The 121,896-nt window shown below is 39.6% G+C and overlaps 9 protein-coding genes across 13 annotated transcripts in view; 3 read left to right on the top strand and 6 right to left on the bottom strand.

Annotated features, from left to right (window-relative positions):
* Positions 1-1,648, bottom strand: part of gtpbp6 (GTP binding protein 6 (putative)) — a 5,848-nt gene extending 4,200 nt beyond the window's left edge. The window contains exons 1-3 of the mRNA XM_077014740.1: positions 951-1,648; positions 496-633; positions 334-404 (exon numbers count right to left, since the gene is read on the bottom strand). Coding sequence (XP_076870855.1) covers positions 334-404; positions 496-633; positions 951-1,410 — 669 coding nt within the window. The 5' untranslated portion in view covers positions 1,411-1,648. The remainder of the gene's footprint in view (positions 1-333; positions 405-495; positions 634-950) is intronic.
* Positions 1,649-1,878: 230 nt separating this feature from the next.
* nit2 (nitrilase family, member 2) lies at positions 1,879-6,131 on the top strand. Its single transcript, XM_077014750.1, has 10 exons — positions 1,879-2,038; positions 2,274-2,392; positions 2,506-2,626; positions 2,874-2,962; positions 3,232-3,325; positions 3,412-3,486; positions 3,936-4,014; positions 4,092-4,190; positions 4,298-4,353; positions 5,723-6,131. The coding sequence occupies exons 1-10, from the start codon at positions 2,011-2,013 to the stop codon at positions 5,815-5,817; spliced, it is 855 nt and encodes a 284-aa protein (XP_076870865.1). The 5' UTR covers positions 1,879-2,010; the 3' UTR covers positions 5,818-6,131.
* Positions 6,132-6,461: 330 nt separating this feature from the next.
* On the bottom strand, positions 6,462-9,443 carry LOC143521643 (T-lymphocyte activation antigen CD80-like). Of its 2 annotated transcripts, none has more exons than XM_077014747.1 (5): positions 8,776-9,443; positions 8,365-8,691; positions 7,617-7,898; positions 7,099-7,304; positions 6,462-7,004 (listed from the first exon to the last, which is right to left on the bottom strand). In XM_077014747.1, the coding sequence occupies exons 1-5, from the start codon at positions 8,831-8,833 to the stop codon at positions 6,975-6,977; spliced, it is 903 nt and encodes a 300-aa protein (XP_076870862.1). In that variant the 5' UTR covers positions 8,834-9,443; the 3' UTR covers positions 6,462-6,974. The 2 variants fall into 2 exon arrangements, with proteins under 2 accessions (XP_076870862.1, XP_076870861.1); XM_077014746.1 differs by having other exon boundaries at positions 7,155-7,304; positions 8,776-9,438.
* Positions 9,444-10,764: 1,321 nt separating this feature from the next.
* cth (cystathionase (cystathionine gamma-lyase)) lies at positions 10,765-24,713 on the top strand. 2 transcript variants are annotated; one of them, XM_077014742.1, is made up of 13 exons: positions 10,765-10,896; positions 10,986-11,189; positions 12,993-13,074; positions 14,426-14,521; positions 14,664-14,773; positions 14,881-15,015; positions 15,509-15,566; positions 15,649-15,726; positions 16,950-17,102; positions 18,025-18,146; positions 19,077-19,129; positions 19,670-19,808; positions 24,073-24,713. In XM_077014742.1, exons 2-13 carry the CDS (start codon positions 11,019-11,021, stop codon positions 24,085-24,087), a joined length of 1,212 nt encoding a protein of 403 aa, XP_076870857.1. In that variant the 5' UTR covers positions 10,765-10,896; positions 10,986-11,018; the 3' UTR covers positions 24,088-24,713. The 2 variants fall into 2 exon arrangements, with proteins under 2 accessions (XP_076870857.1, XP_076870856.1); XM_077014741.1 differs by having other exon boundaries at positions 10,822-11,189.
* Positions 24,714-45,600: 20,887 nt separating this feature from the next.
* On the top strand, positions 45,601-48,536 carry LOC143521048 (uncharacterized). Its single transcript, XM_077013628.1, has 10 exons — positions 45,601-45,911; positions 46,045-46,129; positions 46,335-46,399; positions 46,522-46,719; positions 46,792-46,878; positions 46,986-47,226; positions 47,340-47,465; positions 47,575-47,712; positions 47,935-48,049; positions 48,151-48,536. The coding sequence occupies exons 1-6, from the start codon at positions 45,758-45,760 to the stop codon at positions 47,183-47,185; spliced, it is 789 nt and encodes a 262-aa protein (XP_076869743.1). The 5' UTR covers positions 45,601-45,757; the 3' UTR covers positions 47,186-47,226; positions 47,340-47,465; positions 47,575-47,712; positions 47,935-48,049; positions 48,151-48,536.
* Positions 48,537-49,892: 1,356 nt separating this feature from the next.
* Positions 49,893-55,182, bottom strand: LOC143521049 (uncharacterized). Of its 3 annotated transcripts, XM_077013632.1 has the most exons (8): positions 54,859-55,182; positions 52,855-52,947; positions 51,943-51,988; positions 51,518-51,609; positions 51,299-51,409; positions 50,825-51,119; positions 50,524-50,740; positions 49,893-50,324 (listed from the first exon to the last, which is right to left on the bottom strand). In XM_077013632.1, exons 2-7 carry the CDS (start codon positions 52,935-52,937, stop codon positions 50,525-50,527), a joined length of 843 nt encoding a protein of 280 aa, XP_076869747.1. In that variant the 5' UTR covers positions 52,938-52,947; positions 54,859-55,182; the 3' UTR covers positions 49,893-50,324; position 50,524. The 3 variants fall into 3 exon arrangements, with proteins under 3 accessions (XP_076869747.1, XP_076869746.1, XP_076869745.1); XM_077013631.1 differs by lacking the exon at positions 54,859-55,182 and having other exon boundaries at positions 50,825-51,101; positions 52,855-53,260; XM_077013630.1 differs by lacking the exon at positions 54,859-55,182 and having other exon boundaries at positions 52,855-53,260.
* Positions 55,183-72,003: 16,821 nt separating this feature from the next.
* Positions 72,004-78,046, bottom strand: ptger3 (prostaglandin E receptor 3 (subtype EP3)). Its single transcript, XM_077014751.1, has 2 exons — positions 75,769-78,046; positions 72,004-74,608 (listed from the first exon to the last, which is right to left on the bottom strand). Exons 1-2 carry the CDS (start codon positions 76,744-76,746, stop codon positions 74,270-74,272), a joined length of 1,317 nt encoding a protein of 438 aa, XP_076870866.1. The 5' UTR covers positions 76,747-78,046; the 3' UTR covers positions 72,004-74,269.
* A 130-nt stretch (positions 78,047-78,176) lies between these two features.
* Positions 78,177-84,896, bottom strand: zranb2 (zinc finger, RAN-binding domain containing 2). Its single transcript, XM_077014752.1, has 11 exons — positions 84,864-84,896; positions 84,656-84,744; positions 83,977-84,029; positions 83,637-83,745; positions 83,234-83,316; positions 83,051-83,127; positions 80,877-81,023; positions 80,627-80,775; positions 79,798-79,857; positions 79,217-79,363; positions 78,177-78,985 (listed from the first exon to the last, which is right to left on the bottom strand). The coding sequence occupies exons 2-11, from the start codon at positions 84,709-84,711 to the stop codon at positions 78,931-78,933; spliced, it is 936 nt and encodes a 311-aa protein (XP_076870867.1). The 5' UTR covers positions 84,712-84,744; positions 84,864-84,896; the 3' UTR covers positions 78,177-78,930.
* A 13,258-nt stretch (positions 84,897-98,154) lies between these two features.
* On the bottom strand, positions 98,155-104,060 carry LOC143522238 (uncharacterized). The gene is made up of 5 exons (XM_077016044.1): positions 103,932-104,060; positions 103,710-103,764; positions 103,142-103,275; positions 101,916-102,014; positions 98,155-98,438 (listed from the first exon to the last, which is right to left on the bottom strand). The coding sequence occupies exons 1-5, from the start codon at positions 104,058-104,060 to the stop codon at positions 98,307-98,309; spliced, it is 549 nt and encodes a 182-aa protein (XP_076872159.1). The 3' UTR covers positions 98,155-98,306.
* Between the last annotated feature and the right edge of the window lie 17,836 nt (positions 104,061-121,896).

Below are 121,896 nucleotides of genomic sequence, written 5' to 3' on the forward strand. Positions count from 1 at the left end.
AAACTGAAACTATCATTAGGAGTAATGACGTATTTAATGTTTAATCAGATTACACCATCTGGCACATATTCATTTCAAGTTAAATTAACCTGAACAGAAAGCACAGGGTACAGCATAAATATTAATTAGACCATGTGTGGGTCTCCATAGCTTGAAATATGGTTTTGTATAAACCTGTATTTGTACAAAATGTAGATTTACCAGCCTTGAAACCACAGTAAAGAACAATTAAAGCATACAATCATTTAAGTTATATGAATTGTTAAGTTAGCACCATGAATATCCGTGAACTTAACTAGCTCATGTGTGATGTGGCAGGGTGCCAACACTCACCTCAGACACTGGCGAGAGGCGCTCCACGTTCATGAAAACTGCTGTGATACCAGATGTTCTTCTGATTCTCTCTACACGAACGTATCAGACTTGAGGGAATATTGTCCTTCACGTATTAAATAACAAGTCAACCTGACCAAACAAGAAGGGTGCATTGAATACCTGTGAGGATCTGGAAATTTCCCTTGCCAAAAATTCTCTTCTTTTCTGGTGTTTTGGTAGAGAGAATTATCTTGTCAACAACTGTCCAGTTCTGTAAGGTGTTCACCAGACCAACAGCCTCTGCCATTTGGAGATCAGCTTAAACACAACAAAGAGACACATTTTTTCCCCCCCATCATAGGCAAATTGTCTCTGATAATACTATATATTGTTGCAACCTGCACAGACATGGACAGGTGTCTAGAAAATATCAGTGCTATAAAAAGCAGAAAAGTAAATTCATACCTTTATTAAAATTTTTGCTATTAGTAGAGGTGTTTAATGATGTTTAATGGTCATCGTTAAGGCAAATCTAATTAAAAGTGTTGAATCTAATCTTAGTTATGCATACCTAAAGAATCTAATTACCTACAGCATCAGAATGATCAGACTCCTTGGTTTACTGGGATTAATACCTGTCGTCAGACGTTGCTTTTTCTGTCCCCATTTGACATCAGGATGAACAATGAAGACCCTGTGGTCCCCTTCACCTAAGTCTGTGGGGACCTGCTGCTGGAAGAGCTCTTCCACCTCCATGTCATCAATGAAATCCTCTTCATTCTCAGGACTGCCCATGCTTCCAAACCCAGAACTGGCATCTTTGTTCTTGGATTTACAAAAACTCACTGAAAAGTCCCTGTTTGGCAAATATGGCTGCAGTGATTTCATAAATCCATAACCTCTGTGTGCACCATTTGATCCCTGGTATGAACATGGCAACGGTGTATTTAATTTAAGGTGTTTCGGTTGATATGATGTGCATGTAACTAAATTCGCAATGCTGTTTTGCGTTGTCCACAGTGAACATCTCTTCCAAGTAAAACTGCATATCGTGAACACGTGTTTCCCCACAATACTGTATTTAGCAGGATTCATGGCTTTCTTTCGATGTTAGTCCATATCAAAATCCAACTCGAGTCTTATTTAACATAATCGAGAGAGAACAGAAAAATATAAGTAGCAATTGCTTAACATAAACGCTTTTTAAAATAAACGCATGTGGGGTAAATGTACTATTTGCATTTAAAACCACCAGATGTAACTATCAAACCTCCCTCTGTTTTGAAACTTCTCTGTAACCGTGTTCGTACTTCTTCACTTCGATAAGAGAAGGTAGGTACAGCAACATCGATGAATCTTCACCGCCACCTATTGGACACTTTTACAATTGTCACTTGATATTTGCCTCATAATACACTTACAAATACACGGGCGCATAGAATAGTGAAAGAACATGCATTTACCGCTAATAAACACTGCTCTGTATAAATTTTTGACAATATATAATTGTCAAAATATCCGTACAAGTCTAGTTTCGACGGACTTTTATATTGAAAATGTGTTTAGTGTGCGGCCATGTCTGAACTCTTCATCATGTTGTGATTGGTTCCCTCTCCGCCTGCACTGTTAAAGTAGCTTCCTAGCTAGATTTTTTTCTAGTTAAAGTCTGTGACGATTTCTGAAATACGTACTTTAATGTCTAGCATTTTAAAGGCAATGTCAAGTGAGTGAAAAATCTGTTTTTTTTAATGGGACGAATTTGTCTGCGTGCCATTCTGATGTCCGATGATATTTCGGCCTTCCATAATGTGCATGGGTTATTATAGCTAGATATCCAACTAATGGCACCTGTCATTATCATTTTGATACTTTTAGCTGACTATAATCCATTATATTCTCTCTCTCTCTTAAGCACACTGTTAAATTCTAAAAGTCTAATGAACAAATTCCGTTCCCAGAGTTCCGTCTGGCTGTGGTGCAGTTGCGCGTAACTACATCGAAGGCTGAAAACTTGACTCGGACCAAGAGGTTGGTGCATGAAGCAGCGGGCCAGGGGGCCAAGCTGGTGGTTTTACCCGTGAGTCACCGTGAACCCATAGCCGCACTAGTCTTGGACCATAAACATCTACAGTTTGGTTTCTCCTCAATTTAGGAGTGAACATTGACAATTGTACCACTGTTTTTCTTAAGGAGTGCTTCAACTCTCCATATGGGACAGGTTTCTTTGCAGAATATGCTGAGAAAATCCCAGGAGAATCATCCCAGGCATTGTCAGAGATTGCCAAGGAGTGTGAGATTTACCTAATAGGCGGTAAGAGCTTACATTCAATAGGCTACATTACACATAAAGGTATGTTTCTCAAGAGCCTTTGTAGCATTTTGCACAGAAGAAGAGACAGAAGACAGCATTTTTAAAAACATACATTAAAACACATGGTCAAGTAAATAAACCTGCGGAGAGGTTCACAGCATTATGGGAGTCCTCTCTGCTTTCTGACCAACCCTCAGCCCAAAGTTCATGATGGCACATAATTATGATTCACATATTTGTTTTCCAGGTTCTTTTCCAGAGGAGGATGGGGGGAAACTGTTTAACACATGTTCGGTTTTTGGTCCTGATGGTAAGCTACTGGTCAAACACAGAAAGGTTAGTGTGAGTTACAGATTAGGGGGGGAAACTGCTTCGCATAACTGAAAGTTAGGTTGTAACAGAACATTGGTGCAGAGATGGTCAACTGCAAGTTGGTCTACATAATTTGTTGACTTATTAACTTACATAAAAATCTAATTTTGTGTGAATCTGTGTATGATAACTCTGAGGTGATTGGGGACTTTCTGAAAATGGAGCACTGTCATTGAAGCTACTGCATTTTGTTTCTTATGCCCTAAAATGTTGTCTCCACCTTCTCCCTACAGATCCATCTCTTTGACATTGATGTTCCTGGGAAAATACGTTTTCAGGAGTCTGAGATACTAAGCCCTGGGAGCAGCTTATCCATTTTTGAAACCCGTGAGTGTTCAGTGTAGCTGACGCATCATGATTACACTTCTGCTTATGGGATTATTTTAACAATATTCTTAATTTTTCCTTCACAGCATACTGTAAAGTGGGTGTAGGTATTTGTTATGACATGCGCTTTGCAGAGCTTGCACAGATCTACGCCAAAAGAGGTGAGTTGTGTGAACGGGATTGCAGAATTGGTTGGAGTTGGTAGATTGTTGTGTGTGGTTCTGTTTTGATCGTACTAGTTGAGTGATTCCTAGGTTGATGGACAGTGGGTGTTTTGTAGAAGTCCAAATGCCCCACAGTCTTTGACAGTGCAGTTATAACAAACCTGATGTGAGTGTGGAACAAATGAGGGGGGAAGGGGGGGGGGGGTGTTTGATGGATTTGTCAAATGATCTCTGAAAATTGCAGACTGGTTTAACTTATGGGTTGACTTAGTTTAAAAGAGAATAATGTGAAAAGACTCCATGTTTCCATGGTGTTGGTGTGCAAAAACATTTCAGTATTAGACAGCGAACTTTTGGTGGTAACGTTAGAATCAACCAGACTCAGCTTGTAAGGAAAATTGTTGGATAATATTGTCAATACACCCCCTACTTCATGCTCTTTGTAGGCTGTCAGCTGTTGGTATATCCTGGTGCCTTCAACATGACCACAGGGCCGGCTCACTGGGAGCTGCTACAGAGAGCTCGGTCAGTGCCTGCACTGTGAATCAAACTCTGGATTATTCTCTACCATCTCTTTGTATCAAACTGTTGTGTTTCCTTAGTGCGGTGGATAACCAGGTGTACGTGGCCACTGCTTCACCAGCGAGAGATGATACAGCCAGCTACGTGGCGTGGGGTCACAGCTCTGTCATCAACCCCTGGTCAGTGCCTTGGGTTATTGGCCAACCGGGTTTAGACACTGATATACGGAACTTCAGCAATGTGGTGAGGAATAATCGACTATGGTGGCTGTTTTTATCTCATGCAGGGGTGAGGTGATCACAAAGGCAGGATCTGATGAGGCTATTGTGTATGCTGATATTGGTAAGTTTTAGTAGTTCTTTAAAACATAAATGTGTCCATTATGAAAACAATTTTTACTTCTTAATTGTAATCATTATATTTAATTTATGTAGTATTTTCTTATTGAAATAATACCTGCCGCATTAAGAAATCAGACTACGCCACTTTTGGAATTCATGTTATACCTCAAAAGGCCACAAGTTCATCAAACCAGGGAACAGCAGGCATTGGCTCCCAACACGTATTATTAAAACATGTATTATTAAAAAGTGAGCGAATATTAGTATTGTTATACTATTACTAATATTAGTATTAGTATTGTTAACCTTTTAAATCCTGTAAGGCGCTTTGTGACAACATGTGTTGTGAAAAGCGCTATACAAATAAACTTTGATTGATTGATTGATTGATATTACAATTTTATTTCAAAATGTTAAAATAGCTTAGCCAACTATAAAATCCAGGATATAATAGTCATATCAGGGATTGGACAGCAGGGGGATGCAGACTTTCCAGCTTCCAAAAACTGCAGTCAATGGGCTAAAATAACTAAGGCTTAGTTACTAAGCCAATCTCAGCCACTTCCAAGGCGGATGACCACCATAGTGAAGGCACACCACCACTCTGAAAAGAAACCTTCCCACCTGAAGCACTCAGTGCTGGAAAAGAAAATGCAACAAAGAAAATGCAAATATGAATCAAACTGCTCACCAGTAAGCCCTTGAAACAGTCCTCTCATGGCTTCCCAGGAGGGGAAGCGTAAATGTTTTGCATACATTTGACATAGAACCTTGTCACATTGTCACACAAGAGCTAAAAGTAGGCAAAGAGAACCATATCAAACATATAAGACTTATTAGTCATTTATGTATTGAGGAAAGTGATTTAAAGTTACATATCTGAGTGGCAAAACAAAGTGAACCATTGCTTTCGGTATCTGGTGTGACCCCCTTATGCAGCGCTAACGGCATATAAACATTTCTGCTAATTGTTGATTAGTCATTTGTTTGATTTGGTTCTCTTGGAACATGCTGCTGTGACGACTGTTCACGCCTGGCACTCCCATTGCGAAAGGCAGGGAAAATGACGTTTGTGGACGCCACATGTAAACACATGCCTCAGGGCACAGTGCAGGGAGGCTCCTCGGGAGTGAATCAACAAACCGTATTTTCCCAAGGACATTTAAACACAGCGCTCTGTGGTTAATAGGACAATCAGGAAGCGAAATAAAGCCCCAGAAAGAAATGATATTGTAAGGTAAATCTTAACTTGCCACAGTAATTAGTCATTTATTTCAGGACATTTCAATTGGCAAGACGTGGCTGTTTAACACCAGTTTCTGCTGTTTGCTTCAGTGTGTTTGCAGAGAAATATGTTCTTTCTCTTACAGACCTGCAGTACTTAGCCGATGTGCGCCAGCAGATTCCAATCACAAGGCAAAAACGTGACGATTTATACACGGTCAGTGCTGTTCATGAGGGATGAGCTGCAATCAAGAAGAGATCTGGACACTTACGTAATGATGTCACAGCTGAGGACAAACCGTCTGTCTGCTGGACTTTGTTCTACTGGACAGTGACTGTCAAGGGACTGAGATTTAAGCGCTATCTACAGAAAGTGCTTGAAAGTGATTTTCCCCCTCACTTATGTCAGATCAGTTTTATTCTTTATTATTTCATTATTTTTCTCAGCACATAAATTCTTTGCAATAGACCATTATTTACCTCAATGGGTAATCTGAATAAGTGCTCAGATATTATGATCTTCCACATTGAAATAAATTTGTTTATATATATAACTATAGTACGTGAGTTTTGAGTGATGAGCCACAAGTGTTTCTGGTATATCCTGATCAGTTTCAGCTAGTAACTCAACCCTTGGTCCAACTATACTCAAAGTTAACCACCTAGTATTTTATACATAGCAACAATGAACACATTTAATATTTCCTCATGTGCTGTAATATTATTTTTGTTATACATTAGTTATAATCCTGTCCTTTAAAGCACAGTTGAATGTATTCTTATGCTAAGAGATTAGTTCTGATTTGGAATTAATGAATACAGTTCAGCAGTGAAAGTGTAATGCGAGGAGGGGTGAAACGGGATACCAGGCAGAGAACGTTCTTTGGACATATAACGTTTATTTGACATCAAACGGGCACCCGCTACCTAGAATCAAACAAAGAATGCAGACAACACATATGTTTAAATTCAGTGATGCTAACTAGATTGCAATATATAATGCTGACAAAACGAGACAGGTGCAATGAAAAACACGAATAACACAGACAACACATGAACACACACCAAGACATACACAGAATTGACCATATATGGGCGAACGTAAGTACATGGACACACCCGAAGGGAGGGGTCAGGGGCTGTACCGTGATAGAGTGTCATGTTTTCCCAGTTGAAATGAACAAAGTTTATAGGATCCAATTCTGCTGAAACAAAGAGGCTGAAGTACTTGCATTAAAGTTTGTGAATTTCCAGATCAAGCCCCTATCAGACTCTAGTGACATAATAGTGAAGCATGTTCTGAAGCTAATTCATCATTTTGTTTGTCCCATGTGACATTACCATGTGTGTAAAGGGTTACAGGACGCATCTCTCTCAGGCGGCCTGTATCCATGATTATCATTTCTGTTTTGCCAAAGTCTGAATCCTCTGAAAACCATGAAAAAAGAAAGAAAAATAAGCAAGCATCATTGGGCCAACGTTTCATGTAGTATGCATCCGATCTATGCTGTCTTCATCACACCTGACCAGAACACCGTGAGGCGGTCTTCATCAGTTGGCGTTTGACTGCAGCACTACCTGCACGTGCTCTTCTTGCCTCCTGGTCCCACTTGATTTGAAAGCCCAGAGCCGTTGCCACCAGCATGACGACCAGCATGCAGAGAGTGAGGCTGAACACCCACGGGAACGCAGAATGGTGCTGCATCACTGGATCCAGCTGCACACCAACTGATTGAACAGAACAGCATGTCCACCATGCTCAGACCAGAACAGGGTTAAGGGGCCATCAGTCTGTGTTCTACTTACAGACTTCCAGTGAATAAGAGCAGTGATGTCATTTTTGTTTTAGATCATGATGACTTACATTCATACTAATAGACAAATGTAAGTAAAATGATTTATGTATTTATTATAGACTACTTGAATTATATTATAATAATAAGGAATACATGGTTACTCGTGCTTACAGAGTGGACATTCATAGAAGTCATCGTTATCATAGGCCTATAGATGGCACAGTCACTATGGTTTAATACTCACAAGTTGTGGTGAGAGATTCATTCAGTAACTGGTTTACTATGGTACAGGATACAGTACTGTCCAATGAGATGTTTGCCTTGAGCACACTGGTGATGTTGTAGAGCTGAGAATAGGGAAGAGTGCCCACACGTGTAGTGACTGTCTCTACCTCGGGCCACTGTGAAAAGTTGATCAACCAAAGGACTGAAGGTTTGGGAAACCCTCCCCAAGACTGGCAGACAAATCGAGCTACATCTTCATCCATGCTGGGTTGTTGCAGTAACAGAGGGGATGTAAAATGAGCTTGAAAGAAAAAAGAAATAAGTTACAAATTTAAATTGATGTGACCTTCTAAAGGAAATCTGTTTTGCATTCCAACAGCATTAATGACTTTGTCATTAAACTTTGCCCCCTAAAGACAGTCTAACTAAAAGTCTAGCTCTGCCACTGCTAGAAGTCTATGTACAGTCTAGGTCTATGTTCGGTGCTGACAACAATGGATAACACGGGAGTTTATGAACAGTAAACCACTTTACAGTGTAACTAAGTCTTCATGATGGCTTATGTTTACTCTCAGTTGTGAATTTATTATGCCTATGCAACACATTGCATATCAGGGCATTTGTTAGACTGGAATAAAAATAATCTAATATTTAATTTCCAAAGCAAATAATAATAATAATTATTGGCAATCTATAAATATGTAGTTACAGCATATACACAACATATGCTCATATTAAAAAGCTTAAATTAGTCTGAATGGCGTTACCTGCAACAGTGAGGCAGGAAGTACATATTACTGCACTTGTTCCCTTGTCAAGAAAGTTTATGTGCATACTGTAATTTTGGGTATCTGAGACACTGATGTTGCTCAGCTTCATGGTGAAGTCTCCAGGTTTTGTCATGTTTATGAGTGAGTGCTCTTGTTTCTGATTGAGTCTCTTCTCGTGTCCTTCTGTCCACGCTGCTGTATACACTACATCATTACCTCTTCTCCATTCAAATGAGATGTTCAAAGAAGCCAAATTCTCGTGTCCATTATAAAGGCAGGGAAGAAGAACGTCTTCCCCACTCACTCCAACAACACATGCTTCAGCTAAATGGAAACATACTGATAAGATTACAGATTACAGATAAAAAGAATTGAGCGAAACAGTACAATACTTAGTGAATGACCTACCTTGAAATGCAGAAAAACTTAAAACTTTCAGCAACGTCATGAACCACGTTTTACTCATCTCCTGTAGTCTATGAAATCAGCCAATAGATTTAAGATCCAGAACGCGGATCTTAAACTTTTTAACCGGTAGATCTTAAACTACCACTTGACTTTTTGTAAGTGGTAACCTACGATCAGTTTTTTTTTTAATCAACAATGTCATCGTACAACGTTGTCGATAATGCAAGCGTAGACCTGTCGGTATAGATGAATTTGTATAGCGTAAAAACCGTTTTTATGCGGGAAACGTCAGATCAAGAACGAGCAAATTAGGAAGAAGGCAATTAAATTAAGAAAGTTTTAAACCAAATAATAATATCAACAATATAATGCTTAAACAAGAATGCTTCGGAACACCCCCCATTGTTGTATAACTCCATAAACTGGTTTAACTGGTGAGTTGAACGTTGAAAGTTTGTTTATACACTAACGTAGAGAAACTATTCTTCCTGGCCCTGTTATTGCCCCTGTCAGTGCCCGTATGAGTATTTTTAACCCTCTATGTCCATACATCTGTCTTCAGGGGCTTCATGTGTGTCCCTGTCTCTGTCCCTGTCTCCATGCATGTGCTGTGCATGGAGATCGTTGTGTCTAGCAGCAATGGCTATAGTTGACTCACCCTCAAGCAACAGTAGGCTTATAATAACATGGGAGACACCCTCTCCTTTTTCAAGTATGTTCTATTTAATAACAATGATTTCCCATTCATAGCAGTATATAACAAGGTTTTGTGATTTTTGTGTTTGTTAATTTTGTTTGTATTTTTGACCTATCTATACTACAATCTAGGATGGATATTTTAATTTCATAAGGCATTTCTCGGTTTGCTTCCATCCTTACAGGTGTACACCCATCATAATGCTAAGGGAGGCTGCCGTCTGTTCTCAGGAGTTCAGAATGCTGCACCTGCCTCCTGGAATCACCCCCAGAATTGCTTGGCCCTTCGAGAGCTGCTCTCTCTGGAAGAGATCAAGACCATTCTGGATGATCTGGAGGCAGGTGCATTAGGATGTAGGTTGTTTTCCCGAGTTTGAGTGTCGTTGTTTGTTTTGAATGATTGTGTTTTATTGCTAAAGAGAAGCATCTATATCACTATGATGATTGTGTAATTATGTTTGCAATACGTATTAATTGTATTGCTGCTGTGACATCCTTGTAAAAGAGATTGTTAATCACAGTGGGCATTATTATCCTGATTAAAAAGAAGGTTTATATTAAGGGAGATTCAAATACATTGAAACCCTGTGGCATATGGCGGAAATGACAGAAAAGAGCGCAAGCTAAGAATAGCAATGGGAAGGCCAGTCAGCTCTAAGCTCTTTCCTAGCACAGAAGCGACACAGAGGGGCCACAGAGGGCCACAGAGGGCCACGTCGTCGCAGGAGGAGGACCACGGGGTCGCTTTCAAGGCCAGACGCTGTAAACAGAACAGAGAGAAACGCGTAAACAGAAATCATGCATAAAATACTGCGGAGCTACAAAACTTAGGAACAAAAATAAAACACGAACCTGCTGGTAATTGGACATTTCGCTGACAATTTCTTATCTTACGTTTAAAAGTCAAATAAGCATCAACAGATTGCTCTCTGCCAACTGATCAGTACTGAAATTAAAAAATAAAACGTGGAACTATCGTATTAGACGTATTGACCCCGCCCCATAAAAATAAATCTTATGTTCAGGTTAAATAGGCTATTTATCAACAGTCTTAAAAGATCGGTAACATATAGCTTATGGCAATTCAGTTAATAGATATTCAAAAATTTGCACAACATAGTGTGCAACTGTTAAAAGGCCACGAATGTTTACTCCGGTGATGCCGATGATACATCAGTGATCATATTTAACTGGGACAGTTTTACATTGATAATATCATTGCGCGTGTTGCATCATCAAACCGCAATCAACGAGCTCGACGCTGGGCAAACGATGTGGCGCGCGCCTCCGTAGATCCGTGCAGCAATGGGGCGCGCGCCTCCGCAGCGCCGTGCAGTCATGTGGTGCACGCCTCCGCAGCGCCGCGCAGCCACCAATAAACTTCGTCTTCCTTTAGTACAGATACAGTGATTGGTCTCTACGCAGGTTGTTTCCACACGCTCACGTTAAACGTTAACCAGTCGAAGTATATGAATTATCGGTAGACTTTTTAAATTATTGCTATCGTATCTCAGGGGCTTCACAGGCAGACCTTTCAGGACTAACACATGGCTTCCAGCTCAAGCGACTACTCCGCCGGCTTCCGACAGGAGTTCAAGTCCTTCGCCACAGACGCGATCCACGCCGGCCAGGACCCGGAGCAGTGGAAGTGTATGGCCGTGGTGCCCCCGATCTCCCTCTCCACCACCTTTAAACAGTTCAGCCCGGGGAAGCACGCTGTAAGTTCACACGTTGCTTGTGAGAGATGGCCGGCTAGATGGAGGTCTTAGTGGTTACGCTGCAGCTGGAAGTGATATTTACTTAAATTAATTCAAATGTATCATTTTAGGTTAATATTCAGTTTCCTTACTGTCTTTCTTATGATATAACGTTTTGCTGGCTGGCTACTTTGGCTGGGTATATATATGGATAACTATGGTTATAGCATAACTATGGTTAACTATGGTAACGGGTGTGATCTAGTGATCTAGTATTAGTCTCGCGCGATAATGAATCTGGTTTATTTAGCCAATGAGCCCTCTCGGTTACAGTAGGTGATCCACTAGATCACACTAACGGTAGCTTTCTTGACTGTTGTAGAGATCAACAAATGGAATAAGGAAATAGATTAGCTAGGGTAGATAGCTCACTAGCTAGTTGTGTGACCAGATAAAGTTAGCCAGGTTAGTTAGCTAACCATTTAGTTAATGTTGTCTACTAAAAATATTAGTTATTGTTCAGTTATATAGCATTTTAAATAGCAGTTTATAGCTCGAAAGAGGTTTTTAAATATAAAACGTCAAACTCTTCCACTCGGTTCAGCGGTGTGGTGTAGTTAGTGGTTTCCAGTGTTAAAGGGTGAATGGTGTTGGTTGATACATAATAACTTGAGTTATTTTTAGAGCTCTTGGGTTTATGGTTTGCTTTGAACACTAGAATCACCAGAAAGTGGATGCGTAAAACCGCCACACGTATTTAATATATTATTTGTCTCTTTAGTGGTAGGTTAAATAAAGGAAACCCAAACATATTTTTAAAAGCGCCAGTTTGATGAACCATCACATAGAATCTTCACAATTTCATTAGACGTTTTAACCTTGAGCCTATTGTTGGTTACTCATATGGTACATTTTAGCTACATGTAAGTGAAAGTTAACAGTGAGATTTGTTTCTCTCTTGTTAAGGACAAAAGAAGTCTTTCTGGACTGTCTCTCACTCATACAGTTGTAAGCTAGACACAGACCTTTTAACTGTCCAGAGCATGGTTTTGGTGTGACAGCTATAGGAAATTAGTTTAGAGTGTAGATTGAACAGACAGGTGAGTGCTCTTTAAGCAACAATTTTGGAATTTCATGTACATTAAGTGTCATGTGAAGACGTTACCGCAAAACTTGACCCAGACAACTAATAGCTTGTGTGATATTGTTGTAAGGTTCTTTATTTTGTTGTTCAGTCTAATTTCTGGAGTCACTCTTTCTGTCCAGTCTGTTCCCCCAGAGAGAAACCTCGAATCAAGAGACGGGTCATTTTTAGACAGAAGGTGTGTGTGTGTGTGTGTGTGTGTGTGTGTGTGTGTGTGTGTGTGTGTGTGTGTGTGTGTGTGTGTGTGTGTGTGTGTGTGTGTGTGTGTGCGTGCGTGTGCGTGTGCGCGTTTGTGTGTGTGTGTGTGAGGGATAGATAGATAGATAGAAAGATAGAAAGAAATAAAAGGTTGTAGGGGTGATGATGAATAGAACTGGCTAGAGATTAGCCAACTGCTACTGATTACCATAAAAGCATTCACTGCCTGACACGGCATTACCTTGATAATAATGATGATAAGCTAATTTACTAAGAATTATAATTTATTCATACAGTTGTAATGTTCGTAGATGCAGGTTTTCAGATCACTTTCAGGCATTTACAGTTGTATAATCATCTACTTTTTTCACTTGCCGGATTCAGGGCAGATTTTGACATCATTGCAGTGGAGGAAATTCTGTTTCATTTATTTGTCATTTGAATCTTCAAAGTTTTAATGTGTTGTTGTTTTTTATCGTTAGGGTTTTGAATACGGTCGCAGTGGAAACCCCACACGTAATTGTCTCGAGACAGCGGTGGCGGCTTTGGATGGAGCTAAATACTGTAAGTCAATAAGATTCTCTTGTAAATTGTGTTGTGTTGTTTTGTTACTTTTTCATTGTTGCAGCAGATAAGAATTGGTACAGTGTAACTCATTATCACACTTACAAACCTTGAATAGATAAGCTGTGTGGTCATACAAATGGTGTATTATAATGATAGCGATAAACTTTAGATTAAACATAGATTGCAAAATGCTTTACAGAGAAGGTTAAAAGAATTGAAATACTTTGAGTACATAATTAAATGAAAATGTAAAGTAATGAGTAAAATTGATAATATAAAATACATAAATGATTTAGAATTAAAAGAGGACATCATAAACAGCTTATAGTCACAAACAGCTAAAGCAACACGGTCATCTTAGCCCCTGAGAGTATATCAACAAAGTAATTCCTCACTCTCTGATCGATGACCACACTCTTCTTAATCAAGAGCAGCTTAATTGAAGGCCTTTCAAAATTAAAAATGGCCTTGAAAGTGTCATTAAGGGGTTGAAGGTCACCCTGGAAAGAATTCTAGAATTAGGGTCCATGGTAGAAGACATCCTTTGAACTCTTTAGACGTGTGATGGGCACCATGCTGACCTGAGTGCCTCTGCAGGTTCATGCCTTGTGGTCATACTGCTACGATATAAAGATGTAAGCCCATGTAAACACTTGAAAGTATGCAGAAGTATATTAGTCAATTCTGTATGACACAGGTAGCCAGTGCAGCTTTATAAGGATGGTTGTAATGTGATCTTATCTTCACACATGCTAACATTCTTGCCACTGTGTTTTGAACCCTCTGCAGTATTGAAGTGGCATTTGTGGGGGCAAAAATTCATATTTTGTCTTTCTGTAATCATATTAATCTGTATTCATATATGTATTGATGACTCTTAGTAATGAATATAATGGAAATCACTTTATTAAGCATATGTTAGGTCTAGTACACATTCATCATGGTATGCTTTACATGCTTGTAGTCTCGCTCTCTTTCTATCAATCTAGTAGTAAATTGTGTATCTGTGAGCACTCCTTGTGAGTTGAAGGCAGACAGTCCTGAAGGTCTCTGGTCTGTAGATAAGTGCGGCTGGCGTCAGAATGGTATTTCTGGTGGACCGGAGGAACAAGGAGGCCTTGGTCCAATGACCCTGGCAGGGAATATAGTATAGTATAGTATAGTATAAGAACTATTGTCTGGGGGGGGGCAGCTCTCTCTTGCAGACGCTCTTGAGTGTGTGTAACAGATCTCTGGATGGATCCATCTTTCTATTTTTCTATCTTTTTTTAAAATAAACTTTGTACTTTACTTTGATACCATACCCAGCTGCTTTTGACTGTTCTTACTCACCATTATGGTTCATTAGGTGTGGCTCTCGCCTCTGGATTGGCTGCTACTCTTAACATCACACACTTGCTGAAGTCTGGAGAGGGGATTGTGTGCATGAATGATGTCTATGGAGGTGAGCAGCTGCTACACACAGTGCTCTTAATATTCTTCCTATTCCATTACATCAAGTACAGCTGATCTGCATGGAAACACCAAAGAGGGTTCCAGAATTGATAAAGATTGCCTAGATTCATGTTTTTTTTCCTGCCCCCCAGGAACCAATCGCTATTTTAGAAGAGTAGCTGCTGAAACTGGCTATGACATCTCTTTTGTCGATTGCACCAAACGTGAAGAACTGAAGGCAGCTCTTAAGCCTAATACAAAGGTGTGCCTGTGAAGTATTCGGCCTGAAGCAGTTATTTGGCTTGCGTAAGACGTATGGTTCATTGCTAAACAATAAGTTGGCTAAATGTCTTTTTCTGTTTCTTGTAGCTGTTGTGGCTTGAAACTCCAACGAACCCAACTATGAAGGTTGTAGACATCAAAGCCTGTTCGGACCTGGCACATGAACACAGTAAAGACATTATTGTTGTCGTAGACAACACCTTCATGTCTGCTTACTTCCAGGTATACCTTCCATTCAAGCATGTCTGCTTTGTCTTACGTTTATACCCTATCTGAGTCCTGACACTTGATCACAAAATATATACTTTGGTTCCTGGTCATACGAATTGTCTGTAGGAGTTAGGGAATTGGTTGGAAAATATTCCATAGAAACTTTGTAATTAAACAAACATCCGGTTTAAGGCATTTGGTGGGCATACATTAACATAAGTGACTACGTGACAACCAATTGTTCCAAAGCGTCTAAGAATCATTGATGTATTTATGAATGAACGTGTTTTGATCTTTTTAGCAGCTATTCTTAAAATTTCCTAAACTAGAATGGCATTCACTTCAGTTGACATGACCTCATCAATTACTGCTCATCACTTAATAATCTTTTTGTCTTGACCAGTGGCAATATAAATCTTCTTCTAAGCTGACTACTTTATGCATATAAATTTTTAAAATTACAATACTCCTTTTAATGCGACTTGCTAATATTTGCCCTTTACAGCGCCCCCTGGCCCTTGGAGCGGACATCTGCATGTACTCTGCAACAAAGTACATGAACGGTAAAATATTATAAACAGTCAGTTAAATGTTGCAGTTGGTCTTTGCATATTAGCTGATTGAATTTTTTTTAAATCTTTTCAGGGCACAGTGATGTTATCATGGGGTTAATTTCTGTCAACCGCGAGGACCTCTATGAACGACTAAAGTTTTTACAGAATGGTAAGACAACATTGGTCAAAATCAACAACACAATTAATCTTGCCTAAAAGATAAAAAATCTGAGATTTAATTTGCAGTAATGTTTGCAAGATATAATTTTTACAAGGTGAAACAGTAACGCACAAACTTTACTGTGAGGGCTTTGCACATGCCTTTAAATGATGTGGAGTCACATAGCTGCTCATGAGTCTTTTGAAGCTGGGGTGTTTTTTTCCTCCACACAGTTCTGGCCAGAGAACAGTAGTGAAAGTTTTATTGCTATCTTCTAGATGAACATAGGCTTTGATTTATAACCTACCTTGTACCATGATTGATTGATTACTTTTATTTGACATGTTGAAACAGGCACAGGGCAACACATAGACAAGGTAAAAAAAAAAACCCAGCAAGAAACAATCAAACAAAACAGAAAAAACTAGAAATAGGAACATATGAAAAAGAAAGACTGTCATTCATTCATTCTTGACATTCTTTTTGCTTGCTAGAAACATGGCAGGAATATTTGCTACAATCTGTAGAATCTGACAAGAGTACGCTAGGAAAGCAATCTTGAGAAATAATTTACAGGATCTGTGCCCATAATTCAACGTTCTGCCTTGTATCTTTGAAAATATTAGACCTTTCCTCACGGATTTTGCCAGAGGGCAGTTGTGGGAGTTTTATGTGTATCCTCTAGATCATGAATAACTACTTTGGTTTATAAGCTACCTTGGACCATGATTGATTGGTTTTGTTTAACATGTTGAAACAGACACAGGACAACACACAGATGAGCTAAAAAACACACAGATGAGCTAAACAAACAAACTTCTATTCTTTCATAAGTACTTGACCCATATATCAAGATTTAGACATGACCGTCATTCTCTTTGCTAGACTCTCTAGATAAACTGTCATGCTGGACTCTCGAGAAACCTGGTTGCTTTCCTAGTATATTCTAGAAAAGTAGTATTGAAAACTAATTTCCAGGATTTGCATTCAGGGAAAAAAACAAACATTTTTCTTGCTACTCAACTCGGTGTCCTGCCCCAAACCAATGAAAATGAGCATAGAGCTTCATCCTACTGTACTCCACAGTACTAATGAATCCTATGTGCTGGGCTTGACCACTTTGAACCATAACAGTGCATTCAGTCTTGCTGTCATATATTGGCCTATTTCAGAACTGTTTTTGAAGCGGGATGTGTTGTTGACCTTGCCTGTGTTCTTTGGCTCTACCACAGCGTTGGGAGCTGTGCCTTCGCCGTTCGACTGCTACCTGTGTAACCGCGGCCTGAAGACCCTGGCACTGCGCATGAAGCAGCACTTCAGGAACGCCATGGCGGTGGCCCAGTTCCTGGAGGCCGATCCCAGAGTGGATAGAGTCATTTTCCCAGGTGACTGACACATGAATACAATCATAAAAGCTGCAAGGTACAAAGTTTATGAACTACATCAAATTTAAAGCAGTTGAATACAGAATGAAACATGGATCTTCTAACAGGCACTTATAATGCCTTATAGCAGCTTCTTTTATTAATAAATGCATAATTGATTAGCTGTCTACTCGATGATGAAGGCAAACAGATAGAAGATGTAATTAAACAGCAATGCTTTAATTTAGTTTATTTGTCATGCACATGGTTGTACATGGTACAACATGAAGTGAAATGCTTATTCACGACCGTCTTCACACACAAATCAGTAAAGGAAGTAAGAAAGAGGTAATATATAGGCCTAAATCTAAATAAATATGCAAAAATAAACATGCTAAAATATATGGACATTTACATAGAGGTAGGGGTGAAAATGTATGATTTGGAGAATTATGTAAAGTGCAACGGTGCAAATTGGTTGCAACATAATGCTGTGCAAAAGAGCAGTAAAGTGTTTATGGTAAGAGCAGTAAGAAAGTGACCAGTGTAGCTTTTGCATTATTATTACTTTGATTAATTAGACAAATTCTAGTTCACAGTGATTTTATGAGTTAACAGATAAGAATCCATAGTGAAGTGTAGTATTTAGAGTTGTGTCTGGTTCAGTGTCCGAATAGCCTGAGTGAAGAAGCTCAGTCTCATCCTTTCTGTCCTGGTTTTCAGTGAGCGGAACCGTTTTACCGATGTTAGCAAAGCCAAGAACCTATTGTTAGGATGACTGTTTATAACCCAGCTTCTAGTTTCTTCAATGTTAATGTTTTAGGTTACTGGTTGAGGGTGAGGGTAACCTAAATCTCCACTAGAGGGCAACATTTTTTATACTCCTGGAGAAGTGCTTACATTGTAGAGGAGAAGCATTGTTGTCACCCCCTCTCTGTGCCAGGCTTGCCCTCTCACCCCCAGTATGAGCTCATGAAGAGACAGTGCACAGGCTGCCCTGGGATGATCACCTTCTACATTAAAGGAAAACTGGAGCACGCCACCACTTTCCTCAGCAACCTCAAGGTGAGCTGAGAAAAAGCTCTTTAAATACAACTAGAATCATTAGAACTAGTTTTATACAAGTACACAATATAGGGCTTGTTACTGCATTTATTTAGTCCTACCCTACTTACCTACAACCAGAGCTAGAAATATGCGTAGGTCAGTTCAATAAGTGTAAAAATGTTATATCTGTTACAAATGTTACTCCAAACCGAAGTACCAGCTGTGAAAAGGATCAATTACAAGAATGTGCAGAACCAGTTTTTAAAAGTTCTTTATTGCTAGCAGTCCAGCCTGCTTTGTCAGGGGGTTATTATTCAGCAAGCCTGATCTATTGTTTAACCTTAGTAAATGTGCACTTTAGAGAGTTGGTGTCAGCGACGTGTTAAACTGTAGTTGGCTATAATATGTGACACTATAGCTAAGACATTTGTTCACTCTGGTTAATCAGTATTTAGCCATTTAAATTATGTAATGCTATTTAAAGATCTGAGGTTCACATCAGTTCAAGGTTGCACACTGTTTATTATCTATACAGACACAAAGTAGTGCCTCATTACAATCGGACAGATATTTAAGGAGGATATAGCATGGAACACTACATGAATGCCATCTGAGAGTGATTGAAGATTGGAGATCTTTCCAAACCGAACTCCTCAGTTCACTGCCCTAGCTCAACTCCTGTTTTAACCCCCTTAACCCAAAACCAAGTGGTATTTAGTTTGCCACATACTGACCAATCAAAAGTGACCATATACTAGCAGCAAAATGTGCATAGAAGAGGGGGTAGACAGAAACGAGACTTCAGTTTGGACTACAACATAATGGGTTTTTAATTAACTTGACCATTACCCTTCTACATTAAACTACTGCTGAGCAGGGATCTCATTGTTCATGCTTGAACCAGGTGATGAGGATTGATTTCCATTGGATTTGTGTTCTGTGCTTCAGTTATTTGCACTTGCTGAAAGTCTGGGCGGGTACGAGAGTCTGGCGGAACATCCGTAAGTACCACGTGTTCTGTCCACAGCTGCAAACACAGCTCCTCACTCAACGCCCCCCATTCCCTCCCATTACTTTGACATATTGTGTCCTTTTCTGCTGGCGTTCATCTAATTGAACGACCATGCTGTGAAGTAGGCCCAGTTTGCTACTCTTAAGATCTCATATATTTCTTTTTTATTGCATGCATCATTCTGCGTGTTTTTAAAGTGTAGAATCTGTATATCCCACAAGGGGGCAGTAGTGTTTTTAGTCTGAAGTAGAAATGGATTTATTTTCCCACCAGTAGGTTTCTATTTATTTGTTTTTTAAAACATTGAACAGTTTGCATTCATCATATATTTAGAATAAATTGCAATTTTCAAAGAAATTATTGAATATTTTAACATCAGTACAGAGTCAGTGGCTCTGTGGCCTATATAAAATGCAGTTTTATACTCTTTTATGCTCCTTCCCTTCTCTAAAATCATTTCTTGATTGTAGTATTGTAAGTCGTGGCCTGTGCACCCTGCAGCATGACCCACGTCTGCTTCACCCACCAGAGCCATTATGACTCACGCCTCGGTGTCGGAAAACGAGCGGATGCAGCTGGGAATCACGGACACTCTGATCCGTCTCTCCGTGGGACTGGAGGACAAAGAGGACATTATCGCCGACTTGGACCAAGCGCTCGGCGTGGCCGTAAGTGACCGCGGTGGAGAAGCCGCACGCGAGCACGTGTCCACGCACGCCCACCTAAGCCCGTGTCTCGCACACAGACGCCGCTCTGGTCCCTCGGTAATGATTAATCCTCATACAAATGGCCGGTGCCGTATCTGGTGCCAAGGTTATCTCCAAGCTAAAGACATTACCACCTGTCATGTCACTTTCATAGGCTGGTGCCTGTATTCCTGCCCACTAGCACTTTCGAGTTCGTAATGGATCATGCTCATTTCACCAAATCTAATTGCCCGAAATTATGATGCTCTAAACAAGCCATATGTCAACACACGGATAAATTAAAAACAAGTGATGTGTGCACATCGTGAAGCCCCATGGCGACGGTCTATGGAATACACTTAGTCTGTTGCTAAGGGCCGGGAGCCGGTCTCGCCTTCCGCCACACACGCTGAAAAACAAGATGCAGCACTCAAATCAAGACGGATTGGCCTGGGGCGGAGGCTGACAGTTATTCCCCCGGAAACACGCTGGCGCAAATGGAGGCAGCCCTGCAGGAGGACGTAGCAGGCAGCGGGTGCAGCGGGGGCAGCGGGGGCAGCGGGTGCAGCAGGTGTGGTGTGTGCCTCCTCCTCAGGGGGGTGTGGGCTGAACTCCCAGGGGGCCACCGGCCCCTCTTGCAACGACACAGCCTGATGTGTGCTGCTGGTTATTAGAGAGCAAAGCACGTAATGGTAAAGTGTCACCTGCTCCTGCTTTTAGTGCACCTGACCACCATGTGCAGCCCTTGGCTTATTTGAGCAATATCTTGTCCGCTTGTCGCTAGGAAGCCTGGAAGATGAATACAGCCGGACGACATGGTCATAATCATAAGACGTTGATGCATGTATTAAGTTGTTGGGTGCCATCCTTCGCACAAAACTAAAATTCCTATTCCCTGCTGTTTTAAGTTGTGTGTCTGATACTGTGGTCAAAGTGTCATGCAGAATATTGACTCTTTCACAGTGATTAGATGCTCTGCCCACTTCCTGCTGTTTTCTTTTGGGCTTCCCAAGACAACATGTGCCTGGTCCGAGGAGCACTGTGGTCCTCCGTTTTAGAGAGTGCTGTTGCAGATTCATTAAAGACCTGCTCTTTTTTATACTCTTTTAGCTTGGTATGACATCAGGTTCACAGGGGCTGTTCCGTAATCTCCCATGGCTTTCTCTTAATGGAAAAATATAGATTGTGGCATACTTACTGTCTCAAGAAATCAAGAAGTTAATTATCTAGCTCTTACTGGGGCCCCTGTAATTGCTGAATATGCTAATGTTTGTTGCCTTCCTCTAGTGAGCTTCCAATGGTGAACTCTCTGGCAGAATGCCATTTGAAAAGGCTTGGCAGTGACTTTGGGTTTCAGCTCATCAAATAGTCAATAGGATGAACAGACCCAGAGTCCATCACACTGATGACTGTTTCATTCCAGCCAGGAGTGACACTGCAGTACAGAAGCTTGTGGAAGTCTTTTACATTTTGCTGTATTGCAGTTTGTAAACGTCCTCCAAACACATCTCACACGTACATGGACACAGACGTCTGGCGGTATGAGTGAAGTAGAATTTGCACATTGTAAATTCTGTGTATAAGTACTTCATACTAATAGAGGAAGTGGGTGTTTTTGCCACAGTGTAGCTACGAAAAAGTCCATAAAGATGGACCATGACTAAGGTTGAGATGGAGATGGATCTCCTAACTTCTCTTTACCCCTTGCCTCCTCTACAGTGATCATGTTATACTTGGGTAGCTGATGTTTGCAGGTGTAAATACACATAGGCAGCCTTGTGTTCGAATTGTGTGACGGTGCTCACACAAAGTACAAACAAATACATTTTATGTTTCTGCATACAACTGTGTATGCAGAATTATGTACTGGCTTCACGCATTAATACTCCCGTGGACGGCAGCTGAGCGCTCAACGTCGGGACCTCTGCATGTCCACCTATTTCCTGAAGCTCCAGAAACACTATTTTGGTGCTGCTGTTGCTTCCAGAGGCCGGGTGTAATTATAGAGTGTAGGTTCTACATGTATTCGATGCCGCTCTGTGTGTCTGAACGCTTTTCACCCTCGGGATCGAGCTGCTGCTGCACATATATCCTGCCATTTCACAAAAGTAATGTTTACAGTCAATAGGGCCAGCAGCCCACTGGCCCCACGGCTCATGGGGGGTGACTGGAGGCACTGATCGAATGGCACTCTCAATCATTAGGTGGTTTCTGCTATAAGTGCTGCTGGGAATTAACCATGAAGAATCATGAGATCCAAGAACATATTTTGGCTGTGACTGTGGGGCTCATTATATATTTATGTCAAATATATGTGAGGAATAGAGCTTAATGATATACAGTTGTGATCAAATTTATTCAACCCCCAATGCTGCGAAGGGTTTTATGGAATTCAGTGCACATTTGTAATTGTGTTCATAATGAAATCTTACAAGGACTTGTTAAAGAACTAAATGCAACTAAGATAGCATCAATTTTTTTTGTCATAAAGTATTAAATGGCCTTTTTGTGATTTCTTCATTGACACAATTATTCAACCCCTTTACGACTACCACTCCTAAGAACAGAGGTTCATTCCAGTGTTTTCCATCAGGTATTGAAAACATCTGTGGATGTCAACGAGCAGCAATCAAGCATGATAAGCACCAATTAGGCAGATTTAAAAGGACTGTGATACTCAGCTCCTTCTAGACATCTACTGGTGTGTTTCCAAGCATGGTGAAGGCAAGAGAATGGTCCCAGAAGACAAGAGAAGAGGTTATTGCTCTTCACAAGAATGGCAATGGATATAAAAAGATTGCAAAGTTGTTAAATATTCCAAGAGACACTATCGGAAGTATCATTCGCAAGTTCAAGTTAAAGGGCACAGTGGAAACGTTACCTGGTCGTGGCAGAAAGAAGATCCTGACCGCGACTGCTGTGCGCTACCTGAAGCGTAATGTGGAGAAAAATCCCCGCGTGACTGCTAAGGAACTGAAAAAAGACCTGTCAGATGTGGGCACTGAAGTTTCAGCTCAGACAATAAGGCGCGCACTGCATAACGAAGACCTCCATGCCAGAACGCCCAGACGCACCCCCTTGCTGACTCCAAAGAACAAGAAAAGTCGACTGCAGTATGCCAAAAGTCATGTGGACAAGCCACAAAGGTTTTGGAACAGTGTACTGTGGTCAGATGAAACTAAATTAGAACTGTTTGGGACAATGGACCAGCGCTATGTTTGGAGAAGGAAGAACCAGGCTTATGAACAAAAGAACACCTTGCCTACTGTGAAGCATGGCGGGGGGTCAATTATGCTTTGGGGCTGTTTTGCTTCTAATGGTACAGGAAAGCTTCAACGTGTGCAGGGTACCATGAATTCCCTTCAGTACCAGGAGATCTTGGAGGAAAATGTGATGGAGTCAGTCACAAACCTGCGGCTTGGGAGACGTTGGACCTTCCAACAGGACAATGATCCGAAGCACACATCCAAGTCCACTAGAGCATGGTTGAACATGAAAGGCTGGAACATTCTAGAGTGGCCATCGCAATCACCAGACTTAAATCCAATTGAGAACCTCTGGTGGGACCTAAAGAAGGCAGTTGCAGTGCGCAAGCCTAAGAATGTGACTGAACTGGAGGCTTTTGCCCATGAAGAATGGGCTGATACCCATAGGTCGCTGCAAGACACTTGTGTCAAGCTATGCTTCACGCTTGAAAGCTGTCATAACTGGAAAAGGATGTTGTACTAAGTACTAAAAAATAATGTCACTAGGGGGTTGAATAAAACTGATAATGATGTGAGCACAGTAAAGACATTTGTGGTTATTCCATCATAAATATTATGTTATGTTTGTCTAATTTATAAGTGCCTCTTTGATATAATTGTAAATAAGATGACTGAAATGATCAAAATCAATGTCAAACTGGCCAAAACACTTTATTTCAGTGGGGGTTGAATAAATTTGATCACAACTGTAGCTTATAGAAAAATTAATAAAATTATTATTTTTTCTTGAGAACTTCTATTACAATAATTGAAATTCTTGCAATGTTTATTATTATAAACGTTTATTATTAGTTGGCACCCTGTTTATTTGTAAAATCAATCAACCAAAGGATATAATGTCACAAAGAAACAAACTCTAAGGTGAAACGCTGAGATCACTACTGATGCAAAAGTCTGTAAATTGTAGATGTATTTAGAATACACTAAAAGGATTGGTCAACCTTGTTCATTTATTGTGATGTATGTTTGTGTTTTAACAGCACCCAAAGAAATGAACATACCAAGATGGGCCAGGAGCTGGGACACTTCCACAGTGCAGATGACACGTTCTTTATGTGAACAAAGAATGATCATCTTTATACGATGATTGTGCTTATGCTTGAAATATTTTTCTGATGTCAGGGATCAGGAAAACAAAAAATTGTTTCCATGATTTTTTATCCAGGTGAAATTCTTTTCATTCTTCTCTCATTCTATTAAACCAGGTGAAAGGTAAAGTTAATGCCATCTTATTTTAAAGTTGCTGCTTTTGCGTTTTTTACGCAAAAAAAGTGCCATCTTTTGATTGGCTCCTAAAGTATTGGGGCCTTGCAGAAATCAGAATGTGAGTAATCAGAGGATGAGAAAGGGAACACTGCTATATTGTGGTATTAAAAACAAACAAAAAAAAACATTTATTTGCCTACTGTTGGATTGTGAATAAAATGTGTAAAACACAAAAGCTCTTGAACATTTTTTTCCACTGACACCAAGACATCACCAAGTACACACGGAGAATCTGTGAAACACTGTGCAGTCAAATGACCCTCAGTAACTCAACATTGTCTTCACAGACTATAGAAATGGTGCTTTAGCTCTGTCATGTGTGCTGCTGGACCCATTAAAACCATTTGTAATCTCATTCACTGTTTCATTTCTCATTACTGAACTTGTTTTGATGGTGGCATGACGAAATCAATTTCTTTATAGTGACTGAACACAGGACAGGGAGAATTTGTAGATAAATAGTGAAAGACATGTCTAATATCTTTAATAAAGCGGATGGACAACTATTGTATGTGGCTGATAATTAATTCTTACTTGACAGGTCTAATAGGACATGACTAATCTTTTGTAATGCCTTGATGTCATTTGACATTACTCATTCTTTATTGTGCATTATTTTTCAATATGAACTTTTCAGTCATGGGGTAATTGCAGATTTAGTGGAAGAACCCATCAGGATTTCTGCAATTAGCTTGCTTGGGGATTTATTTAGTGAACCCTATAATTATACCAGAGGTGGGGACTCGAGTCACATGACTTGGACTCGAGTCAGACTCGAGTCATTAATATTAAGACTTTTGACTTGACTTGAAAAAATATTCAGAGACTTAGACTTGACTTGGACTTTTACACCAATAACTTGGGACTTGAATTGGACTTGAACCTGTTTACTTGCAAAGACTTGATTTTTTTTACACCAAATCTAAATTTTAAAACGCATATTAATATTTATAATGTGCGCCCCATTAATTTCATTTCCGTCCTTCTGACGCAGACCAGTCCTCTGCTTTTCCATACTCTGTACGTGTGTGCATGAGCTGCAGCACAACCAATCAAATGGGGGGTTGGCGAACGTAAATTTTTACCGGGCGGGGTGTAAAATGGACACAAATTAAGTATTATATCGCGATCGATCGATCGCCAGGGGTTGGTGCCAGAGCGAACTAGTAACTCATTGAATCATAGATGTGGATCAGAGGTAAATAAACTAGATTTTTTTTCCGTCGTGAGAAATCGGACGTGTGGCGTGAGAGCGTGTGAAGACGGTCAAATGCGTGTGTCTCACGCTCAATGCGTGAGAGTTGGCAACCCTGGGTTCTGTATCTGAACTCGGGGAAGAGAGCCTCTCTCTGTCACCATCATAATATCCAGTTCTATCTCAGCATGGATTGTGTATTTGAAGACATCTACGTCGAGAAAAAAATATATTGACAAAAGTGGAGCGAGTTTTCAGCTATGGGGACTTCATTCATCGTGCACAAATGACATACAGACTTTTGGCCAGGAAATGCAATGCAGAATAGTTTACTGAAATGTCTAAAGTTGCAGATTCCTGTTAATTGTTCAGTTCTTATATTTGTTTGTCTTGTGTCACTCACACATGTTCTCCAAGAAACCAGATAAGAGAAGAGAGGGAAAATGCTGTTATGGTTCTTTGTATTGTACTGTGAAAATAGCACTTTTTATTTGAACATGGAGTTCTACTTATGACTTTTTCACAGAATATTTATTTCTGGAAAATTGTAGTTTAAAGTATGAATATTTTTGCAGCTAAGTTTAACAAATTGAACTGTGCAATAAAGAGGTGTAATTTTAATTTTTTTAATACTTCGTGTTTTCAGTTGCACATGTTTTATCAAGATTTGAGGAGAATACAGATTTTAAAAAGAACGCATGTCTATTATTTACATTTAAAATATACCTGCAACATTGGTAAAAAAAAAAAAAAAAGACTCGAAAGGACTTGAAATTCCAAGTTTCAGACTTGGGACTTGACTTGACTGATGCCTGTCTTGACTCGAGACTTGACTTGACTTGAGTGTCTTTGCTTGAGACTTGACTCGGGACTTGAGGTATAAAGACTTGGACTTACTTGAGACTTGCAAAACACTGACTTGGTCCCACCTCTGAATTATACGTTCTGCTTAAGAACTCATCAGGCAAAATCAAATTTCACAGCTGTTGCTTGTCATGCTGCAAATGCACAGCAGCTAGGCGTGTTACCTACAGAACCTTATTTGTGTCTAAGAATCAGTACTCTTAAAAACAAAAGTCAATGAACTTTTTTAGACAGGTCAAAATTGTCAAGAACAGTCAGTGGTCATTGTGCCACTAGTAAAACGTTTACCTTAAAATCTTTGTTATTGTTCATAGAGTCATGTATTAGCTTCCTGAAGTAAATAAAGTTACTGATAGATCACATAAAGATGGACCATGAATAAGGTTCAGATGGAGCTCTTAACTTCCCTTTATCCCTTGCCTAACCTGCATCTACAGTGATCAAGTCGTAGTTGGAGAGGAGAGGAGAGGCACTTGCATGCACACTGTATTAAAGGCACAGTGTTTTGGAGCCAGATTTACACCTGAGAACACCAATTACAATTATACTACAAACCAACCTTGATTAGTTTTGGTTTGATGGATATCAACACACGTCATTTTTGTTTTACATTTCTCATAAAACCTTGTAAGAAGGTTGCCGAATCTTGAATGGAGAAGATTGCTTCATCCATCCCAAATATGTTCCCTAATGGCCTGTTGTATGTAACAAATGATGTTTAGATTTTAGCATCTCAGTGTTACCATTGAGGTGCACAAATTCCCTTGTCTTACATTCTTTCACTAACAACTTTAATTCTGTTATAATATTAAATGACGTTGGAAACCCCATATAGTCGGACATTCTACACCTTCTGTAAGGGAAGATGTGGCACGCCGGGGCGGTAAAAGCGCTGACTCTTCTTATTCTCCACAAGATGTTGCCATGTGTCTGTGGGAATTTGTGCTCGTTCAATCAAAAGTCCCGTTGTGTGTTCACTAATGATGGATGAGAAATTTGAAAACAGCTTTCCAGTAAATTTTCAATGTGTTCACTGGGGTTTAGGTCAGGTTGCTGTGCAGAGACCTGGAGTTCCTCCACATTAAAACTTTTCAAACCATGTGTTTATGGACCATGGGTTTATGGACTGGGTTTTATTGATTTGCTTGTGCCCAGGGCACAGTGATCTTGGTCAGGAAATGGCCTTTTGTAAACTTGCCACAAAGTTGGAAGCATGTAACTGTCTAAAATGCCAAACCAAACTTTGTATGCCAAACCATTAACATTAACCTTTACTAGAACTAAGGGTCCTAGCCCAAGCTGTGAAAAACCCCAGTGCATTATCTCTCTGCTGCCAAACTCAACGTATTCCAGCAGGTAGTGTTCTCTTGACATTCTCCAAACCCAGATTCATACATCAGACTCCTAGACAAAATGTTGCCAGAGCTTCAGAGTTCAGTGGTGGTGGCCAGAACGTGGCAATACACATAGTTATCTTAGGCTTATGTGCTGGCCAGCTATTACCAGACGCTCTAGAAACACACATTTTGTGCTGCTGTTGCCTCCAGAGGCAGTTTGAAATTATTTATATGAACATTAGTCTTCCTAAAGAGTATTAGGAATGTTTACTTTTTCCCAAATGAACTATTTCTCCAACTTGGCATGAGTAGTCCTGGCTTTTTAATCAACGTGGTAAATCATTATTGGCAGATGAATTGTTCCAGAGTAATTATCAACCCAGAAGCTATGCTACTCTGATTAAGAGGTTTGTCAGGTTCTAGTTGAATTCCTTGAATTCTGGCAAATGAGGTTCATTGTTTCTAGGAAACCTTAGAAGCAAATGTACAATTGCATTTCACATGATATGATCACGTATGGCTTCACTAAAGTGTCAAAAGAAACTGTTTTAATTATTTGAATGTTAATTGAGGGCACATTAAGATGTTACTACTGAAAACATTGATAGAAATTGTCTTTAGAAATTGTGTATACACCAATTCTGTGGCTATGGTAAAATTATTCTTGATTTGTTGGCATGTACAGTAATTACACAATTTTGGATAATGGTCATTGCTTGGTAAAGCAACTATATCTGAACATCAAAGACAGAGATTCTTACACAAGCAAGACACCTCAAAGGATTCTTTTGTCAGAACAGAAGATTGCATTGTTTCATTGAAATGATGGTTACACCTAGGTCACCATGTTTTCCTAAATCCACTAATGCCTTTGTTCATGCACTCCAAAAAAGCCCAGACAGACTCACATCCTGGAGATTACAGTAGACACAGAGTTTGATATTGCAGTGTCCTCATTGAAGCACACTCATTTGCATATTCAATATATTAATCACAGTACAGTCAACTGGACAATGATAATGATGTAGTTTTTGCACATGAATTGAAAACATTAGCCATGAGGTGAAATCTTTGTGTTATTTCAAATGCTTACTTATGTATATTTATATAATCTAATTCTTTCATATATTCCACATTGTGCATTGCAGAGTGTGGTTCGTAATTTTTATTTTTTATCAATAAAATGTTTCCCCTGCATTTCAGGGGAACAGTTAACGTGATCTTACATGTGATGCATGTTTGGCCCACCTGGCCTTTTGCAGAAGGCTATTCATTCTCAGGCATCGTCTCTTAATCCCAGACACATCCTGATTAATGTTGGCATTTCATTAAAGCCAGGTAAAACAGTTCATTCATTATGCACCTATTCACCATTCACTTTGCTCTGGATTCTGCAGATGCTTTTCATTAAGTGAATGCATATTCACTGACAGTATATTGCCTATTTTTCACACCATCCCATTTCATTTGACTCTTCAGTTAGCAACATACAGAATTATTTAAGTGCAATTAATTATATTAAGTGCAGTGCATGCCCACAAGTCACAGTAAACGCTACATAGCATGCAGTGGCCCTTGTGGTCTATTTCTTAGGAAGTGTGGATTTATTTCCGTGTGAAAAGCTTTTTGTGGTAACCATTACAAATCATACTTTTTCCAACGCAGTGCACAGAGCCTGGAGCTATAAAAACAGTAATGGAACAAATCATAGAAGTAATTGACAGTATGAATTGGCTCTTGAAGCCTGATCTTTCTTTGTGGAAGCCGACTCCTCAGAACAAGCTCTTTTCATCTTCTGTCCAACTTCCCACTTGCCTCGAATTTGATTATGGTTCAACCACTTTTGAAAACTACTGTCACTATCACAGCAAGAAGCTTTAGAAAAAAACCATATAATTCTTCAAAAAGTCATTGTCAAAGTCATTGAATCTGTTTGATATTCTCGTCAGAGCTGAGACCTGGTCAACATCCCTACAGAGAATTTATTGTTAATCTTATATTTTCATAGAATCAGAGCAAGAGCTGCATCCTTTATTATTCACAGTTTTTTTGTTAATTAACACTGTTGTCTTGGTATAATAATGGTTTAAAAGTCATTCGATATAGTTCATCACACTGATGAATAGGTGGGTCGTTGCTGGGCTGGCCAGATTTTATCCGTGTAAATCTTTTCCAGGTGGAATTCTGACAGCAGCTGCCGATGGTGACCACCTAACATTATTGATTCATACTGCAGGGCTTCATTCAAGAACCATTATTTTTTAATCGGCATATTAATGATTACACTGGGGTGAGAAATTACATATACATTCAAAATCAAACGGAACACAGTACATGCATAAATCATGTTGTGCTTTTTCCATGCAGGTACCTCCCCAAGTGGGAAATATAAACTATAAAGAATGTTCTTATTGACTTTGGACTACTGAAGGAACTTGGAGTCAGCACAAGATTTGTTGCAGTGCCATGGCTGTACCTTCCATCATACAAAAGTCCTCCATGTTACAATGTAATATATGATAGCATCACACATTTTCTTACCTTTTTGACTTTTTTATACCTTTCTGAATACAAAAGCCAAAAGCAACTTCATTATTTGTTATTGGGTTGCCATGTTGGTCTCAGTCAGAGGCCATATCCCCATCTGAGGGGCTCCTTTCTGAGTTTATTCCTCCTGCTCAGGGAGGCTCTGCCTTCCACTGTCAGCTTGTCTTGCTTCTCTGCTGTAATTATAGATGGGAAAGCACCAGCGTCTTTGGGAACAGGAAATGACATCACTGCCTCTTCACGTTTCTATGGTCATTACATCATTTCAAAGAAAGGGCTGCTGATATGACTGATGCTGGGAAACAACAATAAAGAGGTGATTGTATGAACACTTTTTTTTTGCACAGATTCACATATAATATTTTTTAGAACTATTTGCTATTTATTAATTACCTTCACTCATATCACATATCATACAGTTAGATGTTTCACTATTAGTCTTACAAATCCATTTATATGCCACCCCTTTTTACATTTTGGAGTGAACAACTCTGTCCTCTATATTTTACATACAACCTAAAACTTATTCCATATAACAGTTTCCGCAGTTTCTATAATACATGCTGAGACACTATACAGGTAAGCATTGCCCTCAGGTGTACACGGGCTGCAGTTCATATGACCACATGAACTCACATTTTCTTTAATGCAGAATCAAAACAGGGCCTGAACTTCAGAAATACAGCATGGCAATACTTTCTTTTAAATCAAGAAGGTTTGCAAAAATAATAGCCTTTTTGCACAATACCTTTGAGCAATAGCTTTCATTACAGGCTGGTTGGAGGCTCTGACTTTAAATGAAACAGCAGAAAGAATATGTCTGTTTTGTTGAAGATGTTTTCTGTCTTCTGATATTTGTTTGAAGATTTGTACAATTTTTTTTCTGAACAGGATTGTTCGGCTTCAAACAGTAATTGCCACAGGACAGAAGTTAAATATGCATTCACTTGTTTTATAAATGTATTGGTTTTTTTATGTATTATTAACATTATAATATAAACATTTTAATACAATAACCACATCACAATTTCTCCCCTTTCACATGACACATGCCCACAGGAGCAACACAGGAGAATTGGGAGGCCTTCTGCAGTTAACACCTTTATGGTGTTGTGACTAAATAATTTATCAGCAAAATATTAGGTACAATAATACACAACCTCTGTTTGAAAAGCTGAACACTGGGGGATACAGATTCAGAATTAATTGATGTACCAAAATGATTTTATGCAACTATATCGATCCCTACTTTACTGCCATGACAATCTGTTTACCCAAGATTTATGGAGCTTCCAGGAGTCTTCCTGGTACTCACACAACGTTATACATCATTTTGCACTCAGCTGTGCTGGTCTGGTGTGTTACCTTTGTTAGTGACTGAGTACAAATGATTTTCAGATCAATGTAAGACTTGGTCTGCTAATCCTTTAAAAAAAACAAAAGGGTAAAAACAAATGTCTTGGTAATAGAACGTAAAATAGATTTTTTTTAAGCATACAAAATCCCTACAAATTACAGCCCTATTGTAATTTGTATTCCAGCAACTGCAAATGTGCCTTTACCTCCCGGACCTCTGCTCTATTTGTGGAGCAGCATATGTTTTCAGATTTGCTTTATTAAAGTTAGGAGCGTGGATATAGCTTGTGGTATTGGGTTTGCTACCAGGCTGAACGGAGCCCACATAAACTATTTAGTACTACCATTTGGCCATAAATCATGTGGCCGCACCACTGCACTGAGGGCGTTGAGGCCACAGGCCTTGTTTCACAGTACATTTCATTTTTATATTGGTAGACATTGGCTATATGCGCTTCTGTAGTTGCTGTTTGCATGCACAATTGCCATCCAGAGTGCAACGATGCAGCATCATAGCATGCTGGTATAGCATGCATAGTGGGCATGTAAGTATTTACTGCTTTGCCACCAAGGTGCTTTACATTTTACAATTACAGCATTTGGCATTCACTCTTACCCAGTGCAACATGTGTGTGTTCTTCCTGGGAACTGGATCCATGACTTTGTATTTGTATTTGCTCCCATATATTTCAGTTATATACCAAGTATGAGTACACTTACAGTTGCTGTACATTTTATATTTTTGTTTATAAAAAAATTGTTTATAAATATAGCACCAACATGAAGCACAAAATAGTTATTGTGTATAGGCTAGTTATTTTTGGATCATACATAGCTATTTAAATAACGTATCACATGGCTGAGGCTGCTTTTAAAAGTCCTTTTATTATGCTTTCTAGCAGTCAGTTTCATGTTAAATAACGCACTTCAGATTCAGATTTATTGGTCATACATTGTACAAGTACAAGATGAAATGCTTTTTGTAATGTAAGCTTGCCGATTACAAGCTTACATAATTACTCTGTATAAGGATGGAGAAGGTGTAAGGTGTGAGAAATTTAGTGAATTAGTGTGACGATAGGTGCGGCGGCAAGGACGAGACACAAATCCTTCTTGCGGCTTACGTCACTTTTAATATATATACACAAATAGCGCTTTAAAGCGCACGGGCAACACTTAACAGTAACACAGACGTGTATACGTTAGACAACGACGAGCACAGGACACTGCGCGAGCGCATGTTAAATAGACAAACCACATTAGCCCCACGTGATTACGAGACGAGTCACAGGTGAGACGGATTATCACAAGACATAACCATCACCACGTAATTCCACAGACGCAGACGATGCACGTGGACAACATAAACACACGCCCAAAAGGGAGGGGCCGGGGTCCTCAACGTGACAGACGCCCCCTCCAAGGGCACTACCCGTCCCGGGGTGCCAACAGGACCGAGTGCCCCGAACCCACGACGATGGGCGGATCCGACACAGCAGATAGGAGCACTCGGGGTCCCGCTTCAGCTGCGCCAGAGTCGCGTGGAGTCGTGGCGCGGGGGGGAGGAAGACGCGTGGTGATGCCGCTTACTGGGCTTCTTGCCCTTCTTTGGCCGGGTCTTATAGCCTGGCATGTTGGTGTCTCAAACGGCTCGTCGTTCTGTGACGATAGGTGCGGCGGCAAGGACGAGACACAAATCCTTCTTGCGGCTTACGTCACTTTTAATATATATACACAAATAGCGCTTTAAAGTGCACGGGCAACACTTAATAGTAACACAGACGTGTATACGTTAGACAATGACGAGCCCCCACGTGATTACGAGACGAGTCACAGGTGAGACGAATTATCACAAGACATAACCATCACCCCGTAGTTCCACAGACGCAGACGATGCACGTGGACATCGTAAAAACACACGCCCAAAAGGGAGGGGCCGGGGTCCTCAACGTGACAATTAGGCTATCTAGCTGCATAGTATATAAATAGATTATTAGCTATGATGTTCTTAGTTCCACTAATACTTGTTGGTATTTCCATTAATACTTGTTGGTATTTCCATTAATACTTGTTGGTATTTCCATTAATACATGTTGGTATTTCCACTAAGAGCAGCATACTGGTGTTCTAGGGTTTACTCTAAATTGAAGGATAACAGTTCATTTTGAGCTGTTTAGGTTGCAGAAGTATTAGGTGTCCTGTAGATTGCAGAATGTGTGTGGTACGGTGTATGTGGTGGATTTGCTGCAGCCCGTATCCACACTCAGCCTTTTGCCTGTGCAGGTCTCTACTTGCAGGGCAATATTTGCATTAGTCTGATCAATAATTTACAGCACCAATAACTCAATGGCTCCCTTTCATTACGTGTGTACCATACTTTACAACAAGAGGTGCAGGAAAACAAGGCCGTACTCAGCACTTATTCACCTCCCAGTCTACATGTACAAAGGCAAGAGCATCTGGCACAGGTCAACTTTGGTTCAAATATGTTTTCTTTGAACCTTCTCATTATTATGAGATACATTAGAACAACGTGTATTTTATAGTGCCTGTCTAAATTAAATCCCATGAACCATAAGAGACAGACTGAGGCTGAGGCTGTGGCTTCTGAGGCTGGTGATTCAGTAACTCTAAACGTACCTTCATCTGACACTCAATCCAAATTTGTTCAAATCTAAAAGCTGCATAATGCAGGAAATGTGATAACTGGTATATATACTGAAAATGGAGCAGCTTCCCAAAAAATCATAGTTTCTTGGTAGCTGGTGGATTGGATTGGTAGATTGATTTCAACAACTACAAACTGATTGAGGTAATAGCAGACACTGCACTGTTTTTCTGAGGGAATTGAAGATGTTTATTAGTGATTTTAGAAGGATAAACGTTTATTCCCCTCTCTCCTTCTGGACTATTGTTTTAAGTATTGTTATCTGGTTCCAAGTACACAGTGTTTTGATAAGTCGATGCCAGCCATCAATGGAAAAGTATACAGCAATAAAAAACATGTACTCTTCAGGAAATCACAATGCACACAGAGAAAGAAAGCTTGTAAAATTAAGTATAAACCAACACTCTCCCCTGTGTTCGTCAGATGGTAAGATGATAAACTAAAGATGCAGGTTGAACGGAAGCAAAATCAAGAAATAATCACATAAATATTATACATAAGTAATAGAGACCTTCAAGAGAGCTAAGCTAACACAGTCTGCATTCTAATAACCTAACGAACTTACAATGTGCCGTTACTTAAAATTATGATTATGTAATTAAGTACATTTTTTTATGTAAAGAAAAATTACAAGCCGAAAAAAAGTGACAAGGGAAATATTGGAAATGTTGAACATCTGTTGTTGCTGTTGTGATGAAGTTCACAAATTGTTGTGATCCAAAAATACATACAGATGAATTAATAATTCAGATTTCATTCTGCAACCAGATTCTAACAGCGTTTTCCTATAATTTGACCTAGTCAGTAGGTGAAATAACCTCCTTTAAATAGATCCCATGGATCCATTAGTCTTTACCATGAAGTTGACCGGTGATGTTGGAAACCAGTAAACATGATGAGAACCTTCCCATTTAGCCTCAGGCTCTGTGGACCTTGTGCTACATCATGCACTGTCCAGACAGGTCAAAAGGGGCTAGCAGCATGGAGACTCAGTATATACAGTGTATTTATATATCCTATATAGTTTATATAATAGAATAAAACCAGGAGAATAGGTATAAGGACTGACAAGTAAGAAAAGGATGTACTTGTGAACATGTATATATATATATGTGTGGTACATGTACATGTACAGGATATTAGAGGATAATATGAACAATTTTACAGCAGAGGAAAGATGCATTATTGTGTGGTAAATCCTTGGGCCACATTACTGGAGGTTTGAGAGGTCAAGTTTAGAGTGCTGCTTGTTTACTGCAGTTAATGAGCACTACAGCTATGGGGAAGAATCTGTTTGCATGTCTGGTTGCGCTGGAGTCTTTTACCACAGGGAATGGGCAGGAAGAAGTGGCAGTCAGGATGAGAGGAGTCCGTTCCAATCTCGCCAGTGTGCTTTGTGATGCTGCTGTTGTAAATGTCCTGAAGGGCTGGGATGTTATAGCCAATGATGCTCTCTATTGTCCTGATTGAGTGGTGGAGTTTGGTCCTCTTATGTAAAGTGAATCATCAGGACATGTTGCATGTTAGATTTCTTTAGCTGCCTCAGAAGGAACATGCTTTGCTCTGCTATCTTTACAATGGACACCATATTTTCCTCCCACTTGAAGTTCCTGGATGCGGTGGTGTCCAGGAAATTGAGTGATTCCACATTGGAGACCACAGAACCATTAATGGCGAGGAGTGATAGGGAAGTGGGTTTGTCTGAAATCCACCACCATCTCTACAGTGTTCTGGGTGTTCAACAGCAGGTGGTTTTGGCTGCACCAGGGTCAGGGTTATGGTAGAGTTAGTGTTAAAACTAATAGCCTTTTCTGAGAGTTCATCTGTCTGACATTTGTTTCCTAGTCTGACCTGCTTAGTCCTGTTTGTCAAGTAGTCAGTGACCCACTGGTAGATGGCATCTGGGACTCAGAGCTGGGACAGTCTGACATTAATGAGCTCTGGCACTATGACCAGGTGATCTAGCACCAGATGTTCAAACACCTGAATGACTGCAGGGGTCAGAGCTTGTAGTCATTATGTCCTGCAATTTTTGTTTTGTTTTTGTTAATGAGCTGGTGGTCTCAGTGTGAAAGGGCCTGATATTTGTAATCTCCTGCAGGTTAGGGGCAATGTGGCTTTTCAGTTTGTCTATTTTGTTTTTGCTGCTTTAATCTGTAACAAGTAATCTCTGTCACAAATTTGTATTTGCCCTCCTTGTAGAGAACTTTGACACCTCTCCTGTTTCCATTTCCCCTGCAAAGCTGTCAGAGTTCAGCTGAAAACAATGGGTTATCATTCCTCTCATACCTTCATTTCACTCACACTATAGTTGAAATGCAACTGTCTTCGCACAAGCTGAGGTCACGCTGTAATTTGTTCCACCTCTTTTAAAACGAATTGGTTGAATCAAAGCACCTTTTTCGTTTTTTAATGTGCCCTCTGTTCTATCTTTTTGGTTTTGACAACAGGTTTGTTAGACTTGAATAGTTTCCAGTTTGTTGGAATGAGATGAGCAATACTATTGTGGGAGTTCCTGAGTGCTACTCATTTAACTACACAATAAAAGCATTTATGTGTAATTTAGCGGCAGACCAGAATCTTTCTCCCCCAGATAAGTGCTAACAAAGTCAGAGTGATGGGGAGTGTGTTGAGACTGGACCCCTCTGTTTGGAATAACTGGTTTTGTCGGCTTGCAGTTTAACACCTTGCAAGCACGCGCTTTGGGCATTATGTAAACACTGGTCAAATTAAATGAAGAAAATTATCTGGAAAAGTAAAATGACTACAATTTGATGATTGAATGACAACAACTATGATGATTGAATTTGCTAGCATTTAACATCCAATACCACTTAAATAACTCAGAGCTTTGTGCAACAGTTTCTATAAAATTGCTCTATACTTTTTTAATTTGTTTTTTTAATCACTTTATGCCATTACTTGCCAAGACAAGACCAGTCAACTCACCACTGACATTCTCAAACGTGTGATGAGTCAGGTTCCTTTCCCATCAGTTTATTTGCAGTGGGCAGGGTTGCCTTGTCTGACGTGCACTGGGTTCAGCCAAACGTCTTCTGGCCTTGTGTTCTTCTTCATGTTTTGGCAAATCATATGCTCTTATCTGCAAATGGCAGTGTTTGGACTGAACTCACCACATACTGAGCAAAGAAGAAATAAGCAGACATCACACATTTTTCTGAGTGAGTTGTAGATGTTGATTGGATGTTGCTAGGAAGAAGGTCTTCTCCTCCTGAAGAGACACATAAATGTTTTGACTACTGTTATCTGGTACCAAGTACAGAAGCACAGAACGTTGTCAAGCAATGTCACCAAACAATGGGAATGTTTTCAGAAATGGAGAAAAAAACATTCTGTTTGCTCTAAAGGGAATCACAAACATTGCACTGCACACAAAGAAGCTTACAAAATTAAACATGATCCAATAGGTGTTAGCAGTAGTTTTAGATAGAATTCTATCCACTGTTGAGAAGTGGATCTAAAGTTTTAATCTGAAGTTAACCAGAGCTGCAGGAGATCATGGCCTCTATACAGTCCCTTGATGGAGTATTGTAAGAAGCACTCTGTGTAAATGAACTGTGAGCAGTGGTAGTGCTCGTAACCCTAACCTTCTTAATCCTGCGACTGCAGCGTGCTAGAGTGAAGGAAAGATGCTCAACCTGCTTCTGAGACAGATCAAGGCTGCAGTGGTGCAATAACATGGCATGGAAAGAGATTAATTATAACATTATGAATTAGATGATTAGATGAATTATAATAATTAATTATATGCAAATAAAACGATCATTAAAAACGATAAAAACGATCATTATTTATATGCAAATATTTTTAAAAGCAGTAAAACAACATAAACGTGGACATGGGTGAACATATCTTGCAAACAACTAGCATCAAACAAACAAATGTAGACACATACACAGATGCCACTCACAGAGGAACATAGAGAAACAGAGGAACAGGACAAGGTACAGTGAGCAAGTTACTGCCAGACCTGAATATGAGGAAGCTTCTAAAGATGATGAAGTGTAGATGAGGAAGATTAGGTGTTACAGTATATAACCAAATCTCGTTGTGTGTGTGAGCACTCTAGCAGCAGATTTTTAATGCATTGAAGTCTGTTGAGATAGTTGGTAGGAAGACCCATAAACAAGGAGTTATGATAGTTAATATGAGAACTGGTGAAGGCATGGACCATCATTATTCATCAGTTGCATAATTAATATTCAGAAAAGGGCAGACAGGCAATATTGCAGAGAGGATGTGGAATGCTGCATTATACAGCATATATATTCCTGATGTTGCAGAGTTTGGTATAGATCTCAAGAAATCAAGGACTTGGGGTGATCATTATTTCTTTTACATGTTTTTAAGATTTATGACATTTTGTTAGAATCTGTGATTAGAGACTTGATTGGTCGAAATGGCAATGAGAGAGAACGATTTCCTGAAGCACTTTGCGGGGAAATGAATAATGTTCCTTAAGAATAAATGTCAGTTTTAATGGTGAGGTTCATGGTCCAACTTTTCACTTTAGTAGATGAAAAAGGATATTCTCTGCTCAAGGTTTTTAGCGATAAGTCACAGACAAACTCATTAGCCCATAATATAAGTGGACTTAGGCCAAGTGTCACTGATCAAGAGATTTAACTGTGAAATACAATATATGCTCATTACACTGAAACAGCACTTTAAAAGTGTGTTATTTTAAGACATAAAATTCTCATTTGCAGACCTCACCCACCCCATCCATATGCTCACCCAAATGGAAATTCAAGCCATCTGGGTTTGTCATGTACCACTTTTTCATCAACTAAGTGCTGGTGCTCGTGTTGGAGCTGCTGCTGTTCCCACGTTCCCATGAACAGGTGGGACACTCCAACAACGCTGTACTTAGTACCTTGGAAAACCAACCAGTGAAGCAGCGACACAATGACGCATGTGGAGAGCAAAGGCTGATCTGTCTGCCCTGATCCAGAAGATCTACTGCAGAACTGCTGAAGAACGTGCATGCTGGCCATGCTAGTAAGGGTTCAAATCATATAGTACATCAGAGCTTGCTGTGGTCAGAGCACTCATGCTGATTTTTGTCCCTCTCTAAAAGGGCCTTTGATGGGCACGTGAGCATCGGATCTGGATGAAGAAGCAATGGAAGAAGTTGCCGTGGTCTGATGAATCACAGTTCCTTCACATCATGTAGATGGCTGGATGTGCGTCCATGGGGATGAGCAGCCAGCATGAGGAAGACTTACACAATAATTGGCAGGTGGTTTTAATGTTATGGTTAAATCGACGTAGGGATAGGTAGGTGGGGATATGAAAGTGTGGACCAAGAGATATGAGTGGTGTAAAGCATACCACTGTAAAACATGGTGGAAGTGGTTACCTGGCCTAAAATGACATGGCCATGGATTTGGAGACTAAGGCAAAGTGATCTACTGCACATGTAATTGCTGAATGTTTTAAAAGCTTTGAGATGGTAAAACTCCTGCAGCTGATTGTGAATGGCAACTCTCTGACTGATGACATTCAGCAATGCATGAACCCTTTAGGATTATGGCCATGTCCACTGATCCGTGAAATGATTTCAGGCAGTTCTGGCATTCCTGAGGGCATTGGTACACTGCCAGAGATCTCGTCATCAGTTGAATCGATCCACTGTAAACTAAGGAGATTCTAGGCATTTAATATTCAGACAGATAATCAGGTGAAATCTCATTACACAATCACAAGGTTCTTTCATTGCTAATATTATCATGTGCTCCAAGACTACAACTTCTCCCCTGGATCCTCTTAACTAAAACCTGTCTACCCACACTGCTTCCCCATCTCACCCTTCTTATTAATCAATCACTCCTACTTGGAGAGGTCCCTTCTATCTATAAAATAGCTGCTGTCACACCCATACTTAAGAAACCTGGTCTTGACCCTTCAGATCTCAACAATTATCACCCTATCTCCAATCTACCCTTTCTGTCTAAGGCTCTTGAAGGAACTCTGGCCTGCCAATTGCAAGAGTACCTGGGTTCCGTCTGGGTTCCGACCATTCCACAGCACTGAAACAGACTTGGTTGGGGTTGTAAATGATCTGTTGGTAGCTGCTGATACTGGCTCCCTCAGCATTCTCCTGCTCTTGGACTTATCTGCTGCATTTGACACAGTCATTCCATTCTCTTGTCTCGTCTACATGACCTAGGCTTCAAATGGTCCAAAACTCTGCTGCTCGTCTCCTCATTTACACCCACATACATGATCACATTACACTCTGGATCTTCACTGGCTCCCTGTTACATATTGGATTCAATTCAAGATTCTCTTATTGACCTATAAGGCTCTAAACAACATGGCTCCTCCTTATCTGTCTGACCTCCTACTTCCCTACAGAACTTCTAGATCTCTTAGATCTTCTACTGTTGGACTTCTAAAGGTACCATCATCTAAACTCTGTAGCTTTGGTGATCAGGCTTTTTCCAGACTCGCTCCTCGACTGTGGAACCCCCTTCCAACTGTGATCAAACAGTCTCCCTCTATTTGGGAAAAGCAGATGTGTTGTCAGTTACCAGGATTTTTATGTCCTGTCCATCAGTGGGGACTCCCACCATACAGTCAACCCATGCTAATCATGGTGTCCTTCTGTCTTACTCTGTGACAAACCAGCCAGTATTGTTCAATATGATATGAGCGATATGATATTAGTGATACGATATGAGTGATTACTGTTCTCCCCATGTGGCAACTGCATTTTATGTCATGTTAAAAAGGTTTCTGTCTTTACTGAGTGGTGTTTTATAGAATGGAAATGCCCTTTACTGTGCTTGTTGAAAATCAACAAAACAAAACACAAAGCACAAATTGACTGGGTCCCCGAATAGCTGAAAATGAGAATCTTTATTCTTATACAGGCTTATTAGCATTCAGGAAAAGTCTCTACACACAAGAGGTCAGTGCTCCCTTTACCATATCAGCCAGCCTAACACAGACCTGTTGCATGCATCTTTGACAATTCAGCATTACCACAGCCATCTGTTATATTCCACAGTGGCGCGCTGCCAGTAGGACATTTATATAGATTTTTTGATGAAGTCTGCTGCTGAAGATGGAAGCAGTGAACAGTGCAAATGTAAAGTCCTATATATTGCTCATTTATTTAAACAAGGTGTTTACCTCACAGACCAACATTTACCCAGTCTGTCTTTATGACTGTAGAGGTCAAAGAAAATGAAACCTTAATTACTGGAACTCTGTGGGGAGTGAAACCTGCATATTGATTAACAAGGAAGCCAAGATATAATTAGAATTATCATCATTGCAAGTACATATCTGTGTTTGTTGTTTAGACTTGTCAGAGTATAATGGAACGCTGTATGTTGGCAGTAACTATAAAGTGAGAGGTGAATAAGTACATAGTCACTCCTAATGACCCATGAGTTATGGCTCTGCTAGGATTCAGTGCAAGTCTTCAGTAATAATCAGCTCAGCATCAAAGTCATATTTTACACAATGACTATAGTGGATGTGAATTATAATTCACTGACTTCATTTGTCCTTTTCACTTCTTATCTTTCAGCCCACTGCCAAATTCTGTCCTTATTGGGATTCACATCACCTCCAGTGTGGAAGGTGAATTCCTTTCTGGGGTGAGTGGAGGGAGGGGCTAATGCACATTAATAAACTGCAGATGAGTGGGCTTCAAGCAGCAGGGATCCATGCACGGTGACCTGACCTCCAAAGACCACACCTCACAACTGTTCAATATAGTCAAAACCGTGGTGAGGTCGATGGCATGTCAACAGCTTCTGAACATAAATGTACATAACACATAATCTCATATATCAGCAATATATGACTAAATCAGTAAAAATAAATAAATTGGTGTGTGAATTTCTGAGTGACATTTTCTTATCACAGGGCACCTAGGATAGTTTATGGATTAAATAGCAATTTTCATTCTGGAATCTCACTTGTTCAGCAACAAACCTGGCACAGCCTTCAATATTTAAATTCTGCATATTCATACAATATGTTCATTAACATATACAATTTCAAGTTGTAAAGAGCTGAATTATAAGGTTCTAAGGTTTAAGCACAATGCTCTTTACACTGACGTGTTATACAAAATAATAGTAATTACAGTCAGTTCTAGTAATTCTAGTAATAAAGTTAAGCGTGTAAGGAAAAGATGCACTGGTGTAGAAGTTTGCCTGCTGCTATATTTAATGTACTCTATCTGATGTGGAACTGGCTGGAACAGGATGCACTCTCATTCATGTATCCATAGCAACAGAGGAGCATTGCTGTTTTGGTGTGGCATTATCTGTTCTTCTATAAACTTAGAAATGACAAAATTGAATTTTAAGTTCTTTTTCTGAGAGGGAAGAGCAAGATTATGTGCTAAGAGTACAATGTATGAATAAATGTGATGGACTACATCTAAGTTATATGCTGAAAGATGTTCTAGATATATTTGCTTTATGTTCATTCAGTTATTCTCACTGTTGTTGTTTTATTTAATCATTTTCAAGACACTTCTTGTCACACAGGTGAAAAAAACATGCAGGGAAGCAAATGCACGTCTCCAACTGCTGAGTTTAGATAAAGTAACAAAATATAAGGAAGCCAACACAAAAGTGTGCTAACAGGAACAAAAGAAAGCCAACATAACGTCAGTGACCCAAGTCGGTCACATAAACAGAAACAGTGTAAATAATGAACACCATAATGACATAATGTATCACAGGTGGTGTATAGAACGAGACACGTACACCACCTGAGTGGGACATAGGTAGCGACATACCAAAACAAGTGCAACTAAAGATCAAACATAAACCAAAACCATGAGCAAGGGCTTGACGGAGGCCATGGGCAAGGAATGACTGCCACATTTTTTTATCATTACACAAATTCCAAAGACCTGGAACCATATATATATATATAGTTAAATGGAAAATATAATAATAATGAAAGAGCAGTGCTGAAATACAGTGCTGCAGAAGTAAAGTGTAAGGCCTACAGTTCTATGGAAAACACAGATACACTATATTGCCAAGTACTATTTACTCACCCATCCAAATTATCGGAATCAGGTGATGAACTCTGAATGCTTCTGCATACCAAGATCTTGGACAATTCCATGCTCCCAACTTTGTGGGAACAGTTTGGAGTTGGCCCCTTCCTCTTCCAACATGACAATGTCTTTAAAGACAGGAATGGCAGAGTCTGGTGTGGATGAACTTGACTGGCCTGCACAGAGTCTTGACCTCAACCCGATAGAACACCTTTGGGATGAATTTGAGTGGAGACTGAGAGCCAGGCCTTCACGTCCAACATCAGTATGTGGCCTCACAAATGCTCTTCTGGAAGAATGGTCAAACATACCCATAAACACACACCTAAACCTTGTTGAAAGCCTTCCCAGAAGAGTTGAAGCTGTTCTAGCTGCAAAGGTTGGACCAATGTCTTATTGAACCCTATGGATTAGGAATGGGATGTTACTTAAGCTTATATGTGAGTCAAGGAAGGTGAGCTAATACTTTTGGCAATATAGTGTATATATACAGTGTTGACTGAAAGTTTGTGAACTCCTTAGTTAGTTCAGATTTTTCTGCTCTTTTGAGTTCAAAATTGAATTCTTTGGCCACAATCACAGGCACCGTGTTTGGAGTAAAGTCAACAGTGCATATAAAGAGAGGAACCTCCTCCCAACAGTGGAGCATGGTGGTGGAAATGTGAAGGTCAATTTTTAATAGATTCTAAAAATGTATGGGTGATGAAATGTATTTGTGCTCTCTTGTGTATGGGAGAAATGTATTTGTGCTCTCCTGTAAAATTAGTCAAATTTTTCTTATTGTCCTCTAGTTCCAAGGCCTCCATTTGAGTTGAAAAGGGCAGAACATTATTTGTGGAAGAGCGTAAGCCAAAGACAAGTGCTGTAAACACAGTACAGTGGCATTCATAAGTACTGGAACCATAATGTCAAAACTCATACAAACTCCAAACTCCAAAAGCCCTTAAAGAATAAAAGATGAATATTAGACAAACTAAGAATGTTTAAGTGTTTTTCTTGAACTGTTTTGGGTTGATGCCTTGCTTGGTGGAACAAGATCTAAAACAGATCTAAAAGATCTAAAATGTGTTTTATACGTTAGGATTGGTTGTCCATGACATGCAGTAACTACAATGAGCCGACATCACCAGGATTCTGTCTGTCTGTCCACTCAAGTGGTCATTGAAGGCTAATCTCAAATAAAAGACACAACTATGGAGCTATTATAGTGTCACCAGAACCTGAACCTGAAATCATTATTACTTGAAAAAACAGTCTGTAAAATCCTCGCAGGTATGCAAAAATTCGAGTTAAAATTCAGGTTCAGGTCGAAATTCAGGTTCGGGTCGCAATTCAGGTTCGGGTCGCAATTCAGGTTCGGGTCGAAATTCAGGTTCGGGTCGTAATTCAGGTTCGGGTCGAAATTCAGGTTCAGGTCGTAATTCAGGTTCAGGTCGAAATTCAGGTTCGGGTCGAAATTCAGGTTCAGGTTGAAATGCGGTTCATCCGGGATACGTAGGATGAGCAAACAAACTCAGAGCTAATCGAACTGCATCTGGCCAATCACAAAACATATCAGAGGTCAATGGGAGGTGCGTCTTTCTACCAGTTTTGTAAAAGGACCATTCGGAAGACCATGGCCGAAGATCGCACTGTCGGAGCTTTTCCAGCTGTAAGTAAACCTATTTATTACTTTATCCTCTTTTTCATTAGGACCACACCAGAGTTCATTGTTTATTGCTCGTTTGTAAATGGAAAATCAGATTTTGGATTTCTTTCTTAAGACGAGTATGGCGTGAAGCACATGTTGGCAGGCTAGTTTGCTGGGCGTACACTGTGCGATTTTTGGCCCATTTTCAGCCGATTTTTCACTCGTGCGACTATTTTTGCGATCGGGCCGAGTTTCGACCTATTGAAAATGCATTCTATTGATCCACATAAAAAATACAATGAGTCTGAAGAACCCTCTAATTATGCTGTGTTCTAGTTAATGAACTAATGATGAACCATCTTTGAGTGTAAGTGTGACATGTTATTAACATGGAGCAAGAAACGAGCGCATGAAACACAAATGGGGATTTTAATAAAATACAAGAAACGGACACATACTGAGGACCAGCAGTAAAAGTATCAATCAGTGGATTATAGGGCTCAAATGCAAAGCATTGGAGGGGCACCTGTGGGGACTTGAATAGCGAAGTAAAATGAACTTGTTCATATTTTTACTTTAGGAGGATGGGGAAGACGAAAGCTGTCTCTTGTGCCCCCAGAAGATTGTGGATATACTGGCAAAATTCTGAGAGCAGCTTGTAAAGGGCCCATTTATATAGCTCCACTTCAAGAACAGCTGGACACTAATCCATTGCCCCCTACATCAGAAACATTCAGCAACATGACAAAAGCTCTGTGTCAGAAGTGCAAAACGTTATATCCACTCCAAGTCCTGGCTGATCACATCAAGTCATGTGAAATCACAGCTGTGGAAGACTCTGTGGAAGAATCTGACCATCTAGACAGTGATGGTAATGAGCCAAAAGGGACCAAATGTAAGTAATTTTGTGTAAAGTAAAAGTACATTTGCAATGCTGATATAATATGATATATAATTATATTGCTAAAAATAAATGCTAGAAATGAAGTCTTAGTTATGATGTGAATTCTGTGCTTCCATTTTCTCAGCACCTGTTGATCACACCTGTCCAATATGCCTAAAAACATTCCCTTACGAAACCATTGAAATACACGCAAGTTCATGTGGAGAAAGGTATTCATGGATTTGTCAAATGCTAACATCTCACTTTTGTCATTTTCCTTTTTTACATTATTTAAAATGTATAAATTAGAGGGATAGGAATGGTCCAAAATTGGCTCGAATTAAGAATTTCTACACTGATATTCTATTAAAACCATTTTCTTCTCCTGTAAAGTTGTCTCATTGAACATATGAGGTTTTGTTTTGACCATTGTAGTGCTGACAGCTATTCAGAAGTTGCGGATGAGGTATTGCCAGGCTGTAGTGCCAAGATTGTGGATGGTTGGTGCTGTATTCTATTACAAAATACAAGTAGTCTTACATTTAGAAGCCTTGTGTATGTCATGCTTGCCTTTATTGGCCATTTGAGTTTCTCATGGGTTTTCCCGTTTCCCAATCCATAGAGTGGCAGTCAATCCCAGACCCTATCAAAGCCATGTCTCTGTATCGAGAGACACAACTTCGTAACCATGCTACACAGGCACCTTTGAGTCTGTACATGGACATGAGAAGCACCCCAGCAGAACGAGATGGGGCCCTGATCTCTTTCTACAAGAAGACACGTGTGGAATGGGCTCGACCTTTGTACTGCAAATTGGAAGGTACAGACTTTACAATAGAAATGAGTAGTTAACAATGACATGTTTTATTTAAAAATCTGGCTATTTTCACAGGTGATTGTGCTGTTGGGGAAGGTGTTACACGGTTCTTTTTTTCAACCTGCATTGATAGACTGAAGTCTGGATTTTCTGTAAACCTGGGTAATTCATCCACATTTTGTAGTAATGAATAAGAAACAGTGGTATATTATACTGCTTTCACAAAAATCACAATGCATAATTATACTGAAATTATTTCTGCATTTCAGCAAACATTGGGGTCACCAGACTTTTCGAGGGAGAAGTAGATCATTTGGTGCCGTCAGCCTCCCCCTTTCTTGTTGACAGTGATCTGTTTGTTGTGGCTGGGAGAATTTTGGGACATTCCTTTATACATGGAGGGCCATGTCTGTCTGGTTTGAGCCCAGCTTTTGTGCATGTTCTTCTGAAACAGCAACTGTGCAGCTAAATGACTGTCCAGACTTGGATATCCGTGAAACAGTGAAGCTTGTAGGTTAATCCTTTTATGATGCAGTTTTTATTTTATTGTATACCTGTTAAAATGTCTAACAGTTATTGTCAATCAACATATCATATTATCTAACCTTTTTGTATCTTTAAAGCTTGAGAAGTCTGAACTTTCAAATGAAGAAAAGAACACAGTGCAAGATTTGGCGTATGCTTGGGATCTCCCTGGTGTAACTAATGATAACAGGAGGTGGCTTTTTGAAAAGATGCTCATCCATGCTGTACGGTTTTCACTCCTTATTGTGGATCAAGATAATAGATTTGTGGAATTATTGCTTGAGTCATATAAAATTGACATTTTATATAAAATGCTTTGTGTAATTTTAACAGGTAATTGGACGAATCATGCGGCAAATCAAACAAATGAGACGTGGCCTCAAGGAAACCCCGATGTGGTCAGTTTTGTCCCAACGCCCAGACACGGTGCCTCTGCTTTTCCCAAGAGAATCATTACAGTGCGTCCCAGAGGTTGGTAGAAAGCTTACCTTTTTGTAAATAAAATAAGCATATTTGCTGATGTTTTTCATGTCCTTATTCAAATATACATTACTTCCTATAGATTAATGCATCTTAAAATCTACATTTATTTGCTTAGTTTTACATGCAAATTGTTTTGTGAAGTATCAAAGTATGATTGGTCAACTTCTAGCTAAGAATGTCTCAGCTTTGTTTTATGCCTTGTATGTGTAGTTAGTTCTGCAGACAGTTTGCTGGCCTGAACAAGAGGAGGATGATTCTGATTCAGAATATCCACTTGCCACCAAGTGCCGCATCTCTGGATTCCTTCGACACTTCATTCAAACTGGTAATGTGGAAAAATGTCCACTTGTTTGTCTTTCTTTTAGGATTTGTCAAAGTCTTAAAGGATTTTATCTTTAGCGACTTACAAACCTGCTTCATTCACAGCATCACCTACTGAGATCAAAAGTCTGCTGAAGTTCTGGACAGGGTGGGAGGTTCTACCTAGAGAGCTCACCTTTGAAATTGTTAAAGGTAGCCTTCCAACAGCATCTACCTGCTTCGAGGTGCTCAAGATCCCTGGCCATTATGAAGATTTTGAGGCTTTTAGGAGTGATTTGCTGTCATGCATTGGTACCCATCTCACTGGGTTTTGGGCTCATTTAAATTCGGATCTTTTTTTTCTGTTGTTCCATATATTAGTGACTGCTGTTCAGTTGGCACTAGCCAGAATTTAAACCAAAAGTGCTGAATACATTTACTCAAGAGTTTGTTACAAGTTCTTAATATTTTCCCCCATGTTGGCAAATTCTTCAGGTTGCAGTTTTGGCTCCTTCTAGCTCAATCAATCAATCAATCAAAGTTTATTTGTATAGCGCTTTTAACAACTCAAGTTGTCGCAAAGCAGCTTTACAGGGTTTACAAGGTTAACAATACTATGGGTCCAGAACCCTAATGAGCAAGCCAAAGGCGACAGTGGCGAGGAAAAACTCCCTATGGTGGTGAGGAATAGGAAGAAACCTCGGGAGAACCAAGACTCAAAAGGGAACCCATCCTCCATTGGGCGGCCCGTTAACACACAAATACACAAGTCACACATAATTCACACAATCAGACTAGGTAAAAGGTAGAATTGAAAGTTCTGGGTTTTGATATTGTCACTGTAAATGTCTGTTGATGAATGCCAGGCTTTCATTCCGTGTCGGAGCAGTGATGCTGGTATTGTAGGCTCCGACTGCAGTGTTACTCCCCAGGTGAACCCCGGTATCAGCACATCCACCGGCAGCCAGACCATCCCCCAGGTGCCTGCAAGTGCCTGTATCCAATCGTCTTGGGTAGAGCCATGCAAGAAGATAGATAATACAGACTGAGTGGACATGAATTTAAACCACCGTTGATTTAAATGTACGTAGCTCACGTGCCAGTGATCAGCATGTGGCTCCGGCAGACTAATCTATAGCAGCATAACTAAAGGGAGAGGTTCAGAGGTGACCACAGGCATGAGGGCTCACTGAGACATTGCTTTCCAGTCAAGTCATAGTCACAAATAGAGTGACTATGCTCAAGACTTTTTGCTGAAAGGGCAAAATGCCTTTGCAAGTTTGGTTAATTTTCTCTAGCAAATAAATACAGATGGCAATTCTCAAAATCTGCAATTGTCAATGGACTTCAAGTTCAGGTTTTAAGGTAGTAACAATTCCATTTAAGGTAGCAATAGTTTTAAGGGAAATATAATAAACCTGAATTAAAATCTGATCTAAATGCATGCAACGATAGACTGTTGAGCCTGGGGAGTGTAAATTTATATATTACAATGTTTGGTTTATTCATAGGCGAGTCCATAACCTGATAGTATATAGAACAGTGTGGTGTTTTTTTTTTTTTGTATACACACATGACCCACATTGTTTATAGTGGAATGGGCATTAAAACATTCTTTAATTTGTGTTTGAGTGAAGCATTTTTCTTCTCAAAGCCAGTCCTTGAGTAAATATAGCTTAAATAAATCTGCATATCATGTGGTTATCTAGCCTAGGGTTTGGAAACACTGGGTTAATACCTACAACACACAAACCGTTATGTAACCACTGTTACGACCCCACGATTTCATGGGACTATGTTTGGGGTGTGGGGCAGTAGCATGCCGGTTGCGGACAAGATGAAATGAAAGAACGCGGAAACCAGTCGGATGCGTTAAAAGAACTCTTTACTGCAGAGTGGTAATCACCACAACAACCATAAAGGCAGTAAAGCTCGTGTCGCCTCTCAGCGACTTCCAGCAATCACAGCAACCACACATACATACACAACCATAAAGGCAGTAAAGCTCGTGTCGCCTCCCAGCGTGGCCGACAGAATCCACTCGTGATGAGATCCACCTGTTGAAAATTAACCAGAAAAAAAAAAAGAAAGCAACCTCCCCAAAATCCACAGTACACGTAACAACCACACATCAGCCAAGTCATCCTCTATCCAAGTTCTAGACTAAGACCATTTGAGTCCAAGTTCTCTTGGGTGTCGTCGTCTCCGGTAAGTTGTTGATGTCCATAGAATTTAGTGTAGAAGCCACAATCCAGCGATACATTCTTAGAAGTCCGTTCCTCCCCAATGTTTGTATGCAACTGAAAAAGAAAACGAGAGAAAGCAGTAGCAGCATGTACATATACACAATGTATAGCAAACCATAATGAGCAGAACCGGAGGCAGCTGTTTTATTATACACCTTTTCAAATAATTCAAAATGCCTTTATAAATATTCTTGTCATGACAAAAACAACAATAGCTTATATGGACTAATACACCACTTTTTAATATACAGACCTTATTGATTATCCAACAAATAAGAAGCATGATGCAAACAATTCAGATAGATATCACGCCCATAACTATCTGATGATGCAGTTGGTTGTACAGCTAATCTAAGCAGCTCAAGGCTCCTGGGGTTAAGTGGACATTCCAAGCCTGGCAGGATGACACCTTGGTGTTCTTCCACATCCAATCCAGAATCTTCCCAGTCAATGGCATCAATATGAATTCCCTAAATGTACATAGCCCAGTAATAAGTGTTAATTGCACACATTAATAACCACAAAGATAATTAAAAATGTTTTAATTACATCACCTCTGACATTCCTGGTTCTCCGACTGGATTCTGCATGAGGCCGAGGTGCCACAGCTGATTTGGTGTCATATTTTGTTCAGTCCGGACTGGGTGATCATCCCAGCCGCGTGCAAATCTGGACAGATCATCTTTCAGCCGTGGCAGAAACGAGTAGTGAACACAGTAGAGGTGCAAGCTGTCAGCAATGTCAAGAAGCCCATCCTCTTCCAAGGTGTGAAGAACATCGTAGTACACCTGGGTGACTGCTAACCACACATCTCGCCACAGGCGTTCTATTCTGCAAAAATAAAAAAACCTAACAAAATTAACCAATTACAAGCGCATCTTCGAACATGTATAATTATGCTGAATAGAATAGTAATGCTGCTTGATTTTCTTTCTTGCATTAAATTACTTTATACTGTTTTGGGACCGGATGTGAAACAGTTGTGAATGAAGTATGGTGACCCCATGTCATGTTAAATCAGTTCATACCTCTGATTGTGGACACTCTTTCCAGAAATAAAGCTTCCACACCCAGTTCCTCGTACTGTGAACATTGCCTGAGCAATATCCACATTCTCCACACCTTGATCTGCTCTCACTCTGGAATAGGTGCATGGTGTGCTAACTTTTACAACCAAACCATTCTTCATATTAAATAGTTCTGGGCTAAAATAACATTATTGAAAAGGACAGTAAGGCTTTACTCACTTCTTAGGCCATCCAAACCTCCTCACACCATCTAAGAAGAATGCATAAGCTGTTGAAGCCTTGTTGTTTGAAGCAGCATTGAGATACATGATCTGTAAAAACAAAAGTCAGTACTGTGATATTGCTACAATATACATGCTCAAAAATAGTGTTGAGGCACTCTCTAAGACAAAGTTTATAACTTTTTAAGCCAAACATATTTAATCCATCATTTACAACAGAACATTTTCAGGTTCACTGACAATACCATATATTAGTGGTAATCAAGTGAAAAGTGAAAAGGGGAAATACATGATTTTTTTAATTTCTATGAAATGTAATCAAATATATTTTTTTCATAAAGGTTCATATATATACATTTGGTATATACTTCAAACATGACATTTTATGGAAACAAGAATTTAGATGTCAAAGTTAGACCCTACCTTCCTTGAGAAGCCATCAATACCACCAAACACCACAATATTGTACCTGTGAAAATAAAGAGAATGGCTACTAAGCCTAGAGAATAAGTGATGGCTGAAGAATTAATTGGTTTTATCAAAATCTGTCTTTTAAGGTAATAAAAACAAGATAAATAATGCAGAGCTCATAACCTGGCAATGAGGTACACTGTATATAGTATTCAGTCCTCAAAGAATTGGACATGCTGAACTTCTTAGCGAGAAAAATAAATGCCTGGAGCTTAAAAGGTGTATTGCATAATTTCTTTTTCTGCTTTACATAAATAAATCATAAAAGTGATCTGAAATATCCCATTCAAGAGACACAGTCAGAATTGTTTACCCAATTTGTGATAAAAACCTTAAGTGGTTTGAAGACTCTAAAAGCTACATCACAGAATTCAAAAATGGTCACAAATATTTATTAATGATTGTTTTGAAAAACTTGTTTGAAAATTGACCTAAAATATTTTTGTTCAAGGTTAAAAGCTAAATGCAGGGTGTTAAGTTTTCCTTTGTCAACATTACATACTGTATAAGAACTTGGAAGACATGTCTACTTCACTGGCGGTTTGGTAAATATTTGTGATCAAAGTGACTCCTGGTTCTATTCACCACCACTAGGAATAGCCTAAATCATAGTCAATTTTTCAAAAATGAACCCAAACTGGAATGACTCTTTACATCTAAATTAAAATGGGATATTAAACATCAAATCATTAAGCCCTGCATCAAGTATATCCGAGTAAATTTCAATAACAAAATAATGACATTTAAACAAAAAAGGTGGGAAAATGGGTGGGCAAACAAATGTGAAAAAAGAATGAATAATAAGAACACTGTAAGCACAGACCTGCGAGTATATCAGTTCCCTGCATGCAACAGGCTACCTACCTGATGAGCTTGTGATTGGTGTCAATGTGTTGCATACACAATGGTCCAGGAACAGAGTACTTGCGGCGGATAACACAACCCATACTTGACAATCTAAGCAAAATGCCAGCAGTGTCAACACGATGCATTGAGGCCCTCACTCTTGCCCACTGCACGCGGTGGCCCTCAGACTGAAGACACCCCTTGACTGTCCGATAGCCTGCATGCGGAAGCCTTGACTTGATGTTTCTGACCATCATGTCTAGATCTTCATCAGAAAGAGTAGAGTACATATTTGACACAGACATATTGAACTCGCGCATTCTACGATGTACTGTGCTTTTTGAAACTCTGAGAATTCTGGCAACACATGATGCCGATAGTCCAATCTCAAAAAGGTCTTTCAAGTGCTCAGATGTAATTTGAAGTCTTGAAAGCCCATGGGGTCCCATCTCCCAAAAAACAGAAGAGGGTGACTCTGGTGATGCGAGCAGAGCACAAAGATCCGAGTGAAACCTATCCAGTGCCTCCTTCACGACATCTGGTAGGAAGCCTACACTGGCTGCACTTATTAAGATTCTTTCTTGACTGATGACATACAGCATATAGTCAAAATCAGGAGCATTACTTGAAAGAGCATGTTCAAGCCTTGTCTGGAGTCTTGAGATGCAATCTTGTCTAAAAGCTTCCTGCAATATCAAACATGACACTAAATAAAATATGAAACACTGGCACTCATCATAGTTACTGAGCTACACATAACCAATGAAAAACCTTTCATAACGTGTATATTTTTTAACAATTAAAGTAATAAAAACAATAGGTTTCCCACATTACGTGTGTGAACCCTAATAATTTCGACCATCACTTTAGGATGTTAACAGAAGATCCTTTTCATGTATTCACATTAAGTTAGTACCAGTCTGAAAACACACTTTCCCTTTACATACAGCATTTTACACTGACAGTTCATAAAATATTTAACCAGTTATGAGGAGCTTGTTATCTTGACCAGGTCGGCTTAAGCATAATCTCACTGTACATTTGTTAGAATACTGCACCCTCCACAACTTCGCCGAGTTAGGCGGTTGAATATGCAGCCTCTAAACTGACTCCCGTGCAAAACAGAACGTATTTTGTTCTTATTGCAAAATAAATATATGTTGAATAATGTTGCTTCGTTGCAAACACCAACTCACATTCCCGTAACCTTCACTAAAATATTCCAAGCAATTTTGCCGGAAGAATATAGCTGTGATTTAAGTTAGAATAGGACTATGTGTATGCGCGGTGTCTACTAATAACTCCGATAATAAAAACGCTGTTTTTTCTATGCGCGCACACACACGCACAGCGGCTTAATCATTTTTACCGACTGTGATTTGTGACTAATGTCAATACACCTACACCAGAATATATAATGCTTCTTTGCGGAATGCACAACGTAGCTGCAGCTTCAGTGCTTCCGTCACGTACTTACATACGTTAAAACAAAATGCTGTTCATCTTCGATACTGAAGAAACCTAACACGGATACTAACTGGGCGTACACTGTAGGATATTTTAAATCGTGTACTCAGCTCCAGCTCAAACTGTACGACTAAATCGCAAGGAGAGTCGGCTCGTAGAGCTGCTTCAACAGTGCGATACTCTCACGAGGAGCGATTTGAATTTCAAACATGTTTGATGTTCTTGCGACGCTGCGATTTCTGATCGAGAGTTGGTCGTGAGGTGTGAATCGCTCCTCGGTTACCTGTGTAAACCACACGATGCACGACACGCGATTGAGCCGAAACTCGGCCCGATCGCAAAAATAGTCGCACGAGTGAAAAATCGGCTGAAAATGGGCCAAAAATCGCACAGTGTACGCCCAGCAAACTAGCCTGCCAACATGTGGTTCACGCCATACTCGTCTTAAGAAAGAAATCCAAAATCTGATTTTCCATTTACAAACGAGCAATAAACAATGAACTCTGGTGTGGTCCTAATGAAAAAGAGGATAAAGTAATAAATAGGTTTACTTACAGCTGGAAAAGCTCCGACAGTGCGATCTTCGGCCATGGTCTTCCGAATGGTCCTTTTACAAAACTGGCAGAAAGACGCACCTCCCATTGACCTCTGATATGTTTTGTGATTGGCCAGATGCAGTTCGATTAGCTCTGAGTTTGTTTGCTCATCCTACGTATCCCGGATGAACCGCATTTCAACCTGAACCTGAATTTCGACCCGAACCTGAATTTCGACCTGAACCTGAATTACGACCTGAACCTGAATTTCGACCCGAACCTGAATTACGACCCGAACCTGAATTTCGACCCGAACCTGAATTGCGACCCGAACCTGAATTGCGACCCGAACCTGAATTTCGACCTGAACCTGAATTTTAACTCGAATTTTTGCATACCTGCGAGGATTTTACAGACTGTTTTTTCAAGTAATAATGATTTCAGGTTCAGGTTCTGGTGACACTATAATAGCTCCATACACAACCAGCAGGAGTCCAAAGCAAATGGAAGTTAAGCCAAGCAAGTTGTACGTGACATATGTTCTAGCATCTATTTTCAATGAAAACCTGGAGACTGAGCAGTTGCTGTCTTGTTTTTGTAAACCACTAAAAATACAAAACCTAAAATAGCTGAGCAAAAACAAAAGACTTTTTATGTCTGAAAAACTGTCCAGAGATTTTTCTCTTGTGTGTTTTAATAGCAGTAGAGCATAATGCAACAGAATGGTCCTTTCAGAAAACCGCTTTAATATTACGTCTCCGTCTTTTCCCTGTCCACGGTAACCAACCAAATTTGCCAGGTGGTGATACGCAGATCTCAGATTGACCCTATAGATTTGAGGTTGTCAAGGAAACACTCATTAATCACTCAGAGACCACACACCCTGGATAGAACAATATCACCTGGAATCTTTCCTAAAACTGAACCTGCATGTAAATGTTGAGTCACGTGTTCTGTTTTCCATAGCACTGTAGGCACTTCCCTTTGATGTGTCTTCTAGTATTTCATTATTATTATATTTTCCATTTAACTAAATATGTTTTGCTTTACTTTGTAAAGCACCATGCCTGACTTGCCTCTCAAGCCATGAACACAGGTTATCATAGTAAGGGCATTTTTCTGTCTATAATCACTGTACCCAGGCAGGCTGTATGAGGTCTCATCTGATTCTTCCATATACATAAATATGCTGTTGTGCTAAAGAAAATGCTTATTTGCAATTTAAGACTAATTTAATGTTAAATAAACATTCAAAATTCACATCTGCCTGACTAATCAGGCCCCAGATCCTCAGTCTGCTTTTCTTTCCCAAAGGAAGGGAAACAGAAGGATACACATTAGCATTTCAAGGCAGCCAAATCGTGTAATATTTAGAGCAGCATAAGGGCATAAGGTTGCCATCTCTGTTCCACATTGCAGCTACACAACCCTCTCACACGGCTCTTTATGGTGGGCCCCGGCTGGTTATACACAGCTCTTTATGGTGGGCCCCGGCTGGTTATACACAGCTCTTTATGGTGGGCCCCGGCTGGTTATACATGGCTCTTTATGGTGGGCCCTGGCTGGTTATACACAGCTCTTTATGGTGGGCCCCGGCTGGTTATACACGGCTCTTTATGGTGGGCCCCAGCTGGTTATACACGGCTCTTTATGGTGGGCCCCGGCTGGTTATACATGGCTCTTTATGGTGGGCCCCGGCTGGTTATACACGGCTCTTTATGGTGGGCCCCGGCTGGTTATACACGGCTCTTTATGGTGGGCCCCGGCTGGTTATACATGGCTCTTTATGGTGGGCCCCGGCTGGTTACTCTGCAGTGTTGCAGCTGAGGAGCATTTTGCAAGGCGTACACGTATCATAAGTGACCTGAGATGGCATGTGTTTAACTCTCCATTATTCTGTGAATGGCTCAGCGGGCTGGGGAAATGTACTCCGTTGACCCGCTGAGAGGTTCTGTACACAGTGGTCGTATGTGAGCGACCACGCCTCCCAGAACAAGAGCTCATGATTAGCATTATATTATTATCCTCATATTTATTGTGCAAGGGGATACCCAAACTGAAGTAGACTGAAAGTACACAAGAGCTCTACATAGAGGAGGAGATTGTGAAGGTGTGGGCTCCACGGGTCCGGCACTAAGTGAGCTGATGGGCTTATACATCATGTGAAGTGCTGCTTCCCAGACAGGCTGATGCAGGCTACATACAGACTCATTCAACCCTCATAAAGATTCATTTAACAAATGAAAATTCCATCTGCAAGCTGCAGGTCCTCTTCAAAGGCCCAGTGGGATATTACTCCACTCTCAGCACAGCAGATGTTCCCTCTCCATCACCTCTGGTTTTTGTCAGATGTACCAGAGAGAGTGAAGATTATAGGATCCAGGTCATGTAATGAAATATAAATGCGGTCACATGTGGATCACTGGATTTATTGTGTTTATCATCTGTTTGAGAATGATAAGGCAACTTCATTTTATCAAGGATGTGGTGTATAAATGAGGTAATGGAATTACATTCAGCTGGCATAATTTGTCTTAACTCAAAAGGAAAATGTGAAGGTTAAATGAGAGATGTATAGGTGCTTAACTCAAATCTTCACCTAAACAGGTAAATATGACACAGCAGATCAAATAACAAACAGTAACAAAATCAATTTGTGGTATCAATTTGGATTAAAATGGTGCTCCAGGTTTTTTTTTTAACTGAACACAGCATACCCTCTGACATATAGTTGACATAGAACATTTTCATGTGTTCAAGGCAATTTACACATTGAAATATTACTTAAATTAAAATTTTGGAGGGACACTTGACTTACAATAATAATCATATTCAACATTGAATGGCCAGAAACACATCACAAAGGCATTGCGGATTTGTCTTCTTCTGTGGCTCATTTCATTCAAAGTTTTAAAGGTAATTGTTATTATTGCCATAATAATTGGTTGGAGGGGTCAATGTTTACCAGACCATTTGAAATTAAAACAAATTGTGGAAATAAAAGTGACATAGTAACATGCATTTCCATCAGAAACTCAAACATGCACTGCACGTACATCAAGACAAACACTAAGTGTCACACTCGAGGGAGGAGGCACGACGAGTGATAACGGTGCAACACAGAACGTTTATTATAAAAAAAGACGTGTAAGCCCCGTGCGTAGAGTAAGCACAAAAACACTCACACTGGCACGAAACTTTAGACAAAGACGAGCACAAGACACTGCGCGAACGCACATTAAATAGGTGATTAACACAAACCCTCGTGATCTCGAGACAAGGAACAGGTGAGACTACGAACACACTCACGGACAACACACACCCACGGAACTACATACATGGACATAACGACACGCAGACAACGTAGTGGCACGCCCAAAGGGAAGGGTCCGGAGTCATCACCGTAACAGAACCCCCCTCCAGGGGCTCGTGGAGCGTTCCGCGCAGCTGGAAAGCCCCGAACCTACACCAACGGGCAGGTCCGGAGCCGCCAAGATCACGAGCCTCCGAGAGCCGTCTCCCTCGATGGTGGGAACCGCCACGAACAGCTCTAGTACACCCTCCCTGGGAAGACAAGGGAAAATACGTTAAACTCGGGCACAAGCACAAACACGCACACAGGAACGTTAAAGGGCACAAGAGGGAACAGGGGGTTTGGGAGAAACACTGGGACTGACACACAGACAGGAACAGGCAGCCACGACAACGCTTGGGCTGCCTGCCAGAGCGCTAATGGTAGCGCTACCCCTCCTGGGGATGCAAGCGGAGCGGGCGAAGCAGGCGGAACAGGCATTGCGCTGTTCGGTGCGCCCTTAGACCTTGGACCCTTAGACCCTTAGACCCGGTGGCCTCCTTCAGGGAGCTTCGGCCGCCTTTTTGGGCGCTACAGGAGTCGAGACTAGGCGCCGCGCGCTGGCGGATATCCGCGGCGTCTCCAGAGGTGCGCCGAACCCCCATCTCGGGCCGCTGGCTGCGCCGAATCCCTCTTGCGCTCCCGGGGTCACTGACGCTTCACCCCTCGACGTGTCCATCACCTCCTCCTCCTGCCCCGAGACACTCCGGCCCAGGGACATCGGCTCCTTCCGCGAGTAAACGGTGCCCCCCGAACACCCAGAGGCGCTGTCTCCCTCCTCGCTTTCGCTGTCGTGCTCCGAGTTCGACAAGCAAACGGAAGGAGGGCGGCTGACGTCTTCCTCCCCGTAATACTCGGTGGGAGCCGAGTAGATGGAAGGGGGAGGGCTGACGTCTTCCTCTGCACTGTGGTGCTCGATGGGGTCCGAGTGGACGGATGGAGGAGGACTGACCTCTTCCTCCTCCTCCTCACTGGAGCGCTCGGTGGACGCTGAGTGGAAGGACGGTATGGGGCTGCCTTCTTCTCCCTCTGACGTCTCGGGAGTCCTTGACTCCTGATCTCACTCATCTGTCATCATGTCACAATTTGTTTTGTTTTGTAAAGCTTGCTGTCATTCCCAGTTTTTTTATAATGGGGTGATATTGAGAGACAGATTTGAAGTTATAAAATTGATTGCCATCAGCACTTTGTTACTGGATGTTCTTTATAGTATTGGACATAGTGTGAGGTGCAGGAATTAAAATGTATATCATTTTTCTTTGGAACTGCATGTTTTATATAGGGATAAAGTTTCAACAAGTTAAATGCACACAAATTAATAACATTTAAGTTTTAGATGCATCTCTAAAGCCCATTTTCACTGAGTGTGATTTAAATCAGAAGTATTAGCTGACACCAAAGTGGCCAGATTTAGTGCTTCGCATTATTATAAATCACTGCCCTGAGTATTTGTGAATGATGGGAGATGTTTATCTCCCAGCTAATGGACCATCTAAGCAAGAGAGCCAAATTTGTGTGTTTTTTTTAAATTATCTTAGCCTTCTGACGGTCATCGAATTACAAATGGTTGAAACTGCTCCATTGTACAGTAGAGGTAGTAAGACTGCTGATTTAGCAGTGAAGTATGTCATGCCACATTGTACCACATCATTCTTGATTCTAAAAGCTCAATGTATTTGTCTTTCTTGTGTTTTATCATTTGTGCAATGCAGTGCAATAAAGAATATAAGTTGTAGTACTATTAACATAAAGAATATAAATATACTAGTTGTAGTACTACTAATATAAATCATATAAAGTTCTCTCAGAGAGAGCGAAGTCAGATGTTTGAGTCAGTTCAGTTCAAGATATTCCTCCTCCACCTCACAAAGTTGCTCTTGATGACAGAATTCTGTTGTACAATACGGTCTAATAAAAACAGATTTGAGAGGAACTCAAAAACATAAAGCAAAAAATTCTTGACAACCCATGAAAGTGTTTGGGTGTGTGAACTGGAACAATCAGAATAATCAGAAAACTGGCACAGATCAAAACCAGATCACAGATCACACAGATTGGCAGACAAATCCAATAAGGGCAATTCAAAAGAGAAAGGACATGAATCAAAAGTGAATAACCGCTTGATGGACAATCAATACAAACTCAAGGCTTAGAATTGCTGGGAAAACACACTATATTTTACTAGGAATATATCAACAAATAGGAGCTTATATAATGTGGGGAAATTGGGTGACTGATAAATTATGAGGTGTGCCAGATAGATCTAAGATATCATTGAATATGGCCTGGTTAGTTGAATGCTGGGAAATGTAGTCTGGTTGAGGGGGAAAAGCCATAGGAACAGACGTCTGAGTGCATAATTGTAGTTTTCTCTATTAACTATAAGAGCAACAGAAAATCAGGGCACTGAGCTGGCACAAGAATCAGGAGAGCTGGCAGAAAGACTCGAGGCACTTAGGCACAGCAGTTAGCTGGCAGTAAGCTGCAAAACGCAGCACTGGACAAGTGTTCCTGTGGCTTATCTAGGGTAGAGAAACAAAAGAGGCAAACAATGCACAGGTGCAAGTAATAGGTAATCAGGTGATTGTGTGTGTGTGTGTGTGTGTGTGTGTGTGTGTGTGTGTGTAGTGTAGCAGTTGTAAACCCTCGTTGTGAGTGGTTCACAGCAGCAGGGGTATAGTTGGCCAAGTGTTCCTAAGAGGTGTAAATAGGAACAAACAGGCAAACAGGGGAGAGGTGAAGGCAATCAATAATTAGGGGGCTGGGAATGGGAAAGCTGCTGTGTGTGTGTGTGTGTGTGTGTGTGTGTGTGTGTGTGTGTGTGTGTGTGTGTGTGTGTGTGTGTGTGTGTGTGTGTGTGTGTGTGTGTGTGTGCGTGCGTGCATGTGTGTGCCTCAGGCTGGATGCTTGCTGCACTGTGACACGTTCATGCAGGAATCCAGATCATTTCAAAGGGTCTTCAGTCTTTTTCATACATTTTTTGAATCAAAGACAAATTACTCCTAAAACAGAGCAGTCATGACTGCATGTGTCTCATCTCTCCCATGATATAGATGAATCTGGTGACATTATAAACTAATTTCCTTTAATTGCAGTTATCATTAGTGGATCATTTTGGTTCATAAGAACTAAGTTACATTTATCATGTCCAACAGTTGCCTCAGAGATAAAGCACTAAACTACAACATAAAAACCTAATTACCACTTATTTCAACAAGGCTCCTTTATAGAATTGCATTTGGCTAAGAGCAAATGTTTCCCACTAAACCATTCTGCACCATGGCTCCCTTCACCACATGGAAATATGTTATCATTCTCCTTATGTACACAAACCCTTAGTGGAAATTCAAACACACAATTACTGTTTACTTGAGCAGAAGGAGAACAATAGTTGTTTGTAGAAATCAAACATGTAGTTTTTATCATCAGAGCACATTTCACTATGGGATCATGAGATGAAACAAAAAAAATCTGCAAATTTAAAGTAATTCGAAGCTGCAAGAACACAATAATGAAAAACACTTTTGTTATAAGGATTTCAGTTCCAATGAATCATCCAAACGTAGAGCTATTATTGCTGTGTCAGCATTTCGCACTTTTGAACAAATATTTGGAAAAGATTAAATCTAGACTTTGATTCAATTGTTTAAAAGTGGTCTTCCATCTAGAGTTAGTGTAATCCTAACACTTGGCAGTCTCAAGCACAAATATGATTATGCAACATCCATAAAAAACGTTTCTGTAAAAGAGGTCCTTTGCATCATTAATATTTTATACTGCCTTGAGACAAATCATTTTCCACCAAAGTGTCCAGGCTTTCCTGGGATTAGCATACGATAGCATATTTGTAACTTTGACCGGTGGGTAAGAGCTAAATGAATAGTGCCACAGCCCCATCAGAGTGTGAACCGCTGAGAGAATGTGAGACAGCCAACAAGACATCAGGAACTTCATCTGAATTTCAGGGCAGACGTTCCATGAGAGAATGACTTGCTAGGTTCATTTTGTGGCTTGTAGAATGTCTGGTTCTATGCTGATGTGCCATTTTCATTTCTTCACAAAATACTTCATGCAAGAGCAAGTTCTTGTGTCTGGTCCTTTTGATGTAAAGTCAGTTCATATTACTGGGCCAGATTCGGTAAAGGCTTGTAAGTTATTATTGCACAAGACAGCATGTTAATGAGAACTGTGAATTAGCATATGTGATGCCCTAGAAATGCCTTAGAAGGCTAAGCAACAGCACGTTAAAACCATAATTGAAAAATTGTCTCAGCGCAGTAGCGATCCATGTCTACAATGAGAGGTCAAGAGGAGGACAATACACAGATTTTGCACTGCCAGGCGTTTGCCTGAGGGATGTTTCCCCTTGTCAGCAACTACCAATATCAATATGACCCCTGTTAAATGATGTAAATGAGTTCAAATTGAAGCCTAAATTGTCATTGTTTATAAAGTCAATGACAAATCTGGCCATGTTGTAGCATCAGGTCCTTAGCTGATCAGATGAAGGTCTATTAGAGTCTAGTAGAGTGAGTTTTTGTAATTTCAGATAGAATGTGTTCTCAGGATTGATTGCATGTATCGTTAATAATTAAGTTCAGAAATGGGCTCACAGTTCATCAGCTCAGACCTCATTGTACCTTCATCCTCATGGTAGTGCAGAGAAATGTGGGTCCACATGCTGACCCTGCAATCTGTATTACTCCATCACTGCTCCACGTGCTTTGCAGATCTGATGAAATAGCACTTGCTACCATCACACTGGAATACAACTAATTGCTCCCACTGGTGCATAGTATTAATTTTGACCCCAGTACTGTTGATTTCAACTGTATTTCCCCTTCGGTTCATTCTTAGTTGCTTCTAATTGCTTCCTGAAAACTGATTAGCTCTCCCCTCCAAAGAACAGACTGCCATATAGAATGATGCTAATGGAAGGGCTGCATGGCTGTTGTCTGGGACGCCTGTAGCAGTGGAAGGCAGAGCAGGCGTTTGAGAACTCTGCTGCGTTCTCTTCATAATAAGTGTAAATATCATGCATTTTTCCACATGCGGTTGTTTATCTTAGCAAATTGTCAAATTTTGGAGTAGCGTTTCTTTGATTTAGGAAGAGTTTGATTATCATTATTGGAAGACAATGAACTTTCTTTCAGCATATTCTATTCAACTGTGATGCTGGGCGCCGAGAGAAGGACGAGGCACGAGTCCGATCAACTAACGTCACTTTATAATATACACGAATAGTGCAGAAATCGCACGTAAAACACTCACACATCTACGTCTATGACTCTGACAAAGACGAGCACGGGACACTGCTCGAACGCATATTAAATAGACAACACACATAAGCCCCAAGTGTTCACGAGATGAGTCACAGGTGAGAACGATGAACACATTCAGACACAACCTCACCCACGAAAATCCACAGATGCAGACGACTAGATGTAGACAACGTAAACACACACCCAAATAGGAGGGGTCAGGGGCTGTAACGTGACATCAACAAATTGTAATTGTCTTTGCCTGCCACCATCCCCCTCTTTGGAGAATCAATAAAACTTTTATAATGGTAATATTTAGTCATTTAGTTCAAGAGTCAGTGGGGATCATCTCTAGGACATACTAATAGTGATACAGATGTATATTAATGATTCAAAAGAAAGGAAAATTATGAATGTAAACATTAATAATAATAACCACAACAGGGGACAAAATACTAGTAAGTAGTAAAGAATAATAGTCAAGAATGAATTGTGTTAATAATTGTCATACAAGTCAGGCTGAGGGACTCCAACACCCAGAATCCTGTGGTCCAACACCCACATTCCTCCTTCCCCGATTACTAATACACCTGTAACCTGTTAGTCTTTCACTATGCCTCTTCATTCAACTTACCTGTTGCCATCCTCTGGAAAGCAAACCTTGCATTGTTTGTGTCATTTGTTGCTGTTGCTGGTTTTACCCCTTCTCTGTATTACTCTTGTCTTTGTATTACCCCTCTGTTTTGCCTGCCTGGTTTGATTGCTCTATGGTTTTGGATCTGGGCTGTTTATTGACCACGTTTTGCCTTCTGTTTTTCAAACGGCTTACCAAGTACTGGTTTGACCCTTTTTTGTCTCACCATGAATATCAATTAAACTCCCTTTTCTATGTCACAATAATTGCAATTGTAATTTTATTATGTTGCCTTGAGGGCAACATTTCTTAGCAAAGAAACTGTGCAGATTTTCTTGATTTAACACAAGAAAGCCAACAATGGAACAATCTTGGTTGACAGAAATATAAAAGCCAGTTCACAAGTGATAATTCTCCTTTTGATTTTTACATTGTTTCTTGTCTGTAGTTTCTAAACGAACCTTACGTACCTTAAAGCCTTTATTTAATGGTGGGTAAGAATGTAACATGTTGGGTGTAATTCAAGAGACTCAGCTGTGCATCAATAAATCAATAACTGAATGATAATACAATACAAACCCCCCAAACCATTCATATTAGTTCATTAAACTATAAACATCACTGTCTGTACTGTATAGATTTGTCTACGAATGTGTGTGTGAGTTTGTGCATATGTGTGTGTGCATGTGTACGTTTTTACATATGAGAGAGCAGTCATAGAGAGAGGTAACATATACAGTATGTAGGGTATGATGTACACCCATGTACATCACATGTATGGGTGATTGATAGATGTTTTTCCTTTATTTCGTTCATCAGAATGGTTTGTATGTGATGGATTACCAACAGTGCTTTCCTTGGTTAATTTGATAGCTGACAGCTAAAAGACAAATGATGAATAGTGAGATGGCTTGGTTAAACAACGTTGAACTGATTTATAATATATTGCCAGAAGGGTTTGATGCATATGCAATGCTACATGGTATGACTACAGTCTGGTGTGTTTAGTGAACAGTGCAAGCACATTTCAAAGTCTATCAATGAAATTTTAGATCTTTTTGGCCAGTGTAGAGCTCTGTGTGTTGTATCAGTTGAAGATTGGTGTTGTTAGTCGTGTTAAAGGTGTTTTTAGAATGTGATGTCTATCTTCTTCCCAATACACTTCATCACTTGCACACCAGTATCTTTTCCTAATGGCATTTTGTTTTTGCAAAACTGTAGACACAGTGATCATTTCATAACAGAACAATTCTATGTGTATTGTATACCCATCCCAGAACTCTTTCACAAATTGCACCTGACTTACAGTTGCTTATCTGGTGTAGACATTAGTTTACATCCAGGATTTTCATCTTTGCATATAAGCAGTCACTGAAAAGTAACAGTGAAGCTGGATTGCGTTTTGCATTTCTGATCCATCTATGTGTGTGTACTGATTTTACTGTAATTGTAAATCATGGTGGATTACAGTCAAATTTCTTTTGCCACTATACAGTAGTAAGACACATCCATAGCACTACAGGTTTTGATATGCATATTTGAGATATATGGTGAATGTTGGGCCTGTGAATGGATGCTTAAGTGGTTACAGTTGAAGTGATGTGTGTGACTATTTGTGTGAGTTATGCAGTTTTGCAGCACGTATTTAGTGTTTTGATACAAGTCGAGAGTTTAGCGGTGAAGATGAGGAGTTTTGCGTGATGTGTTACTTTCTGCTGGCTATGTTGGCTGGTTAGAGACTGTAGTTAATGTTTGAGCGATGTGGATAAGCACCTGAGAGACCTGTGAAAGGACTGGATACGCCTCAATAGTTGGCAGAGAGGACATGACTAAACTGTTGTGATTTTCAGATTGTGTTAGTTTGTTTCAGGGGTTTCTGCATCTCTATCTGCATCTAATTAGTGAGGTGATGCAGTAGCCTGTTCATTCTGTGTGCCAATTGCATGAATGTTCCCAAGTTACAAATTTAGTGGTGACAAGTTTGCAGGACTGATTGCGTGGGGTATATTAGTGATGTCGTAAGGGTGTGGAGATTCACTGGTGTAAGTGTATGCATTGAGATATATCTATATGCCTGCTTTCCTGCACTTTGATGCACTGCGTTTGATGCATCTGAACGTTATCATCTATGACAATATTGAATATATTTGGGGAGGGGGGGGTAGTAGTGCACTGAATTCATCATCATTATGGTCATGTGTGTGAGTATAAGTCAGAGAGTAGACAGAGCCAGAGAGAGACTATTACATATATACACCAGGAGAGAATTCATTTAATTTTATTTCAATCTTTCTATACTAGAGAGAACACAGTATAGCCAAGGTGTTGTATTTGTATCCCTGTACAAAGGGAGAGAATGATACAAAGGAGAACTTTTTTCATCCATTTGAGAGAGAGTGAAAGGGAGATAATATAAGATTCATGTTGGGTTTAAAGGCTAGTGTAGCCAGGGAGAACATCCATCTTTAACAAGCGCTCTCTTGCTCTCTTGCCATTTTTAACTCTATTGTGTTTCTGACATTGTGGAGCTAAATTATGATGATGTATGACCTCACAAGGTCACAGACTTTTGAGGCACTAAAGGTTTACAGAAAGGGTCATCAGACATTTATAAAAGTCTGTACAATATTCTTCTTTTATTGTAGGGCATTAAACTATAAAGTTTTTTTCTTAGGTGTTTAATCACATTGGTCAAATCCACAACCACAGCCTCTGACCATCCAACACAATGTGCATAACACTAACACATCTTGTAAAACACCTCATCCTCTCTTCAAAACTCTCTGCTTCAATGAAAACAATAAATACATGCAACAAAACAGTTCTACTGTACTGAAGCAAACCAGTTCAACAGTAAACACATACAACTCACAGTCAAGACACTAACTACATGTCTACAAGATTGAAATACACCACGACTCACAATTACAGTAAAATCATCAGTACACGCACATATGATCTAAAAAAAGTGAAACACAAGAAAAACACCTCACTGTATGTACAGTCTTGTTATTGGGTGTCATTGAATATAACCAGGTGCATTGTAACCAGGTGCATACTCAAACATGAAATATGAAACATCCAAAAATATTGTATAAGTATAATGTCATGGTATGTCCTTGACTCCTCACTCAGTAATGACTGTATGTCTGTGTTTGTTGTTCTGTGTGTGTGTGTGTGTGTGTGTGTGTGTGTGTGTGTGTGTTCATTCATCGCACCTGTTAGTTGTCTCGCTATTGTGATGTGTTGCACTTGTTTCTCATTGATGCAGGAGTATTTAATGAGTGTTGATGTTATGCCCGTTGCTTGTCTTAATTAAAGCCTCATCTCTAGATGTTTTGCCGACCCCTTGTGACAGATACAAAATCCAAGACCAAGGTTGGACTTCCTCTTGGTGATTTACCCTGGCCTTGTTACCCTGATTTACCCTAGTTTACATATAGTCAATAGTCATGCATGGAGTCCTAGACCTGCTCATCACTGCAGATGTGTGATGGATCACTGTCCCATAGGACTGCACAACATTGGTCACTAACCAGTAGTACTATCCTGATTGGTTTACAGTTAATTTTGCAGGCAGCAGTTAAGAAATAGCAAGTTGGGCCCAGTTTGAGGAAATGTTTTGGGATTGGTAATTAGCAGCTCAATTCCCAAGCAATGAAAAGTGTTCACTGTGGTGCAACGTTTCTTGTTTTGCTCTTAAGGATTTGGATCTGACAGCATGCACCAATATCCTGGCCAGCACCCGAGAGAAGCTGTTATACAACTGAAAGGCTTTGAGGTTTCATTTATGCTTGGGTAAATAACACTTCTCAGTTTATTTAACCATTATACGATAATAAAAAAATATACGATAAAGTGTTTATTTTTCAGAGCTGCATATCCAAAGCAGGATATGATCTGGTTAGTTGATAGCAAACCCCAAATATGTATGCTAATGTGATGTGATGCCTGTGTGTGAAGAATTATCACCAGCAATTGCTACTGATTAGAAAACCAACATCACAAGTGCTACATATCATCTGGATTTCATCTATGGTGTCCCAGAACATACATTACTAAAGCAGTATGGTAAATCTCATACTCCCAAGCAGATTAGAACAAGTGAGCTTCCATTTTTTGTCATCAGCAAGACTTGCAGTTGCCATGGCAACTGTTCAGCGTATGAACTGATCATCAGGCCAGACAGATGCTTGCTCAGTGCAGCAGACTTAAAAATGTTGACTTTCCAATTAACTTAGCTTCTAGCTTAATAGATGAAAACACCCACAACCTTGAAAGCCTATTAATCATGCTGAGTTAGTCTATTCTTGTCTTGTTACCATGCTATTCATCATCAGGGTCTTATACTCAAGACTAGAAGCTTAGTGTTCATCAAAGTATGCAACTCAGACATGTGAAATATGAGCAATTTAAAATATTTCTATACATTTGCCCTGAGCCCGTTGCCTGGTCACAATTGACGCATACATACTATAAGTCACACATAATGCTACATAAATCAAACCCAAGAGAAGGAACATAAAACACAGATGACCTGAAAACGATGTGATACATGTATGTAAAGGAATACTTCAGTGCTTTTAACCTATTCTCTGCTTACCACAGCAGCATATGTAGCAAAATATGCACATGTTTCAATGAATAAATAAAATCTTTTGACTTGGACCACACTTTTAAGGAAAGTCCGAAGGCAAATGAAAATACGTAGTGTTTCTCTAAAGCAAGTAAAGGCCAAAAATGTTTCAGTGCCAAAATATCATTTATTTTTGACTGACAAAGTCATTAATTCACCCAACCTAAATCCAACTTAACATTAATTTCACTTACTGATGACTCATGTCAAACTGGTTGCACTGCAGAAGCTTTAGACCATCCTAAGGGAACATTCCCAGCATTCCCAGAGTCTGGGTCTTATGCTCATTGCTCCAGTTCAAGTCCACTGTGCTGGACTCAAAAACATACCTCAGAATATTCTTCACCTCATTGAATTAATGTAAAATGGTGCAAAGCTCACCTAATTTCAATAAGGAATAAATTTATTTAAACAATTACCCTGACTATGCTAAGCAATTAACTGATTGTCCTCGGAAATGCATATGAATATTTAAGTTTTATTTATGCTGAGTGGAACAGATAGAGGCATCTGTTGGTGATATAACCTCATAATAATGTTTTCTTTATATAAATACATAAATGCCAGTCGGCTGTCAGCTCTTGTGGGGTCAGAGTAACGATCAGTGATCAGTGATCAGCGACTTTTCCTTCACCTAATTTAACTGCCTTTCACAGCCCCCTGTATGGTAACTATAACCCTGACAAAACTCCATAGGGAGTTTTTCCTTGCCACTGTCGCCTTTGGCTTGCTCATTAGGGATCTGGACCCATATGATTGTAAAGCTGTTTTGTGACAACGTGTTGTGAAAAGCGCTATATAAATAAATTTGACTTTGACTTTGACATTTTTTAAATTTCAAACTTTGTTAACATAATCAAATTGTTAAACACATTAAAATGTTGAGTTAATTACTTGACTCTGAAATATGACTATGACTACTTGATACACAAACAATTGACTAGTGTATCAAGGTGACAATATGGCTTTCTGTGAGAACCACATGACTCCCCACATGAGAGTCTGTAGGCATCAGGATAGACCTGCGTCTGCAGGAATGTGTCCATTCTCAGTCGTGCTAGAAATCTATTTTAGGAACTGCTACAGCTCACGTTTTGGAAAAGCCATAACATGTATGTTTAAGTCATTAAAGCACTATGAAGGTGTATGTGCAGAAATGTGTTCCATACTTAGCCTGGGTGAAGCATGCCTGTGGTTGGTTTAGATGCTTGGCAATGCAGGACTTTCAAACTGTGACATTCTGTCCAAAAAATACCTCCACCAAAGCAACGACAAAGGCAAACGAATCAATCTACACTATTTGTATTCGTAATACAGATTTATGATGTTCAGTATTATCATGTTTAGCTGTCACAGTTGCTATACTTCATTTATTAATGATTTCTTGCTAAAGCATCGTTGAGCAGACACAATAGAAGAGCTCCAGAGAATGCTCAGAAAACCATTATGTGCATTAGTCAATTACATTATGGGGAACTGCAGGGGTAGGTACGTCTTCAGCATCTCCATTAATGGACAATGCAGACTCTGCTATCCTCTCCTGACTGTGTAAAGACATTCTCTAAATGGAATGTAATGCCTCTAAGTACTTTTAAATGGCTTTCTTTAAAAGTTTCCCTCAAGGATGTAATGGACGATCAGAATTCACTCTGGCAATATTAATGATACACTAACATTTAAATGAGACTAGTATTACATACTAATCATCTTGAATGTGTGATTAAAGGTTTAAGAAACAAAATGAGTTCATTTTTGTTAATCACATACATTTTTAAGATGTATCATGAGACATGCGATTTGTTTTTGCACCATTAATAGTACAACTATTTATGATATGATAATTATATGTAATTTAATGACTATACATTTTAGGTAACACTTTAAATAACTAATTGGAATGTTATTCTTGAACCGTGATTCACTGGATATTACGCCTTGACAAACATGTAGCACATGCTGTTCTGTTATGTAAGCGGTGCACAGTGAGATCGGGCAGTGTTATCTGATCAAGAGCTGTTTATCAGTCTGAGGAAGTATGAAAACTAGGAGCATTAGTCAGCATTAGTGTAAGAAACATTTCCCACAGAGTACAATGAAAATACCAAAAGAACAGAACTACTTTTCTGAATACTGAATTTGCAGAAACAGAAGACCACAATGAAAAGTGCTACGCATAACAAAGAAATCTCTAAACACAGGAACAGTGAAAGATGACCTTCTCCCTCTCCTGTGTCACATGAGGTTACGTGTAATTCTGCTGAACAAACAGCACCTGCTGTAATAGTGACTAAGCATAGTAATGTTGCCATGTGTCCTAAAGTGTTCAAAGTCAGTTCATTCTGCTCAGCACATTTAAAATTTCATATGAATCTTTATCAATAAACGTATCATAAGAACCTAAAAATAAAAGCCAATGCTTTGAATATTACAATGTTATAACTTAGGGGTTCACAGACATACTTGTGGTTATTGTGCAAAGTTTGAATCAGCGTTCATAGAATTGGGACTTTAAATTAATGTTCAAATGAGATGGAGCCATTGTGAAATAGAGGCTCTGTAAATACTCTGTAGAAACACAGCCAGCACAGAAAACACAAATAGATTTGAAGAGAAAAAGCAACAACCACTGTCTGATGGCTTAGAACAAACTGGCAAAAATCTGCAAAATCTTGCAAACATTTCAAAGCACATACATAAGCAGACCAATGTCCCAATGCTGAGATTATGCTCAGTGTCACAGGCAGTTGTTCATGTACATAAACAAACATTAAGTCCCTATACATTAATGAAGAGTTATCAATTAAAGACAAATAAGAAATATAAGGCTTGGTCTTAGTGTTGGCACCCTCATAACAGTTATCTAACATTCACATTCACTGTTGCAAAGGCTTCAAGCCAGGACATTGCTGGTGGCTTTACATGCAAGCATTACATAACCAATTTAAACACATACATGTATAAGATCCAGTGTGAACATTTTTGCTTATTTACATATCATCTTCAATGTAAATTTGTATGTCCAATGAATACCGTGCTATTACTTTTAGTCATTCCTCAGCTGGATACAGAATTTCAAATATGAATACAACATCTCCAGTATCCAAAGATTAGCTCATCATACATGTCACACTTTAGCATTCCATGTGATTTTCAAGAGAAACATCTGCCTTGTTTCTTGAACAAGCCAAATAATAATAATAATAATAATAATAATAATAATAATAATAATAATAATAATAATAATAATAATAATAATAATAATAATAAGGCTTTGTGTTGGTTAAAGCACAGTAAAACAGTTTACCACACATTTTAACATATATAACAACACCTGGTGTCCAACTGATGTATACCTTTCGCAACAAAAACCCATAAATTAAATCTTAAAATATAAATCCTTAAATGCAGATCTCTCTGACTAACAAAGCACTGAATAGGTCTCCAGAAAACTGGTACATCATCCTCACACATAAGCCAAAGGTGATGTAGAAGAGGATGTAGCAAATGTAGCTATGGTTCACCTGGGAGGGAAGATGGAGCAATGCCACCAATATCGGTCCAGTCCCAAGGAGCATCTGCACTACAACACTGATAAATGTAAATGTAAATCGCTCTGGTTAAGATGAAGTGCTCAAAATTAAAAATTATAATTTTTTCAACTTCCGTGTTGCTTCAATATTAGGAAAATTAATAATAAATATCATGCAGTTTTTTTTGCTCCTGCAGTGATTGAATGTTGTGTGTAACTAATACTGGTAATAGCTAAATATGTAAATTTTGAGTCTAAAGACTAAAGTCTTGGCACTAATCCATATCCTTTTAATTTCAATAACTATGTCCCTGAAATCACTGGCGAATGGTTAGGAAAGACCATGTCTATGAACACATGACCATGTTTACACACAAACGCTGGCAAAACACTAAACTCCATGACCATATATGATTCATACATGACAGGAAGTGTCACTTTTCCAAAGGAGTGCAGCAAATAAAAAGGACTGTTAATCTGTCACGGCTATCAAGATTTATTTTTTGGTGGTTTATTTGTTTGATTTTGAATGTTTATTTATAAAAGTCCCTAACTGCTGGAAAAGACTTCATATTTGGCCTGCTAGGAGACACTAGAGGGTGGTCATTAAAGACCAGAACATGTATACAAGCCACAAAACAAACAAACATAAAAACACGCTTCCAGATTAAGACTATATCAAGTGTAACAGCTCAATGATACAGCATGAATGGTGTATTTAATTTATGAAGTACCCATCATGGTTTGCGCAACTGCTTTATTTCCAAGACATTATGGACTTTAGGCCTCATTATTGCCAAATATATTACTGGATGTTTATTTAACCGAATACTAATAGTTCACTTTGCAGCCAATTACAGCTAACAATGTCAGTAATCACAGAAATCTCAGTATGAAAACAACTTTATTGCACAGCGTGGTTGAAAAAAACACTGCAATTACGTGTACTGGCTGTAAAATTACCAACACAAAAAGGATCCCTTTGGAATTAAGAGTCAACAGTCCAATTAGGGACATCAGAATTATTTCAGATTTTATACTGGCATAGGTTCTCTGTAGTCAAAAGTCACAAAAATGTATTCAAAAAGCACCAATTTATTTCTGGGTTTTTCTCACTGCTTCTAACGGTTTACTTCATACTTTGCTTACTTCATGAATAGTTCTTTCAATGCATTGGAAGAACGCATATGAGACATAACATCTCAACGTGTGGCGTGGTCAAATACGGGCACTGCTTGAACTCCACTATGAAAGGAACAGTTTCAAGTGTAAGGATGGATGTGTAAGGATTTAACCATGCTGTGTGACTCAGAAAGAAATAATGAAGGAATGCATTCACAAATGTTGGTAAACAGATCACAGTGTCCAAACCTCAGGAGGATCAATGTGTGATGTACCTGCATCAGCTAACTGATTGTACTAGTCTTAGTCATGGTCATATGACAGGGGTTAGGAAGAAATCCACAAAATAAGCTATTATGTCTAATTCTGCTCCTCTGTCACAACAGCAGATATAATAGGATTGGTGTACATAGATTTGAGACCATTCAGTGCTTTGTCCCAAAGAAATTAAATAAAATTGTACATTTTGATTATATTTAAGAAATTAAATAAATGTCTTTATTTACTTTCCAAACAGCTGGGCAATTCAATGCTTTGATGTACCTTACAATTGTACATTGGTTTTTCTTTTCTTTGAACCTCAGAAAACTGCTTTTCTCTGATATTGCTATTCAGCCTTAGCTATTAAGGTCTCTGACTGCAGTGCTTGCTTCACATATTTCATTTAGAAACCATGTTTGAATGGCAGGTCAGCTCAGGAGATTAAACAGAGTGAAGTGCTGACATGCTAGCATGTTAGGCTCACACAGCCATTCACAAATCCCACCAACTAAAGCCAAGTGCATGTGGAAAAACATCAGAGTCTGTTAACCTGTGATTAATCTTAAACACGTCACTGCCCTTTTTCTTAAATACATTTTTATACAGTGTTATATAAATAGTATATAAATAACCCATCATGCCTGTGCACCAGGGTCAGGAGAAGACAGTTTCTGTGATTCGTCTCTCTCAATGGCCTCTTTCTTTATAGAATCCGGAACAATACGTGTCATCTTTTGTCCATCCAGTGAGCAAGTGGACACTGCATTGGCCACTTGGCAGAATTTCCTCAGCAGAATTTCCCTGAGGAGAAGGTAAACCCAAGGGTCCAGAATTTGATTCAGAGAGGCCAGACGTATGACTGTTAGAAAAAAGTTGCAGTCCATCTGCAAATCCTGACTAGGCAGGAGAGTGACAGTTGATGGCTTGCAGTGATGAGAAGATGTGTGGTTGTAGATCATCTTTAACATTAGTATCTACAAAAAGAGAATTCATAGCAAGAAAAATGCATGAGTTTATGATAGGATAAACTAACCCATAAATACTATTAAAATAAGCCATTATTTAAAACAAGGTACTAAAAATATAAAATATGGGTTATTATCCATAAAAATATTAATAAAACCACATACATTTTAGTAGTTTAGAACAATGTTTTCAAAATCTAAACTAATCAAAAGTTATGCAACTGACATTTGGAATAAGCCATGATGTGTTCAGGGAGAACAAACACCTACATGCTGCATACTGCCGATACAAGTAACTCTGGGTCCATTTAACATACAACCACAAACATCTCATCTAGAATTAAACAAGCCAACCAACAAACAAATGAACTAAGTTCTGGTCCATTACAACATTACAGGGGAGCTTGTGCCTTTGTAATAAACCTGGAAAATGACATTCAGCCAGTCAGAATATATATTTCTATTCTAATAATAAAGTGATTCGTGTAAAGCTCCAATGTAATTATACATTACGATTTATGGCCTGTATTGTTTTATTATTTTAAAATATCTGAATCTGTTACTTTAGTATGTTCCTAGTCAGATAATATACCACATGCCGTTTTGATGCACTTTCCCTGCATTACATGAAGTCTCTCTGGAGATTTAAAATGAAGACCTTTGATCTAAAATCTAAGATCAATGTTGTATAGCAACAAATCCATACAAATTCAGACAGTGGTTTCGTGTGGAAACTGGCTGGCTAGGATATATTAATACAAGAACAGAAAATACTCCAAAACGGACAAAGCTGAAGCCTACATAACGTGGGCAAGCAGCTCTCGTCAGCAGTTTGACGCGCAGTAGGAGCTGTGTTAGATCAGAAGAAACTATGACACTTTGTAAAACGTCTAGTCAGGATTATGAGATGCAAAGACAAGTGTCCACCCACAGTGCCCAATTATAAATCTACAAGACTGTTCAAGTGTTGCCATTTCTGCTTACAAACTAGAAATACCTCAACAGCATATATATATATATTAGATGAAATATAATAATAATAAACAAGTACTAACTTTTAGAAAGAACCTCCAACCACGTGCGCGCACTCATACACAGATGTAAGGTGCAGGTTGTTACTGATCTCTGATCTAAGTGCGCTTTCTCGGAATAAAACTTTCAATACATACCAGTAAAGGAGACCAGCACACCAGCAGAACGCACATGATTCCCATCAGCTGAATGACGGTCTCTGTCGTTAGCCTTTCCCACTGCTTTGAGGACTGGGATGCGTTTGCTTTCATTTTGCAACGTGTGACCAACGCACGGATAGTGACCACGTTACAGGAGAAAGTGACAAGCAGCGAAAATATCCCCAGTACGGCAAACGTGGAGGCGAAGAAGGTGTTCCCCGTTAGGTCTGTGTCTCCGGTACTAATGAAGCACCACGTCCCGGGCCACTGTAAAGTGTACTCCCCAACGCCGACCACGGGCAGCAAGGCGAAGAATAAAACCACACACCAAATAGTGACGAGAACCTGCTTGGTCACGTTAGGTTTCATATTTATTGAGTACCAGTGAGGAGTGGTGATCGCTAGAGCCCTTTCGATGGCCATAGCGCTGGCCAAGAAGAGAGAGCAGAGCCCAAAGGTGGTCATGCAGACGCCGAAGAAGGCGCACAGAGTTCCCGCCTCGTCCACGCGCTCCCACCTCAGCCCCGCTCTGTACACCGAGATGACGATGGGACTGGTGAGGAGTTGGCCGAAGAAGTCTGTCAGGGCCAGCGACCCGATGCAGAGCAGGAAAGACCGCTTCCTTTTGTTTTCCTTTTTCCTATATGAGTTACAAACTAGAAAAATCGCCAGTGAGTTCCCCACCATTCCCGTGACCATCATACTTATAGGAAAAGCCACCGACACGGAGCCGCAGCTGGCGCTTCTGTTGGCATGGATGTCACGCAAATGTTTGGACACGTTAGACTCCCACATTGTTTCTGTGGAAACATTGGACGGCAAGTCGTTTTTACATTTGGATGTCATCCTTTCTCTATTAACATGGTCGTGGTTAAAGTGTTTCTTTCCAAACTCTTCGTGTCTCCAGTCTCTAGACTCTGCTGAAGTGTTTGGACGCGCGTTAGGATTATAAAGACAGAGGCGGGACTTCACCATGGAAATTTAAAGTCGTTTTTTTTGTAGGATCCAATAAAAACACACACAAAATGAATGTAGACTATAAAGAGTTAAACCATGATTAAAATATTATACACAAATGGAGACTTCACAGATTGTGGCAGCCACAAACTTTAATAATTTTACCATAATTTAACTAATGTACTTCCACAGCTTATGAAAGAACATTGTCCCAAACATACAGGGTCTATGGAAACCTTTATTACGTCTACATCTTTAACTACTGTATACTGCATTTATTCCCTGCGGAGAAACACACACACACACACACACACACACACACACACACACACACACACACACACACGTTTCATTTGTGGCGTTCAGCCTTCAGCGACTCCCATATGATGGCCATCCCGTTACAATATCAGGAGAGCGCATTGAAGCTCGTATTAAGGGGGCTTAAACCGTACGGACAAATAGGCCTATCGATGCTTTGGGAACAGGAAACAAAACTTAGTATTACAATGACTGCTTTGTGAATGCATTTACAGCAGCCAACTTTTGGTGGCAAAGTCAAACACCCATATGCTATTACACTAATTACAAAGTGGACCCACGATTACTTTTAGAATGAAATGTGCATATTTGCATGCAATTCTGCACACCAAACACGAGCTAATATAGAACCGATTACTACATTACATTAGAAAAGGTCACATTGAATTAGTCCCCAACGTCTCCCTCTAGCGGTATACATTCAACTCTTCAACTCTAAACAATCTTACCACTCATCTTAACATGTAAGGCGAAATCTGTGCACCTCTCGAATGTAAACTAAATATACGAAACCATTTACTCCTTTAGAACTCAAGTGCATGAAGTTATTGGCGTCACACCAGTGTAGTAGATCATCGCTCCAGGTCTGCATTCATTCAATGTAGTCTTCAGGAGTGAATCTTTCTACCAATACTCCCTGGTCAATTTACTAGGTCCAACGTGCAGTTTACTTATCTGTGCATTTTTAATCCATTAGGACACTCATCATACACAATTCAGCATCCATATGCTCTTCCCCATTCTGTCACAGGATCAGTTAAGCAGCAATTACTTGAAGGGCAACCAATCTTTAATGCAGCATCAACACTGGCAAGGTTGCAGTTGGTCAGCTAGCAAAAGTGAATTAGGCATCAAAGGCCACGATGTTCTATGGACAGAAACAGGCCAACGAACTGTTCATGGTAGCAGAGAGAACACAGGCTCTGACGTTATACCTAACGGAGTACCAAGCTGGCAGCTGATTGCAGACCCACCTCCCAAAGAAGCGCAACACAAAAAAATTAAAATAAGATGAAGCTTCTTTTTTTATTCACGTTAATCACATTGCCATTTCATTTAGTTCCAATTTATGGTAAACAACTTTCTATAAATTTTGCCCAAAGAGGAAAATATCTGATATGCCCCAAGTATTTTATTTTTTGCTTTTTTTTTTTTTTTTTTTTACAAATGAATTCTGCAGACCATGTCCTTGAAGAGATGACGCCTAATTTGCTAATTACATTAGTATTACTCCAATCTTGATCTCAGGTCATTGAAGAAAACAGAACATGTAAAGATTAACTCAAAATCCTCATCCAATTTAAGCAATTTGGCCAAGAGATTTTTCAACAAAAATAAAATCATACTTACCTGGACCTCATACAAATAGATGAAGCGGTTAAAAGCTTGAAAGAAAAGGAAACAAACAAAAAACCCAAAACAAAGCCTTTGCTATTCTCAAAATGATGCAGTCACAGACCTGAGTCAGCAATACTTAACTTACTCAGTACTTAAGGCTGTCCCAACTGACCGTAGACACAGAATTTGTAAAGTCGGCATCAGAATACCTACAACTCCAAATAAAGTTGTAGTTCATTAATTGAATAATCCCAGGGTGTACATTTTTGAACATGATCTCTGATTTTCAAAAATGGATGAACCACTAAAATGGCAATAAACATGCCCTTAATTTTTGTATAACTACTGCCAGTATGGAACTACACTGAACCTCTTCAGGGTTCATCTAGCCTATATGGTCAGAAAGGCAGATTACGTTCGCTAGGATTTATGATGGAAAAAATCTGAGTACTGCAACACTCATACTTAAAACAGCACAGTTTGTGATTTTTCCAAACACAACATGCAGTTATAAAGACTCGTTTCCCTGTTTAAGACAGTTGTTAATTATTTCTTTTGTGAGCTTGAGCCAGAATTGGAGGATCCAGATGAGCCTCTGCGTCTAGAGTTAGAAAGAAAGGAGAGAGAGAAAGAGAGACCATGGCGAGCTTAGTTACATGAATCATCAGTTTCTCCAACAAATCAAGCTAAACTCAGTATCCTACAGTCAATGTTTTGCTATACACCTGCAGGCCAAATTGACGTGGCACTATCATCTGTGAAGTGTGATGCAAAAACAAGACACCAGTAGACGCTTTTTTTTGTTTTTTTTTTACACCACAGAAACCCAAACCTTTCGGACGACTGTGAGCGAGAGCGTCTTTTTTTGCAGCCGCCAGAAGAGGACCTGGAGCGACTCCTCTTTTGGCCTCTCTCAGGAGACGGTGAGCGAGACCTCTTTCTTGGGGAAGCAGAGTCTTTGCCAGAGCGGGAGCTGGATCTTTTAAAGGGGATAATAGTAGGCAGTCTCATCAGTAAACAAAATACGACACAAGTTACACAAAAAGTGCACCAAAGGGATTAAAATGGACAAGAGGACAGCTACTGTATATATAGTATCCATCTCTCTGAACTAAACTTGTTGATCCTCAGATAGGATTAATAAATATCGGGCGGTGGACCACTTTAATATGTGGTGCTACTAGAACACTGGAGAACTCTTTGTAGTGGAAAGAAAAACAAAATAAAGGTAACTTTACTGCATCTGTTGACTAACTGATGGTTTCAAATGGCTTATTTTTATTATTATTATTTTTTTAAAGCTTTTAGATCCAATGAATTTGTGCTTCTTTGGCTGAATCCAAAGTGGTTTCTGCAACCACTGCCAGTTCACATACACTCTCTCCCATGGAGAGTGCATGCCACCTCATTCACCTTGAGCGAGACCTGGAGCGAGAGCGTGACCTGGAACCGGATGAACTCCTGGACCGGGACCTGCAAGACAAAGCAACACATTTCCATTTTCCCCTACAAAGCGAAAGGTACTGTGCTCAGTGGTTAACCGCGCAGAGGAGACCTGCTGTCTTTCCACTCACTCTGCCATTGGTACGGGGAGGAACCAATAAACTCCCCTGTCTCTGTTAATGCCAGCTATGTTTAAACAACCCATTAGGAGTTAATTGTCAAAATAAATAGTATTTTAGGGAAGGAAACAATATATTAAAGCAAGTATTAGCTGGGCTTCCCAAGGAGGATGGGTTCCCTCTTGAGTCTTGGTCCTCCCAAGGTTTCTTCCTCAATTTCGCCCGGGGAGTCAAGCACAAAGCAATATATAAATGAGACACAGAATCCAGTGGTGTTTTAGTGCCAAATTGCCAACTGCTTGCTTCAGCTTCTCTGCTGTGATAAAATGAAAAGTTGCTTCCAAATATTTACAAAAAACTGAACTCCCAATGAGTTCCCATACCCACCCACTGTTATCTCCGTGTTTGGGAGCATTGCAATATAATGGTCAAGGACTAGTGCTGGGTTCCATTTCCCCCACCAAATAAATCTTACCAACATTGGATGACAAAGGCACAGTGAACAATGACAAAAACGTGCCTTGTGCTTCCGTGTGAAAGTCAACCAAGAGGCAGAGTATATTGAAAAGGAAAAGAAGATAGCGTGTAAGATATTAGACAGAGATAATTTTACAACAGTTCTGAATGAAAGTTTGAACTGATACTGACATTTTGCCTGTAGTTACCCTGTACCCTTTTACCTGGACCTGGACCGTGAGCTCGAGCTGGAGGAGCGTGAGGAGGAGCGGGAGGAGCCCGAGGCACTTGCTTTCCTCTCCGAGGGCTTCCCCTCATCACTCCCATCTAGGTCATACTTGGACAGATCTGCTTCGTCATCATCATCATCATCCTTATGGGGTTCAAAAGGATGATTTGCTCAGTGACCCATTTCAGGGGATTTTTTTAAATGTGTTGTCATTAGTATAAACCACTATCAGTTTTGGATCTTACATCAAGTTTGTATTTTGACAGATCTCCATCATCATCGTCTTCATCATCGTCGTCTTCTTCATATTTTTCTTTTTTTGGTTCTGGTTCTTCTTTTTTATCACCCTCTTTTCTATTTTTTCCACGAAACTTCTTCTTTATACGTCCAAACTGTAGGGATGAAATTAAGTGTTAAAATGAGGCATTGATTCAAGCTCCACTGCAAATTACATGTTCCTGGAATGCTAAATGGTTTTCCATTTCTACATGATCTCTGTGGCCCTCACCCATTACCAAATTTATACAGCCCTTCCACTTAAGCTAAAACATCTGGTACATTTTGTTTCTTAGCTTGGTTCATTCCATAACTTCCTTTTAAAGAGAAATTATTTTGTGTATATGCTTACAACCATCAGTGAATGAAAGACTAGACCTTAATGAGTTAAATCTTCATAATAAGGCCAAGATGTCTTGAAAGCCAATAAACATTTAAGCATTATACTAAATGTAATATAATGGTATAAAGTGGCACACCTTCTGAAATGACTTACAGAATAAACAAACCATCTACGTAGTTCAAGTATAGTGCCAACATTAGGGTTGAACAATTTTGGAAAATAATCTAATTGCAATTTTTTATCTATAAATTGCGATTGCGATTAAAAATCGCGATTTTTTCCCACTGTTTTCAGAAAACTGTTTCAGCATTTTTTTTTACAGCTCAGATACAGGGTTGCCAACTTTTCAAGATCGCTTGAAGTGAGACTTGAACCTGGAGTGGGTGACGAATGTAATTTGTTGTTATTGGGGCGGTGTAAAATGGACAAAATTTATTATTATTATATCGCGATCGATCACCTGTGGTTGGCGCCAGAGCGAACTAGTAACTTTTTAGTCCAAGACGCTCAATGCGTGAGAGATGGCAGCCCTGCAGGTATAGCAACTTGGCTAAAATATGTGCGTGAGGGCATTTGGTAGGGCATATCCAGTGTGTTTAACAAAGCCACGAAGCCGGGCTTGTTCACTATATTAACGGAGTTCATAGTTCTTTCACTATGAACTCCGTTACTGCCCGAGTTATTTCAGCGTGACGCTTCCAATTATATCCATAAGGAGTTACACTTTCAAACGGTTCGGTCAGTGAACCCTGTCTGCTGGACAGCGGTCAAGCTATCCACGCTTTTGCGATTCATCCGCGTTTTAAATCTTATTGCGCCTATATGCGTGATTTTACGGTATTTCGCTGCTCACCGCATACTAAAGCTGTATAAGCGCAGAGAAACACTTTTGCGTATTTGAAGACACAGCACTGGTCGTTGGCATTTTAGCCTTACAAATATCATACGAGGCTTTGTGGTGTTTTTTTAAATGCTGAAGGTTTGTAGTGTTACCTCGCGTCGTAGTAACAGTAGCAAGGCACGTTTTGCAAGGTACCTGACGTTGAGCAGCATCTTTTTAAATGCCAAAGTAATTTCACACAACTGATGTGCTGCCCCTCTTTGGTATTAGACTTTCAGTTGTGTCAGCTTCTGTCGAGCCTGAAGCCATTGTGCAACAAGTTAAAGTGCGCTGTGTTAACTTCACTTCTCCACCTCCCTGCCTCCTGCTCGAGTTTGCTCCGTTCGTCCTCAGCTCGGCTCGCTCCCAAGTCACGTGACCAGTTTAAATTGCAGCCTGTGCGATTAGAGAATCGCGTTTTAAAATATCGCGAGATTATCGCAAATGCAATTAATCGTTCAGCCCTAGCCAACATTATATACCTTGCAGTAAGGTTCTTCTCAATATTAACTCAACACCATCACATGAGTTCTATAAAGCCCATGACAGCCAACTACAATAACAGACCTAACCCTGACATAGTTTGAACGCCCCAGAAGCCATTTTCCACATGGCAGCCAACTGAGGTTTGACAGATTCAGGTCCAACCAGGTCCAAATACAAATTTAAAATCTACTAACAGACACACCAGCCATTATGTTCTGAGGATATCAAATCAGTATAAAAATTACGTCCCGCTAATGCCCGGATGAACCTGGAGTGAAGGGGTAGCTGAGAGTCATGACAAAGGTATGTTCAGACTTAGCAGAAACATTTTCTGCTTTGATGTGGATCAAGGAAGGTGAACTACAAATATAAACATGCCCTACAATACCTGGCCTAATCCTGATGGGATCCCTGAGCACAGTAAAAGCACCAACCTCATCATATTCTCCATCGGACTCCTCCCGCTCATTGTATACCAAGTTCTCCCTTTCATTGAAGCCACCGCCATATCCTATTAAAAATAATAAATCATGAGGTTTACCAAGAGGTGTTAGGAATTTGGCATATGTAAAGAAGTCAACAATGCAATTTTGCAAAAAAAAAAAGTATTTACATACCGGTCCTTTCTTCGAGTTTGGCATATTTTGGGGTGTTGCACATGTTGCACTCTGATCTTCTTGCCCAATTCACATTACCACAGCTGCAAGCATAACACAGAACAGCACTGTCAACAGCAAGGCTAAACAGAAGACAAGAACACTCTTTCTTTAAAAGAAATCTGTTGTCATTACAAGTTAGTGAGACCTGAAAGAAAACCAGGTTCTCATAGTACACAAATCACAAAGTTAAACCTGAGGCCTTCTTTGCACACACACAAAAAATCCTTTGCATTAACTTAAAAACTAAAAAAAAAATGAGTAAGAGAAGCAACCGTTAAATAGTTCTTTTTAATAAGGGCGCTATTTTTAAAGCTACACTTTGTAAGCATTCGATCCCACCATTGTTCCTTAATGTACTCACGTTTTACACTGCCAGTCATTAGCGCTGAAGAGTCCCCTGCTCTTCTCAGCTAGGGTCTTCCCAATCTCTGTGCCCCCAGCCTTCATCAGCTTGGCCTCTGTGGTTTTCTCTGTCCAACAACAGCCCAGAACAGCCACACCTTCACTTCACTACTTACATTACACATGGCCTTGTCAATGTGTATCACACAACAATCAACACTATGGCATGTACTGCTCAATACTATAATACCAAAATAATTTTATGTTAAAATAAAATCACATGTAGCTAAAATTTCAAAACCATTATAACAATGAGCTAGCAATTTCATATTGTGTTGCCTAAATCTGCAGTCACTCACCCCTTCCGCACCGGTTACAACTGGTTCTTCTGGCGAAGTTGACATTCCCACACCTGCAGTGGAGATCAACAGAACTAGTGATCAGTCACCCTCACACACCCCTCTCTGGTGCAGTCTTCACATCTCAGCCCACCGCGCCTAGCTCACAAACACGCAGCTAACCAGCTAGCCCGCTAACCCAGTCAACTACGTGCTTAGCCACTCCACGACTCAGACATCTGCTGCTATAAACCCCGTAGCTGCACAGATAACATACCGACACCTCGAACGGGCGGTGAATAATGTTGAAGAAAACGCCGGGAAACCCCACAAAAACTAATGAACTGTGTTAGCTAGTCCTGTGGTGCCAGGTGGCAGGGTGAGTTAGCTAGCCTAGCTAACAAACTAGAGCACGAGAGCAGTACCAGTACATTACTATATATATATATATATATATATATATATATATATATATATATATATATATATATATATACACGTCTGGCTGGCAGTAAATAATGAGATACTAGCTGTTAATTTCAGATCAGTACGGGGCAAGTAATGCTTAACGTGAACTTAGCAGGTGGCTAGCTTATATTTAATAGATTAGGTGAATACATCTCTAGCGCCGATTTCTGTTCATATAATTACCCGCCACCTCATAATACGTTAGCAAAATGAAAATATATGTTTTCCTTACTTTTTATCTGGACAAATCCAGTCTCCATCGCTCACCCTAAAACTCTTTCCAGACATTTTTGTCTTCCGACCGGCTGCCCGCGAGAATACCTGAGAAAGAGGATCACCAGTGATCTTTCTAATAATATTTCTGCAGTTAACTCTTCCTGTTTTGTTTTAAGCTCTCGTTTACGCGACATTTATTTTTCACGTGTATATTTTAGTCATACCGTGCATTGCGTGGTAATTCTGTAATTTGGACGTTTGTGGTGGTTTTTCGACGTGTTTTATACAGGCGCTTGATTCAGACACCTACATTTCGAAAGACCCCAAGGCGATCAGCGCCATAGAAATTAGAGGGACTTGTGGTATTTTCTCTTTATACCAGTAGTTCCACGTAGGGTCGTGTAAGATGAAGGAACTGTATTTGGTCCATATTCAGAATAGAGGAGATTGTTTTACCCTATCCAATGTGTTATAAGGGTAGTATAAATGCTACGTAGACATTTTGTCTATTGTTTTAATTTAGATACTTTTGTTCAATGGAGTAGTCATTTACTAATATGAGCCTCTACAAAAAGTACTTTTAATACCGCACATTTTTATTGTCCTTAAATATAATAGATAATAAATTTAATAGAGCACCAGATTGCAATCTGTTGTTTAGTTTTTATTTATTATTTTATTTGTAGGGATACTTATTACTAATAAATTGTTTTGATCAATTAGAACGCCTGTTCCAATTCGTGATTTACAAATGACCATAACATGCAATTGCTTTTGGTTGCAATTGGCACTTTACTGAAACGGTCTTCATGTCAGTAATGCACTTGTGGGTGTGACACTGAGACATTACCACCTTGACAATCACTGCACTGCAACCAACAGTTATGTCACCTGAAAGATGATACAGGTAGCCTTCGTGAGTAGTGATTGACTTTAATGCAAAAATTTGATGCTGAAGTCTTTGTAACTCCCATTGAGAGATTATTGAATTGCAACTCAAATCACACATTCAAGAGCTTGGTGTGAATGGTGTTTTGTAGAACAGCCACTTGTGTCTCTTCTGTATTCAGAATTTGAAAATGTCTACCCAATCATGGTCACCAGCACACAGGAGGCTCTTTTCTAAGTGTGTATGTGGGAGTAGTGTTAATACTCTACCAACAAAACTTGTTTAAGGGACCGTTAGATTTTATTTGCAACTAGACTAGGACCGTCTTTGTCACATCCCTTCACCTTTGTTTTCCACCTATATTTATTAGATGCTGTCCACTAGATGGCAGGCTATTGTCGCGCTCTGTTATGAACACTGGTCCTTTAAATTTTGCCTAAGCAAGCACTAAGCATGTTTTACGTGATTTTCACTGTGTAAGATTTGTATAGACTCCATCAACACATAGCAGGCCTGTAAATGCGCCATATACGCATTCCACTTTAAATGCCACCATAGAACATATGGCAACAATGAAATAGCAGATAAAGCAGAGCGTTCCTCTGATAGACCCGCTCAAATATAATTTCCATCAAAACGTTCCACATACGAGTCTATTTCACAAGGCCTTTCTGCCAGGTGAGGAAGGCCGCAAGTGACTGAAGCAGATGGAGTCTGGGTATCTCTCCTGCTGCTAGTTCTCAGTCCTGCAGGGATTTAGACATGGCCTATCCAGGCTGTCCTCCATATAGTGGCCAATCTCTGCCAAACTCACTGTTTCAGAGGTCTCTCTCACAGCTGGTACACCGTCTCTGAGTCACAGTGCCCATATTGTGTTTTTTCTTTGTTTTCTTGTTCTGGTACATATTTTAACTGGGACGTTAATATCGCTATAGTTTATTTTTTTTTTTAACTATAATGCAGTAAATATATTACAAAGTGAAGACACAAAGCTATTTGACCAGAGGTATATTTTAATCCCAAAGCAGAATCAAACACTAGACAACACGATTTTGAGTGTTAACACAATCAACAATTTAGATAATAAAAATCAAAATGATTTTTATTAGATTTTTAATATTATAATATTTTTTTATATAATAATAAATAACCCATTAAGAAAAAAATCAAATATGTTATCTTAAGATCACTTTGAAACACAATGAAGAGATGAAGAATTGTTTTGCCCTTTGATTTGAAGTTGTTTCAATAACGGTAGTTAGTTAGTAATTCCCACCTATTTTGCTGTTGTCTGGAATCTCAGGATGGCTGCCAGACTGTGAGAGTAAAGGGCTAAAATATGCTTTCAAGGCAACATGTGCTGCCAGACACCATATCTATTTTAACTGCTGTTCAGGCTTGTGGGAGATCACCAATTGCCCAGCTCGGTAGATCTCTGTGACCTGACAGATCCCATCCCTCCAACCCAATGAGACTGTGGCCAAACGAGTGTGGTCGTACTGTCTCCCTGCCATGGATTTCTTGGCCATGGATGGCAGCTCCCACTGATAGGACACAAGCTTCTTAGCCAATTGTGAGACACTAGACTTGTGATTTGGAGTTATTTTTGTTAGGCTGTTGATACAAAAACATTTTTCCTCCTAACCTTCGCTCACCTTGAATGCAACAACAAATCTGTACTCAGTAACATGAAAGGATATGATAGCTTATTCATGCAAATGACTCCTGGCTGGCCAAAGACAACTACTGTGGCCCAACAGTCTCTGGTCATCCCTGGAAGGTTCTGCTCTGTCGCCTCCCTGACAGGGAAGGGCGAACATCAGAGATTTGAGTCCCTATTGCAACCACCATGGCTTTCCAGCACTGACAGATGGTAGAGGCTACTCCTGTAGTGAGGCTGTGTTACCTCAGCACCAGCCTCTTGAAGCGTCATAATAACAGAAGAATGTTGCCCCTATGTAGTGGGACATGCAAGAAGACTGCAACACGGTTTATTTTGATATGGAGCCCTGGAAGGTTCAGCGTGTTGACGGTTTTGTGAGTGCTTGAGACGAGACAGAGGAGCACACAGCCACAGCAGTAGCTTTCACACGCGACCGACACAAGTGGCCTGTGAGGTGCTGTCAGCTCTCTCTACTGTTATGTAAGAGGAGAGAAGTGGCTCTGAAGAACCGGCTGCCAGCTGTGCTGGTATTTGGCTGAGAGCTCCCGCCTTGTCACCTCGTTGTAATCTCTCTAATGCATATTCATCATCAATGCCTGGGAGCACTTCTCATTCAGAAGGTCACCCGCAGTGGGACAGCTCTGTGAGGGCTCTCTCCTGCTTCGGGTGAGTCAGACTGGGGAAGAGAAATGCTGAGCAAAAATATTCTGCTCTATTTCAGCAATATATGATGATCAATGTTAATTCACACAAGGGTGACATTCCCATTCTGAAAATACATAGAATGTTACGAGCAGTACAGATTGTACAACATGGCTGGATAAAATTAACTGGATACTGTGCATTGTAACAATTCTGGTGTGCATGATCTCAGTTCATGGTTGTTTTTTTGCTCATGTCCAAATTTTATTACCGGTACTATGCGAGAAATGTTGAAGCTCCTCAATGTTATAACATGAAGTCACCACTAAGTTAAAAATATTTGAGTTAGTCTCTATCTTGACAACACCATCATGTCAGATTAATTGGTTGAGTGGGAAAAACACAAGATGAAAAGAACACCTTGGCTTTTCAAAGCCATTGTTCTAAGGGCAGATCTTGTGTTGCAGAGAAAAAGCATTTAGAGACTGATAAGCAATCTGATAAGCGATGACAACGTGCGCCCTCGTACTAGTGAGACTGTATAAAATACAATATCCAAGCCTCTCGCATCCAACATGGCCAAAGGAGGAACTTCAGGCATAACTCAAATGTTTCTATCAGACTTGTCACACTGCTCCTTGTATAACTGGCATGATTCACTTTGGGGAACCACTTCAAAAAGAAGTGGAAATCAATAAAGGAAAATATGAAGCTCTTGACAGTCTGGGTGAAGCAGCCTCATCACAATCCTGCATGCTTTCTCCTTCTCCTTCCCACCAGTTCTCCTTTATGCACCTCATCCACTCATCAACGTCACAGCTTTTAGTAACTACATAAAGTCGTTGCACAAGATGTATGGTTTATATGCATTATGAAAGTCATGAACTGCATACTATACTTTGTACTATATACAAATACATTTAAATTACTGTGGTTTTACTTTATTGACAAGTATAGCTGGGGCTTTTCTTCTGGTGGATCCATCCATCCATCCATCCATCCATCCATCCATATCCATCCAATGAGTGGAAACCAGACACCTAATGCCAGGTTCACACTACACGACTTTTCAGTCGTCAGGTTTTTGTGCCGTTCGCACTACATGACTGGTTGTGCTGTAATCGCGAGTCTTTCAGTTGTTGTGGCTTTCACACTACATGACTGATCGGCGACGCGGGCTCACGAATTCGACTGGGGAATCGCCTCATCTGGCTGCCGTCCAAAAACACAAGAACACGAAAATGAAACTCTCGCGAGAACCAGCAACACCACGTAGAAGAAAAAAAAAACAATGTGCATGTACTCCACATTTTCGTTATTAGGCCTATTTTTTTTTTTACCGTTTAAACACTCCATAGTCCCAAGTGAACATAAATAAAATCAATCGCACTATTTCTCCAGTGCTGTCACAATAACAAACACAGTGTTGTAGTAAAGTTGTAAGAAAGGTGAGGATTTTGTGTGTTTGCTGGGTTACTGTTTTGAAAGCATTCTTGAAAGTTTTTTACATTCTTCAGAGATATCTTCAGCGGTGCCGCGGTTCTCTCTCCGCGTTCCCATTGGCTGTAGCTAGACGCTGCTGCCGACTCTCAGTCGCCGACTGGGCTAGATATTAAACATGCTAGATATCTGCCGGTGTTCTGTCGGATTTTCCTACTTTGTCGAATTTTCCTACCGTATCAGCTGGCAGCGAGTATTTATAGACTAGTCTGTCGAATTTTCCTACCTTGTCGAATTTTCATACCGTGTCCGTTGGCATCGCGTATTTGTAGACGTATCTCTTAGTTTGTTTACCTTATGGAAACGTGTAATGTAGCGCAAATCAACGTTTAAAAAGTAGTATTTGTAGACGTATCTCTTAGTTTGTTTACCTTGTGGAAACGTCGTAATGTAGCGCAAATCAGCGTTTAAAAACTAGTATTGTATACGTATCTCTGTAGTTCGTTTACCTTGTGGAAACGTCGTAATGTAGCGCAAATCAGCGTTTAAAAAGTAGTATTGTAGACGTATCTCTAGTTTGTTTACCTTATGGAAACGTTGTAATGTAGCGCAAATCAGCGTTTAAAAAGTAGTATTGTAGACGTATCTCTAGTTTGTTTACCTTATGGAAACGTCGTAATGTAGCGCAAATCAGCGTTTCAAAAGTAGGATGAGCTTTAAAATACAAGTTTTATTTTGCGTATTAGTGTATTATTAATAATAATACACTACACGGCTCAATCATTATCATGCGGAAATATCCAAGTCCCTATAGGTAATAACAGACAGTAAAACGGCGCTGTTTAAAACATTTTAATCAACTAGTTAACTTAATGCACAGTTGAAAACTTTGCAACTGCAAACAAAGAAGAAATTATAAACAAGAAATTAACTTACTGCACTATTGAAAGGACTAAATAGTACTGCACTGTTGAAATTCGCTACCAGGCAGGAAAAATCGATGGGTGTAGTAGGCGGCCACCAAAATAGTGACGTAAAAGCGACTTGCGCATGCGCAGTAAGCCTTGGTATGAATTTTCGATGGGTAGGAAAAATCGACAGAACACCTGTTGTCTGCGACCAGTCGGCGACTGCTCAGCGAGCGTCTTTCAGTAGTTCACACTACACGACTGAGCGAGCGACGAGTGATCGCCGATTTGCCTCCGACCACGACTGAAAATCCAGCCTAAAATCGTGTAGTGTGAACCGGGCATAATTGCTTAAATTGGCCAATTTGGTGGAGTCTATGTAAAACTAGTCTTTGGTAGACAAAAATGCAAACCATTATGGGACTATTGGTTAAGACCTGTGTCATTTGGCAATAACCATTACAATGTCAGCCATGTAAAATACAACAAAGATTATCTTAATATTTTTTTTAACCAAATGTCCCAGTGAAATATTGTGTATTTGGCCCTGACAGTTGATAAAGCACATTTCTGAACTAGAATGCAAAATGTCCTTTGTCTCTCCACTTACAGTTCTGGAGTTAACGGTTGGGGTCTGCTTCAAGTACACATAAGGTCATACATTTGACTGGTTAAGAGGACTGGCACTTTCCCCTGCAAATACAATCCTAGTATTGAAATATTGAGGTAATAGGGTTCCAATTGAGTGTCATGAATAGCATTAACTTTTGTTATGCAGGAATAAGAGCACTTCATACAGCACAGAAGTGAGCTTCTAGATGTGAATTTTCCCTCTATGGAACTCGGCAATGTCAAATTTTAGCAAAAGAGACAGCAACATGGACCCACTATATTTGTAATGCTGCGTGTGTTTTCAAAAAACACTGGAAACATTTACAGTACATTAATCAAACACTTAAAGCACTTGACCCATTAACAGTTTTTAAAAGGGTTTCTTAACAGAAAAAACATAAATATTTGCATAACTCCATTAACGGATATCAGGCTTTACATTTATAAAGAAAAATAAATATTGCACAAAAAGAAGGTAAGCAGCTATACATAAACGACCAAGCAACAAATGTCAAGCCTTTAATCATAATAGTCACAGAGTGCACAAGGCCACCATGTAAGGAAGACATTGAACACACAAGGGGCTCTATCTTTACAATGACAGAGAATAGTGAATAGTCAGGAAAGTGTCATTTGAGTGTTGGGGTCATGGAAGTGACTGTTCAGTGATTTTTAAGCACCTCTTACAGTGTATGCCTTTTTCTGTCAGAGAGCTTGAAATTTTAACTTGAGGTAACCTCATCATGTTTGATGTGTGTCATAATAAGTCATAATATATGCAGTTTGTCTTTCTTAACACTGGCACATTATGCTTCTGAGACTGGCACATGTGCAATTTGAATGCATATGCTAGATTTTCAATTTTTTTTTTAGATGTCTGATAGTGTTAAAGTATAACATAGCAGGACCATATATGAGCTTAAATAAGAAAAGTTCCTTGGTGTTATATTTTTTCTTCAGCTAAGCACCTACATAATGGTATTAGTTTTTTATCTACCAGATGAATATACATTGTGTATGTTTACATAAATCTGTAGGGTTATGGTATTTATGTTTGGATTTTTTTACCTGTGGTACTGACTGTGTGTTGACATGAAGGAACTCAATACATGTAATAATGAGGTTGAATGTCCACAACACTTGTTGCCCCATGATACCTGAGACAAAAAGAGTTCATTTACAAACTATTCAATCTTGTTTATTTACTCAGTGGGTGAAGCATGAAGATTTGTATTGAGCTGGTATACTTTATCAGGCACAGCAGTGATGCAGGAGGATTTTTACATGTTAAAATAGGCACATTGAAATTGGTCTAAACCCCCCAAAGATAGCATAAACTCTGCAATAGACATGCTATTAACTCTGTACTGTACACCCACAAGTATATCCATAAAATAGGAATTTAAGGTAAAGTGGCAGCTGAGTGTATTTTCAGAACCTATTTATTGCCCTAAAAGATTTCGAGAGTGAGAGAAATATGTGACCAATAATGCCGAAAGACCATTCAAGAACACTTTTCCAATGAAAATCATAGTATTTCTCTATGATGAAGCTTTGGGATGAAGTACCTTGCAAATACTTTTAGAGTATCTAATTGTATGTAAATGGCTGAAACGTTTCTTCAGAATTTATCCTTCCACCACTAGCCACAGCCACATTAACAGAGTTAAGCAGGTTAGTTCAATTGTCAGACACACCATGTTGCACAGAATTCAATGGTATGCTTTGAATCATGGCTATTCCTTTTTCTTCACACTATCCATCAGTCTGCTATAGTGTAACATTTGCATCACCAAAAAGACTTGGTACTAGAATAAAAAAAAATTAACACTTTAATGTCATTCTGTAATGGAGACTTACCAGGGATTGGGATCTAGTGGTGAATGTGATTCATGAGTTGAATCAGGTACATTGCAGCCTGGGAAATACTGTGCAGTGCTATGGCACACCAGAGAGAGAGTGAGATCTGAGCAACAAATAAAGTTTTCCTCATTTGTAAAGGATTTCCTTCATCCTAGAAAGGATTACAGCAGACTTTCTCAGTCTACCAGACTGCAGTTTGTGAGTTCACCCATCTTTATTTCCCCAAAATTTAACAGGAGGAATAATGAACAAGAGTGATCACATTGAGTCTGAAAGCACGAAGGCATATGAAAAATTATGTCTGGTAAATCCATTAAAATGAAAAAAATCTTATGACTTGTTTTGTGCATTTTACTACAAATCCTTCTGGCGTTCATCCCATTGGCACGTTTGTGTTCTGTTCGTGTGATGATTTCAGTTACATTTCCCCAACGCCAATATCTTGGCTACAAGTCTAATAACTCAATCCCCTTGTTTCATTCTCAAGCTGATTTGCTTTACATTCATATAAATCCATTTTTATTAGACACCATCATGTTGCTGTACACCAGTACCAGTGGATTTTGTGTGTCAACATCAACTGCTTGGTATATTGTGAATCCACTTGTGACCTTATCAATAGCAGAATCACTGGTACACAACTGAACATGTAGTAGTGAATACTGAAGAAGTTGTAAAGACAAATTACTGAATGAGCAAAAAACTACTACTACTACTAATAATAATATTGATAAGAACAATAACGTTCATAACTACAAATCCAGTGGTCAAGGCCTTGCAGCTTAGGATGATGCCACATGCCCAGCTGCAGAGGTTCTGAGCCCGGTCTTTGGGGACGCACTGTCTGTGCATTTGTGCTGTTCCAGCTTTTACTACTGAACACAGAAATCATAGGCTGCAGAGCTCTTGATATCTTGGCCAAAATGTCGTGGTGGATGAAACAAAATATAAATGGTCTGGCTGGTGGTCCCAAAGGACTGTAATCGAAACCTGTGTACTAGTGGAACCTCATGATATTTCACCCATCTGGCTCATCAGATGTCCAATCAAAATGTCAAACTCATTTTGTACAGAATACATTTTTTTCAGGTCGTATACCAGGCTATTTGATTTCTTTTCTTGGAAACAAATTCTTACTAACTGCATCACATCAGTAAATATTTGCTCAATTTGCTTAAGTGAATTACACCAGGAATAGATTTGTCTGTGTAATGTTGTTTTACATAAGATCACAATTGTTTCTATAATTATTAATCATTTTAACTTTTAGAAACATGTTTTCTTCTTATCATTATATTTTGCTCCCCTTATCAGTTAAACTGAATGCAGTTGTGTTTAGAAGATGTAATGTGAACAGTTTGTATTTTTAAAAACAAGTATAAAAACAAATAATATCAATACAAGAGTATCCTTGATTAAAAAAACACAGATCTATTCTGATAAGCAAAGCAGGGCATGATTGGGTAAGGCGCTTCATTATGAGGCTGACCTCATTAGAAGCAATCGACTTTGATTAATCACTGAATGACTCAAAAATACTTTTGGTAATGAGGAAAAACCTTTTCAAGCGTTGAAAATACTGTCTAGAATATAGGCATACAGGAAGACAGGAATATAACGATAAGACGAACATTAACCTGATGAATTGAGCATTAACATTTCTAAGCGCCACCGAAAGAGGAAACTGGTGTAAACAGGAAATGATCAACGTGTTGGAGGTAATGTCGTCTCATCTGCTAAACATCCGAGGTAATGTCATGATGCGAGCAAATGTCTTTCAATCCAGTGCTTTCTTCTACAACATGACAACAGCACAAAACATTCTCCCGAACTTTTCAAAACCCGGAATGTTCCTGAATGCTCATTTCAGTCTTCATGACCTGAATCCCTCTTAATGTACATTTAATTTCCCGAAGGCAAAGCAGGAACTCACAGATGCCTGAGACTGAAGCTTGGCTTCATCTGTGCCTCCCAGACTTCAGGCAGTTATCCAACATGACTAGTTCGTTTATGTTAACCTGTTCAGTTAATTGGTCTTTGCATAGTAAATTTAATTACATTTAACCAGTTAAAAATATAATCATTTGGGCTATAAGGAAAGCTACAACTGCAATACAACTACAACTACCCCTGCTCCACATAATAATTAAATTTGCAAATCCTGACCCGTGGCCAACTCTATCTGGCATTTCTTTCTTGTATTAATTATAAGTGAGTGGTGGGCACTGCGGATCTTAATACCTTAATCTTAATATTGACATAACATTCGTTTTTGAAAAGCAAAAAAGTGAGCAGGGAAAGTGAGGAAGGTGGCACATATTATTATTACTAAAATAAAATAATGTTAATAACTTTCATCTACAGAAGAGTGCTGTCCAAACTGTAAACATCTGTAAAATTCTTGCTAATAAAGCATGGTAAAGACTAAAAGACATATATTCACTGAATTGCCCATAAGTATGATTTAAAAATGAAATAGGGTTGCAATGATTATTGTTGAATTGTTGGACTGATTTTTAATTACCACATTAATACCAATCAAAGTAATAAGCAGATAGATGCTAGATGTTTATAAGAAGTGATGTTAGCAGGACAAAGCTAATCCACCATTCCAACTGTCCTGACTAATCCACCAATACTCCATATTCTAAACAAAAGCGTCAGACTTTTAACCATCTGGTACAGAGTGCATGCTTTGATAAGTTGGTGTCACCCAGTGATAGAAAATTCTCAGCCATGGAATAATATGTTTGCTCCACATGAACTCTTAGGTGTACAGACTGAGAAATAAAGCTCATAAAATTAAGTACAATCCAACAGTCCTCCTGTGATCATAAAATAAGGATCAAAGGGATGATAAAAGGAAACAAAATCATGAATAAAATCACATAAAAGGTAATAAATAATTACAAATAATAATACGGTGGATATTGAAAAAGAGCTAAGCGTACCCATGCTGACTTAAAAACAACGCTAGGAGAAGGGTGTGTGCCAAAGAAAAGGTTGGGCACTTTTATGTGACCCAAGAAGCAGATCAAACATACTGATGGTCGTATTGATACCCTATTGATACCCTATTGATACCCTATTGATACCCTATTGCCTGGTAGCTGTGGAAAGATGCACTTGCAATCATTTGGCTCTCCTTTAAAAAAATTTTATTAGTAACTCCCAATTGGCAGCTGACTACAGAAACAGACGTCTTGTATTCCCAACCTGTCATATGGCAAAACAAAAGCATTTGATTTTATTTTTCATTTTATTATCTTTTTTGTCTAGTCAAACATGAATCACAAAGCAACAGTGGTCGACTTTGTTTTGGAAAACATGAAAACAGTGACTGTCTCTGGCATGGAAAGGTCTGATGCTACAGGAAGATCCGAAGAGCCTGGTTCTCATCACAAATACACAGGAACAGACCACCAGAACCCACAACAGCTTACATCTGCAGTTCTCCTGTGGCATCTCCAAACTCGGCATCCATTGCACACAAAAAAAAACCAATGTATTTTATCATAAAAAGTTGTAATTCATCACTGACAGTGCCACAACCATAACTGTTAACTAAAGATGCTCTTGAATCAGCAGAGTCAGCTTTACTCTTTCATGGACTCTTTCACAGTAACCTTCATCTGCAAGGAAGGTCATAGAATGAGCATGGCACAGCACGCCCACGTGCACAGAATACCCCTCAAAGGTGCGCTTTCACTAATGTTTGAGACTGACTATATGCAAATAGGGGTCTTCCTGCATAAAATGTGGTGTATTATTATTTTAATGATGATTTTGGCACATTTATAAAAACGTCCTGGATCTGGTTCATCTGTTCAAAGATGTTTCATGTGTTGTTTGGTGTTCTGTGAACTGCAAGAAGTTTTGGACTTGCTAAGATCACCGACGTGGTAGACAATAAACTAAAATTTTATGATGACATATTGTCATATTTTAAAGATGTTTCTCACAGTCTGTCACTTCCTTTAGTCTTGTGATATAGAAATACAGTATATTGTGATGTAGAGAGAGAACAACAACAGATTGTAGATGCCAATGGTGTATTTGGAACAAACTCTAGACCTAAAGACTCAATGACACAAAACAACCTATGAAAGTAGCCAGTTGTCCAATTACTTATACATAATGGGGAAGTCCAGTATATACAAAATCTCTATTTTGTGAGATTCTAACATGGTTCCCCAGATATGGATGTTCATAGTAAAGCAAATAAACTCATCTTTACAGTCATTGTTTAATCTGAAATCCAATGTGCTATGTACAGAGCCAAAATAAATATGATGTCCAGTCACTGTACAGTTACCTACACAGTGCACATAATTTACATTTACTAAGCTATTTTATTTTGTAACTTTGTATCTGACAACTAGCCAGGTTGCGAATAAATAGATTTTAAAGTGCTCATTTCTTGTCAGTCGTTTCTAATTCTATGTGCACTGTCTCAAGCACTGAAAGGTGTCTTACAGCCCTTGATTAATGCGATATGTGGGAATTTGTCCCATTACCATGATAAATGCCTTGTAAACACAAGTCACTGCTATTCATGCATCATCATAATCCTGGATTAGGAGGAGCTGGCCAGACCCATAAAGGCAATTAAGCACTGACAGGGCCAACCCTTCGATACCACGCTTAATCCATCCTTGTGTTCAAAAACACATAATGACAACCCAAAACAAACGTAATTAAAAATAAAGGCCATGCTAGTTTTTAACCTATGAACAAATGTCAAATCTTAATGCCACGCTGAGCAGTTAAATGCAACTTCATTAAGCTAATTTTCATTCTGTCCCCACATTTTTCTGTACAGCTGTCCTTTGGTGCTTAATCGCAGGTGACATTTCAGGACGTTTCACTGCTGCAGCCATTGGCTCTGTCGCCACACGGCATAGTCATGCCCCTCTGAGAGCACTCTAAATTGTCTCCTTCAATTTTCTTCCAGATCTTATTTTTAGCTCCTGGGACATTTAACTGATGTTTTTCAGAGGAATATCTAAACTCCCTAGCAGTCTGGCACCGCCATTATCAGAGTGATGGTCAATTGAGATGATCAATTTGCATAATGAGGCGTTAAATTGTACCCATCTTCCCTTTCCCCCCACTTCCAGTAGCCCAACCCTTCTGTAGACAGACGCAGAGACACACGGGCTTTGATACGACTGGTTTGCATTGGTCTTCAAAGATAACTCTGCAGGATGCAAAACAAACCTTTGTGTTATGATTCAGTAAGGAATAATGAAACATAAGAATCACAGCTGAGATCAATGCTTGTCAAATTGTAAAACCATTTACAGTACAATTTACCGATGAACACTTCAGTGCATTTGTGACATAAGTAAATGCAACATAAGAATAGATCAACATCATCACTAAACACAGATCTCACAAGTGTACATCACGCATGGCTGGGAAAAAACAATTGTAATATGTTTGAAACCTCACTCAGATATTCTTCTCTTACCAGATCATGGTGAAGACAGTCATAATCCTTTATTGTGTTGTCCTCACCAGCACTGACAGTTTTAATATTTCTCTAATGCAATATATATTTTTAAATTGCCAAAAAATCTAATCTCTGCTCAAAAAAAAGATCACATTGGAGGGACAGAAGGAGCTGCATCTAGTAAAGTTCTGCCTCTTAACGTGTACTGACAGGTGTGACAGCAGGACACATGCTGGCCCGTGATGGAGCGATCTGTGGTCCGTGTGCTACCGTGTTGAGCAGCTGCTTCTGGAGGATCCTTTCTTCACGACACATGAACTTCAAATCCTAGAGGTGGCAGACACATGGCAAATACTTTTTTACAAAATGATATAAAAAAAGGTTCAATGAGTGGGGAGAGCAAATTCATACCAATGCTGTAAAACTGAAACACACTGAACTGGGACAACAACCAATCATAGCAGTTTTAATACATCCTAAATGTATATCATACTTTTACAGTTCTTTAGTGTTGCATATGTTAAGGCATTACTTAAATGGTGAGTGAATATTTGTTCCATTAATAATACCCCCACAATAAGCACCCACAACTGTATTATTTGTTTAGAATATCTAATCTATATTAAGCAGACCTATGTAATAATTTACTTACAATTAGCATTTTATGGAAAGCAGCCTCAAATATTATGCAAAAATCTTTTTAAAATACATACAGTAAATACCTGATTAATACATACCATATACAATATACAGTATGCAATATACAACCATACAAATATATAATACATACAAATATAAGACACTCATGGTCAAGAGTGGAGACCAGAGGATTGTTGGAATGCCACTAGTCAAGCCGTCCCAGAGGGTATACGCGGAGGGTGTGGGAACTATGGATGCTTCGATGCCCAACATCAAGAGTAACACCCAAACAACTAGTTGCTCAGTATCTCAACTAGAGATTGAGGTGGTTCAACACAACATGCTATGGCAAGGGGGAGTCAGGAAGTCATATCGGGGGAGGGGGTGTTTTATTTTCCCTATCCCAACTTCTATTGGGAATGAAGACCCAATAATACTCAATAACTCAATAAAGACAAGAGAACTTCTGACCTGTGAATAAGAATAATGGTACCACCAGCAAATAATGGAAGTGGTTGATGTGGAGAAATCCTACCGTCGACTGGAAGAGTCTGCACTGAAAGACAGAGGCGCTAATCATGGCTGTACAAGAACAAGCTCTCTCTTGTGTTAATACATTTACACCTAGCACATCTAGATTGGTTGCAGGTTAAAGTTGAAATCTGAATGGTCAATTATATCGCTCTTGACGATAAAAAAACATTAAACACATGCTCGTAATGAGCAATCTAATATATATAACACAGCCACTAAAATAACTGCCACAAAAGGATCAATTGTCATCACCCATGCATCCTCAAGTGCAAAATCAGGGGTTATGAATTCAGCTTCATATAGGAGAAACTTAAGAGAAAACTTGCTGAGCGGTTTGTTGAACATCGGACCATTAGGATTAAGGATATGTCATTTCCAGTGGCATTGTGAATGGACATTGCATTAACCACATAACTGTTTGCATAGCTATCTGTTAGCAATGAAATTAGGAAATTCAAAGCAAAAGAACTGATCTCCACTATTGGAACTTCAGAACCCCATGGAATGAATGTGATGATTTAAACATAACTGGTTCCCCCTCCTATATTAAATCAGAAGCACTTTGCTTGCACAGCTGATGAAGGACTTCTGTCTGAAATATCCTGTTTCTCTATAAGCTTTGTGTACTTTACTACAATTTTTTATATCTCAATGTAATATCTTTCCAGAGAAACCGGACGTTTCGGACAGAGGTCCTTCATCAGCTGTGCAAGCAAAGTGCTTCACAGTGCTCATATTTTGTTGGTAACTTCATAATATAGATAATTCATGAGAACTTGATCACAATTATTGGTCCATAGGAGACACAACATTTACACAGCAATGCTAGCGGAACTTTACACAGCAATGCTAGTGCAACTTTACACAGCAATACCAGCATAACTTTACACAGCAATGCTAACATGATGATACACGTTTGAATGCGTGTTTGCATTGTCTTATCAATGCAAGTGCAGAACAGAGATGTTTTTGTCATAGTGGTTGCTCTATGTTTGGCCTGCTCTGTTTAGAAATAGATAGCTGAGCTTTAAATGGTTGACTGGAACCTAATTTACCTTGATCAACACACACTCACAGATGATGGGGGAAAAACCCCTCCAGAGTTAGTAAAGGTCACGTTCCCGGGAGATTTTCTGCTCTAGCCGAACAGGGATGAGATGCACATAGCTACATGGCTTGAGGATTTGGACCTGCATGGCAACACGTGATGATCTGTCCACAAATCCTCCTCTACTACCCAGGGGAAATTGTATTTAACATAAAATGGTTGCTGGAGCTGTTTGTGCAACACTGCTCGGAATCCATCCCATTAGCATAAAGGAATGATTGATTATTTTAATTACGATACTGTAGACGTGGAGATAAGGATACCACAAGAAGAGCGTAAGCACAGCATAGAAACATCATAATCATAACCTAATATACTGTCTCTCAGAGCTAAGACGGGATGATACGATATTAGCAGATACCACACAGACAAATTAACCTCTTATATATATGCAAAGCATTTTAGTTTGCACACACACCTGCACAGAAGGATAAAGTAGAATTAAAGGCAATGGCATTGAGATAGTAGTGTTTCATATTTATCTAAATGAGTATGGATTTACTAAATTGAAGTAGCAGAAATGCATATGAGCTAGAGGAAAACAACTGGTAATTAACTCCTTAGTAGCTACAGAAACCCAGCAGGCCATAAAGCACTCTTTAATTGAAAGAGCCCAAGAAATAATGTACTTGCATCATACAAATATGTGTTTACAGGCAGGCTTCTGCTCAGTAAGGACTGTATGAAGATGATTTTGTCTATTTTATGGTTGACTTTGAGAATTTCCCCATTTGTTCAACAGCAAGTAAAAAGTGCTTTTGTAAAGATTAATATCTGAAGGACCAGAGCCTATCTTCAGACCCTCCCATAGGTTCACAGTGAGTGGTGTAATGTGTAATGAGGATGCAAGGTCGCTTTGGATGACAAAGACTTCAGCCCACATGCTATTACAGTGACTGCTCCAGGCTCTGATGGAATAGATCAAAATCCCTTGTTGGCAATAACAACCTGTCTTCAGTGAACCCCATAAGCTGCTGTGACTCATCATGTCAGTACTCCTTCACAAGTTATATTTTGCTTTCCAATTCATTTAAGGGTGTCCACAGACTGATTGCCAAATCAGAACAAGCATGTTGAGTGCTTTGATTGAAATGGTAAGTGGCACTAGGGGGCAGTATTGCTATACACACTTTGTACAAGCACATCCTGCACATCTGGGAACTACCAGGCCTTTTCATCTCAAAGTAATCTTTGGTTTAATATCCCATTTGGTAAAAGTGTGAGCGTTAATTAGAGGGTGCCGCACATTTCATACCTATATACCTTTTTTTGATATGCGTTGCAATGACATCAACAACTAAAGATAGCAAGGCAACGCTTTACACGCTGTTTATATGCAGTGCTGAGTTTTAATGGAGCTTCTCTTTTGAAATACAAATTCATCCCAAACAGAGAATCAAACTTGCACAAATCCTTCACAGGGCTTTTCAATTCATAGGTTAATATCTCATTTGTTTTTCTAACCAAGGGACATTACAGTCGATTAGACAGACTGACAAATAAGTAACCCGTGAATTCAGTACCTGAATGAGAAAAGGACGAGCATGCTGGAGCTGGATCTGAAGTTCTGTACAGCTGGTCACACGCCCATGTCCACTCACTTCTGCTGGAACGTTCTTCTCCTTTGTTGCCATGTCCAGGACATATGAGGAGAAACTCATGAATGTATCCTGCCCCATGATGCTTTACTACAGATGAGAACTAATGACATGCTGTCATCATGGTAAAGACCCAAAGCTGCAATAAAGCACTCATTACTGCTGTCTTTGGTAAGTACGAAAATGCTGCAGTTTGAAATGACTTTACTTCTGTGCACATTTAAGATCGGAGTGCTTGTCTCAATTTGAGATAGTAAGATGAAATTAATGAAAGAGTAATTGGAGAGGATCTCACGAAATTATGAGAGCCTCTTCTTTTGATGAGGGCATCATTCTCAAGTTTGCTGGTGATTGTGTGAACTACAAAGGGTTCACTGCTTACTACAGTGATCCTGAGACGTGACGCAGGCTTTAATGGGCGCTCTTTAGTGGTGCTTCTACTTTACATCATATGTTAGTTGGGTAAATCGGTAGTGAAGGCTGCTATTTTGCTCTTGACTTTTCAATTCCAATTGCAATGTTGTACCATGCAGTGCCACATGCTGGGTTAATATGGATGAGCAGAAATTGGACCACTTTGCTTTATTTGCTTAATACCTGGAGATGAATTAGGTGATGATGACGTGTCATGGAGGTAAATTCTTCTGGGTGTTGTGTTTTGTTTTTTCTTAAGCACGTACAAGGCTGTGGAGTCCATACTGTGGTGCGGGGGGAGGGGAGGGGGGGTTATTGTACTGACACATTAGTAGTTTGTGATCCATTAAAACTGATTGGTGCAGTCTGTGCTGTCTGTGCACAAATAATCTCAGATTATCCTCCCACTATAATGCACACTTTCTAAATGGATTTTCAAATCAGTCCACAGATTGTTATGACTAGGTCAGCTTCTTTTGTTTGTTTGTTTTTTTGTCTGAGCAGCATTTATGTGGTTGACGTTTTTTATTGGTATGATATATCTGTCAGGCTTTCTCTCAGGAGCAATACATGAGATTTAGCTGTATGTTCAGACTGTGTTTCTCTTGATTTATGTTTTGAGAAAACTCTTTAATTATAAATCACAGGCAGTTCTCTCTCTCTAGACTCTCCATTCTCCATTCCCACAAACAACAGGTTCTGCTAAGCCCGTGCACAAACATTTTTCACAGACGTACCACAATCCCCTGCAGACCTCCGCCTGCTCTTGCGATGGCGAAGTCCTTCAGGTGCTGCACTTCCCGAGTCCATCTCTCAGAGTGTCGCTCAAGTGTTGATATCACACCTTCATGAAGCGCTGGCAGACAAAGTCCTAATAGTAAAAAGGATGAAAGGATAACAGAAACAAGGGTTCATGGGTGAGATTCAATACTGCAAGTGCTGGATAATTTTACAACCTTAACTCAGCACACAGCAGGCACTACAACTAGACCTACACATCTGCTTCAAGCCCAGACAAAAGTAATGTTAAAATTATTTCTCTTCACACTCCTTTACACTTTGGACAGATAAAGAAGCCTTTATTCCTTCTTTTCAAGGTACAAGGGTTACATCATTGAAGTCTCTCTCACACATTTAATGACTTACTTTAAATATTGTAAAGCCACAGCCATACTTGACAATGACTTCACAGCCACACATGAGCAGTTTTGATGAGGGGCAACTCAAAGTTTTGTGGCTATGTCGTGTAGACCACAAAAGACCCTGATGGCTCTGCAAGTCCTGATCCCAGCCAATTTCAGGCACCGAAGCGGTTTGAGACAGAGGAGGGCTTTGCCGCCAAGAGACCTGTGCAGCGTCCCTGATAAATAAGCACAGGGACCGGTTGCTCACTGGGGGAATGACAAGCGGAAGAGGAAGGACCATGGGGAGCAGATGGACAAGGTCTTCAGGGGGCTATGTCAGCACCTCAGGCACAAAGCTGTTTCACCTCACCGAGGAACTTGACGAAGTCAGACACACCCTCACGTGTGCTTTTTTCTCCTGATGGCTGGAAATGAGCTCGGGCAGGGTCCCGCCACGCTCTGATCTGTCAGGCTGATTTGTGCCTCCACAACACCTCACACTTGTGTTCGAACAGAGGCCTCTGCCAAACATGACAAGCCAATCAGCCTCCTCTCTCACACAAATCACCTGTGTGCACCAGCTTCGTAGTGACAGACTGGGTTAGTGGCCAAAATCCTGAAGAGGACCACATGCAGTTTGCGAGCTAAACACTAAGCGCTCACCTGATTTTAAGACAAACATCACCACCTTTGTCTATCACCTATAAAACTTTGCAGACATTAATCTTAATCTTAATCAGGTGGTCACATGATTTCAGTACAAACATATATAGCCACCTGTAAACAAGTTAAAAAGGCAGTCATAGTAGAAAATATAGTGACAATGCATTTCAGCAAGACAAAGAGAAAGGAGTATGAAGAGGTGTAGAGGAGGTCACTATAGTCCAACATCTGAGTGTTCATATGCAGTATGGAAAGTCCTTATAACAAGTTAAATCTAACAATATTTAGACAGAAATCCATTGCCATAATAATCTAATTATTGTTTTGAGATATAGCCAGAACCTCACAGAGCTGTTTTACCCATCTTACTTCAGTACATTGATAGCAAGGATGTAAGATTTAATAACTGTGTAAACTCAAAAGTCCATAATTACACTGTTCACTAGGAATATAAGTCACTACACTAAAAGGCCTCATTTGCAGCATCGCAGGCCTTGATTAATGAGAAGAGACACACCCTATCAATTTGATGCTACACTTCATAATGCACATTTCACATCTATCAACTACTTACTCTCTGATCACCGTAACAAAATATGTTGCTACTGAGATATTGCAAAATGGCCCCTATCCAGCACCACTTGATTATACCACAGAATATTTTAAGCATTGCTTGTCATGAAAGCCAGCTGAATTGGTGAGGACTTCTCACAGCCTCGTTTGGAAGCCCAGCTCCAGACTGAAGGAGCAGTGTCAGCCTTGATGTCTGAGACAGAGAGCGAGATGAAACAGCCTTGAGCAGTAGGCTATAAAAGCTATAAATAAAATCTAAGTAGCAGAATAGACCTAATAGGCCTAATATTTCTACTACGGATGCTAATAGCTTCGTAATGTCAGTGCTATAATTGTGTTCAGGCCATTTGCTTGGCTGTGTCTGTGAGAACGTGTGAAGAGGGATGAGGAAGATTGAGACACCCTCAGGTAAGGACAGGCCACAACGATAACATCTCCAGAAGCTAACAAAACAAGTATCACTTTTTTTTGGTTTATGTGTTGTTGCTTTCACACTATCATCTAAAACCTTTGGATTATTACATGCAGGATTGCAATGGATCACTCTGGGTGCGGTAATATGATCTCCAAATGGCGCTAAGACAGCACTGTTCACAGTAGTTTCCTTATGCAGTGTTAAGAGCTGGGGCAATGCTTTAGTCTGTCAGCTGAAAACCTCACTGTGCTGTCCAGAAGGCTGCAAGACTGCTGGGAGTTCTCAGTAACCGCGTCCCTCTGGGAACGATGTCTCTACACTAACCTGCGAGAGGGAAGGTTGCAGGGGTAATTAAAGCCAAATACTAAAAGTTGCTCCACTGGTCAGGGGTGAACTTTTACAGCGATCCAGAGTGAGGGTCTCCTTTTTTTGCCCAGGGTGTCCTCCGCCTCTGATGCAAATACAAGAACTCTGATTCAGACTTTAGGTAAAGGACACTAACTACTAAACAATTAAACAGAAATAACCTGCTTACAGTGATTACAGAGATAAAGTGTTTAGCTGAAAATTTACAAAAATTTATCTCTGGGAGTATCAGAGTTTTCTCTTATTCAGTACATAATGCATTTGTATTTTTCCTCTCTAGAAGTTACAGCAAACTCAAAAGCAACATCACTGTAAAAATAATATCAAAGCAGACATTTTGCCTACTGCAGGAGTTATAAACAGCTGTTTGTGCAAATCATATCACAAAAAACCTGGATAATAAAAGAAGTGTTATTGCATGGTGTTTATATAATTTATGGTGATTATGCTTGCCTCTCTGGAGCGATAACTGCTATCTCATAAAAAAAGCATCTGAAACCCAGTGCAGCCAGCAGGTCTTGAAAATGCAAATCCAGCTCTAAATATGAATGATGGAGGCATTCCAAAGGTTATCACACGCTCCTGCCCTGCTTGAAAAGTAAGGTAAGGTTCAAAAAGAGCAATATGACCAACATTGAACAATTATTTTAATTCGAGGCAAAAAGCACCTCACTTTAAAGACATTGCATTACAACTATAATGCATAATGCACCATGCCATACTGAACAAATCTGTCAGCACAGTGTGTGCCACATATTTACCAACTTGTGTAATGTGTTATGCAGCCATGGCAAAGCACTTAATTTGGCTACCAGTGGTGGCTTAACAATAGAGAAAAATAGGGATGGAAATGCCAGGGTATAGTCAGGTTATTTCACAGTCCTGCGCTTACAGTATCTTCGGCAGAAATTTCAGAGATCTTAGGCAGACATTTCATATGTTAAAACTAGGTCACTCTTATCTCACAGTCAAGGGTCTTCAACATACTTTGAAATATATGAAGATGTACGCGCTGAATGTATTCTTTGTCTGGGAGCGTCCACGGGCAGAGGGTGAAGTGTCACTCACCCTTGTGGAGTAATCTGGCATCTGTTCACTGAGACTACACTGTGAACATAGAGCCCCACGGCGAAAGGGCACCACCTCGCCTGATGGCTCTTGGCAAAACAGCCCATGCTTGACACGCATTTCTCAGAGCCCTGCGTGGTAGGTCTGAATGGCTTGTAGCACTGAAAACTCAGAAAAATAAACTTTCACACAAAGCTCAATACTTTTAGTGCAGGAGTTTTATGTGCAGATATACTATTCCACTCTTCATGATTGCTGAAAACCTTTTTTTTTTTTTTTTTTTTGTTTGGACAGTTTATATTTTCTTATACTAACCCCGATCACATTATCCCAGTTCTTGGTTACACCTCTTCAGATACATATTATATCATTTACTACGCTTGAAGGTATAAATTCATTCATGCTTGTAAAGCCCAAGGGAGAGTTACTGTAAAACGCTGTTGCATTACTGTGCTGAAGCCTCATTGTTTTCCATAAAGAAGCACGCTTAACCTGCCTGTTAAAGAGGATGCAGAAAGGAATGGATTCAAGGATTCGCATTCCACTTTGAACCTTTTTTTTTGAAGAATTGAACAATTGTACTACATAGTAAGATGGAACAACAATTGAAGGATACCTCGAGTGTAAGTTTGTCATCCCATGAATATGAGCAGTTGAGTGGATTCTGAGGGAAATGAGATGATAACTATTCTCCTGTTCTCTCTCAGCCTTTCGCCTCAGACACTGCAGATCTATGAGAGAGTGAGCCTTGTTGCTAGGATACTGAACATAGCTCTTTAAAGGGACCACTGAGGAAAGACTGTAGAGACAGAAGCAAGAGAGTGAGACAGAGAGTGAGAGAGAGAGAGAGTGAGTGAGAGAGAGAGAGAGAGAGAGAGAGAGAGAGAGAGAGAGAGAGAGAGAGAGAGAGAGAGAGTGAGAGAGATATTCCCAACTACACTAATGGCTTTTCAGTTGTTTTGAAAATGGAGCTGATCAATGAAAACAATTACACATATAACCATTTATCTTTTCCCCCCCAAAATACTTCTGCTAACCTACAAACAAGTCAACAAAACAATGCAAAATAAATAATAATAATAAAAAAGAAAGAAAATGGAGACATTTAGCATTCACAGCATTCACATATAATGTCACATATAGTGTCATAAATAATCAGATTTCTGTCTTTGGCAACATAATGATGTAACAGAAGTAAAAACTGTTATTGTTAACTTATTATTTATTTTATTTAAAACCAATATTTGAATGAATAGTTCAAACATTCACTCAGAAAGTGGTCAATACACACAGAAAATTCATTGAGTGTAATTACAGTTATAAATGTTTATTCTATAAAGTTTTAAAAATGGAACCACCCCACACCAATTAATTTGGAGATTTAGATGGCTGTTAAGCATGAACAATATAACAATATAACTCAAAACATCATGTGCGTGCTGAGCAGTTTGTACATTGTAGATTGTTTAGCATGTGGACAGGTAATGTTTTTTGATTGGTCACTGAAACCTGCAGCATTTAAAATGGCATTTCCTCCTCTATTTCTCCATAATAAAACATAGCATGTGTGATTCTGAAGTTTACATGGCAGATTGCAACAGCAGGAACAATCACCTGAGATGATAACGGTGACTGTGGGAAGTTGAACTCCCCGACACAAAGAGGTTTATTTAAAATGTTTGTGACAGGATCGAGGCATCATTAGTGAGTGGAGCTCATCCATTTATAAGCTGCTGGTGCCAAGAGAAAACACCACCACACCCTTCCCACTATGACAAACACCCTTGATGTCTTCATCAGGCAGACAGTCAGTAGATGTATGGCACTGAAAGCCACACATATTTCCACTGGGACCCTTGCAATTCAACACCAGCTTGTTACTAAAATCTCTTGACTCATAGCAGCCATTTTACTTAATGTTATCTCTTTGTGGAACAGTGAGGAATTTTTATCTGATGAGCTCAACAAATTACGGTCTTCTGTAATCATATTCTTATACTCATTTACTACTAAATTCATAGCCAACAGAGTGAATTTATGTTCTCAAAACACACAAATGACTTTGTGAGTATGTCTTAGTGGATGTCTATGGCATTATATTCTGTTGTGTCACAAAACGAGGTAAAGTCTCTCTTCTCATCAACTCAGCACAAAAAGAATATTTTGTACCTTCTCATGAATAGACGTTTATATGTTCTCCACCCATATGTCAGTATGAATCCACATCTACATGGTATAATACATTGTTGACTATAGATGGGAAAGTAAACAAAAATATACATACAGCTACATTCATTTGTGCTACAAGCATTAAAACCTAGATGTTACACCATAATATGCCACAATATGGTAACGTTTTGTCATTTTTGCGACAACGGTCAACAACGTTAACATTAACACCCTTTTTGTCATTGATTTTATCTTTCTGCTATAATAGCATCAGGATGTGCCACAACCCTTCCATCCCTCTGAAATGCAGTCATAAGCACGTGTTCACCACCATTGCTACTCTCATATTCAGATAAGATGCTGACCTACTTAGTTTTAAGGAAATGCAGATTCCACAATTACTAGAGCACTCTGCTGTGGAGCAGATCTAGCACTACAGACGGTGTCTCTGCCTACACACTAGAAGTGGTCTGATTAGTCTCTTCAGAGAGAGGATAAAATTGTCAGTTTTCAGAAAGCTACATTTGATGACTTAAGGTAAGTATGCATTAAAGCCATGTGCTTGGTGTACCTCCAAGTCTTACAGGACTTGACAAGCTTTCACATTATAAATGACTACCCTCTCAAAATGTACAAGTTTTACTCAAAATGTACTACACATGTGATTACCTCTTCAGACATTCTGCTCACAAATAATATGGACAGTGAAGTATATTTTGAATCATTTTGTTGGATTATATTTGCATCTTTAAAAGAGCTCTGTGAGATCTAGGGCAGAGTACCTAACTTCAGAAGCACAGCATCTCTGATCTCCTTGGTCTAATGAGCAAGTCCTGAGTCCTGGTGTGTTTGTGCAGGGAGATCACCAAGCCTTTGCGTTGCGTGCTGTCATTCTCCAGGACTGCACTTGAAAAACCCCCGATCTGATGCAAATATAAAACTCGCAGTTTTACCTTATTGGATGTTACTGACTCATGCCAGCTACTATGTTATTTACTATCTACCATACAATATAATTTCTTTTACTGCAACCAAAGAAAAGGGGAGTATTACTCTCGGGTTGGTCAGGTATACAGAACTGAAGATCATGTGTGGTATTACCTGTGGTATAATGAATTCCAAGGTTTATATTCCATGTACTCACCTTTCTCTAAGAGAAATGATTCAGCATTGTGTGTAGAAATCTAAATGTTCCAAACTAATTATTTGTACAACATATACAACTATAGTAATAAAAGATTAATCAGGTTCAGGATAAACATGAGTATTTTTGGGTTCTTTTACACTTTTGTAGTATAACATTTCAAAGCATAAAGCACTTCAAGGTGCTGGAGTGTTGCTGATCTGGTTTCTAATCCCTCTGTCCTCCCCATATGTGAGGTGGACAAAGGTCAAAGGTCAAATCTAGCCACTGTGTAAATAGTAAAACCTAGTTTCTGTTAGGGGAAAATCTATCTTAGGGGAATATCTACTTGGAATATAAAATTTATATCTGCCAAACCTGTAAACTTTGTAATACGTGATTACATCAAATGCACCTGTCATGTATTTCTTGGGTTAGGGTTAGAAAGATCTATGATTTTTTGGTAGAATGTTGTAAATAACATATGAATGTAGTCCAAAGAATTAAACTGAACCTATACTATTATTTGGGCAGCACTGGATGTTTTATGTTACAACAGGTTGCATCCAACTAGCTGACAGTAAGATACTAGAAGATAAATGTCTTCACTTTTTTAAAGTCTATCTCAGTGTGATACTTGATGCATTTTACCACAGGGAAAAAACCCAACACCTATTACCCGAATATGTATGTGCACAGTTGAACAAAATTCATGAGCCCTGTGCATGACCTGGATTTCTGCATTCATTAAACCCTTAATTAACCCCCAATTCAATAAAAACACACATGCAAAAGTATACAACAAACAAACAAACAAACAAACAAACACAAAGTACATAATAGAAATATTCAAAGCCCAGGTGGAGAAAACTGTGATCCTTTGCACTTATTAAATGGTAGAAACTCCTTTGCAGAAACAGCTTCTGCTAAGCATCTCCTGTAGTTGCTAATCAGACTTGTACATTAAGTCTGATTAGTAAGGCTGAATGTTACCATAATTCTCTTCATAATATTAAAATATCAATCCATTGATTTTTCTGGGATTCCTTACATGACAGGCCCTCTTCAGATCATGTCAAAGCATCTGAACTGAGCTGAGGTCTGACTTGGTCATTCCTTAACACCAATGCTTTGTGTGTTGGTGATTTCTTCAGTGTTTTGGGTCACTGTCTTGTTGCATCACCCGACTCCTTTTAAGCTGCAGGTGATGGTCCACTGCCCTGACATCCCCCTATAAAATTTTATGCAATTTGGAATTTATTGTTACATCTATGAGAGTACGCTGCTCACGGCCCTGAGGCAGTAAAGCTGAAACTATTTCAGATCATTCTTTTGATCAGGACATGGCTCACATGAAAACCTTTCTTGAAAAGCACAGACTCTGTCAGTAATCAACCTTTGTGTGATTTAAACCCACACCTCCAGACACCAAATTTTAGGTACCTCCAACCCACACCTGCAGTTCCATTGATTAGAACATCTTATTGATTTGAACATCTGACTCCAATTAGCTTTTGGACAAGTCATTAACCAAGTGATTCACATATTTTCTCCAGCCCTGAATGTTCTAACAGTGTGTACTCTATTGAAGTACAAATGTTTGCATAATATTAAATTAAACGGATTGTATTTGTCTAGTTGTAACTTGTTCTAATGCACTAGAATGCTTTGTAGTCTGAAAAGTATGATCACCTCTCACTTACTGCTCATCTATTGGCTCTCACATACTGCTCATCTATTAGCTCTCACTTACTAGTCATCTATTGGCTCTCACTTACTGCTCATCTATTGGCTCTCACTTACTGCTCATCTATTGGCTCTCACTTACTGGTCATCTATTAGCTCTCACTTACTAGTCATCTACTGGTTCTCACATACTACTCTTCTGTTGTCTCTCACATACTGCTCATCTATTGGTTCTCACTTACTGGTCATCTATTGGCTCTCACTTACTGGTCATCTATTGGCTCTCACTTACTGGTCATCTATTGGCTCTCACTCACTGCTCATCTATTGGCTCTCACTTACTAGTCATCTATTGGCTCTCACTTACTGCTCATCTGTTGGCTCTCACATACTGCTCATCTATTGGCTGTCATTTCTCCTTAGTCCACATCACCATTTACCTGAGGATAGACAAAAAATCCATTATAATATTATGTCATCGGAACATCAAAGCAAGAAAAACACAGATGTAAGTCAGCTAATCTGTCCACTTTACACCAGATCATTGAGATGACAGGAGTGTGCCACATTTCTGGCTAAACTCTCATGGTTTTATTTAGGTTGCTTAGTGTAAGGCCAGCATGAATTGAAAATCAGACCTCATTCATATAAATAATATATGAACAGACACAAGTTACCTGTTGCAACGTTAAACTCACAGTCACTAAGGTGTATGTATCCTGTCACTGCAAAGCCAATTTACATGCATGACAAATCATTTCTTTAATGCATTATTACTAGTGCCAAGGGCATATGTGTCTGACAGATATGATGGTAGCACGGGCTGCTAGTAAAACTATGGTTCCCTGGTGGAAACTGAAAACATATCCTTTATTTTTTTTTATGTGGCTCCTAGTTATGTAAGATCACACTGTTGATTGTCTGAACTGCTGACATTGGACTATACCTGTGAGTAAAATATGCCTGCAAAAAATATGCACTATTTACAAAAAGGGACGTTTAAATACATCTATAAATTACAAATATCACTTTAACATATATGGCCAAAAAATCTAAAAAAAACAAGTGATGTTAGCTATTATGTAATTGTGTAAAAATTGTGTAAAATGTAAACAAAGTGCAGCAAAAATGTAATAATAAAATTAAAACAAACAAAACAGCAACAGTCAAAAGTCTCCCAGTATACAAGCTGAAATTTAGGTTGGGTTGCTGGGTAGCATGATAATGTCAGGCGTGTACTATTTTTGTGTGTTTTGGTGTAATTAGCAGGATTATGTCATCACCATGTGTCATGTGGTGCTAATAATATGTGACATATTCTCGTTTGTGCATCTACCAGCCATGCTGCCTGCACTCCAAACACACTACAAACTGAACTAGTTAAATAACTAACATTTGTTTGAAGTAACTACTTTGATGAGCAGTGAACACTTCAATATATCATGTGTTGTGTTACAAAGGGTAAACACTGCCCACTTCTGTTTACACTCTGGAGTGGAGAGTGTTGACAGTGATGGTCCATTTCAGCAGGTGTATGCATAAATGAAGGCCCACATTGAGTAGAACACCATCAGTACCTTTCACCTTCTACCAAGTGCAGTTTTTTTTCCAGCACCACAGTAAAGGAGATTTAAACAAGTGTTGCTCGCCAAATAATTAGGTTGCATCACTCATTACAAATTCCATGTCTGCTTTGCATGAAAAGGCATTTGTATGATCCAGCTGGACACCGTCCAGTGCTTAGGTGCACAATGCTGACACAGACTGTTAAAAAAACACACACAGATGCCATCATTCCTTGTGTTTGGTTTTATTTTCTCAGCTGACTTTTTCTTTAAATGTGGGGCTGTTATATGACAGGAGGGGTTGAGATGGGGTGTGCAGGTTTCCAGTCCTTAAGGACATGATTCACAGTGATTTAATTGGAATAATGTATGAAACACTTGCAGTCGGCAGCGTTAACTATCAGCTCCGCCAGCCTTGACACAGATCAATGCACCTAACCTCAATTCAAGAAAACATCCTTTAATGGATCCCCTGGGGACCTGGGTTGAGCCTCCTCCCTCTGCTTATTTATTTATTTTAATTTGTCTCACTATAGTGCACACGTTTTAATTACCCACCAGAGGATAGAAAAGCCTGTGTCAGAATGCAATTTTTTATCCTGTCACACTCAACAATACCATTGCATCACCTTAAATCAGTCTGTGACATATGTGGGTTTATTGTCCCCTGTGATAAGTTATAACTGACAGAGGAGATAGCCAGACCAAAAATAGGAAATCGTCTCTCGTAGTTTAGGATAAGAAAGTAACAGGATAGTCTGAGACTACTGGGTGAAATTAATGAGGTGTTGTAATGATCACACAAAATAATATAGGTTTACTAGAATAAACGTCTTTGTTTTAATCCCACTGAGACAAAGGAGAGAGGTGAGGCATAAAATTGCTAATACATGTTACCTTTGCATATTCTCTCTCTCTGTTTCTTTTAATATGGAAAGGATTGAAATTAAAACTATTTAAATTTTCTAACATGTGAAGTTTGTACAATCAGATCAAACTATGGGAATAACAGGATTGTTCTCCTTACAAACTGTGGGAAAAATGAAGAAAAACTGATTGATAAACTGATTTTTTTTGCCCATTTTTAATGAAACCTAATCCCTGTATATGTATGGTGCACACTGCTTCAGGGCCTGTTCGGTAGATGCACTGTTTGGCACTGACAACACACAGGTAATTAAAAATAAAAGACAGTAATTGGCAGGGACATGTGTCAGACTTTAGTTTTCCTCTTCCTGGTTTACTGACAGTAGAAATGTGGTTTTAACCTAAGCAGCAGCACACCATATCCTCACAGCAAGCATCAATTATTCATCTGGGAAAGTATTATTTTTCTCAGTCTACTTTTTATTATCACATTGAATTTCTTTCATACTGATAGTATAATGAGTGCCCTAGTGTGGGGAACCGCATTCTTCTTACATTCTGTCGCCTTTTCTGTCCCGTCTAGGAGTTTCTATTGCTTTGTGCCACATATTATGAAAAGATTTACAAAAGATTTTTGATTCTTCAAACAGCACATCAATATAAAATGTCCAGAAGCCACACAATGAAACAGTGTTGTGCACCATTAGACCTTCTGTAGTCCCACAGTTTGGAATTTAAAAAAGTGGTTTGGCTCTTAGTAATAATTGAAAATAAGAATGTAACAGTCACACACAACCACAGCCACACACACCAGGGACTATAAGGCATATATACGTGCATATGCTCCCAGACAGCATGAAATCCCATGCCTGTAATTGCAAGTCTGATTCACCACAGACTGTCTGCTTCACCCCCATAATACACACCTCCACAAGGCCAGGAGCGCGTCACACTCCTCACCTGTCTACATACACCGGCAATGGGCCACAGGATCAGACGCCTGAGCTCTCTCCACCCTACATTCTCTCTTTATTAGAATCCTACAAGGGGAGCAAGACCCTTTGAATGCCTTAGAGCCAGCACTGTACACTCTGTCGTGGTTAAACACAGCCATTACACTACCCCCTGAAGAGCTGGATACATCTGATAGGACTATCAGACACATACAAGAGAGGATACACAATTTGCCCTTAATGAACAGTTTCAAACACACCACACTCATTCATGTACTGTTGTTCTTGCATAATCTTTTTTACATATATTTCAGATGAGCTTGAGGGTACTTATTGGACCATGTGTGAGATGATGCAGTTCGGTCCTAGGGGGTATTTTACTCTACCGCTTCAGACAAGAGCTTGTGATTGGAGTTAATCTCATGTCTTCATTCCGGTCCTCATTTGTATTGCAGGCTCGGAACGGAGCAGGAGAAATTACCATTCGGAGGTATAAATTATATTGTCAGGCAGCTGGCTTGGAGTGATTCGACAGGTCATCTCGCCCTGGAGTGAGTAGAGGAGAGAAACAGATTAGCCTCTTATTATAGGAAAGCATTCTAGGAGAGTCAGATCATGGGCCAAGGGCCTTCATTATCCTCCTATTATGTCAAAATCATTACCTAAACCTTCACGTCTTCTGAGATTTCCACAAAAAACTGGAGGTTGGTAAACAATTGTTCATATATATATATATATAAATGCAGAGATTTCAGTAATCCACATCTTACCTCTTGTGTTAATGCATTGCATTAGGTATCATTATATGTTCTTTGTAGAGATAAACATCAACTGAGTGAGGAACCAAGCATGAACGATGACTTCAAAGTGTCTCCATGCCTGAATCGTGAGCTGAATGAATCATTTGATGCAGTAAATTAGCATTTCAGTCAATGGTGTTTACCCAGCACTGTTTCAGAGAGCACAGAGGATTTCCCATAGTGACTGTTACGAACATTGCATAACCCCAGACACTTCATCTGTGACAGCAGGATCCAACATGATACTCAGGCTTAATACATATCATATAAGAGCATAAAAGTATATTTACAGGATTAAAAAAATGTTAATTAGACAAATTCTCCTGATCATAAGCTCTGCATTTTTAATGATCATTGGCATGTAAACAAGGCTTGTATAATTTGCCTAAACTGACTGGTTGTCACTTGTATTTCCCAAGGTCTGATGCATTAATAGTATTATTCTTTCATTTGCAGTGGATTCCTCACTCTCTTTTCATAGTGCTCCATCAACTGGCTCCCCTATTAAAACACATTAACCACCAATTATGCACTAATTAAACTAGATCAGTGGTGGGGACCAGTGTAAGGAGCAAATTAGTACATTCTTTTGCTTGGGTTGCCTTAGAGATTATTGGAAATACGTTGAAATATCATTGAAAGTATTGCCGTCTCTTGTGAATACTTAACAATTGATTAATAATTGATTGGAGTAACAATGTTTGGCCAGTTTTATTACAGTGGAATTAGAGGAGGTGATGAGAGTCAGGACAAACAGTGGCTTCACCGCCTCCCACAGCATGGCCGTCTGCAGTCACAGCCAATCCTGTGGCTCTTGTGGGCTCTTAGATTTATATACAGCAACTAAATCATGCCACACCTTACACTCATGCTCTTAGTACATGTTCGGAATAGCCATTTAATTAAGCACAATTAGGAAACATGTAACGTGGCACAATAATGGGGCAGACACACTTGCTGCAGAGAGCGAGTGCTATCATAGCTAACTTCCTTAAATAGCCTTAGTGTGTTTACATGTAGAGCAGGAGACTTGGGAGGCATGTTGACAGGTAAAAACACTGATTCAAACAACAGACTAATCAAAATAATAAGGAGGCACGGGAAGGACAAAATAAACTCAGTGGGGTTATATTTATAAGAAGAGTCCCAAAACCAAAAGATACTAACAACCAGTATAATGATACACACAGGGTAAACTTAACTCGTGAACATACCAGAGTACAACCGTAAATGCAAAATACAAGAAATACCATGATGCGTACTACCAACATTGACCTACAACATACACTTGGGAAAACAAGGAACTAAATACAAAACTAAACAAACATACAAACAAGAGACAGCTGGAATCAATCACCAGGAGAGAGAACGGAAACCGTAGAAACAAAAGAAAAAGGCGGGGCTAAAGGGAAAAAAAAACGAAAAATGACATTTGGAGGAGGGGCCAGGTATGACCAAATCATCATGCAAATCATGTTATGTATTTTGATATAAATAAAAAACGCAAAACAGAATAAAATGCTCCTCCGCAAAAACCTGTAGAAACACTCTATATAAACCAATATTGAAAAAGATTGTTGTTATTGTAGGTGTGGCCCACAATAACAAATGTCAATCATGGCTAAATGACAGCGAGAGTCAGCTCAGTATCACTTCTCCATCTCAGAAACACAGATTACACTTGAAGCGTTTCCATCTTGTAAACAGAGATTAGAATTCAGATGGTTTGATTAGTAATTCAGCATAGCTAATATCCATCTGTACTTTTAAACTTTTTAACCACTCATGCATAATCATTTCACAAACTTGTGCAACCTCAAACAATTCAGTGCTAATGTCATTTACCGGGTAAAAGCATTCCAAACCTCAGGGTGGAGAAAAGCTTCCTCACAAGTAATGAATAAAATCTGGTGCTAAAATGTGAGCTAATCAGGCATTAATGCATTTAAATGTCAAGTGAAAAATAGCTCTACCTTAAAATGTGTTCATTTTCCAATAACAGGAACAGGTCTCATTATATTACCTGTGCAAATGTCAAGCCCTGCAATGGCGCGGTGGTGAGAATGATCGGAGGAGGGCCAGGATTCAGCTGAACGTGTGACGTGGTGAAGACGCTTCTGGCTTTGTGATAGTGGTGGCGCGTGTTCCTCCAGGGCTTCACACCTTTGTTAGTCACAGTTATGTGATTTCGGTGGCGACAGAAGTGAACGGTTCAACTCTCGAGAAATAACGATTCAGGTCAAGAAAGGCCACTGCACTTGAAGCAGCACTACTTGAAATATGGCTTTGTTTACTCAAGCCAATATGTATATTGGAGAAAGTGTTTCCTTTAGGTACACTCCTGCTTTATCAAGTTCAAAGGAATGAAGCAAATGTTTTCATCAGGTGTAGTGCCAGTTGCACATTTAATGCAGGTCCTTTTCAGGTTTCTGGTATGGGAAATGGCATTTCAAACACAGAAAGGTCAATCTGAATAACTATAAAATGACCACAAATGACACATATGTGCAGGAAAACACATCAGCATCAGATCATAGGGAAACCATAGCAGACTATAGGGAAAAGCAGGAAGATCGGCTGGTGTCAGGCCTTTGGTTTAAGAAAAATAGTTTAGCAACATTGTAATATCTGCCATTGACTCACAAACCACACAGCTTCCAATAAAGAAAGAATAAAGACAGAAAACACCTTTATAGAATCTAGTGTGATGTTGCTTTCCGATCTTCATCATCCTTTGTTATATTCAAGTAATACTAATATCACAAAATACAGTAATATTTTTGTTTTTGCACTGAGCGATTACATATACATTATTAATACTGGCAATATAGTCTCTATAGCAGATCTGTAGTGGATCATCGTAAACGCCTCATCCTCTAAAGAAACGAAGGGGATAATGGCTGCAGTCATTAATCGCCTTCGCTGGCATTCCTCGAGGACCTATGTGACAGGTCAAATGCATTATTCTTCAGAAAGATGAGACAGTCTGCTCATAATTCGATTTGGATATGCTTTTCCTTTGCTGTGGTCACATTAATATTTCCTGCAGAGAGTGTTTCCCCAGCAAAGTAAATACCAAATGTCTGTCTGAAAGAGATGACCTTGGGAAATATCTGTGATGATGGGATGATATATGCTGGATGTGTATGGGAGTATTTTAGCTCACTATCACTTGCTCCAAAGCGAGATTAAATGGAACAAAATGATAACAGGATTGAACTGACTACTGATCAATGGCTGACATGCTACTACTAAATCTATCCTGAAATTGTCTCTTCAGGATGCAGTAAATACATGTTTTCTGTTTTGTAGAAGAAAAGAACATTTCTTAAAATAGCTTGCAACACTTCCTGTAGCCTGATGCAATTTTTCAGAGAAGAATGTTAATAGCTCTCTTTCTCATCTGTCATGAAGATGGATCTCATTGTTTTACTACTTTAAGCCTTTATCTTTCATTAAAGTGTGACATTTATTTCACTGTGTTTTCCTGCATACGGATGCCCTGAATCAACAGTAGGAAAATAAAACCATAGAAATGAATGACTTTCCAATCAACACCGAGCCTCACTGGCAAAGAGGGTTGTAGTCATTTTCAGAATTCCCTGAAGACATTCCTGAAATAAATTACCAAGAATGATTTCTATGTCACTGATGGAGTGTATGAAGGATTGCCCTAAAGGCATAATACAATAATTCTGGTGGAAAAAATTTAAATATCATTAACATTATTTTATCTCAGGATTAAGAAACTCAATATTGTATTTTACTCAGATCATTTATGAGCAAACCGCTTTAATTCTATCCATTTCTCCAATGGCATAAAAATGATCAGAATGTGGTGCTTCTACAAATCAAAATTAAACAATCCAAAAAGCGATCAGCACCATGTTGTTTCACGTTCACACTCGTACTTCTGTCCCCAACAGCTTCTGTCTTTGCATTCTGGTTTGTTTTCTTTTGTCACAGTGAAAACACAACTCAGGAGTGCTTGTCTGATCTCAGCACGCCTTTCCTCTGGAAGCTCTGGACCGATGCCTCTGCTTCCAGACCCACAATGCCTCACTTACTGGCTTGCCTGGGAGTTCAGCTTTCTTGGGAAGAGGAGATGGTGAAAGAGAGAGAGAGAGAGAGAGAGAGAGAGAGAGAGAGAGGGAAAAGACGAAAGTAAACAAATGTAAGCCCAGCGGAGAAACAGGCGGAGGCAGGAGGAGGAGGTGGGGAGCTGGACATATCGATTACTGATGCCACTGTGGAACCGCACGTGTAGTCCTGTAAATATGTGTACATGGCTTCACGGGAAGTCTGTAACTAAGTCTAGGGCACAAAGACAATAAATGACAGACGGCCTTAAGAGGCAGGCAAAGAAGGGCCTGCTGATTTCAGGCCCATTTTTGCAGTCAGTATGACAGCTCCATTAGTGTAAATGACAGAGTGTGATACTCCCACAAACAACTACACCTGTGGAGGGGAAATAACCTCAGTGCCAGTGATGGAGAAGAGCTGAAAATTGTGCTGAGCTGAGCCCAAATCTGCACTGAGGAAGACTGGCACTTTGTTCAGAAGTCTTAGTTGCTGTTATATATTGTATATTTTATATACAACAATACAACAGCTAACAATGAGTAATGACAAGAACGGTACTGATTCATTAGGTACTAGATGACTTGGTTTGTAATTCATTACAGTTATTTTAATGCACGACAGTTGTAATTTAAGATGAGAAGGCTTAAGGAAATGCATCCCTTTCATATTATTCTTTGGTGGTCTTTCGGAGGTTTTCTTTCTGCAACATTGCTTTTTGGAAAACTCGAAGCCTGGAGCCAGTGTGTCAGTGCATGAAAGTGTTTGATGAAAGTTGTCGTGGATAAACTTTGAGTGAGTTTCTGGTGTGCTACAATTCGACAATTTAAAGAACTGCATTCGGTATTTTTGTTGGGAGTTACTAAGGGTGAACTTGGTGAGAAGAATTATGAATGACACTTGACAGCACAAGGGCCAAACATTTTTGCTCAGTTGTCATAACTACAATTTTATGCACAGCTAGTTTCCACTGACTGGTGGTACTTGACTGAGGTTGCATATAAGTGTGCATTATATGAAATGTGACAGGCACTGAGGGGGATAGCCATAGCACCATTAGAACATGTTGAGTGTATCAACTCAGCTGCGTTTAAAAACCAATTCATTTCAGATAGAAGCACATATGACTTTTGTGTTTTCTCTGCTGCCGCCAAATTTACCCGACAAAGGTGAATCAGACAGAAATAGTGTAAATATCTTTCATAGAAAATAAATAGATAAATAATTATTTCCCCAAAGTTTAGATCCCCCAAAGCCTCAAATGTCTGACTTTAAATACCCAAAACATGTTTCAAGCCCCAAGAAATATGTTTCATGGCAATGTTAAAATCACACATTTGCCAGTAGAGCATCCCGGTTTTGGGCCTTTGTAGATAGTTTTTGTATTCAGACTTGCTTGTGGCGATTTTTTTGGAAGAACAAGATAGCTCTTTCTGCACAAGGGTGGGAAGCTGGGAATACGAGGATTTGTTCGGGTTTCATCATGCTTAAACTCTTCTCTGAGGAAACACAGTGTAGCTTACATTTTTGGTCTCTATTTACAGATTCACTCTTGCAAGGGCGTACGGGGCCAGTGAACTGTAGTGAAACGGAAGCGGGGTAAGTCATGAACCCCTGTCTTCAGGCCCATTCCCTGATTGGTTGCCGTTGTTTGGTGAAAAACAAAAGCAAAACAAATCACAACTGTTCATTTCCCACTCATATTTGTATTTGGCTCAGTTGCACAGAATTTCACCAGGGGAATCAAAGTGTTTAAAAAAACAGATGTAGCAAATAAAGCAATATTTTTTTTTTACCCTGACATATCACAGTGCTTGAAATAAAATGTTCAGAAGCATGAAAGAGCCATCAGGGCTCACTGCAAGAAGTACCAGGGCATTATCAACCTGTCAGGCACCCCCTTCTAAAATGGTGTTTGCATCTTTCTGTTAGTCCTTATCGGGCTGCATTCACTCTGACATGCATTATGACTGATTCTCCACTCTTGTCACTGATTAAATTTCCATTAGCCACGCTTACCAGTTGTTGTGGCACAGAGAG

The sequence above is a fragment of the Brachyhypopomus gauderio genome, chromosome 8 (assembly GCF_052324685.1).
Source record: "Brachyhypopomus gauderio isolate BG-103 chromosome 8, BGAUD_0.2, whole genome shotgun sequence".
Classification (NCBI taxonomy): domain Eukaryota; kingdom Metazoa; phylum Chordata; class Actinopteri; order Gymnotiformes; family Hypopomidae; genus Brachyhypopomus; species Brachyhypopomus gauderio.

Bases quoted from the DNA above. Each gene is read 5' to 3' on its own strand.
- cth (XM_077014742.1), top strand. From the start codon at position 11,019: ATGGCTTCCAGCTCAAGCGACTACTCCGCCGGCTTCCGACAGGAGTTC. The intron at 13,075-14,425 runs GTAAGTCAATAA...ATGGTTCATTAG, and splicing joins TTTGGATGGAGCTAAATACT to GTGTGGCTCTCGCCTCTGGA. The intron at 14,522-14,663 runs GTGAGCAGCTGC...CCTGCCCCCCAG, and splicing joins CATGAATGATGTCTATGGAG to GAACCAATCGCTATTTTAGA.
- ptger3 (XM_077014751.1), bottom strand. From the start codon at position 76,746: ATGGTGAAGTCCCGCCTCTGTCTTTATAATCCTAACGCGCGTCCAAAC. The intron at 74,609-75,768 runs GTATGTATTGAA...CTCTTTTTGTAG, and splicing joins TGTGCTGGTCTCCTTTACTG to ATACTAATGTTAAAGATGAT.
- zranb2 (XM_077014752.1), bottom strand. From the start codon at position 84,711: ATGTCTGGAAAGAGTTTTAGGGTGAGCGATGGAGACTGGATTTGTCCA. The intron at 79,858-80,626 runs GTAAAAGGGTAC...TTTGTCTTGCAG, and splicing joins AGCTCACGGTCCAGGTCCAG to GTCCCGGTCCAGGAGTTCAT. The intron at 78,986-79,216 runs GTTTGGGTTTCT...TTCTAACTCTAG, and splicing joins CGCTCACAGTCGTCCGAAAG to ACGCAGAGGCTCATCTGGAT.
- LOC143521048 (XM_077013628.1), top strand. From the start codon at position 45,758: ATGACAAAAGCTCTGTGTCAGAAGTGCAAAACGTTATATCCACTCCAA. The intron at 46,400-46,521 runs GTTGGTGCTGTA...CCCAATCCATAG, and splicing joins TAGTGCCAAGATTGTGGATG to AGTGGCAGTCAATCCCAGAC. The intron at 46,720-46,791 runs GTACAGACTTTA...CTATTTTCACAG, and splicing joins TTTGTACTGCAAATTGGAAG to GTGATTGTGCTGTTGGGGAA.
- LOC143521643 (XM_077014746.1), bottom strand. From the start codon at position 8,833: ATGAGTAAAACGTGGTTCATGACGTTGCTGAAAGTTTTAAGTTTTTCT. The intron at 7,899-8,364 runs GTAACGCCATTC...TTTTCTTTCAAG, and splicing joins TTCCTGCCTCACTGTTGCAG to CTCATTTTACATCCCCTCTG. The intron at 7,305-7,616 runs GTGAGTATTAAA...CTGTTCAATCAG, and splicing joins TGAATCTCTCACCACAACTT to TTGGTGTGCAGCTGGATCCA.
- nit2 (XM_077014750.1), top strand. From the start codon at position 2,011: ATGTCTAGCATTTTAAAGGCAATGTCAA. The intron at 3,326-3,411 runs GTGAGTGTTCAG...TTTCCTTCACAG, and splicing joins CTTATCCATTTTTGAAACCC to CATACTGTAAAGTGGGTGTA. The intron at 4,015-4,091 runs GTCAGTGCCTGC...GTGTTTCCTTAG, and splicing joins GAGCTGCTACAGAGAGCTCG to TGCGGTGGATAACCAGGTGT.
- LOC143522238 (XM_077016044.1), bottom strand. From the start codon at position 104,060: ATGTTTGGCAGAGGCCTCTGTTCGAACACAAGTGTGAGGTGTTGTGGA. The intron at 103,765-103,931 runs GTGAGGGTGTGT...CTTATTTATCAG, and splicing joins ATCAGGAGAAAAAAGCACAC to GGACGCTGCACAGGTCTCTT. The intron at 98,439-101,915 runs GTACTGAATTCA...TGCCACCTCTAG, and splicing joins CTCGTCCTTTTCTCATTCAG to GATTTGAAGTTCATGTGTCG.
- LOC143521049 (XM_077013630.1), bottom strand. From the start codon at position 53,156: ATGCGCGAGTTCAATATGTCTGTGTCAAATATGTACTCTACTCTTTCT. The intron at 51,989-52,854 runs GTAGGTAGCCTG...TTATTTTCACAG, and splicing joins ACCAATCACAAGCTCATCAG to GTACAATATTGTGGTGTTTG. The intron at 51,120-51,298 runs GTATGAACTGAT...TAATTTTGTTAG, and splicing joins AAGAGTGTCCACAATCAGAG to GTTTTTTTATTTTTGCAGAA.